The sequence below is a fragment of the Dasypus novemcinctus genome, chromosome 18 (assembly GCF_030445035.2).
Source record: "Dasypus novemcinctus isolate mDasNov1 chromosome 18, mDasNov1.1.hap2, whole genome shotgun sequence".
NCBI lineage: Eukaryota > Metazoa > Chordata > Mammalia > Cingulata > Dasypodidae > Dasypus > Dasypus novemcinctus.
The window spans coordinates 55,889,108-56,033,286 of NC_080690.1; the positions used below are offsets into that span (position 1 = coordinate 55,889,108).

Below are 144,179 nucleotides of genomic sequence, written 5' to 3' on the forward strand. Positions count from 1 at the left end.
GTCATGTATAAAGGAGTTCCAATTAGGTTGAATGCCAATTTTTCATCAGAAACCACGGAGGCAAGAAGGGAGTTGGTTGAAATACTTAAAGTGCTGAAGAAAAACAACTGCCAGCCAAGAATTTTATATCCCGTGAGAGTCTCTTTCAAAAATGGGTGGGAGATTAAGACATTTACAGATGCTACAAGCAATGCTAAAGGGATTTCTTCAGAAGGAAATGAAAGAACACTAGACAGTGGTTCAAAGCAGCATAAAGAAATAAAGACCTGCAGGAAAGATACTTTTTGGGTAATTATAAATGCCAGCATTATTGTAGTGTATTGTTTGGTATGTAACTTCACTTCTTGCTTCCTACAGATGCTAAATTGAAATGCATAAAAAGTAAAGATACACCTAGGATTTTAGATATACAATATACAGTAAGTACATACAAAATGGTGGGGAGACAGAATGGTAAAGTTAAAGTATATGTGCATGCTATTGAAGTTAAGAAGGTATCAAGCCAAATATAACTTATATATTTAAGAGGTTAATTTTAACCCCATGGTAACAAGAAGGAAAACAGATGAAAAACATATCCAGGTAGAAATGAGGAAGCACTCAATATGGTAGAATACAAGAAAGAAAATAAATATAAAAATAGTCTTTAATGGAAGTGAGGGACAAAAAGGTAGACTTACAAAGGATAAATAGCAAAATGGCAGATTACCAGTAGCGACTTTAAGTCTAAATGGATTAAACCTGCAGTCAAAAGGCAGAGATTGGCAGGCTGGATTAAAAAAGCATGACCATACAATACAGTGTTTTCAAGAGACTCACCTTAAAGTCAAAGATACAAGTAGGCTGAGGGTGAAAGGATGAAAAAAATACACCATACAAATAGTAACCAAAAGAGAGCTGGGGCAAATATACTAATATCACATGAAATCAACTTTAACTCAAAAACAGTTACAAGGGACAAAGAGGGTCATTACATAGTGGTAAAGGGGAGAATTCAACAGGGAGATGTAAAAATTATAAATATATATGCACCTAACAGTGGAGTCCCAAAAATATGATGTAAATATTGACAGATATGAAGGGAAAATTTGATAGTTCTATATAAATAGTAGGAGACATTAATATCCCAATCTTAGTAATGGATAGAACATTTAGTCAGAAGATCAATAAGGAAATACAGGACTTGAATGATACATTAAATCAACTAGACTTCAAATACATATATAGAACACAGCACCTAATGAAAACAGAGTACACATTTTTCTTGAGTGCCCATGGATCATTCTCCAGAATAATCCATACATTAGGTCACAAAACAAGTCACAATAAATTAAAATGTACTGAATTCATAGAATGTATATTCTCTGACCACAATTGAATGTAGGAATAAATAACAGAGGGAGAAAGGAAAAATTCATAAATATGTGGAAATTAAACAACCAGTGGGTTAAAGAAGAAATCAGAAGTGAAATTAGGTAATATCTTGAGGTGAATGAAAATGAAAATATAACATACCAAAATTTATGGGATGCAGCAAAGGCAGTACTGAGAGGTAAATTTATAGCTCTAAATCCTTATGTTAAAAAGGAAGAAATACTTCAAAGCAAAGATGTAACCTTAAAACCAGAAGAACTAGAAAAAGAAGGGCTAATTCCAAAGTAAGCAGAAGGAAGGAAATAACAAGATTAGAGTGGAGATAAATGTAATAGAAAAACAAACAAACAAAAAACCAAAAAAAAACACAAAAAAACAATAGAGATTATCAACAAAACCAAAACTTAGTTCTTTGAAAATAGCAACCAAATTGACAAACCTTTAGCTAGACTGACAAAAAAAGAGAGGACGCAAGTAATGAAAATCAGAAATGAATTTTGCCCACTGTCACCACTGTTATTCAACATTGTGCTAAAAGTTCTAGCTAGAGCAACTAGAAAAGAAAAAGAAACAAAAGGCATCTAAATTGAAAAAGTAGAAGTAAAACTCCTACTATTTGCAGAGGACATGATCTTATATTTAGAATATTCTGAAATATCTACAACAAAGCTACTAGAGCTAATAACCAAGTTCAGCAAAGTGTCATGGTACATGATCAGCATGCAAAAATCAGTAGTGTTTCTATATACCAGTAATGAATAATCTGAGGAGGAATCAAGAAAAAAAATTCCATTTAATTTACAATAGCAACAAAAAGACTCAAGTATCTAGGAATTAATTTAATTATAGATGTAAAGGGCTTATACTCAGAAAACTACAAAACACTGTTAAAAGAAATCAAAGAAGACCTAAACAAATGGAAACACATTCTGTGCTAATGAATCAGAAGCCTAAATATTGTGAAGATGTCATTCCTACCCAAACTGATTTATAAATTCAATGCAATCACAATCAAAACGCCAAAAGTCTACTTTACAGAAATAGGAAAGTCAATTATTAAATTTATTTGGAGGAGAATGGGACCCAAAAAGCCAAAAACATCCTAAAAAAGAAGAACAAAGTAGGGAGACTCACATTCCCTAAACTTGAAACATTTTGTAAGGCTACAGTGGTTAAAACAGCATGGTATTGGCAAAAAGACAGAAATATCAACCAGTGGAATAGAACTGAGAGTCCAGAAATAAGCACTAATCTCTAAGGTCAACTGGTTTTTGACAACCCTACCAAGTCCACTCTACTGCCAAAAAAACACAATCTCTTCAACAAATGGTGCTGGGAAAACTGATATACATAACCAAAAGAATGAAAAAAGATCCTTATCTCACTCCCTATACAAGAATCAACTAAAAATGGATCAAAGACCTAAATATAAAAGCCAGGACCATAAAATTACTAGAAGAAAATACAGGGAAACACCTTCAAGATCCTGTAGTAGGTGGTGGTTTCCTGGACCTTACATCCAAAGCATGAGCAACAACAACAAAAAAGTAAATTTGATCTCCTCAAAATTAAACAGGGGACTTCTGGGAATTTGGCAGACTAAAAAGACAAGGGACTCTCTTTTCTCCTAAAAAAATTAGCTAGCAGACAGGAAAAAATATTAATAGCCTGGGGAAAAAATCTGCTAGGGTTTAAAATACGAGGGGAAGGCTGGATACCACCCAGAAAAGAGAGGGACAAAGGAAAAGAATCCTGATGGCAAAACTGTGAGTTAAAATACACAGCTGCAGGGAAGTGGATTTGGCCCAATGGATAGGGCATCCACCTACCACATGGGAGGTCCAAGGTTCAAACCAGGGCCTCCTGACCCGTGTGGTAAGCTGGACTACACACAATGCTGATGTGCACAAGGAATGCCATGCCACACAGGGGTGTCCCCCACATAGGGGAGCCCCACGCGCAAGGAGTGCGCCCCATAAGGAGAGCTGCCCCACATGAAAAAAAGTGCAGCCTGCCCAGGAGAGGTGCCACACATACGGAGAGCTGACGCAACAAGATGATGCAACAAAAAAGACACAGATTCCCAGTGCTGCTGACAAGACTACAAGCGGACACAGAAGAACACACAGCAAAGGGACACAGAGAGCAGACAACAGGGGGCGGGGTGGGGGGGAAGAGGAGAGAAATAAATAATAAATAAATAAATCTTTAAAAAAAAAAAAGCCACAGCTGCAATTGACAGCAAATTCCCCCACTCTATACACACTTGAATTCTCAGGCCTTGGGGCTGGTGGCTACAGACAAAGGGCCACCAGGGAGCCACCTCCCTAGGAAAGGGAAGAAAGAGTAATGCAGTCTAAGGCTGACTTAGCTTTTGACCCACAAATTAGGTCTGTGTTGTCCCACAAGCCCTTCCAGGCAGGGTGGGGCCATGCTATTGTTTACCCTGGGAGCCAGCAAAGGACTAAAGAGATCCAATTCTCTCAATATCCCCCTCTACTGACCTGGACTGGTTTTTGAGGACACAGGGGACTAGAACAATTTCCTATGCAGGAAAAAGGAGGGGGTGGACAGCAAAGGTTGGAGAACTGCCTCTGAGAAAGTTTAAATGATGAGGCTCTTAGTCTCCAGGCAGGATCCTCTATCACACTGATCCAGTCCATGTTGCAGCAAAACAGTCCAAGCAGGCATTGAACAGAGAGGTCTGCCAAAGATCACCATCTGCTGGTGGGTCAAGGAAATGGACGTGAGGAAATTCAAAGTAAATAAGAGAGTTTTTTTCTGGCCTTTACAGCCTCATTCCTCAAGGCACTAGGAAGCAGATCGCAACCCATTACTGGGTCTAGGATCCACATTTGAACAACTAAATGGGATAATCCTAAAGACCCAGAACAGGTTGAACCAACAATCAAAGAAGAGCAGTAACCAGTTTCCTACTACTAAACCCTTACAAAAGAGAAACTGAGCATCTGAGTAAACTCACCATCCTAATCAGATGCCTAGTATCAGCAAAAATTCACAAGTCATACTAAGAAAATGGAAGGAATGGCCCAAAAGATGGAATATATATAAGCCCCAGAAGAGATGCAGGATTTGAGAACTAATCAACAAGATGCACACAAGTTTCCAAAATTAAATAATGAGTTGAAAGATAATATGGCTCAAGAGATGAATGACATCAAGAAAACACTGAGGGAAGCAGATATGGCTCAAGCAATTGAGCTCTCTGCCTACCACTTGGGAGGTCCTGGGTTTGGTTCCTGGTGCCTCCTGAAGAAGATGAGCAAGACAGCAAGCCAGTGTGACAGGAAAGAGCAGGGAGCTGGCACAAGATGGCACAACAAGGAGACACAAAGAGGAAAGGCAATGAGATAGAACAAAGCAGGGAACTGAGGTGGCCTAAGTGACCGAGCACCTCTATCCCACATAGGAAGTCCTAGGGTTGGTTCCCAGTGCCTTCTAAAGAGAAGATGAAGAGACATAGAGGGCACATAGCAAATGGACAGAGAGAGCAGAGAGCACACAGCAAATGGACACAGAGAGCAGACAGTGAGCACAAAAACAATGGGGGGTGGGGATAAATAAATAAATCTTAAAAAAAAAAAGAAGATGACACTGAATGAGCACAAAGAATTTGAAAACCTGAATAGAAAAGTATTAGAGCTCATGGGAATGAAAGACATTATAGTTAAGATCATAACCTTTTCTTGTGAAATTGAAACTTAGTCTAATATTATATGTTGCCTAAGAATTACCTCATGATGGCGTCCTTGTTGTTCCCATGTGGCCTCTTTCTAAGCCAAATTCAGCATATAAAAACACTACCTTCCCCCAGCATGGGACATGACTCCTGGGGATAAGCCTTCCTGGCACCAAGGGATTATTACCAAGTGCCAACTAGCAATGCACCTGAAAAAAGAAAAAAAGGGGGAAAGGGTAGATACAAATGAGTTCTTATGGCTAAGAGATTTCAAAGTGAGTCAGGAGGTCATACCAGAGGTTACACTTATGTGCATCTTATTGACTGCCACAGTAAACATTGGCTCAAATAACGGGGCTCCTGAGGGCTCTAGGGTATTCAAACACTATAAGCAGGGAGACAGACAGTGGTTTGGCACCCTGCCAGTGGGCCTTACCTTGGAATTTAGGCTCCCCAGTATGGTAGATTTAGACTCAATTGTGGTTTTCCTATACATGGCTCTTCTAACCCCTTTTAATTGAACCTAAGGTTAGTACTATACTTGAAAGGTGTATGTCCAAGAGACTTAAATCTTTGGTTTGTCCATGTGCCAGTTGGGCCCTGAATCCTAGGAGAGTTGCAACACTTACTCTCCAGTGCATTAGTCATACCCAGGACAACAAACAAGGTGACGATGAAAGACAACACCTATCCCAAGGAACAAAGAAAGTCTGAAACTGCAGGCAAGATAGTTCTATCCATCTGCCCCATGGGATCTAAGCCCCTCTCAATTAGAGGTAGAGTGGGCATCACCAGCCCAAATCCTCAAGATTGGGGAATGAAAACAGACTAAAGTAGACATACTATTATTCTACTATAGACTTAATGTTATTCTAGCAATGGAAGAACTTTTATCATTGACATGGAAGCAGTGGCCACTGAAGGTTCTGAGAGGAGGGAAAGGGAAAAATAGTTGTAATATGGGGGCATTTTCCTTCATGATATTGCATTGATAGATATAGTTCACTGTGTATTTTGTCATAACTTACAGAATTGCATGGGACAGAATGTAATCTATAATGTAAACTATAATCCAAAGGTAGTGGCAATTCTTCAATATGTGTTCATCAATTATAACAAATGTACCACATTAATGAAGGATGTTGTTAATACGGCAAAGTGTGGGATTGGGAGGGAGTGGGGCATATGGGAATTCCCTTTATTTTTTATATAACTTGTAGTCTAAAGTTTCTTTACAATGAATAAACAAATAAAATTTAAAAAACACATTAAAGGGATACAACATCAGACCTGAAATGACAGAAGAAAGAATACAGAAGACAGAACAGCTGAACTTGATGACAGAATAGGAAAGAGGGAAAAAAGAATGGAAAAAATTGAGTGAGCAGGGGTTCAGGGAGTTGCATGATAACACAAAATACAACAACATACATGTCATGGACGTTCCAGATAGAGAACAGAAGGGAAAAGGGGCAGAAAGAGTATTTGAGGAAACAATAGCTGAAATTTCCTAATTCTCATAAAAGAAATGAACTTACATGTCCAAGAAGCGCAGCATATCCCAATCGGAATAAGTGGGAATAGACTTACTCCAAGACATATACTACTCAGAATGTAAAACATCAAAGATGAAGAGAAAATTCTGAGAGCAGCAAAGGAGAAGCAAATCATCACATACAAGGGACACCCAGTAAGACTTAATGTGGATTTCTCATCAGAAATCATGGAGCCAAGAAGACAGTGATAAGATACAATTAGGAGACTGAAAGAGAAAAATTGCCAGGCAAGAATTCTTTATCCAGCAAAATTGTCCTTGAAATATGAAGGTGATTTTAAAATATTCACAAACAGAAACAAAGAAAATTCATACAAAAGGAATCCATATTTGCAGGAAATATTAAAGGAAGTCCTACAGTCTGAAAGAAAAAGACAACAGAGAGAGGCTTAGAGGACAGCATAGAAGAAAGAATCGCAGAAGGGATGTATTAATCAGTCAACGGGATGCTGATGCAAATACCAGAAATTGGTTGGTTTTTATAAAGGGTATTTATTTGGGGTAGGAGCCTACAGATACCAGGCCACAAAGCATAAGTTACTTCCCTCACCAAAGTCTATTTTCACTTGTTGAGCCAAGATGGCTGCTGATGGCTGTGAGGATTCAGGCTTCCTGGATTCCTCCCTTCCAGGGTCTTGCTTCCCTCTGGGTTCAAGGTTCCTTTTTTCCTGGGGCTGGCTTCTCTTTCTTCTGTGAGCTTACTTTCTGGGGCTCCAGCTGAAGTCTTCAGCATCAAACTCCAACATCAAAACTCCAACATCAGAAACCCTTCAACTCTGTTCTTTGCCATGCCCTAATCATAACTCAATCATGCCAGGTACGGATCAGATTACAAACATAATCCAGTATCTATTTTTGGAATTCACAATCATATCAAACTGCTACAAGGGATAACCAAAAGAGTAAAAAGAGAGACAAAAATAAGAAATGACATATGGAAAACAAAGAATAAAATGGTGGAAGTAAATTATGCATTTACAGTAATATCACTGAATGTGAATGGATTAAACTCCATAATCAAAAGATATAGGCTGAAAGAATGAATAAAATAAACATGAGCCATCAATATGCTTCCAACAAGAGACTCACCTTAGACGAGGGACACAAGCCAACTGAAAGTGAAAGGTTGGAAAAACATACTCCATACAAATATTAACTAAAAAAAAGAAGGGGTAGGTATACAAATATTGAACAAAACAGACTTTAAATGCAAAAAAGTTATAAGATATACAGAAGGTCATTATATATTAATAAAAGGGACAACCCACCAGGAAGAAATAACAGTCATAAATATCTATGCACCTAATCAGGAGGCCCCAAAATATGTAAAGCAAACTGGTAAAACTGAAGGGAGGAAGACATCTCTACAATAATAGTTGGAGACTTCAACACACCGTTCACATCGTTAGATAGAACAACTAGACAAAAAATAGACCAGGAAACAGAGAACTTGAACAATACAAAAAACGAACTAGACCTAACAGACATATACAGAATGTCGCACCCAAACTCAGCAGGTTATATATTCTTATAAAGTGCTCATGGATCTTTCTCCAGGATAGACCACATGATAGGCCAAAATACAGGTCTCAATAAACATTGAAAGATTGAAATTATACAAAGCACCCTCTCAGAGCATAATGAAATGAAACGGGAAATCAATAATAGAAAAAAGAGGTAAATTTGCAAATGTGTGAAGGCTGAAAAACACATTCTTAAATAATCAGTGGGGCTAAGAAAATATTGTAAGTGAAATTAGTAAATAAATTGAGACAAATGAAAATGAGAACACAACTTACCAAAACTTATCGGATATAGCAAAGGCAGTTCTGAGAAGGAAATTTATAGCCCTAAATGCCTATATCAAAAAAGAAAGAGCTAAAATCAAAGATCTAACTGAACAACTGGAGAAATCAGAAAAAAAAAATTCCTAAAGCAAGCAGAAGAAATAATAAATATTAGAGCAGAAATAAATGAAACAAAAAAAAATCAATAGAGAAAATTAACAAAACCAAAATCTGGTTCTTTGAGAATATCAATAAAATTGGCAGACACCTAGCTATACTAACAAAGAAGAAGAGAGAGAAGATGAAAATAAATAAAATCAGAAATGAAAGGGGCAAAGTTACAACTGACCCCACAGAAATAAAAAGGATCATAAGAGGACACTATTAGAAACTGTATACCAAGAAACTAGATGAAGTGGGCAAATTTCTAGAAATGCACAACCTACACTGATGCTACAAGAAATACAAGAACTTAACAAACCAATCACATTTAAGAGTGATTTAGTCATCAAAAATCTCCAAATAAACAAAAGTCCAGGTTCAGATAGCTTCACAGGTGAATTCTACCAAGCATTTTTAGAAGAATTAACACTAATCCTGTTTAAACTCTTCCAAAAAATTGAAAAGGAGGGAAAATTACCCAACACATTTTATGAAGCCAATATCACCCTAATACCAAAGGCAGATAAAGACAATACAAGAAAAGAAAATTATAGATCAATCTCTCTAATAAACACAGATGCAAAAATTCTAAACAAAATACTTGCAATTAGAATCCAGCACATATCAGAAGACTTACACGTCATGACTAAGTGGGATTTATTCCTGGTATGCATTGCTGGTTACCCATAAGAAAATCAATTAATGCAATATACCATATTAACAAACTGAAGGGAAAAAAAACACATGACCATCTTGACCACTGTAGAAAAGGCATTCAAGAAAACCCAGCATCCTATTTTTTTAAGATTTATTTATTTATTTATTTATTTATTTATTTCCCCTACTCCTCCTCCCCATTGTCTGCTTTTTGTCCATTCACTGTGTGTTCTTCTGTGTCTGCTTGTATTCTCATTAGGCAGCTTTGGGGACCAATCCTGGGACCTTCTGGAGATGGAGAGAGGCAATCATTCTCTTGTGCCACCTCAGTTCCCTGATCTGCTAAATCTCTTATTATCTCTCCCTGTGTCTCTTTTTGTTGCGTCACTTTGCTACACCAGCTTTCCGTATGGGCCAGCACTCCCGCGCAGGGCAGCATTCCATGTGGGCTGGTTTGCCTTCACCAGGAGGTCCTGGGCATCGAACCCTGGACCTCCTATATGGTTGACAGGAGCCAATTGCTTGAGCCATATTCACTTTCCAGCATCTTTTCTTGATGAAAACCCTTTGAAAGAAAGGAATAGAAGGAAAATTCCTCAATATGATAAAAGGTATATGAAAAACCCACAGCCAACATTGTATTCAAAGGGGAAAGGTTGATAGTGTCCCCTCTAAGATCAGGAACAAGACAAGGATGCCCACTGTCACCATTGTTATTCAGCGTTGTGCTAGAACTTGTAGCCAGAGCAACTAGACAAGAAATAAATAAATAAAAGGCATCCAAATAGGAAAAGAAGTAAAACTCTATTTACAGATGACATAATCCTATATTTAGAAGATTCTGAAACGTCTATGGTAAAGCTACTTGAGCTAATAAATGAGTTCAACAAAGTGCCAGGATACAAGATCAACACACAAAAATCAGTAATGTTTTTGTATACTAGTATTGAACAATGTGAGGGTGAAATTGTTAAGTCCCAGGTTAATGAGGCTTGGAGACAGATCAAGATTCAGGCAGGAGTTTAATAGATCACCGCCATTGACAGGGGTCTGAAGTGAGACTTCAGCCAACTTGCCTAGGTTGGGAGTGCTCCTTTTGAGCTGGGGGAACTAGGCAGGTTTACAGTAGGGGTATGTAGGTTTGGCAAGAAGATACAGGGTGGGAAAGTACCAAGTCAACTATTTCAGAGTAGGGTGTAATGTTCTGAGAAGTATCCAACCATTGGGGAAGGAATGTTCTGTGGTCTTGAAGGGATGGTGATAAGCAAGGGCCAGAACAGGGCATCTTGTGTTTGAGCACGTACGAACTCAGGGGCACATTCTTTTGCGCACGTACAAACTCAGGGTGCAAGAAGACACATCCTAACGTTCCCAACTTTGGCTCGAGAAAATTAAAAAGATTGAGGAGGGGGAAGCTGAGGGAGGGGGTATTGAGTCTTCTGGCTGCTTCCTGCTGTTATAGATTGGTGCTGGATTCCGTTGTCCCCCTTTTGGTGTTGAGCCATTGTGACTGTGATCTTTGGTTCAACGTTTGGTACTGTATTTCCCACAGCAGGATATTACCTACATGATTATGGGTGGCATTCCGGACTGTTGTTTGGATAAACTGAGTTATTGCGTGGAAGATGTAAGGCCCTGCTGATATGAGGAGAATGAGAGTTATACATGGGCTAAGTATAGGAATTAACCATGAGAGCCATGGTGGATTATAAGTCATTGTCCCCAAGAGTCTGAGGAATGTTGGCAGAATTTGGAGGTCTGTTAGCTAATTTTTTTTTTTTTTTTTTTTTTTTTTTTTTTTTTTTTGCTGCATCTCTAACTATTCCAGATTGGTTGACATAAAAACAGCATTCTTCTTCTAAAATAAGCAGAGCCTGCCTTTTTCTTCAATTAAGAGGTCTATGCTCGTCGATTTTGTAAGGTGACCACTGCCAGGGAGTCTACCTGATCTTAAACTTGTATAAATCTTTGGAGATTTCATCTACACTTTTCTAAGAGATCCTGAGATAATGTTCGGAAATAGGTAAGGGATGAAGTTAGTCCTCCAATTCCAATTCCTATTCCAGCTGTTATTCCCAGAGTGGTCAGAAGAAGGAGTAAAATGATAGCTCGTTTTGTTCTGTGTCTTGAGATTGGTAGGACCTGGTTATTTGGAAATATGTTTACATTGGGAGAGAGGAATACTGAAGTCCAGGTTCTAATCCAGTTTGTGGGAAGGCATAGGTAGGCAGCTGTGCCGCAGAGGAAGAAAATTCCCTGCCCGTGTACACAGTTGGACACGTGTACAGAGAACAGGTGTTGGAGTTGTTGGCTAGGTTCTTTTTTTCAGGCACAGATGGCTCCCACCAGGGTGGTGCAAGTTCGTGGTTGCAGGGTTGTAGAGGGATTGGGGGAGGGATTATGAAAGATAAGTCTTTATAAAGGTCTATGTAATATTCTGAGGAAGTATTGGATAATGAGGTGAGTTTATGGCATTTGGTTTGATTGTCTTTGTCAGGTTGCCAAGGAAAGAGTCCCTGCCTGATGCTGGGACGGCCTTGACAGGATTGAGATGTTGTTTTGTGTACATTGGTGGTGAGATGGATAAGCCCTGAAAAATGGACTGGGCTTAGAAATTTTGCATCAGTTCCTGGAGTGATTCTAGTGTTCACTCTCTGTGACAGAATTTCTTGTGATGGCTGGATGGTAATGGTGGTGTTGCAGAGGATGGGGGGCAGGGATCCAACTGTATTGCCTCCTGGTTGTGCAGGATGAGTGATTAATAGGGAGCCTGGGTGAAAAGGGAGGTGTTGGCTGTCAAAGGTCCTATAATTGGAGTATTAATATGGGAAATTATGTGAGCTTTTTCAATGTAGGCTGTTTATAGTATAGAGGCTCAGTTTGTGGCAGCAGTAGGGTAGTTGCCTAAGAAGTTATTGGCTCTGTCTTTGAAGAAATTCCCTAAATGTTTGGAGTGTGTTAATGATGTTGAGGTGTTAATCCAGTTTGTGTTAATCCAGTTTGTTAGAGGTGTGGGGAGTGTGTATATGCAGAAGAAGATAGTGAGAGGCATAACCAGTTTTTGGCTAGACAGGGGTTAGTGTTATTCAGCAGACTGAAGGTTAAATTCAGAGTTTGTTTGAGGTGTTGGGCATTAAGGAGGTTTTGTATTGGGGCAGCTTGATGTAGGGGTGGTGTGGCAGTATAATAGGAAAAGAAGGGGTAGAGTGAAAGAAAGTGTTTTAATCCTGGTAAAGGAGTATTAGGACAAAGGAGAAGAACTGGATTTGGGTGGGGGTGAAGGATATGTGGTCTTCTTGAAGTCACAAGTCTTGGATAAAGCTTAGTAGTTGGGGTATGGTGAAGGACTGTGTGTGGTATGGGAGGCAAATGTGAGGATATAATTTTAAAGCTTGCTTGTGGGTTTCCAGAAGCTGAAGACTGAAATTAGGAATCCAGAGGCAGAAGAAATTAGCAAGCCCCAAAAAGGAGAGTAATTCAGACTTGGTGTTTGGCAAGGGGGCTTCAGAGGTAAGTTTTTTTTTCTGTTTTGTTTGAGACCTTTGTGGGTGAGAGTAACGTGCAGACCTAAATAGATGACTTCTGTTTGAAAGAATTGGCCTCTTGTTGGGGATACTCAGTATCCCTTTTCAGTGAGGAAATTTAGGAATTTAATGGTGTGGGTTTCAAAGCAGGCGAGGGAAGGACTACATAGGAGAAGGTCTTTATCGTTAAAGACCCTAAAGGCCCCTGTTTTAATTAGGTCTTTTTGAGGGGTTTATGGCCCGTCTTCTAGTTTTTGTAATTTTTTTAAATGTCTGGGGAGAATTGAGAGATAAAGCGAGTGTGTAGGTATAGTTTTCCTGCTTTTGAGCTGGGATCAAGGTTAGTGTATATTAAAAGGGCTTCTGGGGAAGTGGATTTGGTTCAACTGATAGAGTGTCTACCTACCATATGGGAGGTCCAGGGTTCAAACCCAGGGCCTCCTGGCCTGTGTGGTGAGCTGGCCCATGCGCAGTGCTGATGCACGCAAGGAGTGCCGTGCCACACAAGGGTGTTCCCCAAGTAGGGGAGTCCCATGCTCAAGGAGTGCGCCCTGCAAGGAGAGCCGCCCCATGCAAAAAAAGTGCAGCCTGCCCAGGAGTGGTGCTGCACACATGGAAAGCTGATGAGCAAGATGACGCAACAATAAGAGACACAGATTCCCAGTGCCACTGACAAGAATGCAAGCAGACACTGAACACACAGCGAAGGATGGACACAGAGAGCAGACAGTGGGTGGGAGAAGGAGGGGAGAGAAAAAAATAAAAAATAAATCTTAAAAAAAAAGGGTTTCCGTTAGTCTGTTCATGAATGCCACCGAATTTTCATCAGGTTTTTGGGTTATTCCTGAATTTTTCATAATTTACTGCTTTTAGGGATGCCTTTTTCATTCCTTCAATTATGCAAGTTAGGAAATGTGACATGCAGGCAAGGTCTGAGGGGTTGGGTTGGTAGTCCCAGTCAGGACTGTAGTGGGTATGAACATAAGGCTGGCAGGGTGGTGGTTAGGGTTCTGGGTATGCAGGGTGCTGGCGAAGGCTGTAGCCACTGCCCAAGTTACTTTTTTTTCTTTGGGAGAGGTGAAGGGGAAATAATAACATAGACGTCCTGGAAGTTTAGGTCATATGACTAAGTAATGTATTGAAATTTCTTAGTGAACTGTGTGGGATCGGCAGAAAAAGCCTAAACATTTTTCAATGTGGGCAAGGTCTAAGAGGGAAAAGGGGATGTGAACTGACAATTCCTTTGGCCCCAGCAACTTCCCTGAGCAGGAGGACAGGGGATTGGGATGGGGAGTCAGGGTAATGAGTTGGGTTCAGGAGTGGCAGTTGGAAAGGGAGGGTTCAGGGGGAGGGGTAGTGGAATGGGAGGGTTTGGAGGAAGCTGATGAGGCATAGTGTATGGAGGCAGGCCTGATCAGAAGGGTTGAAGTTGGAGGGAGGGAGAATTTTCATGTAGGAGAGGAGGTTGGTCCCAGAGAAGAATTTGATAGGTGGTGCAGCATTGGCAAAGGGATGGACAGTTGCAGAGAAAGAAGAGAGCCTGAATGTAGGGAACCTCAGACCATTCGTCATTACATTGGAAAAAGCTCTCAAGATCTTAGAGAACTTGGGTACCCAAAGTGCCATGTACTGGCCATTGGCTTTTGTTGTTTAATATATATTGAGGCCCAATAGTGGAAGAGGAAAAAATGAGTTCCTTTGGTTTGATTTCTCCTCCGGATAGAGAGTTTTGAGTTTGGGAGGAGACAGCAAAGAGGGATTTCTTTTGGAGGTAATGACTGGGAATTTCCCATGCTTGGTGAAGCATGGGTGAGTTTGGGGACCTTTTAGGAAGGAGGGTATGGAAGAAAATAAGCAAGCATCCTTGAATCGTTCGCTTTCAGACTGATTAAGAGCCGATGACTGAACCCAGAACCAGGCGTCCCCAGAGCCAGGAAGGTCAGGTAAGGGGGACAGTTTCCTGATAGCAGTGAGGATCTCTGACCTAATACTACAGTTTCTGGAAAGAGCGCCAGGATCCTCTGGAGAGGTTCCGAGACTCACCCAAAGACAAATCTGTGTCTGGTATTGGATGAAAGAGCTGCAGTGGCAAAGTGGAGGTTTGCTACGATTTGATCTGTCTCAACAAGGCCTTCCCAGGTTTAGGCACCAAAAATTAGGTCCCAGGTAAAAATTAGGTCCCAGAAGCTCAGAGACAGATCAAGATTCAGGCAGGAGTTTAATAGATCAACGCCATGGTAGGGATCTGAAGTGAGACTTCAGCCCACCCACCTAAGTTCTCCCTTTTGAGCTGGGAGAACTGGGCGGGTTTACAGAATGGGTGCATAGGTGTGGTGAGAAGAAATGGAGTGGGAAAGTACCAAGTTAGCTATTTCAGAGTAGGGTATAGTGTCCTGAGAAGTGTCCAACCATTGGGGAAGGAATGTTCTGTGGCCGTGCAGGGATGGTGATAATAAGCAAAGGCTGGAACAGGGCATCCTCTCTTTGAGCATATACAAAGTCAGAGGCACATTCTTTTGGGCCTGTACAAATTCAGGGAGCAAAAGGACATATCTTAACAGAAATCAGGGTTTAAAAAAATTCCATTTATAATAGCAGCTGAGGGAAACAGACTTGGCCCAGGGTTAGGGCGTCCGTCTACCGCATGGGAGGTCCGTGGTTCAAACCTCGAGACTCCTTGACCCGTGTGGAGCTGGCCCATGCGCAGTGCTGATGCGCGCAAGGAGTGCCGTGCCATGCAGGGGTGTTCCCGCCTAGGGGAGCCCCACGCACAAGGAGTGTGCCCCGTAAGGAGAGCTGCCCAGTGCAAAAGAAAGTGCAGCCTGCCTAAGAATGGCGCCACCCACACGGAGAGCTGACACAGCAAGATGATACAACAAAGAGAGACACAGATTCCCATCCTGCTGACAACAGAAGCCGACAAAGAAACAAGACACAGCAAATAGACATAGAGAATAGACAACCAGGGCGAAGGGGGAGAGGCAGAGGAGAGAAATAAATAAATAAATAAATCTTTAAAAATATATATATAATAGCAACTGGTTTTTAACAAACCTACCAAGTCCATGTTAACAGGAGAAAACCGTCTCTTCAACAAATGGTGCTGGGAGAATTGGATATCTCTAACTAAAAGAAAAGAGGTAAGTGGGACCTCCTCAAAATTAAACACTTTTGCACCTCACAAGACTTTGTCAAAATGGTGAAAAGGCAGCTGACTTAATGGGAGAAAATATTTGGAAATCATATGTCTGATAAGGGTTTAATATCAGTGATATATAAAGAGATGTTTACAACTTAACAATAAAACAATGATCCAATTAAAAAATGGGCAAAAGATTTGAATAGACATTTGTCCAAAGAAGAAATACAAATGGCAAAAGAAAAAAGAAAAAATGTTCAACAGCACTAATAATTAGGGAAATGCAAATCAAAACTACAATAAGATACCATTTCACACCTATCAGAATGGCCACTATTAAAAAGACAGAACTACAGGTGTTAAGAGAGGATGTGGAGAGATAGGAACACTTATACACTGTTGGTGGGATGGAGAATGGTACAGCCACTGTAGAGGACTGTTTGGCAGTTTCTAAAGAAGTTGAATGTAGATTTCCCATACAACCCTGCAATACCACTATTGGGTATATATACCAAGAAGAATTGAGAGCAGTCACACAGATATCTGTACATCAATATTCATAGCTTTATTTTTCACGATTGCCTAAAGTTGGAGACAACCCAGGTGTCTAACCGATGAATGGATAAAAACTGGTGTATTCACATGATGGAATATATGCAGCTATAAGAAGAAATGAAGTAATAGAGCATATAACATCATGGATGAACCTGGAGGACATTATGTTGAGTGAAGCAAGCCAACCAAAAAAGGACAAATACTGTATGATTTCACTACTATAAATATATTGTGTCATCTCATGGAGTTAATACCTTGAATATGGGTTACCAGAAAATAGGATGAGGTTACAGAATGGAAAGCTGAGGGTTAACTTGTACAGAAATGGCCCAAAGTTTGTGCGTTAAACTTCAGAAATGTATAGAAAAGGTGGAAGTCCAACATAATGTTTGTAACCAGCAGTAATATTATGTGGGTACAAAAGTGGTTTAAAGGAAAACTTAAGGTCATTTATATTACTAAAAGGAAAGCTAAAATATTTAACATGGGACTGTATAGTATAGTAAAATCACATGTGAAATATGAATAGGGATAAAATTGCATATATAAGATCGTTTTTCTTTGACACTAAACATGTTAATACAAGATGTTACTATCAGACAAAAGACACATTATGCTAAGTGAAAGAAACTAAACAGAAAATAATACATATTGTATGAGTCCATTTCTATAAAATGTAAATATAAATCAAATTATAAGAATGAAATTAGTTTAGTGGTTAGGTAGGACTGGGGAAGGATGGCTAAGGGCTGTGGAGTTTTCTTTTTGGAGTAATGAAATTGTTCTCAAATTTTTTGTGGTGATGAATGCACAACATTGTAATTATATTAAAAAACCATTGATTATACTCTTTTGATAGATAATATATGTAAATATATCTCAATAAAACTGCTTAGTAAATAAATAATTGTGTAAGAACAGCCAAAATAGCAGCTTCATACCAGGGGAATCATAGCGAGATTGAGAGATGAATAATTTTATTTGTGTGTCTGTTTTTATTATTATTGAAATAATGAAAAAGCTCTAATAATGACTGAAGTGATGAATGCACAACTCTGTGATTATACCAAATACCACAGATTGTACACTTCGGATGAATTGTATGCTTTATTAATATTCATCAATAAAATTGATTTGTTTAAAAAAAATTAAACACTTCTGCACCTCAGTAGACTTTGTGAAGAGTGTAAAAGGCTAACAACTTAATGGGAGAAAATATTTGGAAACCACATATCTGATAAAGACTTAATATTCATTGTAAATAAATCCTACAATAAAAAACTTATGACTCAATTTAAAAATGGGTAAAAGATTTGAATAGACATTTGTCCAAAGAAGCAACACAAATCTAGAAAAAACATGAAAATGTCCCACATCACTAGCTGTCAGGGAAATGTGAATCAAGACTACAGTGAGATATCATTTCACAACTATTAGAATAGCCACTAATGAAAAGACAGAAAACTACAAGTGGCAGAGAGAATTTGGATAGGAACTCTTATTCTCTTTGGTGGGAATGTAGAATGGTATGGTCACTTGGAAGACTGGTGGTTTGTAAGGAAGCATGTATGTAAGGAAGTATGTACGGTAGGGGAAGGATAGAGAGATTGAGAGGTGACTACTATGGGGTAAAATTTTGTTTGTTTTTTGGTTATTATTTCTGGAGTAATGAAAACACTCATATTTATTGAACTGATGATTGCACAACTCTGATTATAACAAATGACATTGATTGTACACTTTGGATGGACTGTACAGTTTATGAATATGTTTCAATAAAATTAATTTAAAAAAATAAAAGACATGCATAAGGAAACAAGTTGTTAATCAGTTACAGGAAACAAAAAGAGAACCAGGCTAGAATAAAAACTTCACATATTGACCAATTATAGAATGTAAAATAAATGTTTATTGTTGTATCCAGCCCAAAGGGTATCAGGAATGAATAACAAGAGAGAAAGATCAGGGGATCTGCAAGTTATTGCCCACAGACAAGTTTATTTCCATTCAGCTTGCGTACTAAAAGCCCAAAAGGCAGAGACAGAATTACTGTTGTCATCATATCGTTAGAAATAGGGACAGGCCGTTTTTATTTTAACTTTTTAAGGCAACTTTGTTCTTTCTTCTAATCTGGCCTGTTGACCTAATACATCTTAACCAGAGACATTCCTGTCCTGTTGACTAAAGGAGTCTCAACAAAAAACATTCTTTTCTTGTTCTGTTTCCCAGGTTATACCGCATCTTATTTTCTTCAGCCAACAAGTCATTACTTCCTTCAGTTTATGTTTAAAATATTTAAAAGGGAACTAAAACATAATAAGGAGCCAAAGAATACCCCTACACACACAAAAATAGATAATCAGGGTTCCAAGAAGACATTGCCTAGACAACTATTACCAGAGAGTAAACTCAGAATTTCCAGGACTCTTTCTTAATCCAGAAGTAGAATGAAAACGGATTGTTGATTCAAGACCCAGTAGAACAAGAATAATTATGTAAGACTAAAGATGTGATAAGGAAATACTATTCTGGTTATTTATTTATTTATTTTTATAACCAGAAACTTACAATTTATTTTGAATAAACTACTCAACTTTGAGCAGATAACATTGCCTCAATTAACTTTTTTTTGAGGAAAAGGAAAAAGATACGGTAAATTCATGAAAACACTGTGCATTCCTTTCTCTTCTATCCTTTGAAAGGCAGAAAAATTCTGCCTGACCTCCCCAAATTCCTGGCAAAGTTAACAAAGGACAGCCACTGGGGGCACAATAGGAAGCTCTCCAGAGGCCAAGGGTTGCAGTCTGTGGTCTGGTCACAGACCTCCTGCAGCTCAGGTGGTCAGGGCCACAGCTGGATGCAAAGTGTAGAACATGGCAGCTGTGCAGTCCAAAAGAACTGGACAGAGTTTTCATCATAAGATGGTTATTTATTTTAAAATACTATTTGGTATGGCAGGTCCCATTGCAGCACCCCTGTGGGCCATGCCTCAGGCTGTGCTTTTCTCATTTTCTTATTCTTTAATAAACTCTTTACTCCCTTGCCTACCCTAAAAAATATACCAACTATTCAGTATTACTTGCACAGTTCTATTTTCTGGTGTACATATGAGGAAGGCCTTTCTTCTCCTTGATGTATCTCTAAACAGCAATTTAGTAAAATATTCTTTTTTTCAGATTGAAATAGTACATTCTTTAGTATTTTTTGGTCATTAATTTCCACCCCAATTTAGGAACATTTACTGAATCTCTTTACTGTTAATGATAATGCAGTTTTCATAAGTTCTAGCAGAATCTGTTCTTCTTTTAATCAAAATATATAAATGAACAAACTGATTTTGTAACCAGGGTCATGCTTGGAGAATAAATCCCATTTCTTCAAATATGACAATCCCTTTATATGTAGAACCATGCCCAAAAGGACGTCCTAGGAAACTACTGGTCTGGTACCTTTAATGAACCTTGTAGGTTCCCAGCCTTTCAGGTAGTTAAGAAGATCCCTTTCTGGCAGGCCAAGAACATTAGTAGATTTGGGGAACCCTAGGAGAGGAAGTCTACCCTATTTATTAGTGAGTGCAATAGTCAGCACTAAAGCATAGACCTCATTACTGATATAAAAATATGTAGTTTTTTAATAAAGAGGAAGAGGGGAGCAGATGTAGCTCAGTGGCTGAGCACCTGATTCCCACGTATGAGGTCCTGGGTTCAGTCCTCCATGTCTCCTAAAAAATTTTTAAACAAAAAAAAAAAAAAAAAAAAGAGGAAGAATATGGAAGATCAGTGACTTTTTATGTGTGTGTGTTTCTGATTGTGTGTATTTACTGTATCTGGCTACAAAATTCTGGGTAACCCCAAAAAGTCTGGAATGTGTCTGCTTTCCAAACAGTATAGTCAGATACTACCTCAGCCCAAGTGTCCACCCAGGGTGAGAAAGAATGAGAGAAGGCAAACGTCCATCCATGAAGGTGATGAGTTATGTCCAACTAGAATAAAATACAGGGATGGACACATCAAGCATGCAGGATTCAGTTGTAGCTTACTTTCTCAGTGTGAGGCCACACCTCATGGTGGTGGGAAAAGCCGACTAGAAATCACTTGAATATTTTTTATTAGAGAAATTTTAGGCTAGTGGAAAAATCAGGCAGAAACTACAGACTCAATATATACCCCATCACCTGTAGTTTTCCCTGTCATTAACACATTGCATTAGTGTGGTACCTTTGTTATAACTGATGAAAGAATATTATTATAATTGTACTCTTAATTATAGTCCATGGTTTAAGGCTCACTGTGCTGTACAGTTCTATGGCTTTTAAAAGTTTTTCATTCTATTAATATACATACAACCCAAAATTTCCCCTTTTCACTATATTCAAGTATATGATACAGTGGTGTTAATTACATTCATAATATTGTGTTACCATCACCATGGTCCATTATTACGACTTTCCCATCACCCCAAATTCTGTACCAGTGAAGCATTAAGTCCCTATTCCTTACCCCAACTCTTGTCACTGGTGACCTGAATTCTAATTTCTGAATACTGCTGCACCATTTTACATTCTTAATGACAATGAATGACTGTTTCTGTTTCTCTACATCCTCTCCAACACTTGTAATTTTTTTAATAGTAGCCATTCTAGTGGGTGTGAAATGGTATCTCATTGCAGTTTTGACTTGCATTTCACGAATAGCTAATGATTTTTAGCATCTTTTCATGTGTTAATTGACCATTTGTAAATCTTATTTGGAGAAACGTCTATTCAAGTCTTTTACCTCCTTTCTAATTGAGTTGTCTTTTTGCTTTGAGTTGAAGAATTTCTCTCTTTTTTTAAAGATGTATTTCTCTCCTTTCCCGCCCCCCCCCCCCCCATTGTCTGCTCTGTGTCCATTTGCTGTGTGTTCTTCTGCATCTGCCTACATTATCCAGTGGCACTGGGAAACTGTGTCTCTTTTTTGTTGTCATCTTGCTGCGTCAGCTCTCCGTGTGTGCGGCACCACTCCTGGGCGGGCTGCGCTTTTTTCACGCGGAGAGGCTCTCCTTGTGGGGCACACTCCTTGCGTGTGGGGCACCCCTACGCGGGGGCACCCCTGCATGTCACAGCACTCCTTGCGTGTGGCAGCACTGTGCATGGATGGGCCAGCTTACCACACAGGTCAGGAGGCCCTGGGGATCAAACCCTGGACCCTCCACATGCTAGATGGATGCTCTATCAGTTGAGCCACGTCCACTTCCCAATAATTTCTTTATATATTCTGGATATTAATCCCTTATTTGGCATGTGGTTTCCAAATATTTTCTCCACTCTGTAGGTTGTCTTTTTACTTTCATATTGAAGTCCCTTGGTGGGAAAAAAAAAAGTGATGAAGTCCAGTTTATCTTTTTTCTTTTGTTGCTTGTGTATTGCTTTACTTTTACCCTTAAATATTTAACTTACATCTTTCACCAAAACATAATCAGAACCTTCTTTTTGAGCAATAAGAGTCTTTAGACTACTTTAAGTACATTCTTTCTATTCTTGTCTGTTTTCCAGCATATTTACCAATTCCAACTTCACCATTTTTTGCTTGCTCTCATTCTTTTCTTCTGGAAATTTAACTTTTGCTGATATATATCCATTAGAAATTCATTCAGCTAGTCCATGAAAGAACCCTCTAGTTTTGTCTGAAAATGTCTTTATTTTGCCCCTTTCTTGATTGCTAATTTCCCTCCATTACTTTGAAGATGGTATACCATGTCTTCTGACATTTCCTGTATAGTCATCTTTTTTGCCCTCAAGGTCGTTCTCTCATCTGTTTGCTCATTGTTTGCACTCACTGTTTTTGCTCATTGTCTCCTCATTGTTTTTGCTCAATGTCTGCTCACTGTTTGTCTTCTTTAGGAGGCACTGGTAGCCAAACCTGGGACCTCCCATCTGGGAGGGAGGCAGGCACTCAATTGCTTGAGCCACATCTGCTCCCCCCAGTCATCCTTTTAAATAATATCTTTTGTTTTTCTTTGTAAGGATTTGTCTATTATTCTGCATCATGATGTTTCTAAGTGCTACAACTACTTTCATTATCCTACTTGAAACTTATTTTGACCTCTCATCAAGAAATATGACTTTCATTTATGGTAAGTTCTAAGTTATTTTGTTTTCAGAAAATGTCTTCTGTCTTTTTTTCCATTTTTCCCCACTGACTTTTAGCTGTGTATTGGACCTTTTCATTTTCTTCTATGTTTCTTAATTTTTCTTCATTTCCCTTATCTGTGCTGCATTCTAATACTGTCAGATATATCTTTACGTTCAATAATTTTTAGCTGTTCACTGATTACAGTCTCCATGCTTTTATTTAGACTTTTTTTTCTGGAACTTTTTGGGGTTCTTTTTAAAATCTGCTGATCCCCTTTTTTTTCTCTCTCTCTCCTTCCCCTGCTCCCCGCTCCAGTTGTCTGTTCTCTGTGTCTATTTGCTGTGTGTTGTTCTTTTGTCCGCTTCTGTTGTTGTCAGTGGCACAGGAATCTGTGTTTCTTTTTGTTGCGTCATCTTGTTGTGTCAGCTCTCCATGTGCACAGCACCATTCCTGGGCAGGCTGCACTTTTTTCGTGCTGGGCGGCTCTCCTTATGGGGTGCACTCCTTGCGCATGGGGCTCCCGTAAGTGGGGGACACCCCTGCGTGGCATGGCATTCCTTGTGCGCATCAGCACTGTGCGTGGGCCAGCTCTGCACGGGTCAGGGAGGCCCGGGCTTTGAACCGTGGACCTCCCATGTGGTAGATGACACCCTAACCACTGGGCCAAGTCCGCTTCCCGATCCTTTTTTATATTATGTCTTTGTCATCCATTTTTTCCTTCTAACCTCCTGATTTTAAACATATACCTCATATTCTCTTCTTTTTTTTTTTTAAAGATTTATTTATTTTTTATTTATTTAATTCCCCTCCCCTCCCCTGGGGGTCTGTTTTCTGTGTCTTTTTGCTGCGTCTTGTTTCTTTTTCCGCTTCTGTTGTCGTCAGCGGCAACGGCAGGGAAGTGTGGGCGGCGCCATTCCTCGGCAGCCTGCTCCCTCCTTCGCGCTGGGCGGCTCTCCCTATGGGTGCACTCCTTGCGCGTGGGGCTCCCCTACGCGGGGGACACCCCTGTGTGGCACGGCACTCCTTGCGGGCATCAGCACTGCGCATGGGCCAGCTCCACACGGGTCAAGGAGGCCCGGGGCTTGAACCGCGGACCTCCCATGTGGTAGACGGACGCCCTAACCACTGGGCCAAAGTCCGTTTCCCTCATATTCTCTTCTTATTGTCATATCATATGCAGTACTTGTGGCTGCAGACTTTCTTATTTCTTTGCTATTTTCCATGATGGCTTATTTCCTTGGTAATTATTAATTTTTGCTTTTGAGCTTATTTCAGTGGATGGTGTTTTTTTAAAAGATTTCTCCTCCCCGCCCTTTGTTGTTCATGCTCGCTGTCTGCTCTGTGCCCATTTGCTGTGTGCTCTGTGTCTCCTTGTCTTCTTTTTAGGAGACATCAGGAACCAATCCTGGGACATCCCATGTGGGAGGGAGGCACCCAATCACTTAAGCCACATCCGTTCCCTGCTTGTTGTGTCTCATTGTGTTTCCTCATTTCACCATCTCATTGAGTCAGCTTGCCATGTCAGCCCGTTGCACCAGCTTGCTATCTTGCTCATCTTCTTTAGGAGGCACTGGGAACCAAACCCAGGACTTCCCAAGTACCCAACAGCTTGAGCCACATCTGCTTCTCAAGAAGTACCTTTTTTATAAAAGAGAATTTTCACATGCCCCAGGTTGGTGTTCAATACAGTATTGCTACATTTAATTCTGGCTGCGTTCTAGGAGTTTCAGTAGTAATGAACCAGTTTTTTCATGTAGAACTACTTCTTTATTAAGTTTCTTTAACAGAGAGATTCAGTCTTTTTATTTCTTCCTGCGTCAGTTTTGGGTAGATGTGCTTTTCAGGAATTAATTTCATCCAAATTGTCAAATTTGTTGGCATAAAAGTTGTCTATAATATTCTCCTATCCTTTCATTATCTGTAGGATCTTTAGTGGTATCTCCATTTTCATTCCTGACATTGATGATTTGTTTTCTCTTTTCTTAATTGTTCTTGTCACTTACCAATTTCTAAAATCTTTTCATTAAGTAGGCAGGAGTTCAATCGCTTGAGCCACATCCACTTCCCTTTTTCAAGTTTCTTGAGGTAGAAAACTAGATCTTTGATTTTAAACCTTTCTTTTCTAATATAGGCATTTAAAGCTATAAATCTCCCTCTAAACACTGCTTTAGCTGAATCCCTAAAATTTTGATATGCTGTTATTTTCATTCAGTTCAAAACATTAAAAAATTTCCCTTATATTTACTTCTTTGGCGCACTGGTTATTCAGAAGTGTTTTATTGGGAAGCAGCCTTGGTCCAGCAGTTAGGGCGTCATCCATCTACCACATGGGAGGTCCATGGTTCAAACTCCAGGCCTCCTTGACCCGTGTGGAGCTGGCCCATGTGCAGTGCTGATGTGCGCAAGGAGTGCCCTGCCACGCAGGGGTGTCCCCACGTAGGGGAGCCCCATGAGCAAGGAGTGCACCCCGTAAGGAGAGCCACCCAGCACCAAAGAAAGTGCAGCCTGCCTAAGAATGGCACCGTCCACACGGAGAAATGACACAAGACGATGCAGCAAAAAGAAACACAGATTCCTGTGCTGCTGACAACAGAAGCGGACAAAGAAGACGCAGCAAATAGACACAGAGAACAGACAACCAGGGTGGGGAGGAAGGGGAGATAAATAAATAAATAAATCTTTTTTAAAAAATCAGAAGTGTTTTATTTAATTTCCAAGTACTGGGGGACTTTATAAATTTGTTGTTATTGGTTTCTAATTTAGGCCTTTTGTGGTTAAAGACTACTTTTCTATTTCTTGAAAAGTTTTAAGACTTATTTTATGGTCAAACAGACTATCTTGGGGAATGCCCATATATATGTAAAGTGTTAATTTTTAGCTATGGGGAGGTAGTGTTCTTTAAACATCAATTAGGTCACGTTGATTGAGTGTTGTTCTCATTGCCTCTATACTAAATTTCTTTCCTACAAGTTCTATCAATTACTGAGATATGCCTACAGATTTCCAACCATGATTACGGATTTATAAAGTGATATCTTTTGTTGTTACTTTCTGCTTCATGAAATTTGATGCTCCATAATAGATTCATACCATTATATATATTCCTGATGAATATACCCGTGCACACTCACGCCTAATGAATTGTTCTTTTATGATTATGTTAAGTGCCTCTTTATCTCTTGTAATCACTTTGTCTTAAAGCCTACTATCTGATATTACAGCCATGCCAACTTTCTTATACTTACATATATCTTTCTCTGGACCAGTTTATAAGTTAATTTCTGACCTTAGAAATTTCTGCATCAAACATGTAGTAAAAAATTGGATATTTGTATCCCACATTCCCAAGTGAAGACCCAATTTTCAAGTCTCATGGGTAAGCTCCTCTTCCCCATTCTCCACCCGCCTACCAAAAAAAAAAAAAAAAAAAAAACCCAGAAGACTGCAAGTTTCTTCACCATTTCTTTTGAAGGACTGAATAGGGCCTTATTTCCAGTTCCCCACCTCCTGTTCCTATGTAGAAGTTAGAGCCCCAGACCTAATTCTTAAGATTATATTTTAGGATGAAAACACCTTTGCAGTTTCTGAGGTGCCAATGCAAGGTTATTCTCACACTTACTGCTTTGATTCATCTCTTTGTTTCTGGATTCTGAATTTTCCCTTCTTTTTTTTGAACTTGGCCATTTTTATGAAATTTCATTACATTGTAAATGGCATTTCTATGTATTTGTAGAAGGAGTAAGAATAGGCATCAGTTTGTTATATGCTTTTTTTTTTCAGAAGTCTCAGTTAGAATTTCTGTTCTTGCCCCTTATTTGAAGAACAGAAAAAAATTTTCCTCACCTTGTAAAAATGTATGGAAGGAGTGGAGAAGAGAATATCCGTAGGTAGTAATGAATTAGAGCTTTCAAGGGAAGGCTTAAAACACAATTTTTCCTTCCACCCAGATTCAATGTCTGATCTATTCCTCATTCCCTGTAAACCTGAACCTATTTTACTTGTCCACTCTTCCACAGTGCTTTCCTGCCTATGTGTGCTTGTTCCACCCCAGATTACTACCATGCATTTGGCAGCCATTACAGAGTAGAGACACATAAAAAAGACAAGATACTCCTGGAACAAGATTACAAGGAAGAGATAAAGAAACATGATCCAGAAAGGTGAGTTGGAAGGGAAGGGAGCTCAGAGTGGCATGGAGCTCTTCTAATCTACCAATTCTATTTCCATCTTTACTCACTAGAGAAATGAGGTCTGTGGACATAATGAAAGCTTTCTCTTGTATGGGCTTCCTGAAGCACTCATAACTTAGACATCAAATCTTTGTCTAGATAAGGTTCATTCCAAAACATATGTTTATTTAATTCAAGAGAACACATTGCTATTTGTGGCGATGTAAAAAGATGCTGCATGAAATATCCAATTAGTTAAGTGCAAATTAATTAAAATTAGAAAGGGAATTTTAGGAACGCACAGACTCATATGACTAGAATAAAAGGAAAAGGGACAAGTTTCATGAACTTGAACACCCTACATCCTGAAGTTTCATACATTCTATGGTAAAAAGGGCTACTTCAGAAAGGAGAGAAGGAAGATCATTTCACCTGAGACATGACTTTAAGATTTGCAGGAAAGGACCTTTGCTCTTTTGGATTCTATTTCAGAAAAGTGCACAGTCCTGAGAGGGCAGAAAGGCAGGCAAAGGAAGTTGTGTGAAATGTCACTCACCTTAGACCTTCCGTAATTACCAGGTTAAATTTGCTTAATTAGTAAACATTTTCTATTAAATATTAGTTTAGAATCATTATGCTAAATATTAAGTATTTAGTAGTACAGGTGGGGGAGGAGAAGAAATTGATGAGGTACTTTTTTCATACTATAGGCTGTAGCCAGAGGGAAATTTTTTCCCCCAATAAATAAAGTTTGAAATGTTGAATTTTACAGTAAATATTTTAATTAGAGAATGACTGTGTTAGTTATTGCAAAACTGGCCTTGTAATTGGAAACATTTCAAATATATTTTCTTAGTTTAGAATGCCTGAAGAAGTTCCCAAATCACCCACAATTTCATATAGGAGCAAGGGTAAATAACTCACTCAAATCTAACTGTTGGAATCAGCAGACAGGGCTGAAAATAAAAGTATTTTTCTTGAGTGTTATGTACGGTACCCTATATATTTCAACATACTGGATTTAGTTTACAAGGCTGTGGTGGTTTGAAACTGTATGTACCCCAGAAAAGCATGTTCTTAAAGTTAATCCATTCTTGTGGGTGTGGGCCCACTTTAAGTAACATCTTGTGATGAGGCTACTTTAGTTAAGGTGTGACCCACCTCACTCATGATGGTTCTTAATCTTTAATAAGAAACAGAAATTCTGACAAAGAAAGACAAAGCCAGGGAAGCAAGAAGCTGAAATTAACGAAACCTGAAGAGATGGGAGAGACTAGAAGAGCCACGAAGTGCCTTGTCATTTGACAGAGGAACCAAGGATGCCCAGCAGCCAGTCTTTGGGAAGAAAGGCACTGCCTTGATGATACCCTAATTTGGACGTTTTTCCAGATTCTAACTGTAAGCAAATAAATTCCTATTGTTTAAACCAAACCATTTCATGGTATATTGCTTTCAGCAGTCTGGCAAACTAAAACATGGTGTTCATAGACTCCTGTCACATATATCATTCAAATAATGATCCACTTTCACAATCACCAGAGAAATAGTGAAATGTACGTAATAAATCCTAGAAAAACATTAAATATTCATCAAAAGAAAAAAGAAACAAATCGTGGTATAGTTGCACAATGTAATGCTGTTCAGAAATAAAAAGAATGAACTACACAACATTAACAAATCTCACAGACACTGTATTGTGCTAAAGGAGACACACTGGAAATACAGAACAGACAAAACTAAATTATGGCGGAACAAGTGGAGCTCAGCGGTTGAGCACGTACTTCCAGTGTACAAGGTACCGAGTACCTCATAAAAAAATGAAAAAAAAAACCCAAAAAACTACATTACAACGATGACAGAAATCAGAACTATGGTTGCTTTCCGGCAATGGTAAAAAACACCTACCAGGGAAGCAGATTTGGCTCAAGTGATAGAGCGGCAGCCTACCATATGGGAGGTCCCAGGTTCAAACCCAAGGCCTCCTGACCGGTGTTGTGAGCTGGCTCATGCGCAGTGCTGATGCGCAAGGAGTGCCATGCCATGCAGGGGTGTCCTCTACCTAGGGGTGCCCCACACACAAAGAATACGCCCTGCAAGGAGAACCACCCAGGGCGAAAAGAGTGCAGCCTGCCCAGGAGTGGCACACACAGAGAGATGAGGCAGCAAGACACAACAAAAAGAGACAGATTCCCGGTGCCGCTGGCAAGAACGCAAATGTACACGAAAGGACACACAGTGAATGGGGGGACAGGGTGGGAAGGGGAGAGAAATAAATTTTTAAAAATAAATAGAACACCCACCAGGACTGGCGTACTCATACAAAGTGCCCGCTATAAGCCAGGTCCCGCCCTGACAGCCTTGGGGGAAACCGCACCAGTCCGGGTCACAGTTTTCTCCGGGTCACAGTTTTCTCCGGGTCACAGTTTTCGCCTCCGCTCTTCTCCGCCTGAACCCGGGACTGTTTCAGCCCTTCTAGACCCGCGTTGCCGGTTCCCTCCCAAGCTTCCGGTTCAGCCTTCCACTCAAGGTTACATCTTCCCTCCTCGATCCTCCTCGGACCCAGGTTCCAGCTTCCCTCTCTTGCCCTCCTCAACCCGGCCTTCCGGTTGCCTCCTCCGCTCGCCCCAGCTTCCTGTTTCTTCTTAAGCCCTCCCCGGTAGGGTTATCCGATGACTTCCTCAGCCTGGGCTCCGATTCTCTCCTCAATCTCACCTAGCTCCTGGAGGACTATCAACCGCGCCAACACCTTCACAGCTTTCAACAGCCACAAACCTCCGCAGGAGCGAATCGTCTGCGCCTGCGCATTCTTGAGCCCAATGGAACTCCCAAGAATCTCCCCGGCTTGGCGGGGTTTTCCCGGTGAATAGGCTCCGCACTCCGCTGGAACTTCTGCATATTTTCGACTTTGAACTACGTTTCCCACAAGCCTCAGGGCCGCAAATGATCTTCGACCTTTAGGTCCCCTTCCGGTGGCGTATTGGTGTTTGGGTTTTGCTTGGTGAGTTGGGGTGACCCGAGTTGGGCTGAGGGAGAGGCTCCGAGTCCCCGGCACCTGGAAAACGGACATATAGAGGCCGAAGCGTCAGGCCTGTGTGTGCGTGAGCTGCGGACGATGAGGGTTGTGGTTGCCATTGTGTGTGACAGGGTCATTACTAGGTGTTATTGTGGGTGCGTGAGAGAGAGAGAGAGTGTGTGTGTCGGGATCCTGGTGTGTGCGCGACAGGGAGGCCCTGGCTGAAGCCTAATTAGGATTGTGGGACTCTGGTGGCGGAACCTATTCCGTGACCGCGGTTCCCGGTGACGTGGGTGTGTGACACTGTCCGCGGAAACGTGTGACAGCGCTGTTGTGGCTGAACAGAAGTACGAACGAGGTGAAGGTTTTTGGTGTTAGTTTTTCCCCTTTATACTATGACCCTGTCAGAGTTTGGTTGTGTTTTGTGTGGAGCTTCATTTCTGCAATCCTATGGAAGAATCTCCTTTTGTATGAATACGTCTGTGCCTGTGAGAACTACTATGCCTGTGTTAACCAGTGTCCCCCTGCACTGAAGTGTGGCCTGTGATGTCTTCATCTTAGCCTTTTCTCCCCAGTATCCAGCGTAGTGCATAAGGAAATGGGGGCAATGGTGGAGTGTATGTGGCCCACCGAAGGTCCAGTCGTAGCAGGTTCTACGTTTTCTTGGAACGGGTTTCCCTGGATTCTCTGCTTCTGTCCTCACACCCTGTAGCCAGATAGATCCACCTGCAGAGAAATGGTCATCAGAGGGGAAGTCATGAATTTCAGCCCTAGAATGAAAGTTCCAAGCAGAAAAACACAACCTAAGTCATGGGATGAGAATTTCACACTTGCACTTACCTTCAAGATAGGCTCTTAGGAAGACATAAGAGGATGGATACAGGAGTAGGATTCCTTCCTGGGAGAACCATCCTTGGATGTAGTTTGGGGACCAGTTACATGATTCAGAACCACAATATTACCTAAGCTGTGCCCTTCTAGAAATTGCTGTGAACTTAGATTCCAGCTCTAGGCATTGGTGATGCTGACCTTTCTCAGCTGAATATGGGAAAATTCAGCCATATTCTAGTTTCCCTCTTCCAACTAGGTGTGTTTGTTGTGGGTGATGGGGCATGTCTGGTGAAAGTGCATTTCTGTTTAGCCCATCAGGGTCTCATGAATCCCTTCTCCTTGATCCCATAGTTCTGCAAGAGAAGGCTCCTGAAGAGAAGAGCATCTCTACTTATTAAATGGCAAATTCAAGGTCTGTTTGTGTTTTCTCTTTGTTCTGCCAAATACATTTTCTCTTTTATAGAACATGGAATATTTGCTTTCTTTTTCCTAAATTACCCTTCCCAATTGTGACATATCCATTTAACTGGTCCCCAGACCTTACCTTCCCAATGAATAAAGGTACTATAGGTATGGGTACCCTTCTCCATTGCCTTTCCAAATGCCCTTCTGTCCAGTTAATATTGACACACTTATTGGATAAAACATTCAATTACTCCATGTGTTCTTCCCCCACCCCCAAAAAATTTCTGATGGTATAGAAATAAATCTCTTGAAGAATAACTTAGAGGTTTAATTTAGAATGTGACTTATTAAGGAGGAGATTAGGTTGACTAACACACCACATATCTATGATCCCATTCACTGACGTGATTTTCAAACAAAGCTAGGTAGGAGATGTATAGAAAATTTATGGGGAACACTTCAATCAGTATGTGACAAAGACCATTTTGGAGGCATTTAGGAGTAAGAATCTGATCAGAGATTTGTGTAGAGAGGACTGTGTCAACAAGGGCCAGGATAGGGAGTTTTTCCAGAGAATGAAGTAATCTTGTTTGAAATTTGGCATTGACTTTCAGACCACATATTGGTTTGGTTGTGAGAGGCAGTGTGGTATTTGAGTCTAGAGCAGCACTGCCCAATATAAATGTAAAGCAAGCCTCATGTATAGTTTTTAAATTTCTCCTAACCACATGGTAAAAAGTAAAAAAGAACAGATAAAATGGATTTTAGGGAAACGGACTTGGCCCAGTGGTTAGGGCGTCCGTCTACCACATGGGAGGTCTGCGGTTCAAGCCCCGGGCCTCCTTGACCCATGTGGAGCTGGCCCATGCGCAGTGCTGATGCGCGCAAGGAGTGCCGTGCCACACAGAGGTGTCCCCCGCGTAGGGGAGCCCCACGCGCAAGGAGTGCACCTGTAAAGAGAGCTGCCCAGCGCGAAGGAGGGAGCAGCCTGCCCAGGAATGGCGCCGCCCACACTTCCCGTGCGCTGACGACAACAGAAGCGGACAAAGAAACAAAGACGCAGCAAAAAGACACAGAAAATAGACAACCTGGGGAGGGGAGGGGAATTAAAGAAATAAAAATAAATCTTTAAAAAAAAAAAAAAGGATTTTAATTAAACCAATATGTCCAAAATGTTTTTTCAGCATGCAATAATATAAAAATGCTAATGAGATATTTTACATTCATATTTTCATACTAAGTTTTCAAAATGTGATGCTTATACTGATTTTAAATTTGGACACAAAATTTTCAACGGTTAAAGTGAAATGTAGTCCTATTAAAACAAAAAGGTATGTTTAATAGAAAGTCATTTTATTTTGCTTTTATTTTTAAATTCAAATTAAATTACAAATTCAGTTCCTTGGTCACATTGGTCACATTTCAAAGGGTCAGTGTTACCAAACTTTCTGTTTTACAGTTTCTTGTTATAAAATAAAGATAATAATCATATCATTTCCTTAGGTTTTTATGAGGATTGGCTACATTAATATGGGCAAAGTCCTAGAACATTTAATAAGGGCCTGGCACTTAATAAGTCCTCAAGGGGAAAAAAGGTACTGTTATTATGTAAAGATCTAAGTGTTCCCCATAAATTTTCTATACATCAAGAGCAATGAAAATATAAGGCTAATTTTAATGTGCACTTAAAAGGAATTTTAAATAGCCATATTTGCAAATCCTAGTGTAGGAATCCTTAACCTAAGGCAATTTGACTCTATTTTGGGGCTCCCAGAGGGCCAAAAATCTCTGAAATTGTATGCAAAATTTTTCTATATATTTCATAAGGTATACTTTTCTTGGAAGAATGTAACTTTATGATGTTACCTAAAAGCTACATAAGCTTAAAAATTTTTGACCCACTAAAGACTGATACCTGTGAATGACCTTTAAAATGATCTTCTGCAAATAGTTTCTTGTAATATGGGAAAAGTTAAATTAATCACATTATATACATGTGATATATAATAGGCAAATAAGAAAAAGTATAAAGTTAGTCAAAAAAAGAAATGATTAAGATGTAATATTATATAATATTTGTGTATAGGAAACCACTCAAAATTGGTAATATTGTCTGAGTCCAATTTACTAAGATAGCATTTGTCAGCAATTTTGCAAGAATGTATCTAAAACTATATTTTAATTGGTTATTGAATGGTAAAATGAAGGGATAAAGCCATATATAATAAGCATGTACTTTGTGCCAAACATAATTCTGCCTACCTTACACACATTTTCTTACTTAGTCTAGAAACGCCAACTACCTGAAGTGTGTTAGTTCTGGTATGAGAAAAGTGAAAGTGCCTTATTTCGTTGATGAGATACAGTGAAAGAATGTTCACAAGTTAGTAGGGGCAATTTTTTTTTAAGATTTATTTTATTTATCCCCCCCCCCACCTTGCCACTTGCTTGCTGTTTGCTCTCTATGTTCATTTGCGGCACGTTCTTCTGTGTCTGCTTATCTCTCTTTGTTGTGTCATCTTGCGCTGCCTGCTCTCCACAGGTGCGGGCCATCAGCTTTCTGCAAGCGCGGGCCAGCTTGCCTTCATAAGGAGGCCCTGGGAAGCGAACCCAGGGTCTCCCATATGGTAGATGGGAACCCAATTGGTTGAGCCACACCCACTTCCTAGTAGGGGCAGTTTTAATTAATTAGAAGTTATATATTTCTTCTTAATCCATGGCTGTTGTCAAATTTAGAAATAGTCTTAATTATAGAATACAAACACTCTATAGAAGTTAGTTTCTATGTTCTATAGTACACTGAAACCATAGAAAATCAATTATACTAGAGCATAGATTTCTAGACACTTTTCTACCTTTTTTTATATATATATACACATATATTTTACAGACATATTGGTATCATACATCCTTTTTTTAAAAAAGATTTGCTTATTTTTCCCCTTTCCCCTTCTCCCACCCTGCTGTTTTTTGGGGTTTTTTTTTCTGTCTGTGTTGTCTTGTCTTCTCATTTTCTCTTCTCTAGGATTCACCAGGATTCAATCCTGGAGACCTCTGATGGGGAGAGAGGTTCCCTGTTAATTGCGCCATCTCAGTTCCTGGTCTCTGCTTTGCTTCACCTTGACTCTCCCCTTGTCTCTCTTTTGATGCATCATCATCTTGCTGCATGGCTCACTTGCACAGGCACTGGCTCACCACACAGGCACTTGCGTGGGCACTCGTGCAGGCACTGGCTCACCATGCAGGCCCTTGGTGCTGGCACTGGCTTTCCATGCAGGCACATTTTCTCTTCTTTTTCATCAGGAGGCCCCAGAGATCAAACCCAGGTCCTCCCATATGGTAGGCAGAAGCTCTAGCACTTGATTCACATCCATTTCCCCATACATCCTGTTTTGTTCCCTGACTTTTCTGCTTATAATGTCTTGAATATTTTCTATATTCATAACTATTTTTGACAGATTTAATGTCTACCATAGTATTCATTTCATAATTGCTTTAACTATTTAAACTCTTGCTGGAGTCAGAAAGCTGGTCACTGCCTGAGGAATTCCATCTACTTGTGGTTCAGCTTCCATATCTTGACCACCTTACCCTCTTAGGACTTTGTCATTTAAGGAGATAGGATCATTCAGGAACGTGTCATTGTTTTCTATCACATATCATGCCACATTTCTCTGCCCACTCAGATGGACTAACCCTGGTTGTAGTGTGGACCTAAATAGTTTATTTAACCCATTACTAGTATCTCACTGTTTAGAAATATCTATTTTCCCTTCTCTAATTCAAAACTTTCCCTTTGAAATTTCTAGCTTCCTTTACTGTGACTTTAAAATTTTGAAGTGCTTGCCTGAATTTGTGTAGTACTGGTTTGAGATTCACAAATTTTGAAATGAGCAGCTTTTCTGCATTATGTGTAGCTTAATATCCTGAACCTCCAGATAACTGTCTTAGGTTCCCTTAGCACTTTTTATACTCGCATCTGCTCTGGTGACCAAGGTGCTGGTCTGAATTTTTGCATAGCCACAGCAGCCAAAGTCCCACTTCTTTGCCTATATCAAGTCTTTCAACTTTCAAGTCGTATGAAATATTAGAGCAAAGATTGGTGCAGAGAGAAGTGACAAGTGGGCTCTGTCCAGGTGAGTGGAGAACAACCAATAAGGTAGAAGCCATTGCATATAAAAACGCAAATCTCAAGACTTGGAAACCTTTAAGGTATTGTGTAAGACACTCGATTGAAAGGCTATAGGCCTGTAAACCCCTTCATTCTGATTTCTCAGATACTTCCCCATCACATTATTGCACATACATCTCCTTTTATTACTTGTACTACTATTAAAAGGGAGAGATTAGCTCTACTGTTTTTGTTTTGTTTTCATTTTAAAAAATTAGAAATTACAGAAAAGGATAAAAGGTCAAGGTTATTTATTATTCCTCTACTTAGAAACAACTAGTGTGAATATTTCATTCCACATGCTGTCACCAGTCCCTCTATGAGTGATCACTTGCATATAGGAATATATATGCATTTTTTCCTTGGTAAATTGGATCACAATCATGCATTGTTGTTGAACCTACTGTATTTGTTTGCCAAAGGGGTGCCAGTGCAAAGTACCAGAAATCTGTTGGCTTTTATAAAGGTTATTTATTTGGGGTAAAAGCTTACAGTTACAAGGCCATAAAAAGTCCAGTTCAAGGTTGCTTTCTCACCAGAGTCAGTTGCCATGTGTTGAAGCAAGATGGTAGCTGATCTGTGCCGGTCTCTCCTTCCCTTCCAGGCTTCCAGTCCTCTCTCTCCTGGAATAGGGCTCGTTTCTTTCCAGGCCTTCTATATTAGTCTCAGCTATTCTGTTCTGTTCTTTTCCCAAGGTCAGCTACAAACTCTTAGGCGATTGGGTCATCTCTCCCTGGGGCCCCAGGATCAAAAATGACAGAGCTCTCTCTTCCCATGTGTCTTCTTGAGTGAGTGTCCCTTGATATCAGACCCAGCAAGGGAGCAGGGACTCAACCTGAGTCATGCCCTCTGACATAGTCAATCAAAAAGCCTAATCTTAACAGGTAATTTAATCAAAGATGTCTCAGCTGAATTTAATGTAATCAAAGGGCATCACACCCATAGGAATAGATTAGTTTACAAATAATAATCTTTCTCTTTTTGGGATTCATAAATAATCTCAAATTGCCATACCTACCTTCCATCCTACAATAGGTGGTGAATATGTTCTTATGCTATTGTTTTTCACTGGCTACAATTTTTTCCATTGTATAGATTTACTACTTGAAGGACACTTAGGTTCTTTTTAGTTCGTGGCTGTGATAAATAATGTCTTTCTACACACCCCTGTATACATCTTTGTATATATGTTCAGTTATTTTCTTTGGCCAGAATCCATGCATTCTTATTGTTGAGACACAGAGTTAACTTCTACTGATACAGTCTTTTAAATATCCCATTTGGTTTTGTACCAGTGTAAAATATGTCTATTTCTCCACAATCTAACTAATATATTTTCAGTATTTTAAATATCAATCAAATAAATATAAAATGGTATTTCATTGTTGCTTTATCATGCATCTCCTTCATTAGTAGTATGCTTCAGTATCTTTTGGCAGATTATAGATTATTTCTAATTTTTTAGCAAATTCCCTATCTTCAGGTGTCATACCATAATGAAGAAATTCTGAGTCACAGAGGCAAGACCTGAGGTGGTTAGAGGAATGTATTAGTCAGCCATAGGGCTGCCGATGCAAAGTACCAGAAATCTGTTGGCTTTTATAAGGGTATTTATTTGGAGTAAAAGCTTACAGTCACAAGGCCATAAAGAGTTACGTTACTTCCCTCACTACAGTCTGTTGCCACGTGTTGGAGTAAGATGACTGCCAGTCTCTGTGAGGGTTCAGCCTTCCTCTTCCTCTTCAGACTCTGTGGTCCAGCTTCTCCTGATCTCAGCTGTAGGCTGGCATAAGGCTCTCTCTTCCCTGGCCTGTTTCTTTTTTGCTGTCAGCTGCTCTCTTCTCTTCAGCTGTAAACTATCAGGCTCATTTCTCTTCCTAGGGCTTTTACCATGTCTGTGGAATGCTCTCTATTCCTCTGTGTTCTTCTCTGTGTGTCTACTTCCTTATTAGGGTCTGTTTTATGAGCCCAAGGGGGCTGGGACTCAACGTTGAGTCGTACTTTAATGACTTGGTTGAATCAAAGCCCCAATCTTAACATGGGTTAATCAGACGTCTCAGCTGAATCTAATAACAAAGTATATCACACCTAGAGAAACAGACCAGCTTACAAAAATAATCAATAACTCTTTTTAGAATTCATAAGTATCAAATTGCCACAAGGATTATATACTCAAAACTCACCTCTGCCACTTACCTTTGTGTTTTCATTTTTATTTTTTTAATTGAAGTATAACCTGAAGTAAACCACACGAACCTTACTGTATAGCTCAGTATTTTTTAGCATATATGTATACCTATCTATGTAATTACCATTCAGATCAAGATACAGGATATATCCGACACTCAGGAATGTTCCTCCTGCTTCCTGCGCCATTATCCCATCCCTCCCCCCACAACAAAAGTACCCACTATTACAATAAATTAATTTTAGCTGGCTTTGAAATTCATATGAAATGGAATCTTATGTTACAAATGTTTTCATCAGGTTTCTTTTGCTCAATGTCAGATTTGTGAGAATCATTTACTATTTGTTCAGTTATTGTTAAGTAGTCTTCAATTATAGGAATGTAGCTGATATTATTTCCCTCAACTTACATTAGTTAACATTTTGGGGAAATTATAAAAAATGTAGCTAAAATTGCTCATTTACATATATTTTGATGATAGAAACATTTTATTGGGCTTATGCTCAAGAGTGGAAATGCTAGGTCATAGCATGTATTTTTTTAATGAAATTTTATTGAAGTATGTAATTTATACATGAACATATGCATAAGCAACAAGTGTATAGTGAAAGTTGTGAACTTACAAAACAAACATACATATCATCATACTGGGCTCCCATATATCACCCACCAACAGCATCTTGCATTGTGTGAAACATTTGTTACAAACAATGAAATAGCAATATCAAAATATTGCTGCTAACTATAGCCTATATCTTACATTTGGTGTATTTTTCCCCCAACCCACCTGATTATTATCACCCTATTTTAGTTTATACATTTGTTATAGTTCACGAGATAATGTTCCCATATTTGTCTTGTTAACCACACTCCACGTATAACACAGAGAATGCAACTCCACTACTGCATTCTCTGTTATACAGCCCCATGTTTTATACAATCCATTCAGATTGTATACTCAGTGGCTCTCATTTTCATTACAGAGTTGTGCTGTCATCATCTCAGTCTAGAATGTTTTCATTACTCCAAAAGGAAAAATCCTAAACTTCCTATAAGTACCTATAGTTTTCTCTTAGAATTTATATAATTTCTTTGCCATTGCTGCAAAAATATTACAATATTTCTGTTAACTGTATTTCATAAGTTACATTAGTTGTAAATTTTCCCGTGTATCGCCATTTTCTTAACACTATGTAAAAGGAGAACCTTCTTATGTTATTAACCACAATCTCATCCACCACTGAAATCCCTCTGTTATATATACCCTAGATTATTCTCTGATTTCCTTTTAATTGGCATTGACATTCACCAACTACCCCTTTCAGCCATAATCTCATTTATAAATCAGCAATGTTAGTTATACTCACTATAATGTGTTACCATAAACTCTTTTCATTTCCAAAAAATGAATAGGGTTATAGTAAACCTTACTAAAAATTCTATATACATTGAGCACCAGCTTCCATTCTCAACCCACATTCTATTTCCTAGTAACTTATCCTCTAGAGTTCACCTCTGTGACTTTACTCATCATGTTTAGTTCATATTAGTGAAACCATACCATATTTGTCCTTTTGTGTCTGGCTTTATTTCACTCAACATAATAGCCTCAAGGTTCATCCATGTTGTCACATGCATCATAATTTTGTTTCTTCTTGTAGCTGAATAGTATTCCGTATTATGTATATACCACATTTTGTTTAGCCATTCCTCAGTTGATGGACACTTGGACTGGTATTATATTTTAGCAATTGCGAATAGTACTCCCGTGAACATTGGTATGCAAATGTCAGTTCACATCCTTGCTTTCAGTTCTTCTGAATGTATTCCAGGTAATGGGATTTCTGGATTATATGGCAGTTCTATATTCAGCTTCTCAAGGTACTGCCAAACTGTCTTCCACAGAGGCTGCACCATTCTATATTCCCACCAAAAGTGAAGAAGTGTTCTTATTTCTCCACATCCTATCCAGCACTAGTAGTTTTCTGATTTTTTTATGATGACCATTCTATAAGGTGTAAAATAGTATCTCATAGTTTTGATCTGTATTTCCCTGTTAGCTAGTGATATTTTTTTGTCTTTATAATTTTTTTTAATGTTACATTAAAAAAATATGAGGTCCCCATATACCCCCCACCCCCCTCAATAACTAGGGATATTGGATGTTGGTTTTTTTTCATGTGCTTTTTGGCAAGTTTTATTTCCTCTTTGGAGCAATGTCTATTCAAGTCTTTTGCCTATTTTTAAATTGGGTTGCTTGTCTTTTTATTGTTGAGTTGTATGATCTCTTTATATAACATGGATATCAAACCCTTGTTGGATATGTGGTTTCCAAATATTTTCTTCCATTGAGTAGGCTGCATTTTTACTGTCTTGACAAAATCTTTTGAAGAACAAAAGTGTTAAATTTGAGGAGGTCCCATTTATCTATTTTTTTTTTCTGTTGCTCATGCTTTGGGTATAAGGTTTAAGAAATTACTGCCTACTAGGATATCTTGAAGATGTTTGCATACATTTTCTTCTAGAAGTTTTATGGTTGTAGCTTTTATATTTAGGTCCTTGAACCCTTTTGAGTTAATTTTTATATAAGGTGTGAGATAGGGATCCTCTTTCTTTCTGTTGAATATGGATATCCAGGTCTCTTCTTGAATAGACTGTTCTGGCCCAGCTGTGTAGGCTTGACAGCCTTGTAAAAAAATCACTTGACTATAGGCCCTCATAGTCATGTGAGGGCCTATTTCTGGATTCTCAATTTGATTCAATTGGTTAATATGTCTCTCTTTTTAAAAAAAAAATAATTATTGAAGTATATCACTCATACATAAACAATAAGTATATAATAATAGTTGTGAACTTACAAAACAAACATATATAACATCATACAAGACTCTTATAACTCACCCTACCACCAATAACTTGCATTGTTGTTAAACCTTTTTAACTAATGATTAAAGAGCATTGTCAAAATATTACAACTAACCAAAGTATTCTCCCCCAACCAACCCTATTATTATCTTTATATCATTTATATATGAACATACACAAACAATTAAGTGTATAGTAAAAGTTGTGAACTTACAAAGTAAACATGCATAACATCATACAGGGTTCCCATACATCAACCCTCCACCAACACCTTGCATTGTTGTGAGACATTTGTTACAAATTATGAAAGAATATTGTCAAAATCTTACTACTAATCATAGTCCTTATCTTACATTTGCTGTGTTTTCCCCCCAACCCACCCTATTATTATTTTTTAAATATATTTTTTATGACAGAAGTTGCAACAATCATGTACTCACTTTATGCCAGTTGTCTGTCCAGATGTTCTAGCCAATGCTAAGAGTGGTGTATTGATGTCCCCAACTATTATTGTAGAGAGGTCTACTTCTCTCTTCAGTTTAGCCAGTGTGTGCCTCATGTACCTTGAGGTACCCAGGTTAGGTGCATAAATATTTATTACAGTTATTTCTTCTTATTGTATTTACCCTTTTATTAGTGTATGACTTTCTTCATCTCTTAAAACAGTTTCTCATTTAAAATACATTTTGTCTGATACTAGTATCGCTACTCCAGATATTGTTTGATTGCTATTTATGCGGAATATCTTTTTCTTACCTTTCACTTTCAACCTGGTTTTTCCTTATGTCTGAGGTGAGTTCTTGTAGACAGCATGTAAATGGATTATATGTTTTTATACATTCTGTCAGTCTGTGTCTTTTGATTGGGGGATTCAATCTATTAATGTTCAGGGCTATTAGTGTAAAGGCATTACTTACTTCATCCATTTTATCCTTTGACTTCCCATTGTCATATCTTACTATTGTCTGACTTTTTACCCTTTAAGTTATCCTTACTAATAATATTCATTTCTACACTCTTCTCCAAGTCTCTTGCCCTTGTTTTTTTCTTTCAGGTTGTAGAACTCCCTTTAATATCTCTTGTAAATCTGGTCTTTTGATAATATACCTTCTCAGTTTTTGTTTGTCTATGAAGACTTTAAACTCACCCTCATTTTTAAAGGACAGTTTTGCCAGATAAAGAATTATTGGCTGGCAGTTTTTCTCTTTCAGTACCTTAAGTACCTCATACCACTTTCTTTTCACTCCATGGTTTCTTTTTTTTTTTAAAGATTTATTTATTTATTTATCTCCCTCCCCCCCCACCCCAGTTGTCTGTTCTCTGTGTCCATCTGCTGCATCTTCTTTGTCCGCTTCTGTTGCTCTCAGTAGCACAGGAATCTGTGTTTCTTTTTGTTGTGTCATCTTGCCATGTCAGTTCTCCGCGTGTGCGGCACCACCCCTGGGCAGGCTGCACTCTCCCTCACGCTGGGCGGCCCTCCCCATGGGGTGCACCCCCTGCACATGGAGCTCCCCCATGTGGGGGACACCCCTGCATGGCAGGGCACTCCCTGTGCGCATCAGCACCGCGCATGGGCCAGCCCCACACGGGTCAAGGAGGCCCCGGGTTTGAACCGCGAACCTCCCATGTGGTAGACAGACGCCCTAACCACTGGGCCAAGTCCGCTGCCACTCCATGGTTTCTGATGAGAGATCAACACTTAATCTTATTGAGGTTCCCTTGTAGGTGATGCATTTCTTTTCTCTTGCTGCTTTCAGAATCCTTTCTTCTCTGGTATTTGTCCTTCTGAATAGTAGGTGTTTTGTATTAGGTCTGTTTGAATTTATTCTGTTTGGGGTGCATTGGCCTTTTTGGATATTGATATTTATGTGTTTCATATGGGAGGGAAATTTTCAGTCATTATTTCCTCAAATATTCTTTCTGCCCCTTTTCCAGTCTCTTCCCCTTCTAGGAAACTAAAAATGCTTATTTTTGTGCGTTTTGCATTGTCATTCAATTCCCTATTCCACTTTTTCCATTCCTTTCTCTTTCTGTTCTCCTATCATACATATATACATATATTTTTTTAGGAGGTACCAGGGATTGAACCTGGGACCTCCTACAAGGGAAGCGGGTGCTCAAACCACTGAACTACACCAACTTCTCTCTAATGTATTTTTAATCTTATCCATTGCTCATTCCCATAAGCTCTGTTACTTTTTTTTGCAGGCTTTCAAATTTTCAAATTGTTCTTCATGCTCACCCAGTGTTTCTTTTTTTTTTTAGATTTATTTTTTATTTATTTCTCTTCCCCTTCTCCCCCCCTCCCCCTGTTGTCTGCTCTCTGTGTCCATTTGCTGTGTGTTCTCCTATATCCGCTTGCATGCTTGCCAGGGTCATCTTTTTTTTTTTCTAAGATTTATTTATTCATTTCTCTCCCTCCCACCCCCTACCTCCCACCCCCCACCCCCTACCCCAGTTGTCTGTTCTCTGTGTCTATTTGCTGTGTCTTCTTTGTCCGATTCTGTTGTTGTCAGCAGCACAGGAATCTGTGTTTCTTTTTGTTGCATCATCTTGTTGTGTCAGCTCTCCGTGTGGGCGCCATTCTTAGGCAGGCTGCACTTTCTTTCACGCTGGGCGACTCTCCTTACGGGGCGCACTCCTTGCGTGTGGAGCTCCCCTACACGGGGGACACCACTGTATGGCAGGGCACTCCTTGCGCGCATCAGCATTACTCATGGGCCAGCTCCACACGGGTCAAGGAGGCCTGGGGTTTGAACCGCGGACCTCCCATGTGGTAGACGGATGCCCTATCCACTGGGCCAAGTCTGCGGCCTGTCAGCATCATCTTGCTGCGTCAGCTCCCCATGTGTGCGGTGCCACTCCTGGGCAGGTTGCACATTTTTCACTCCATTGAGGGCAATATCGCCCATGTTGAGAATGCATGCCTTAGCATAATCACTAAAAAAATAATATGAGGATGTATAACAGAAAATTTAGTAATGGAGAAAAAAATAGAATAATAACACTTGATTAATCCAAAAGAAGTCAAGAAAGGAGAAGAGGGAACATTGTATAGATGGGACAAAATGTAACTATTTTAAAGATAAAAGTACTAAACACTCCATATTAAAAACAAACATTGTCAAGTTGAATAAAAACAAATGCCAACCATTCAGTGTTTACAAAAAAACCATTTAAAACAGAAGGACTCAGAGAGATTGAAAGTAAAAGAATAGAAAAAGATATAGCAACTTAACAGTATCCAAGAGAAGTCTGGTGCAGCTGCCCCATGTGAAAAAAACGCAGCCTGCCCAGGAGTGACACCACACACACGGAGAGGTGATGCAGCAAGATGACGCAACAAAAAAAGAGAGGCAGTTTCCCAGTGCCGCCTGATAATACAAGCGGTGCAGAAGAACACGCAGCAAATGGACACAGAGAGCAGACAATGGGGGAAGGGGAGAAGGGGAGAGAAATAAATAAAATAAATCTTAAAAAAAAAAAAGAGAGACAAGGGGCGAGTCTAGCTGAAGCACAGCAGAGACCGGGAACTGAGGTGACAGGAAACCTCTCTCCACATCAGAGGTCTCCAGGATCAAATCCTGGTGAATCCTAGAGGAGAAAAAATGAGAAATGGATATAGAGATCATACAGCAAATGGACATGGACAGCAAAAACAGCAGGGTGGGAGGAGAGGAAGGGGGAAAAATAAATAAATAAACAAACGAACAAATAAATAAATAAATCTTTAAGAAAGAATGTTACTGTCATGTTCCAGCAGAGAGCTAGACTAATTTCTGTTTAACCAAAAATTGACTGGTAGCACTGACTTGTTTGGAAAAGTATATATATATATGTTTCACCTATATTTATGAAACTCATTTGTAAACTTATTAACACTTGTGTATAACACACAAAATAAGATATATAGAATACTTTCTCAACTTTGAAGCTTTGAAACCTCTTGAAATTCACTGGAAATTTGCCACCTGAAACCTTTTTTCTACTTCATAACAATTTTGAGTTAAGATACCTGTAGTGACCTTTTCTTTTGTGCTCTTTCTCTACTTGGTTATATTTTCATTATAAAAATAAATTAGGCTTTTTCCTTGGCCTCTTTTTCCAGAGTTAAAATTTTAGTCTCTACTTCGTAAAATTTCTTCTTACACAACTTAGTTTTACACAGTGTACAATTATACAAAGTGCAATATAGTCATATCTTTTACACATTTGACAAAAATAACTTGTTCTAATTTACGAAAGAAAATGAATTTAGTGGGCAATAAAATATTGATGACTGTGGACTATGAAAGTAATAAGACAAATATCTGGAAATTATTTTAGAACTTCTTTTTCATAGGTACCTACAGGTACAAGGGCAAAACCTGCATTAGATGAGTGGCCATAAGCTTCTCCCTAAGTTGGTGTCCAATTATAATGTGTTTTAAAGTCCATTTTTAGGCGGCGGACTTAGCCCAGTGGTTAGGGCGTCTGTCTACCACATGGGAGGTCCGCAGTTCAAACCCTAGGCCTCCCTGACCCGTGTGGGGCTGGCCCATGCGCAGCGCTGATGTGCGCAAGGAGTGCCGTGCTACACGGGTGTCCCCCACGTAGGGGAGCCCCACGTGCAAGGAGTGCACCCCATAAGGAGAGCCGCCCAGTGCGAAAGAAAGTGCAGCCTGCCCAGGAATGGCGCCACACACACACAGGGAACTGACACCCTAAGATGATGCAGCAAAAAAAAGAAACACAGATTCCTATGCTGCTGACAACAACAGAAGCGGACAAAGAAGAACACGCAGCAAATAGACAACTAACTAGGGCGGGGTGAGAAATAAATAAATCTTTAAAAAATTAAAAATTAAAAAATGAAGTCCATTGGAGACTTCTGCAAGATATACATGGTCATCCACCAGTAATGGCTCCACATCTGTATTGTCTGGTTGTAAATGGTCCATTTGAATTTAGTCTGAATATGCACTCATGCAGCCTCATCAAATGTTTCCCCAAATGTAGACGTTAGTGAGTGTGGGATTTGTCTTCATTGATTGTACAAGTGCAACAAGTCCTTCTCCCTCTATATTGTTATTAACTGCTGATAACACTTTAGGAGTCCCATTATGTGAAGAAAGACTTTCACTGGAGATAGTTTACTCCTTTGTTTTCTATTCTGTTAAAAGAAAGATCTGTTACTTCCAAGGTAGTATTGCTTTTCAGTACATCAGCCAAACCATTCAATCGTGAGTTATTTTTTTGCAGCTGACATCCAGGTACTGTAGGCTAGTGTTCACATATAGTGCATCAATAACTGTTTCATAGCATAATTTTTTATATCATGCTTACACATGTGTAGTTCAATAAGGAAGTGATTTTCTTTTAACATGTGGCCTGTATGGACTGTGAACTCTTCCTGTTCACTGTACAATATAGGACAGTTTAGGTTTATTCCCCTAATTGCTTGATTTTGAGTTAATACTGTAGCAAATGCTATAACACTTTGCATTCCAAGATCACAGGCTCCCAGATCTAATTTCTCTAGGGATAAATTAACTTGTAGCATTGCAGCAAAAACCATTCCATTGTTATTTTCAATCTTTTTTCCAGTCATTCTTAGGTACTTCAGGATCGTATTCTTCTAGCTCTTTGGCCAAGGCCAGGGTCAGAGTGAGGACCAAGGCCCAGGCTGGAGTGAGCTCAGGCGTAGGGGAGGGAGTGCTCCACATGTTCTACCTCACCCAGCCAGCCAGCCAGATGGCAGGGTTGCCATGGCAATACCCCCCCATTCCCCCCTCCCACAGCCCCCCCCTTCCAGACTTCCATCACCCAGCCACCTGCATGTTCCCGAATGCTTTTTCTGTACCAATTAAGATGATCATGTGGTTTTGCTCTTTAGTATATTGTTGTGGTTATTAAATTAATTAATTCTGGGGTGTTTAACCAATCTTGCTTTCCAAAGAAAATCCCATTTGGTCACGGTGTATAATTATTTTTAAATGTTGCTCAACTTGGTTTGCTAGTATTTTGCAGAGGATTTAGTGTCCATATTCATAAGGGATATAGGTCTATAGTTTCCTTTTCTTTTGATGCCTTTATCTGACTTTGGTATCAGGGTAATCCTGGCCTCATTGAAAGAGGTCAGGACTATTCCTTCCCCTTTTACTTTTTAAAGAGTTTGTGAAGAGTTGGTATTAATTCTTCCTAAGTGTTTGGTTGAATTCACCAGTGAAACCACCTGGGCCTGGGCTTTCCTTTGTGGGTAATTTTTAAATTACTCATTTAGTCTGTTTACTTGTTAGAACTTTATTCAGATTTTCCATGTCTTACAGAGTCACATTGGTGGTTTGTGTGTTTCAGCAATTTGTCCATTTCATCTAAGTTTTCTCATTTAATAGCATGCAAATATTCATAATATTACTTTACAATCATTTTTTATTTCATTAAAGTCACTAGTAATATCCTCTCTTTAATTTATGATTCCAATAATTTGAGTCTTCTCTCTTGGTCAGTCTAGACTAGGTAAAGGTTTGTTCACTTTGTTCATCTTTTCAAAGAATCAGACTTTGGTTTCATTGATTTTTCTCTATTATTTTTATTCCCTATATAATTCCTTTCCACTGTAATCCAATCCCATCTTTCCTTTCCCCATGGCTTTTCCTTAATTCAGTGTATTATTATTTGTCTATTACTCCCTTCATGTCTGTCCACTATTTTTATATCATCCATTTAAAGTGTAAAATTCATTGGAATGAAGTATATCCACATGTACTTAAAGTATCATCAAAATTATCTAGTTCCAGAAATTTTTCATCACTCCAATAGAAAACCCTTTACCCATAAAGTAGTCACTCTCCAATCCATTCCCTCCTTTTCACAGACTTTTTTTATTTTTTATTTTTAGGTACTGGGGACCTGGGATTGAACCCAGGACCTTGTATGTGGGAAGCCAGTACTCAAACACTGAGCTACATTGGCTTCCCGGAGTTGATTTTATTGATTGTTTTGCTTGTTTTTGTTTTTTAAGGAGGCACTGGGAACTGAACCTGGGACATCCCATGTGGAAGGCAGGCATTCAGCGGCTTGAGCTGCATCTGCTCCCCTCACAGACCTTTTGAAACCACTGATCTGCTTTCAACCTTTATGGTGTTGCCTGTTCGTAATACCTCACATATATGGAATTATACAATATGTGGCCTTTTATGTGTGGCCTCTTTCACTCAGCATAATGTCTTCAAGGTTCATCCATGTTGCATCATTCCTTTTCATGGCTGAATTATATTGCATTGCACAGGTATACCACATTTTGTTTATCCATTTACCAGTTGATGGACATTTGGATTGTTTTTCCCTATTGTGAATAGTTCTGCTGTAAACATGTGCGCCCATGTTTTTGTTGGAACATCTGTTTTTATTCAGAGGTGATAATTTGATTTTAATCTATTTAAATTTATTGATATTTGTTTTGTGGCCTTACATATGGACTCTCCTAGAGGATAATTCATGTGTGCTTGAAAATATATATTCTGCTGTTGTTGGGTGGAGTATTCTATACATGTCTGGGAGGTCTAGTGGTTTACTGTATTGTTCAAGCACTCTATTTTCTAGTTGATTTTTTGCCTAATTGTTCTCTCCATTATTGACAGTGGTGTTTTGAAGTCACCGAACTATTATTTTAGAACTGTTTTTCCTAATTCTGTTAGTATTTGTTTCATATATTTTAGGACTTTGTTTTTTAACTGTGTTTTCAAGATTGCTATATATCTTCTTGATGGGTTCACCTTTTCATCAATATATAATTTCCTTTTCTCATATTTATAACAATTTTTTACTTAAATTCTGTTTTGTCAGATATTAATGTAGGCATCCCAGGTCTCTTTTGGTTACCATTTATAAGGAATATATTTTTCCTTTCTGTCATTTCCAACCTATTCATGTCTTTAGTTCTAAAGTGAAGCTCTTGTAGACATCATATTATTGGTTCATGGTTTTTATCCATTCTGCCAGCCTCTGCCTTTTATTTATTTTTGACTTAAAAAAAACTTTTAGTATCTTTTTTTAAAGATAAATAAATCACACAAAACATTACAATAAAAAATATAAGAGGTTCCCATACACCCCACTCCCCACACCCCCATTCCTCCCATATCGACAACTTCTTTCATTAGTGTGGTATATTCATTGCATTTGATGAGTGCATTTTGGAGTATTGCTACACAGCATGGATTATACTTTATGTTGTAGTTTACACTCTTTCGTAGCCCGTTCAGTGGGTTATGGCAGGATATATAATGTCCTCCATCTGTCCCTGCAATATCATTCAGGACAAGGACAAGTCCCCAAAATGCCCCCATATCCCACCTCTTTTTCCCTCTCCCTGCCTTCAGCACCTCCCGTGGCCACTGTCTCTATATCAATGATATAATTTCTTCCATTGCTAGAGTCAGAATAATTCTACAGTAGAATACCAGTAAGTCCATTCTAATCCATATTTTATTCTTCCATCCTGAGGACCCTGGGATGGCCTTGTAATTGGAGATTCAAATCCATTTAAATTTAGAGTAATTAATGATAAGGACTATTTCTGCTATTTTGCTTTTTGTTCTCTATATGTCCAGTATTTTCTGTGTTTTTCAGTTTCTTCATTATTCACTTCTTTTGTGGTATACAGCTTTTATTCCAGTCTCATTTCTTTTCTCTTCTTTATGTTATTTATTTTCTTAATATTTATCCTCAGGATTACAGTTAACAGTTAACAGGATTTAAGTTAATCTTAAAGTTTAATAAACTAGTTTGAATTAATACCAACTGTGTTTGGGGATCCCTAAAACCACTTTTAGGTTCAAGATTTGCTAGAGGGAAACGGACTTTGGCCCAGTGGTTAGGGCGTCCGTCTACCATATGGGAGGTCCGTGGTTCAAACCCCGGGCCTCCTTGACCCGTGTGGAGCTGGCCATGCGCAGTGCTGATGCGCGCAGGGAGTGCCGTGCCACGCAAGGGTGTCCCCCGCGTGGGGGAGCCCCACGCGCAAGGAGTGCGCCCGTGAGGAGAGCCGCCCAGCGTGAAAAGAAAGAGCAGCCTGCCCAGGAATGGCGCCGCCCACACTTCCCGTGCCGCTGACGACAACAGAAGCGGACAAAGAAACAAGACGCAGCAAACAGACACCAAGAACAGACAACCAGGGGAGGGGGGGGAATTAAATAAATAAATAAATAAATAAATAAATAAATAAAAGATTTGCTAGAAAGGCTCAGAACACAGAACAGTTTTTATACTCACAGTTACAGTTTATTTCAGTGATAGGATACAGATTAAAATCAGCAAAGGTAAAAGTCCCATAGGACAGAGTCCAGAAGAGTCCATGACAAGCTTCCAGTTATCCTTTCCTAGTGGTATCAGACAGACAGTTCTTAATTCTTTAGCAACAGTATGTGAGAACAGGTGTGGAGTATTGTCCAACAGGGAAGCTCACCTGAGCATTGATGGCCAAGGTTTTTTAATGGGAGTTGGTTCATATAGCTATGGAGTGTCTGTGTAAATGGCCTTAGTTACTTAGCTTCCAACCTCTCCAGAGAGCAGACTATAGGCCAACACCCTCCACCATAAATTACATTGTAGCATGAACTATCTGATGTGCCCCAAGGCCCCAAGTATCTAAAGACATACTTACCAGGGAAGATATTCCAAGGGCCAGTGACTGATCAAGGGCCTTTCCTTTCTTTGGAATGGACAGTGTGGAAATATTCCAGATCTGCTGAGTCAACTCTGTATTACATACGAATTTAACTTCAATAGAATACAAAAACTCTGCTCCTCTGCACCTCCTTCTACACCCCCCTTATGTTGTTACTGTCACAGTTACCTCTTTATACATTGTGTGCCTATTAACATAGATTTATAATTATTGTTTTATGCATTTGTTTTTAATTCATGTAGGAAATAAAAAAGAGAACTTACAAACCAAAAATGTAATAATGCTGGCTTTCTATTTATCTATGTAACTACCTTTACCTTTGCTTTTTATATCATCATATAGCTTTGAGTTACACTTCAGTACCTTTTCATTTCAGCCTGAAGGACTTCCTTCTTTCTTCTAGGGCAGGACCACTGGTGATGAACTCGCCAATTGTTGTTTTTATCTGGTAATGTTTTTATTTCTCCTTTGTTTTTGAAGGATTTTTTTGGTCAGATATAGAATTCTTGGTTGACAGTATTTTTCATTCAGCATTTGAAACATACCATCACACTGCCTTCTGTCCTCCATGGTTTCTGAAGATGAATTCGCTATTAATCTTATTCAAGATCTCTTGTACATGAGGATTCACTTCTGTTTTACTGTTTTCAAAAGTCTGTCATCTTTGTCTTTCTGCAGCTTAACTATAATGTATCTCAGTGTTCATCTCTTTGTTTATCCTGGGAAGTTTTTGGTCATTCTTCCTTCAAATATTCTTTCTGTCCCTCTCTATCTTTCCTTTCCCTCAGGGACTTCCATTATGCATATACTAGTATACTTGATGGTGCTCCACAGGTCTCTTCAGCTCTGTTCACTTTTTTTCATTATTTTTTCTTTCTTTTCCTCAGTCTGAATGATCTCAGTCGAACTATTTTCATGTATGTTGATTGTTTTTTCTACGAACTAAAACTACTCTTGCTTTTCCTTGATACATCTTTTTCCATCCCCTTATTTTCTATTTGAATCTTTAAATATAAAGTGTATTTCCTCTAGATAGCATAAAGTTGGATCTTGTTTCTTTAATCCTACTTTTAAAAAAAAGTCCAGTCTGACAATCTCCCCCTTTTGAGTCTACTGTTTAATCCATCCACATTTAATATTAGTATTGATATAGTTGGCTGTATGTCTGCAATTTTACTTTATGTTTTTCTATTCCCTCTTAACTGCTTTTTACCCATATTGTTGCTGGATTTTCTCTAGGTTCTTGGGTAAGCTATAAAAAATGAATTTTAAGTGCAAGCCAGTTTAGTTAGGCTAATAATTTATTAAGGAATAGAGAGGAGAAATGGGAGAAAATAATAGATTATGGGTCCCAGGTAGAGAGGAAAGAGGCTGAAAAAAGATAAAGAGGGGTGATTTACAGACTACAATTCTACATTACAGATTACAAAATGCCCAAGTTTACTTGCATGCTATTCCAGGCAGGGGGTAAAGAAGGCAAGAACAGGGGGTGTTTGGATTTCGTGCTTGCTTTTTAAACCATTAATTAATCCGTCCTTTTGATACTGACAGTGGAGGAGTCCCAGTTGTTTGCTGTTTTGATTGGTTATCCCACCCATCAATCCCCTGGAAGGGCCCAATGATAAGGTCCCTGGAGAATATTTGGGGCTTCTCTTTTATTCCAGAGGAAATCTCATTCCAAATGGGGGTTCTCGCAGGTTTTTCTAGAAACCATCTTGTGGGGTATTCCTGCCATGTTCCAGATCCATCTAGTGATTCCCTAATTTACTAGTCTTGCTCAACTCCCCCTTCAGAGAGTTTACAACTTTATTCTTTTTTTAAAAAAAGATTTATTGTTTTTACTTACTTCTCTTCCCCCCCCCCCCCCCAGTTGTCTGCTCTCTGTGTCCATTCACTGTGTGTTCTTCTGTGTCCACTTGTATTCCTGTCAGTGGCACCGGGAATCTGTGTCTCATTTTGTTGTGTCATCTTGCTGTTGTCAGCTCTCTGTGTGTGCGGCGCCACTCCTGGGCAGGCTGAACTTTTTCTGCACTGGGCGGCTCTCCTTACAGGGCACACTCCTTGTGCATGGGGCTCCCCTACACGGGGGACACCCCTGCTTGGCACAGGACTCCTTGTGCTCATCAGCACTGCTCATGGGCCTGCTCATCACATGGGTCAGGAGGCCCTGGGTTTGAACCCTGGACCTCCCATGTGGTAGGTGGACACTCTATCCATTGAGCCAAATCCGCTTCCCACAACTTTATTCTTAAAAGGGTGCTGAAGGACAGTGGTCATTCTTCTGTAATTACTTCCTGCTGGTTAGGGGCAGTAGGCCCTACCTGAGAAGGTGTAAAACGCTCTTGCTATTCTACTGTGCTTGGAAGAAGATGAATCTAGCATTTTGGGTGAAGCTGGATGAAATACCCATATGGCTAACAAGGTGTTCATTCTGGAAGAAATAAACTTAATTAGAATTTTGAGGATATAGGGTCCCACTAAAAGGATACTGGACCATAAAAGTAGAGAAGGCCAAGTGCTTATAAAGGCTGCATCTTCCCCAAGTTGGTGGCCTTTATTTTGCAGGTTTTGAATGCTGTTTATGACTATTTCAGAGTGATTTACATAGAGATGGCATTCTTCCTTAAGGAAGTAATGTTCCTTCCTGTGCTGCAGTCAGCATGTTAAGTACCCTGTAATTTTGCAGCACCACAGCCTGGAGAGAATCTGTTTGCTGTTTTAGAGCTTCTAAGACATGGCTGGTTTCTTCTATACTGTTAGTTAGCTCTGGGGAATGATTATAATAGATAATGGGGTTTGGTATAAATTGCCAATCCCAGTTTTCCATGGTGGTGGCTATCCCTGAGATAGCTAAGAGGGGGGTGAGAAGAGACATTGCCCTTTTGGTTATTCTATAGGAAGAAACTACAGGAAATGAAAACAGACAAGACTTCTTAAGGGGTGCCTGTCTTACTCTCCCCTAGCAGTAGGTGTTTGGGCTAGAGTTAGAATGAACAGCTGGCTTTGACACAAACACTACTTAGCTTTGTCTCTTGAAGAGGTATAACAGGCTGTCCAGTGATACCTGTCAGGGGCTTCTGGTGAACTGGCACTTCCTTGGGCAGCTGGCTTCACTCGGGATAAATCCACCCGCTGACTGTTCCTTTATCTTTAATAGCCATAGGAGTGATCAGAACTACTATGTAGGTTCTTTCCATTTCAGCTGTAATTGAGAGTGAGACTTGTTTTGTTTTGTTTTGTTTTGTTTTGTTTTGCCAGGTTTTGACCAGAACCTGGTTTCCAGGTCCTTGGTGAGGAAAGTTTGTCCATCGACCATCTGAAAGGGGCTAAGCTGAAGTGGGCCATGCCCACCTCATTTGCTGTTTCCCTTCTGGTGGGAAATGCTTAGCCCTGGCAAGATGGCTTGTGAGTCTGCCAGTCCTCCCCAGGGTATGAGTGGGACAGGTTCTGGAATAAGGGCTAGGAGGGGACCTGGGTTAAGCATGTCTTTCACCTGGTGAGGGGTGAAGACTGAGAGGTCGCACCCAAGTTAACTTGGTAGCTTTTTAAATTAAAAGGGCTGTTACCCCCACAGCTCTCACGCAAGGTGGCCATTTTTTATCTTATAGGCACTTTCACTAATTATTTAGAAAATGAAGTTTACCAGGACTTTTAACATGTTCAGTATCCCTCTGCATGTGGTCTAGAATAGAAAAGATACCACCATAATCATCAGGCATATATCTAGGAGAGATATAGGCACAGTACATAATACTAATTAATGCACTACCCAATACATCATAAGTTTCTCTTTGAGCTGCAATTAAATAGATCTTAGCTCCAAGTTTGCAATATCATACATTTTATTTCTCCATGGGAGCAGGCCATAAGGCCAATATTGTTTAAGTTCTATTTACATCATTCTGGTGATCATTGCTCCACTTGGTATGTCCTTCCCACAGACAGCATGCTGCAGCACCATTGACCCTACTGAGAAGCTAGGAGGGTAGGTTCCAGTATTTCACCAGCTAGGTGCATAGCGCACTTTGGCACTATGAAACAATGCCAGTCTAGAGGCAATATCCATTCTACATCTGGCTATATCAAGCCATCACTGGCTGCTGCAAGAATCTGAAACTGCAACATAGTCTGCATCCACTTCAGGAGCACAACCAGAGATGTTGTAGATACCTTTATTGTTTTAGGGGTCAGTGACCAACCTAGCCAATAACTAAAATGGAGAGGCAAAATACAGTGTATTGAAGGCCTGGTTTGAATGCACAAGAGTTTGACAATACTGAAGTCTTTTAAACCGTTATACACTTTCTAAGCACTTCCAATACAACGTATAACATATTAAATGATTAATTTTTAGTATGTCACTTTTTACTTCTACACCTTTACCATGAAAATATTAATTAACAGGTATTTTGCTTTAGCAGTACAAGAAAAACTACTTTTTCCTTTACTTCATGAAAACTGAAGATTCCCAGTGGAATCAAGATTATCTTTCCATACCGCCACTTGAATATGCAGATTGAGGTAGCCTCTGACAGGTTTCCCTGCTACAAAGTTACTTTTTGCCATTAATATCATTTTAGGTTTCTAGTTAGTAATGGCTTCCTAGAATTAGCCATGTAAAATATGCTTTAGTTTAGAAGATGCTTTTACAAACTCCTTATGATTAATCACAACCACATAGACAGGTTACTTTACCTTAAATTACAATTAGCAACCAATGGAATTTATTCATTTAAGAGGGCATATATACATTTCTTTAACTTAATTTCATTAGATATGAACTTAGCAACTTTTATCACCTAGAAGATTTAATACATATAATATTAACTGACTGTTAGGTTCTGGAAAACTGTTTATTTTAAAAGATCTTTCCATAGCTTTCAAGGACTTTTTCTTATCGAAATTTGGTAATAGGATTATTAACCATCCTTATTTTAAGGCTGTTAAAAGGTTTAAATTGAGGAATCACAGAACAAACTATGATTTTTAATTCCCCAGCTTAGAGGACAGTTCAATCTGTCACTTCATCCCCAACTCTTGGGGGTAGGGCAGGTTAAAGAGCTTAGGAAAAACTTTTTCCTTTCCCAATAGTTTCTATATCTAGATTATTATATTACCTTTCCATCCTGCCCAGTTACAAATATATATATTGAGCAAATAGGCAGAAACAAATAGTTTGACACAGAAACACAGAATTCACTGTTATAATTTTCATTCTCTTACAGAATAAGTTTAACTCTAAGATAACATTTAAAAGACTTCTTGGAAGGCTCTTTTTAATTACTCTAATTTGCACTATAGCCATATTTTTCACAAGAATTCCGTTCCTTAATTATTGGCTTATAACCAAAATGTCCTCAATGCTTTAATACGGTTTCCTTTGTTTCAGAACTTTGCTTATTTCCCACTTTGACTTTGGCAGACCTTGGATCAGCAAGACTAATTCTATATGTACTCATGAGGTTATCAAAGCCTAAGGAAACTAGTTTCTCCCATGAATTTCTGCTTTAGGAACCCCCAACAGTCAAGGGAGGAGGCCTCTCTCATTTCCCAGTCCTCAGAGATAACAGGACTCCAGTGGCTGCTGGACTGGAAGAGTGGACATTCAACCCCAAGGGTTGAGAATTCCACCAGGCAGCAATTTAATCCACACTTGGAGCCACAAGAGAAAGTAGGGTCACTAATACCAGTAGAACAACAGGAGACAGGGATATCTTAAGTTGCTTTCCCCTGAGCCATAGGGGGCAGAAGCAGTCATGAAATAACCATGAGCGAAGGCAAGGGGTGAGGCTAGGCCTGAAGTGACCATAAACAAAGGTAAATTCAGTTTAAGATTACATTTATATAGCAGGTTTAGGCTAAATCTACCCAGTTATAATTTCAGTTATTATCCTTCTGCTGCTTTTTAATATAAAGGTATCTTTATAATGATCTAAACTCTTAGTTATGGTTTCTAGTAAGTTTTTACTTTAAGGCAAATTGGGTACCTTTATTAACTAAGCCACAAGAATTTTATTAGTAACACTTTGGTAAGTTTTTCTGCTTTTCTGGCAGTTGAACCAATTCTACTTGTGATTTATACATTAAATCCACTTGCAAGACATTATTGCTTTTGAAAACTCATTTTTACGTTATCTTTCACTGTTATCCAATTTGTAACAGGTGAGCTCCAAATCTGATTTCCTAGACACAAGCAAGCTGACAAAGTTAAACACAGATATCAAGGTTGAACACAAAGTTAAGCACAGATTAAAACAGAAGAGAGAATTTTATACCCTTAGCGTTTCTAGGAACTTTTTGATCTTAATTGATGGCACATGTGGTTTCTTTTTTCCAGGACATGTTTAATAATCAGTCTGGATCTTGATCCCTATTCACCTTAATAGGCACAACCAAGTTTAAACCTGGGAAGTCTCTCTCTGAAGGGGAGTTAATGGAAGTTTGAAGTGTATTTCCTCATTTCTTTAAGGAGACATGACATGAAGTTGCTGGCCCTCATATCTGTCTGCCCTTCTCTTTTATACTGATTAACTGGAATTCAGGCTCCCATACAGAGGCTACTCTTGGTTATACTGTTACTGGATTTTATTTAGGTTCTTGGCTATGCTGCAGAAATTAATTTCAAGAGCATGCCAAGTGAGTTAGGCCAGTAATGTATTCAGGTAGGGAGGGAAGAGAAATGGGAGAAAATAACAGAGCAGGGGTGTCAGGTCGAGAGGAAGGGGCTGAAAAGTGATAAAGAGGGCTGATTTATAGACTACACTTCCCCATTATGGGTTATAAATGCCCAGGTTTTACTTGCGTGGCCACATGGCAGAGGAAAATAGTGAGAACGAAGCACAAAGGGCAGGAACGGGTCCAGAGGCAAAAGAGTGGAGCACGCAAGCTCTCAGAACTCACAGTCTGCTTTAATAATTATTAATTATTCCACCCCTTTGCTAATGGCAGGGGAAGGGTTCCAGCTGTTTGCTATTTCAATTGATCACCCCACCTATCAATCCCCCAGTGAGTACCCAGTGATAAAGTCTGTGGGGAATATCCGGGGCTTTTCCTTGCTTCCAGAAGTCTTTGTTCTGAATAGCAGAATCTTGAGTGTGGGGCTTTTCCAGCAGCCATCTTGGGGGCTGTTGATGTCTACGTGGACTCTGCTAGGTTCCAGATCCATCTACTGATTCCCTGTCTTACTAGCATGCTTCAGTTTGACTCATAGTTTGACTCACCAGTACCTCTTCTCCTGGCTGGCAGTTGCCAAAATATGTTGCTGGTTATTCTCTAGGTTCTTGGATAAGCTACAAAAAATGAATTTTTAGGTGCAAGCCAGTTTATTTAGGCCAGTAATTTATTAAGTAATGGAGAGAAGAGAAATGGGAGAAAATAACAGATTATGCGTCCCTTAGAGAGGAAAGGGACTGAAAAGAGATAAAGAGGGGTGATTTGCAGACTACAGTTCCCCATTACAGATTACAAAATGCCCAGGCTTACTTGCTTGCTGTTCCAGGCAGGGGGTGAAGAAGGCAAGAACAGAATTTTGCCCTTGCTTTTTAAACCATTAATTGTTTCCTGCCATTCCAGATATGTCTATTGATTCCCTAAATTACTAGCCTGCCTCAGCTTAGTGAGTATTTTCTAATGTGCATTTTAATTCCTTTAAGAGTTTTTCCCCTATATATTATTTTAGTTGTTTCCTACTGGTTGCTCTAGTACTTACCATTTACATCTTTTTTTTTGAGGGACCAAGGATTGAACCTAGGGCATTGTATATGGGAAGCCATTGCTCAACCACTGAGCCACATCAGCTCAACCTGAAGTTGGTTTTCTTCATTTGTTTGATTGTTGTTTTCTTGTTTTGCTTTTAGGAGGGACCAGGAACCAAACCCAGGACCTCCCATGTGGGAAGCAGGTGCTCAACCCCTTGAGCCACATCTGCTCCCACCATATACATCTTAACTTATCAGAAACAGCTTCAGAAGTACACTAATTTAACTTCAGTGAGAAACATACTCCTATATAGCTCTCTTCCCTCCTCTCCTTGACTTTTATAGTAATATTGTTAAGCACATTTGCTATAAATGTTTCCAACCCAACCACTATTGTTATAATTGTTCCTTTATATAATTTATGTCTTTTAAAGAAGATGGGAGAGCTGGTACACATTTATAGCTTTTGTTATATTAGCCTTCTTATTTATAATTTCTGGTTCTCTTCATTTGTTCCTGTAGCCCAAAACAGCTTTGCCCCCACCCATCTCCTTTGTTTTCCTGTTTAGTGACTGCCTAGATTATTTTAATGAAGTCTATATTCTTCTGGCAATGTGAAACCTCTAATGTTACTCCCCAGAGGCACAGCCTTTGATATTTCCTCAGCGACCCTCCAAGGACAGTGGTTTCAGCAGAGCTGTCTTTTTTTTACCTGACCACACCACTTTTTAAGCTCCATTAATTTTGGCTGATCATTTTACTGTTTTCATCAGTGGCCTGGGATGTAAATTGCTTCACAGACTATTGCAATCCGGTTTGGGCTACTTTGAAGTATAGTTCCAGGATCAATATTTGAGATTTGTTGACAATAGGGAGGCTCTTCCCATCTGTCTCCGTGTTTCTCTTCACAAACTAGCTGGCCTACAGTTTAGTACACCTCTCCAGTGAATCCACGAGTCTTCTAATTGCCTTCAACAAAACAGTGACGGTTTTTGAGAGCAGCCTTAGGCTTAAATTTTTCTAAACTTTATGGCAAATGAAATCAATACCTTTGGGGAGGAATTTGGAGCTCTCCATTTTATAACGTTTCCCCTGGTGGGAAAAACCTCTAAGCCATTGTACTAGTGCTGGGTGCAGGGACAATATTGCTTTTCTCTCCTGAGTGACACCCTACTTTAGGAGCTGATCACTTGTTGGTGTGGGGATACAATAGCTCCAATTTTCCTTGACTTGCCTTCCTTGGTGTAAAACTCCCACCCCAAAAGCCAGGGCAAAGGTGATCAGGACTGCAGTGTTCTCAGTGGTGCTGTGTCCAAGGCAGAGCCTCCATTTCACAAGTGGGAAATGGGTAGAAGTGAAGAGGGCCTCGGGAAATCCTCAGCTGTGTTCGTTTGCTCAGCATGGCAGAATAGTCAGACACCAAACTAGACTAGGAATAAAAAGACTGTTTATTCACCAGCAGGAGACTAGAGATGTACAATGTCAAATCAGCCTCCCCCATCTGCAGAAATATTAATATTTTATATCACTGAAGTGTTAATGAATAATGGGGGCAGAGCTGGACACAGGTTCCTTCATTTATAAACATTAAGAGGTTGAATATGATGGGGTAGGTACCAAACCAGGGTGAGTTACAAAGTTACAATCATTATCAGAGATCAAGTTTCTGCAATAGGAAAGTACAGAGTAAATGTCAGCCACGAGGTTTTCCATATGGATGTTAAACAGGAAGGTAGAGTGGCTACTATTACATTGGAAAGTATATATAAGGGTGAGCCTAGCTCTGAAATAACAGTAAACAAGGGTAAGTTCAGTCTAGAATTACCATCACAATAGTAAGTTTACTCAAGAGAGAGGCTAAGTCTAGAGTAACCATAAACAGGGGTGAGACCTGTTTAGAATGACCATCATAATAGCAAGTCTGGACTAAATCCAACCAGTTTCAGCAATTTCAGATATTAACATTTTGCTATTTTTTATAATATAAAGACATCTAAATAATGATTTTATAATCATAATTATTTGTTAATTCTTACCCTCTTATGGAAGTTTAACACAATGTCTTAATATATAAGCTATACAGTATTTTTCTAGTACTACAGAAGAAGGGATCTCTAACATCTTAATAGCACCCACCGAGAACTTATCCTGAGCGACAGGTAACTGGGGGCAGGAAAGAAATACTCATGCCCTTCCCCTCCTGGGACAATAGCCCACTAACCTGAGAGCCTGGTGGGGAGAGGAAGTCCTGTATTCCTGGCTGTACCTGTCTAAGTAGAGGGTTTTGTTGTTGTTTTTTTTCTCACAGAGATGGGAGGGCTAAAGATATATACAGGTTTTGGTTCAAATTCCAAAGACCCTTGCAGTTCTAAGGAGTTTTAGTGGATTTTCTTGAGTAAATGTTTCTTTGCTCTATGCCTGTAAGGCCATTTCCAGAGACTTTAAATGTTTGTTTTTTTCTTTGATAACTTTCACCAGTTTCACTAGGGAGCATGTCCATGGAGCTCTTCATACTATCATGCCAGAAGTGGAATTGCCTGACAAATTTTTTACAGTTCTAAGCATGGACCATGTAAGTTGCTATTTCTCTCTCTCTGAATGCCTTGTGAACATGTCCTTTTTCTGAAACTTCCTCCAAACAGTCCTAATACAGAGCCTGACCCACATCCACAACTTTTCACTTTCTCACTTGCTGGAACCAAACAACCATCACAGTGTCACACCTGCTTGCCTGTCTATTCTCCAAATAATGTCCAAACCCCTGTGTGCTCAGTCTCTAACTAAGAGCAGTTACAGAGTAGAAATGAAATCCCTAGATGGAGATGTTTTCTATCCTTTGTCATATTCTTGGGCAGAGAAAAATAACAGATGGATTCATCTGACAACACATGGGCAAATTCAATTTCTCCACAAACCTGTGTTTCCAGGTAGATTGAATTTGGTTTTGGCTGGCCTCAGTCATATATAAATAGCAAATGATTGTATATTCTCAGAATTGGAGAAGACCTTGTCTAACTCCAGTTGTCTAAGGGGTAAAACTATGTCTAAACAAAAAACCATGACTGAAGTTGATATATTTTGACTGATTAGGATACTCTGAAGCCATTAAAACACATTTACTAAAAAATTTTCTGTTAAAAGGAATAATTTGTATTATATTTGAAATAATGGTACATGACATAATAATAAATTTCAGGTTGCAAAATTTTTTTAAATTTTGGTCCTAACATATTTTCTAAGATAGAGATTTTTGAATTTGTCACCTGATTATTTTATTCATGTCTAGACATGTTTGACTAATGAATAAATCCTGTAGTATGCAGTAAAATTTCTCTTAATCAACTAAAGTCTTTAGAGACATGTAGATAGCCTTGTTCAGAAACATTAATTTCCTTACTTTCCATGCTGTAGGCTTCTATCCCTGGCCCACTCATTTACTATCTAGATCCCTTCCTGTTACACAATTCTTTATTTCTTCTCTTTTTCTCAAAAATATTTCCTTCAGCTCTACCTCTAATATATGGGTTTATTGTTTCAGGAATTGGTAACATTCAGGGATGTGGTCATCAACTTTTCTCAGGAGGAGTGGGAATATCTGGATTCTGCTCAGAGGGACTTGTACTGGGATGTGATGATGGAGAACTACAGCAACTTGGTTTCATTGGGTAAATTTATCTGTCTCAAATAATTTAGAATATGTTCTTTGTAATTGAATGAACTCAAAGCTATCTTTTAAAAATAGGAGTAGTTCTTCCGCCTGTTTCCAAGGGAATAGGTTGAGCTTTGTTTTATTGCCCATGATGCCTCCATTAAGCACCTTCATCATATGATGTTCGTACCTTTCTCAGGTCCTTCATATACTTTTACCTTCCTCGATATGCAGGGAGCAGGATTTGACTCATGAGACACATGCAGCATAACCATTAAGATATTATATTGTGTTTAGAATTATGATAGATGTTTTATGTTATTTTCTTACTCACCTTCAGGGGAAACAGCTAAAACACAGGGTCCTGATTTCTTCTGATTGTTAAAGAATCTCTACAGGGGAGTGGGTGTAGCTCAAGTAGTTGAGTGCCTGCTTTCCATGTACAAAGTCCGAGGTTTGAACCCCAGTACCTCCTAAAAACAAACGAACGAACAAACAAACAAACAAAAAAACCCAGCTCTCACTGGGGAGCAGATATAGCTCTGTGGCTGAGTGTCTGCTTCCCATGTATAAGGTCCTGGTTTCAACCCCCAGTACCTCCTAAAAGAAAAAAAAAAAAAAGAATCTACAGTTTATATCTTAATGGATCAATAAACAGAATTCAAATTCATTTCCAGCCACAAATATTGTAGCTAAAAAACTTTGCATTTAACATTAAATCAGTATTGCAGCAAGGATCTTTTAATAGAAAGCTATTTGTTTTTCTGTCAGCATACTTCTTGCCTTGTACCAGGCCCTGTTTTAAGCATTTAAACATATTGACTCATTTAATTCTTGCAACAACTCTATGACATAAATACTATTTGTATTATCATTTTGTAGAAGAGATTACTTAAGGCACAGAGCCCAAAGTTACATAGCCAGTTAGTATCAGAAGCAGGTTTTTCATCCAAGCAGTCTGGCACCAAAACAGTGTTCTCAATTGTTACCCTATACTCCCTCTCAGGACAAAGTGTTGGCTTGGATTTAAATAGCATGAGACTTTTCTTTACCTGTCTGGTCCCTTTATGCTTTGTAATTCTGTGGTCACTCTAAGGTAAATGTTGTTTCTATCCCTCACATTTCTATTTTCTGAAGTCTTTATCAATATCATTTTGACTTTTTTTATCTTAAAAAATGTAATCATTTCTAAAAAGTTTTTTAGAATTGGTTATAATTCTTATATTGTTTAATACCATATGTCACTTTTCTTTGTTGTAAGCAGGATGTTCCATTTCTAAGCCAGTTGTGGTCATTTTATTGGAGGAAGGGAAGGAGCTCTGGAGGGTTACAAGGGATATGACAAGAAGACAAAGCAACTTGAGGGCTGATAAAGCAAAGAAAGCATCACCAGAAGAAAAAACCTAGCTGTTCAGGGAGGACATGGACCCTTATGATGTTTTTGTTGGAAAACTCCCTTCAAAGACCTGTGGAGAAAAAGCCTGAAGCCTGAAGAAGCTAATTCACATCTTTCCCGTGTAATATATATAGTGATAAGTACTGAGAAGAATAGTAAGCAGGGTAATGCAGTAGAGAATTATGGGGGCAGAGTTAAATCACATAGTGTGGTCAGAAAGGAAGCTCTATGATAATATTTTGTCCATCTATGAACATAGAGTTTCCTATCGGTGATTCACATAATGATTTTTTACAACTGAAAATCCTCATCTGAATCAATAATGTTTTTCTTAATTTGTCATTCCTTTTACATTTAGTAGTTGCCTTCATGCTCTTTGATAAACTGAAAATGTAGTTTTAACAGAAAAGATGGGAAGAATGCTTGACTATGATCTTTAAATGATTAACTAATTAGCTACCTCAAATAGTGCATTTCAAATTTTCTGGCCTTATGACTGTATTGATTTTTCATTGGTTTAATGTACTTTAGTCCACCGTCATCCCTTATTTTTGATACCCAGTTGTATGAATTTATGGTGATTTCTGTATACCTTTGACTTAATTCTTTAATCTTTCAAGTTATTTTTGGTTTCTGACATAAGCTGTTCTGGGCTCACCCTATACCTTCCCTAATCCTGACCAGGCACCTACATTGGTTACGAACGAGTTCTTCAGGTCTTTTCTTCTTTATCATGTTCTTTTATTCAATTATGTATTTATATATCTTTGTACTTATTTATACATTCTTTCATTGATTGATTGAACTTGTTTTAGTACACAAAGTTTTTATCCCCTGCTTTGATTCTTATATTGTCAAAATGGTGGCCTGCCTTAGCTCCTTTAAGTGATTCGTGTCCTTGGACATGACTCATTAACATTTTAAAACTTCCTTGCTTTCTGACAAAGTAGTTCAGGGCCCATCTTGTACTGTCCCTGTTGCAGATCATGATTCAGACATTTACTCTAAGAGCCCTGGTTCATTAAGGCAGGTACAATATTTAGAGACCATAACCTGGGCAATAGGCATGCTTGCAGCTTTTTGTTTTGTGGGAGGTAAGTCTTTAACAATTTTATCTCTTTTCAGCAAATTGGTCTTTTTACTTTTGTCTTCTGGGGCTACTTTTGAATATTTACAAACTAAATATTCTAATAACTATGCCAATACATTTGAAAATAATACACTCACTAGTCTGTAATTTCAAATATATTGGCTTAGAACTCTTGTACCATTTTTTCAAAATACCCTCTCTGATAGTTCTTTCCCTTTTGTCATTTTTATTTTTTAAATTTGTTCATTCTGTTTGTATATTTTCTAACTCATTCTGCTTCCATATTTATTAATTCCCCCCATCACCTTTTCTTCAATTCACTTTATTCTAGTCTGTCTTTCTGAGTGGGATGTTTACATTGGTTATTTTAATTCATTCATTTTTATTAATATAAGCATTTAAATCCTTATTTTTTATCTGACCAACATAGTTGAGTTTCATAAATTCTAAATTAATAATGTTTTCAATATCATAGTTCTCTAAAAATGTTGTAATTTTAATTACATTTTTACAATGACTTAACATTTGGAAAATTTCTTCTTTTCTAAGTGAAAGTACTTTTGATTTACTGATATCATCATTTATATCCGATTTTATTGTTTTATAGTCAAGTAATGGTACTTGCGTTTTTTCATCTTTGTTACACATAACACAATTCAGTCATGGGAAATTAATCTTGCCCCACATCATGTACAGTTCATCTGTCACTTTGGATTTTCCACAGACCATTCTCTTATCTGATTGCCAACCTTTAGCCAATGTCCAATAAATCCTTCGTTACAGTCTCTTACACTCTAACTACCTCATACCACTCTCTCCATATCATTGTTAGTATAGTCCCCTTTTCAGTCCCAAGCCTTTGTTCAGACTTTCATAAGCCTTATAATATGGTATATACCAACTGTATATCATTGTGATACTTTTTTGGGAAGTACAGCAATGGTTGGCTTTGGCTATAGGAAAATGGAAAGAATTATCTGGGAAAGAGTATGAAGAATAAAATAGTCTGTGATTTCAGTAGGACAGGTGAATAAGAGTGAAAATACAACTGAAGAGAAATAAAACATCTCATCTTTTATTTATTTATTTATTTATTTATTTCTCTCCACTCCCCTCCCCACCCCAGTTGTCTGTTCTCTGTGTTGATTTGCTGCGTCTTCTTTGTCCAATTCTGTTGTTGTCAGTGGTGCGGGAATCTGTTTCTTTTTGTTGCGTCATCTTGTGTCAGTTCTCAGGGTATGCGGCACCATTTCTGGGCAGGCTGCACTTTCTTTTGTGCTGGGCGGGTCTCCTTTATGGAGTGCACTCCTTGCATATGGGGCTCCCCTACACGGGGGACATCCCTGTGTGGCAGGTCACTCCTTGCACGCATCAGCATTGTGCATGGGCCAGCTCCACACGGGTCAAGGAGCCGGGGTTTGAATGTGGACCTCCCATGTGGTAGACAGACACCCTAACCACTGGGCCAAGTCCGCCGCCAAAATATCTCATCTTGATTGATATATGGGATGAAGAAAAGCAATCATGGTTCTGCTTAGAAGGGAATGTATAGCAGTGGTGGAGACACTAATATGTGTAACTGGAGGTGCAATTAGAGAAAAATTGCTTATAAACACCCACCTTTTATATATATATGTATGTATATCTAGGTATGTATTTATCTCACTATAGTGTGTGTATATATATGTGTATATATGATCACTGTAGTGTAGTGTGAGGGTTACTAGGTAGGGAAATATATAACTTTTGCTTAATTCTTATTGTTATATAATTATTTTGATAATCAGTTGTGTTTTCTGGTCACTTATCTTTATCTTTGTAATATCTGCCATTATTCTCATTTAGAATCCTTTCATCCAATTATTTACTTTTTAATAATTATCAACTATTGTGTCCTCAGGCCTTGCTATTTAGTTGCACTTGAAATGATGATTGCATTTGTCTTTGTGGGGCTTAAGGAATAAGGGGATAAATGGTATAACAAAGGAGAAAATTACTAAATACATGATTGAAAAAAAGGATATGAAGGCACGGAACTAGATATTGGAATAGCAACATAGATATTGGAATATAAACATATTTAGTTTCAGTTAGTACATCCTTTTCTGAGTATATAGTCACTTTCAGATCTGAACAATATAAAGGAGCTGGCCATAAAAAAAAGCCCATTTGTAAGAGATGAAACAGCTTGTGTGTAGTTTTAAAAGATGTAAAACTGTCTTGATCTAGAAGGTGAAAAGATTAGAAGAAAGGGGACAATGAATTAAAATGAGGTCTTTTAAGCAGCATCTTGTTAGCCACCATCAAAAAATTTAGTATGGATTATCAAATTTTGACCTGCATTAGCAATATCACTAGAAGATACTAATGGCCAGTTCCTTTACCTATAGATATTGATTCATTTGATCTGGATGGGTTCCTGATTGCCTGTACTTAGCAAGCTCATCATGTGAGAATTAATATCTAGGGTTCAGATTCATTGAAATGTTTCCCTTATCACAAATCTCAAAATCTTACGTATGCTGTTATCATTCTCTGAGCTCTCCTTGTCTTTCTTCCAGTTTCATAACAGTATTTTAGTCATTCACTTATATGATGAATTTTTTTCAGTTTGTCTCCCCTGCTTTCTAATACTATTTTATTTTTGTGCCATATGAAGAAAATTTGTTTTTCTTCTTTTCTTTCAGATTTGGAGTCCAAATATGAGACAAAGAGTTTATCTTTAGGAAAGGACATTATTGAAAGCAATAGTTCTCAATGGGAGGTAATGGAAAAAAATAAATCCCTTGGCTCCATTTTCAGAAATGACTGGCAAAGTAAAAGCAGGAGTGAAATACAAGGACCTGAAGTAGGATATTACAATCAAATGAAAATCATCTCTGGAAAAGTACCCATTTATAAGAATCATAAATCTTTTACATTACATCAGAGCATTCATCATAGTGAAAAGGCCTATGAATGTAAAGAATATGGGAAGATCTTTAGTTGTGACTCAAACTTTGATAAATATGAGACAGTACATACTAGTGAGAAGATGTATGAATGTAATGAATATTGGGAAACCTTTGGTATAGATGACCCACATACTCTTCAACTGAAAATCCACACAGCTGTGAAACCTTGTAAGTGTATGGGATGTGGGAATATGTTTAGTTTTTACGAAGACTTTAGTGTGCATAAGAAAATTCATAATGAAGAGAAGTGCTATAAATGTAAGGAATATGGAAGAACTTTTACAGTAGCTGGAGAAATTACACCACTTCGGAGAATTCATGCTGGTGAGAAACCCTATGAATGTACATTCTGTGGGAAATTCTTTAGAATGCATGCACAACTTACTCGACATCAGAAAATTCATACGGATGAGAAACCTTACAAATGTATGGAATGTGGCAAGGACTTTAGATTTCATTCACAGCTTGCTGAACATCAGAGAATTCATACTGGTGAGAAACCTTACAAATGTATGGAATGTGAAAAGGTATTTAGAATTAGTTCTCAGCTTATTGAACATCAGAGAATTCATACTGGTGAGAAACCTTATGCATGTAAGGAATGTGGGAAGGCTTTTGGAGTCTGTAGAGAACTGGCTCGACATCAGAGAATTCATACTGGTAAGAAACCTTATGAATGCAAGACATGTGGGAAAGTATTTAGGAATAGTTCATCCCTGACTAGACATCAGAGAATTCATACTGGTGAAAAACCCTATAAATGTAAGGAATGTGGGAAAGCTTTTGGAGTAGGGAGTGAACTTACCAGACATCTGAGAATTCACAGTGGTCAGAAACCTTATGAATGTAAGGAGTGTGGGAAGTTCTTTAGACTTACTTCAGCTCTTATTCAACATCAGAGAATTCATAGTGGTGAGAAACCCTATGAATGTAAGGCATGTGGGAAGGCCTTTAGACATAGTTCAGCCCTTACTGAACATCAAAGAATTCATACTGGAGAGAAACCTTATGAATGTAAGGCATGTGGGAAGACCTTTCGACATAGTTCATCCTTTACTAAACATCAGAGAATTCATACAGGTGACAAAGCCTATGAATGTAAAGAATGTGGGAAGGCCTTTAGTGTGGGTAGGTAGCTTATTTGATATCAGAAAATTCAGACTTGTGAGAAATCATTTTAATGAACATGTATAAAGGTATTTTGTATCTACCACTGAAAAAAAATTGTGTGTTTAACAAGAAATAATCAAGGGGATTCAATCTTTTATTTTTAAAATCTGTATCCAGATATAGAAGTAGAATTGCTTAGTCATAGGTACTGTATACTTTTTGCTTTATTAGATTCTGCCAAACAGTTCTCCCTTTTATGTCAGTTTACATTCTTACCACCCATTAATAAATGGTGACCCTTAATAGTCCCATTTCTGAACTGTGAAGAGTATGAATTACTCTAAATATTAGTGACTTGAATATCTTTTGATGTGTGTTTCTTGTCCAGGTATGTTTTGCATACCATGACTTTGGTGTTTGTGCTTTTGTCCCTCTATCTATTTGTTGCTTTTGATTTACCAATTTATAACATTTTTCAAATACATTTTTTTGCATTCTAATTTTTTGTTATATATGATATACTTACCTTCTCTGAGTTAGAACTCCCAATTAGATACAATGTGGTTTTAAAGTATATGGTGCTACATAGTGTTTGTGTAGATTTTGTTTTGCTTTCTCTTGTTTTTGTTTTAAAGGTAGGCGTGTGATCTCCTTTCCATTTTTATCATGTTGATTTCTTTTAGAATTTCTGTTTTCTTTTGACACAACAGATTCCTCTAAATATCTACTATAGCACAATTCCCTTAAGGAGCCTTTTTATCTCAGGCAGTACTAGCCAGGATGCAAATGGAAAGAGGACTTGTATTAAATTTTTAATAAAAAGTACTACCCATTCTATCAATATCTTAAATTTGTTAAACACCTTTAAAGAAAAAGTTCACATCCATTGTAGTGATTATAAATTGACCACCAAACTTATAATAATGAGTGTTCACAACTACAGGCATACCTCAGAGATATTGCCTATTTGGTTTTAGACCACCACAGTAATGCAAGTCACAGGTTGTTTTGGTTTCCCAGTGCATATAAAAATTATACTTACACTATACTGTAGTCTGTTAGGTGTGCAATAGCATTACGTCTTAAAAAACGATGTATACACCTTAATTAAAATGTAACACAGAGACACCAAATGAGCACGTACTGTTGGAAAAATGGTACTGATAGGCTTGCTCAATGGAGAATTGCCATAAACCTTAAATTTGTAAAACAAACAAAAATAACAGTATCTGTGAAGTGCAATCAAGCAAAGCACTTGCAAAATGAGGTATACAAATTACCTTACTAGGATTTGGGCAGTTAAACAATTGGTTGTCCTTTGATTTTAGTAAACTCACTTGACTCAGAAAAAAAATGTAAAGGATGCAATAACAGAGCCAATGTTGCAAATCTTAGTTGTCTGCCATCTCTTAGGACAATCTATGTGATCATGAGCCATTAGTTATTAGGTTTTTATAAGAAATGTGCCTATTATGTTTAATACATTTATGTCACCATCATTCATTAGATTTTAATTTATGAAATTGGTGTCTTTCCCAGAATTTATGTACTATTTAAAGTTTTACATGATCACCAGTAATTAAGCCATTTTCTCACTGGATATAATGACCTTTGTTTTAAGTATTCTTTATTAGTGTTTTTTTGAAGTATTTTTAAAAATATATATAATTGATAGCTATTTCATGTCTTTTAGTAGTAGGGAAATGAGTTAGTTATACCCTTTTCTTTAAGATATTTCATTTTATTGAAACAGTTCAACACTCTATTTATTGGGATAGTATGTGACCATATGACCACCACTGCTGATATGCTTTTGGATCCCTCTCCACCTGATTACTGAGTAACCATCGGTGATGATTAACTTTCCTCTTCTTGAAGTAGTACTCCATGACTACTTGTCCTACTTGTCCTGGTTTGGTTTTGTTTTTCCTATGCATTTTAAACAAATTGACAATGACCTATCTAAGCCTTATATGCAGACATAAAATAATGACAAAAACAAAATAACCAAAATGATTTATTTATCTTTAAATCATTAATGAATAAAATGTATCCTTATTACATTCTTCTTTATTATAGCTACATTTTGGTCATATTACGTTAACATTTATCCATTGAGCTTTGTTATGAATTCTGGCATTTCACACACACTGCTATTCCAATAAACTATAATGGTTGTTCATTTATTATTCTTGTTTTTATTACTTCTCTGTGGTGCTCAGATTGATAAAACTTCACTATTTCTTTCCATTCCCCTCTATCTCTTTATCCTTTCCACATTTTCCCTGGCCTATTGGGAAGCTATGTTTATTTTTCAAATACAAGAGGATGTTCTAAGCCTATCCTGTTTATTGCTACCCTGAACCATGGAATTAACTATTCTTAATGAAGAAATCCTAGTTCCATTTAATGGTGAATAACATTAAAGTCTGAGATATAAATGATGTTGGGAATACTGGATATCCATGTGCAGAGGAATGAAATGAGACCCTTACCTCACACTATATGCAAAAATCAATTGAAAATGTGTCAAGGACCTATCAACAGGAGTAAAACCATAAAACACTTAGAAGATAACATGGCAAATCTTCATAACCTGGATTTCAGCAGAAGTTTCTTAGATATACCCAAATCATGAGCACCAAAAGAAACAATATTTAAGTTTGATTGCATCAAAAATTATAAACTTACTTATCAAAGAAAATTATCAACCTACAGAATGGGAGAAAATAATTTCAAACTGTAGTTGAGGGCTTAAATATCCAGAATATATAAAGAACTTGTACAAGGCAACAACAACAACAACAAAATCAATTAAACAAAATGGGCAAAGGACTTGGATATTTCTCCAAAGAAGATATGCAAATGGCCAATAAATACATGAAAAGATGCTCATCATCATTAGCTGCTAGGGAAATGAAAATAAAAAGCACATAGGGGAGCAGATGTAGCTCAAGTGGTTGAGCACCTGCTTCCCATATATGAGGTCCTGGTTCAATCACTGGTACCTCCTAAAATCACACACACACTTGACACTCACAAAGATGGCTTTTATTTTTAAAATGGGAAATAAGTGTTGGAGAGGATGCAGAGAAATTGGAACTCCTGTGCATTGTTGGTGGAAATGTGAAATAAGGCAGCCACTGTGGAAAGCAATATGGCAGTTTCTCAAAAAGTTAAATATAGAATTACCACATGACCTGCAATCCCACTTCTAGATATGTACCAAAGAGAGTGAAAACAGTGTCTCAAATAGATGTTTGTACACTACTATTTATAGCAGCATTATTCACAATACCAAAAGGTGGAAACAACCCACATGTCCACCAATAAATGAATGGACAAACAAAACATGGTACATATACACAATGGAATATTATTCAGCTATAGGAAAGAATGAAATTATGAAACATTGCAACATGGAAGAACTTTGAAAACATGCCCAGTGAAATAAGCAAGACACATGAGGACAAAACCTGTATATCATATGTAAGAAGTAGCAAATTCACAGAGATAGAAAGCAAATTAGAGGCCCCAGGCACAATGGAGAAGGGAGAGTGTCTAAAAAAATTTTTTTAAACCTACATTACTTTGGTTCGGTAGTGGTGCTGGAATAAGTACAAACAGTTCAATGGAACAGAATGTAGCCCAAAAGTTTATCCAAATATTTGAGAAGTTTATTATATAGGTAGAATTTTTTTTTTAATTTTAAAAAATAGGTGTTTTATGGATGCATAGGAAGTCCAGAATACAGAAAAACCTGTTTACTTACCTTTAGTAGCAGAACTGAAAATGTATTTTTCAAGGTTTTGTACTGATTTTTTAAAAGATCTTTGAGATATAATTCACATGCAATAAAACACAGATATTTTAAGTGTACAGTTTGAGTTTGACAAATTATGCATCTGTGTAATCACCACACTGGTTAAGATATGGAACAGGTTCTTTGCAAGGGTATAGGACGCGCAAGTGCACCAAAGTAGCAGCAGTTGCAGTTGCCGTAGTCTGTCTACAACTTCATGATGCTTCCTTTGGCCAAAAACGCACTGAGTCATCCCAGAGTTCGAAGCATTCAGCAAGCAATGGCAAGGCACGGTCACCAGAAGTGTACACCTGATTTCCATGACAAATACGGTAATGCTGTATTAGCTAGTGGAGCCACTTTCTGTGTTGCTGTATGGATATATGTAGCAACACAAATTGGAATAGAATGGAACCTGTCCCCTGTTGGCAGAGTCACCCCAAAGGAATGGAGAGATCAGTAATCATCCCAATTGGTGTGATATTGAATTGTTTCAAAACCAACTCATAATTGATAACAAGTAAAAGCATTGTGTACCCATTAAATATGGCATTGTTAAAGAAATAAAGTACATTTGACACCTTTAAAAAAAAAAAAGATATGGAACATTTACATCGCCCTAAAGTATTATTCCATGCCTCTTTTCAGTCAGTTCTCCATCATCCTCAGGCTACTACTGATGTGCTCTCTACACCACAAATTAATTTTGGCTTTCCTAGAATTTCATGTAAGAGGAACCATACAGTATGTAATCTTCCTTGCCTGGATTTTTTCTTTTAGCAACATATTTTTGAGATTCACCCATGTTTTCATTTTAGGTATTAGTTATTTTTCATTATGGAATATTATTCTTTTGTATGGATAATGGCCAATTTGTTTATCTATTGATGGACATTTGAGTTTTTTCATGTTTTTTAAATATTATGAATAAAGCTGGCATGAACATTCATGTGTCTTTTCATGGATATATGTTTTCATTTTCTTGGGTAATTGCTCAGCAATGGAATGGCAGACTCACATCAAATATAAAATTGACTTCATAAGAAACTGCCAAAGTGATCTCCAAATTGTTGTACAATTTTATGTGCCTACCATTATTTTCTGAGTGTTCCAGTTGTTTCAAATTCTTGCCAACACTTGATATTTTCAGTCTGTTAATTTCCCCCATACTGGTGGGTGTAGAGTGGCATCCTTGTGCTTTTAATTTGCATTTCCCCCATTTCAAAGCATTCGTTAAAACTTTTGTGACAAGGAATAGAACTGGTAATTTGATAAAGGGTATCTAAGTATAACAATTTCCTCTTAAGCTTGGGAACAGTAGAAGTACATCCAGTCATAACTTCTATTCATTTCACTGGCATTTTTAAAGCATACAGATTTGGGAAAGAAAGGGAGTAAAACTGGCTTTATGCACAGGCAACCTGATTATGTACATAGAGAGGCTTAAGTCTGCCAAAATTCTTCTAAAATTAATAAGTGTATTTTGAAAGGTAGTAGGTTACAAGGTTAATCCAGACCAAAGAGCGTTTAGAAAAAAAAGTTCTACACAATTTATTTATTTATTTATTTATTTTGATTTTGAGAAGGAAAAATGGTTTATTGACGGCCGGCCGGACTCGGGAGCTTTCAGTTTGAATCCTGAGCCCCGAACAAGATTTTCAAACGTCTTTTATACAGAGAGGAAAGGCCAAATGGTCCCTTTGTTTCAGTTCTCAATAGGCTTCAATTAGCATATATCTCTTCCACATCTTAGGTAAGCTTTTAGCATGGACTCCAGACATTCTAGATAAGCTTTTAGCATATTTACTTTTTGCATTTCCCCTAAATACTTAAAGTTTATAGCCCTTGCATTGTTAAACATTTCCTGGGACTGGAGCCGCTTCCACTGTCCCTAAGGGCAGGACTGCAGCCTCTTACCTTTCCACACCCACAAGTCAAACAACTTAGTTATCTCTGAAGAGACAAAGAGCCTTCCACCCATAGCCCACATCATTCCCCCCCTTTTGCCAAAGTTTATCTTGCTAAGCTTTGGCATAATTATTGTTGGAGATATGAGGTGGATGGCTGTTTGTCGTCTTGATTGATTATTTATCAGTCTTTAGTACAGCATCCAGGACTGTTTTTAGAAGTTTAGAACTTTTCATTCTGGACAGCAGAATCTTGGGCAGGGGCCTCCTGAAGTTATTCTGCTGCCACTGGCACTCACGTGGATTTCCAGTCAGGTTCCAGATCCATCTATTACTTTTATTTTACTCTTAAAGAGTTTACACCTTTAATTTAAAAGGGGTGCTGAAGGGAGACGATCTCTTTTCTGTAACTGCTTCCTGTTGGCCATGGGCTGTAGTCATTGCCTAATAAGGTGTAAAAACTCTTTAATTTATTCTAACTGGAGGAAGATGGATCTGGCATTCTGTACGAAGTTGGATGAAGTTTTCATATGGTTAATAAGATGTTCACTCTGAAAGAAACAAACTTAATTAAAAATTTGGAATACCTGTTTTTAAAAGAGGACACATTGGATTACAGAAGTAGACAAGGTTAGGTGCCTATAAAGATGGCATTCCTTAAAAGCTGGTGGGAACAGCATATATATTCTTTTTTAAGTTATCCATCCTTAGAGAGAAATTGCAACAGACACTTAGCTTTGTCTGAAGACACATTCCAAGCTGTTCAATGATTGACACTCATTCGCTCTGTCAGATGCTCCTGGTGAACTGGCACTCCTTGGGCAACTGGCTTCACTCAGGATTAGAACATTAATTTGGAAATACTCTTAGTTTTCACCTGTGGGAGTGATCAGAACTACAGAATAAAGATTTTCACACCTTGGTTTTCATTGTACAATTTCTAGCAATTTTGACTTGTTCAATAGGTGACTCACCATCAGCAAGCAAGCCTCACTTTTGCTACACAGCAGAGTACAGCAGAATATAGAAGTTGACTGAGACTGGCTGAGACTGCCACCTTATTCTATAGACATGTTATTAACTGTTTAGAAAAATGATTTTACCAGGAATTTAACATGTCTAATATACTTCTGCACTTGATCTAAAATAGAAAACATTACAATTATTAGGCATATATTTAGTACAGGATAAAAGTGCAGCACTTAATATTAACTAATGTATTACTTAATGCATAAGGATTCAGAGTTGCAATTATTAGTTTTGAGTTTCAGGTTTGTAATACTTCACATGTTATCTCTCCATGAGAGCAGGCCATAATGCCAATTGTGTTTAAGTTTTACTTACAGTATCCTGGTATCATGGCTCCACTTAGCATGTTCTTCAATGCAGTGAGCAAGTTGCAGCATCCTTCATCTTAGAGAGATTTTCCAGTATTCTACTAGCCTGGTGCATAGTGCTCTCTGGCACCATGGAACAATGCCAGTCTGGAGGCAATATCCATTGGCTGTACTGAGTCATTATTGGCTGCTGCAGGAGCTTCAAACTGCAACGTAGTTTCCATGAACTTCAGGAGCAGATCCAGAGGCTGATATAGCAAATATTTTTAATTGAGGGGTCAGTGACCAGCCTAGCCAATAAATCACATGGAGAGGCAAAATACAATGCATACAAGGCCTGGTTTGAATGCACAAGAGTTTGATAATGTTAACGTTTATTCCTTGTTTTTATATATATTTTTTAAACAATTTAATGCAACACATCATATATCAAATGACTGTTTACTTACACAATTTTACCATGAAGATAACAGTAGGTACTTTACTTTAGTAATAGAGGAAAAAAAATTTTTCATTGTTAAAGTGAAAACAGAAAATATTTCCAATAGAATCAAGATAACTTTTGACTTAAATACCTTAATTTAAACAATGCTTTGTAAAACTTTTATAATTATTTATACCCTTAAGATAAATTTTACCTTCACAGAACACATTCTCTTACTTAAAGTTACTACAATACCTTCTAAGAACCTGGGCAGAATGCAAAGGTATTTTGGCTTTGACACCCTAAGGAGGGAACTTTACCGCATTTATTCTGATTCTGCTTTTCACCCTCTTCACTTCCCCCCCCCTTCCAGGCAGTCAGGCACACAACAAACAGGAATGTGGCTTATGAATAGAAGGGTGGACTCACTGGAAAGGGGCAAGCTGCTCCCCCCTTTCCAGCTTTCAGCCAAAATGGGCAGACAGAACCTACTCAAATTTGGCAACTCTCCCAGGGACCCAGCCACCCTGACTGGGACATCCCCAACAAACTTGGGTGCGTGGCGCGGACACAGATGGCCTCCAAGCCCCGGCAAAGGGCCAGACCAGAGACAAGACAGCAGAGCATGCACAAACATCTTAGACCCCGCAAACATCCAGACTCCTCAGCTTTTGCCCCAGAATCATTGGGCTCCAGCTCAGCTGTAATTCCACTTTACATAAGGACACAACTCCAACACTAGCCTTGAGCTGACACAGACAGAAGCACAAAGGTCACTAATCTGACCCACAAGTTTATATATTTATTTTCACCATGGCTGCCCCCACAGCCATCACAAACCTCAGAACACTTAACATTTGGTATAAAGCAAATTCATTCACAAATTAGCACCATAACAAAAGATTTCAGCTAGACTTTTCCACTGTTTAAACTTTACACCCAGACCAAGCTCCACCAGAAAAGCCGATCCATTTTCCTGTAACCAAGTTTTGTTTTCCTTAATCTAGACCAATTTCCAGGACATTAGGACTTGAACCTATAAATAGCCCTTCCTATTAAAATTGAGACTCCACTCCTTTAGTGGATATAAGACCAGTACCAGATTCTAACATGCAGTTAGACAAACCCAAAACACCAGGGCTTTTCCCCGGTTTTCCTCCTTTTCCCAAGCCTAGAGAGAACGGCTTCCCCCCAGCCTTCTGGGGCTACTAGGGTTCTCTCGGGAGGTGATCAGCCTCCCCTTCCTAGCAATTAAAGCTAGGGCCTTCCAGACTGTGCTCACCCGGGGAGTCTTACCTTCTTCCATGTTCGGAGTTCTTTTTCGTTCCCAGAATCTTTCTCTTCAGACCTTCCATTGCCCTCGATTTTTGTCGGGAAGATTCTGGTGGAGCCCACATCTTTTCTGGATTAAATTTAATCCAGGGGCACCCAGATTTGGGGTTCACCGAAGTCCTCCCGGCTTCCTCGGGGATTTGGAAGGGGCAGCAAAATGCTACCGTCTCTGGCCTTCATTTGTTGTCCCACCAGAGTCGCCAAAAATGTTGTGGAATTTAAGAGAAGTTCAATTATTTGAGTATAGAGAGGCCAGGACTCAGGAATGATTTTGAGAAGGAAAAATGGTTTATTGACGGCCGGCCGGACTCGGGAGCTTTCAGTTTGAATCCCAAGCCTCAATTTATAATAGAATTTCAAAATCATGAAATAGGGATACGTTTAATATAATGTGTGTAAGACCCAAAAATGGACAACTATACTCATTTCCTGCACTATTTTTATCAACATTTTTCAAACTTTGATTTGTAGTTACCTTGCACTCAAATTGCCTTGGAAAATAAGGGTAGCACAGTAAATATTTTAGGACAAAATAAAGGCTTCAAAATATATGGAAGCGGTATAGAAAGTGCTATCTCTTCATCCCTCTGGCTTGAAGTATACTCATAAACCAAAATATTTTTGATAAAGCCAAATGAAAATTGTTCTGTGTGAAATTCTCTAAAAGCTTTTGTCAAGTAAATTGGTGAGTTCTCTCTAAACTTGAAATGATAGTCTTAATGTACTTGTTATTGTAGTTTATGGTATTTTGGGATGAGAAATCATAATGCAAAGTAGAAAGAAAAGGTTATTAAAAATCTGGTTTAATTTTCAAGAGCTCTTATAGCCAAAAGTCAGTAATTTCAGAGTAGTTACTTGAGGTATGTACTGGGTGCGTGTTAGAAGAGGAGAAACTGGACATGAGGAATTTGTCAACTATTACATACTTGGAATAATTGAGATTACATATTATGAGGTTCTATCATGACATGACTGAAGGAAAAGGAAGAAACAAATTCAGATATTGGGGGAGAGTCAATACACCTAAGTGACTGATAGAATGTAAAGAGTGAGGAAATAAAATTTTAGGACAGTCCTCAGGAAGTGTAGGTGAATGCCTGTGTTTTGACTACTAATTCTAATGTGTCTTTTGATGTGAGTAAAGGAAATTACAGGATTCTACTCTGGCTATTTGCATTCATTCTGATTCAGATTATAACTTGGTCTTTCCCAGTAATGTGGTGTGCAAGTTTTCCCCCAGTATCCATTCTAAAAGGTGCCTGAGGGAGAGTGTAGATGTTGGAAACTGAGGCACAGTGGCCTCACAAGGAGAGACGTGCTGTCTCCATGCTAGTGCTGTCTCCCTGGCTACATTTGCAACCTAAGGAATGCAGTAATTAAGAGTTCCCGGCAAATGGGATGAAGCTGTTAAAGGCTGAAAGAAAAGATGAGCACATTCCTTTTGTATTGAATAGAACACTTAGACTTTGTACCTTGAGATAAGATTTTTTTAAATTCCTTAGGCTATGTGTTACTGCTTGATGGCACGTAGGCTACATGGTCCTGCTTGTTGTCACATACACTGGGGTATATAGAGAGCCCCTTGTAAACAATAAAGTTGTCTGAGGAGTTATTACTCGCAGATCCCCTGCTCCCAACTCTCTCGCGCGTTCCTTCCCCCTTTTCTCTTTCTTTCATTCCCGATACCCTTCAGGTCCAAATCTCCAGCATGCAGATACAAAAATGACAAGGCAGGAAGTTCCAGATCCCTCTCTCCACCAGAGGAATGAATGAGCTGGAAGAAGAAATTAGAATCAACTAACTGGTAACCATGTAACCAAACTGGACATTTCAAGCAACCATGGGAGTGCCAGATGAAGGGAAAAGCTGCCAAGAGCTAAGCATGTATAAGTGAAGGCAAGAGAACCAGTGACTAGCCATCATACTTTGGCCAAGCCGTAGTGGCTGTGTAAATGGCAGTGGTTGCAGAAATGCAATCTGGAATCCAAGAGAGTCTGGCTGCAGCCAGGAAATTGTCCTTCAAGAGTTAGGGTTGGAATTCGGGCTTAGTGCGTGGGATCCCTGAGGAATCAGCACAAGTGGTTGCCTCTTCGCAGCAGTGGTTTCTAGCTGCCCACCAAGCACCCAAGAGCCGGTGCTCCATTTTCTTGTTGGTTTTCCTTCTTTTATGTGTTTGTGTTCCCTAGTGTGGCAGATCCCTGGGGACCCAGCACAGGTGCTAGTCTCAGTTTCAGTCTCCTTGGCTTCTGACCTCACACTAGCATCTACAGGAATGTTAAGACCTAGTGCACTTATTTATTTTTGGCTGATTTACTTTTTCTATTTCTTGGGTTTTTTAGTCCAGCTAATCTTGAAGAACTAGCACAGATGCTGGCCTCAGTTTTGGCCCTCCTGACAGCAAGAGTTCTGACTTCCTCTATACCAGTCCTCTTAGCAGGAGCAGCTGCTGACCTCACACCATCTTCTACTGGGATGTAAAGAGCCAGTGCACCTTTTATTTTTGGGTTAGTTTCTATGGTGGTTTAAGCTGTATGTACCCCCTGAATAATGTTCTTAAATCTAATCCATTCCTGTGGGTGTAAACCTATTGTAAATAGGACCTTTTGATGAGGTTACTTCAGTTAAGGCATGGCCCAGGGTGGTCTTAATTCTCTTCCTGGAGTCCTTTATAAATGGGATGAATACAAAGAGAGAGAAAGCCATGGGGGCAAGAAGCAGAAATCAATGGAACTCAGAAGAGAAGGGAGAGACCAATAGATGCCACCATGTCCCTTGCCATGTGGTAGAGGAGCCAGGGATCACCACAGCCAGTCTTTGGGAAGAAAGCATCACCTTGAATGACTCGATTTAGACATTCTTATGGCCTCAAACTGTAAACTAATGAATTCCCATTGTTTAAAGCCAATCCATTTCATGGTATCTTCTTTAAGCAGCCTAGGAAGCTAATACAGTGTCCTTTCTCCTTTTATTTTTTATTTTTTTGATTTGGCAGATCCCTGACTAACCAGTGCAGATACTAATCTGGGTTTCAGATTCAGCAGCAGCAACTTCCAACTTTCCACTATTATATACAAAGTGATATGTAAAGGCAGTGCACCTTTTTTTTTTCTGGGGGGGAGGGATTGGTCAGTACTCTTCTTCACTTTTTTCCATTTTCCTTCCCCCCTCCCCCCTTTTTTGGTCTGGTAGACTGAGTAATAAGTGAACTAGATTCTAGGGTTGATGTGGGCTATGGGTGGGAGGCTCTTTGTCTCTTCAGAGATAACCTAAGCAGTTTGACTTGTGGGTGTGGAACAGTAAGAAGCTGCAGACCTGCCCTTAGTGACAATGGCAACGACTCCAGTCCCAGGAAACAGTTTAACAATGCAAGGTCTATAAACTTTAAGTATTTAGGGGAAATGCAAACAAAATATGCTAAAAGCTTATCTAGAATGTCTGGAGTCCATGCTAAAAGCTTACCTAAGATGTGGAAGATATATATGCTAATTCAAGCCTATTGAGAACCGAAACAAAGGGACCATTTGGCCTTTCCTCTCTGTATAAAAGAAATTTGAAAATCTTGTTCGGGGCTCGGGATTGAAACAGAAAGCTCCGGAGTCCGGCCAGCCGTCAGTAATCCATTTTTCCTTCTCAAAATCATTCCTGAGTCCTGGCCTCTCTATACACAAATAATTGAACCTCTCTCAAATTCTACAACAGGGTGACCACAACATAATATTCAGAATGTCCAGTTACCAACAAAAAATTACAAAACATACAAGGAGATAGGAAACTATAGCTCAGTCACAGGAAGAAAATAATTTGACAGAAACTATCCCAGAGAAAGCCTAGTCACTGGAACAACTAATAAAATATTTTATATCAACTTTCTTCTTAAATAGGATCAATGAAATAAAGGAAAACAGACTAAGAACTGAAGGAAATTGATAAAGTAAATGATGTTGGTTCTTTGGGAAAGAAAATCAATAAAATTGACAAACCTTTAGTTAGTATGAAAAAGGAAAACAAAAAAGATGCCAATAAAAACCAGAAATGAAAATGGAGGTGTTATTACTGACTTTACAGAAATAAAAAGAATTTTAAGAGAATACTATGAATATTGTATGTCAACAAGTTAGATAATTTACATGATGTATTAGCCAAAGGGGTGCTGATGCAAAGTACCAGAATTCTGTTGGCTTTTATAAAGGGTATTTATTTGGGGTACAAGCTTATGGTTACCAGACCCAAAGAGTCCAATTCAAGGTACCATGAGAAGTACTTTCTTACCCAAAGTCTGTGACCAAGTGTTGATACAAGATGGTGGATGATGCCTGCAAGGGCTCAGCCTCCCTTCTTCCTCTTAAAGCTCTGTGTTCCTAGCTTCTTCCAGTCTCAGTTATAGGCTGGCTTAAGGCTCATCACTCTCCCCAGGGCTCATTTCTTTCTGGGCTCAGCTGCTCTGTTCTCTCCATTAGGTCAGGTATAGACTATTAGATTCATCCCTCTTCCCAGGACCTTGTCTATGGAGGATGTTCTTCCCGTCTATCTGCTTCTGTGTGTCTGCTTCCACGTGAGAGTCTGTTTTATCAACCCAAGGGGGCTGGGACTCAACTCTGAGTCACACTCTAATGACGTGGTTGGAACAGAGCCCTAATCTTAACATAATTTAATCAGACATCTCAGCAAAATCTAATACAATCAAAGGGTTATTGTGCCAGAGGAACCGATCAGTTTATAAATATAATCTATATTTCCTTTTGGAATTCATAAATAATATCAAAGTGCTATACATGAAATGGAAAAATTCCTAGAAACACACAAATTACCTACACTGACTCAAGAAGAAATGGAAAACCTTAATCTAAATCAAGCACAGAGGGTGTGAATCAATAATAAACAACCTTCCACCAAAGAAAAATGTAGGACCAGATGTCTTCATTGGTGAATGCTTGCAAACATTTAAAGGAGAATTGATAACAATACTTCTCAAAGTCTTTTGAAGAATTCAAGAGGTGGGGACACTTCTAGGGATTTTTGGTCTGGTGGACCCTTAAGGGACTAGTGCATTATATGAGGCTAGCATGATTCTAATACCAACACCTTATAAAGACACACAAGAAAAGAAAATTAAAGAACAATTACCCTTCTGAATATTGATTTTATTAAACACTAACAATCCAAATTAAACAGCGTATTAGGGGAAAAATACATTTCTCAAGCAATACAGAAAAACACATTTGACAAAATATAGTACATTTTTGTGATAAAAACACTAAAAACTAGGAATAGAAGGTAACTTCCTCAACATGATAAAGACCATATGAAAAACCCACAGCTAACATCATACTCAGTTGTGAAAGACTGAAAACTTTGCCCTAAGATCAGGAACAAAAAAAGGGATGCCTGCTTTTGCAATGGCTTTTCAATATTGTAAAAGGTTTTCTAGCCAGAGCAATTAGGCAAGAAAAATAAAAGGTATCAAAATTGGAAAGGAAGAAGTAAAACTATCTCTATATGCCCCTAAGACACATGTGGCATACCATGAAGCCTACTAACATATGCTTTATGGAAGTCCCAGAAGGAGAAGAGAAAAAGAAAGGGGCAGAAAGAATATGTGAAAAAATAATGGCTGAAAACTACTCAAATTTTATGAAAGACCTGATGACACACATCTAAAAATCCCAAGAACTCCAAATAGAATGAACTCAAAGAGATCCACACTGAGATACATTATAACTAGACTGTCAAAGACAAAAGACAGAATCATAAAAGGAGCAAGAATGAGGCAACTCATTGCCTACAAAGGATCCTCAATAAGAGTAAGTGCCATTTCTTATAGGAAACAATGGAGGCAAGAAGGCAGTGGTTGACATATTCAAAGTGCTGGAAGAAAGAAATTGACAGCCAAGAATTCCATATTTGGCAAAACTATCCTTCAAAATGAGGGAGAGGTGGCTGACAGGCACCATGGGCCCAGCCCCTACTCAGGCTCCTGCATGCCTCCTGCACGCGGCCTCGCCGGGGGCCAAGGTCATGGCCCCCGACGCGAAGAGAAAGCTGTGGCTGACTTGGGCCGCCACAACCCTCTGTTCACAGCGTTCGTCTCTCGTTGACTTGGCCGACTTCGCCAGGAGTGAAGCAAAGTGCCAGGGACTGGCAGGACGACTTGCACCTGAACGTCTGCGGTCCCCTTTGTTTTGCTATTCTCTACAGAAGATCAAAGAATGCACCAAATCTACATAGATTATTTCTCCGTAGATTATGAGTTTGAATATAAGAATTTCTACGCAGATTTTGGACCATTCAATCTGGCAATGGTTTACAGATAGTGTTGCACAGTAAATAAGAAATTAAAGTCCATTACACTGGTTAGGAAGGAAATTACTCATTTTACTGGCTCTGATCAAGGAAAACAAGCAATGCTACTTTCCTTGTGGGGAGGGGTTCCGGAGAGAACTCCGGAAGAAACATAGCTTGTTAATATTTGGAGATACATCCTACATTCCTTTCAGAGATGCCGCCTATGGAAGTTGCACTTTTTACATTACACTTCTTGACTGTTTTCATGCAGTTAAGAAGACAATGTAATATGGTTTTCTTAATTTCAGCTCATTTAGCCTTGATGAATATGAACACTATGAAAAAGAGAAAATGGAGATTTAAACTGGATAATATCAGACAGATTGATTGCCTTCTGTAGATCTCATTTAAGAACCAGACTTGAAAGTAATTACTACGTGAGGACCTCATATTTTATTAATGTAACATTAAAAAAACAAATAAAGACCAAAAAAATATATTAACTATTAGGTATTTATAAACCCCAGACAGAGATGTATAGCAGAAAGAAGCACAAGTTTTGGTATTAGATACCTTGATCTAGATGATTCCTACTTCAGCTACTTACTAACAGTTTAACAGTGTGACCTTGAACAAGTTATGTAATTTCTTTGGCCTTGTATTTCCTCAACTAAAATAAATACAGAACTATCTACTTTTTAAAAAAATTAAATGAAAGACTGCTTAACAAAAAAAAAGAGAAAGTAATTACTACTAACATTAATCTGAAACTGACATTACATATTTTAAGAGTTGCAATATTACTACCATTATTTGTCTGAATTGAACACTGTATGATGCCAAATGCTTTACAGATGCTGGTTTTGATCACCATTATCTTTCCTTTGTAGATTGCAGCATCCCTACTGATGCCATTGTCAGAATTTCTGGATATTTGTGAAAATGCTAAGGGTGCCATTGCAGTAGATTATAAAGCTGAACTTGGATGAACTGACACTCTGATAATCTGCTACATCAGAAGCATTACAGGATGACAGCAGCTGAGGTAATTGCCTGGATCAGAATCTGTAGACCTGGCTCAGTGATTGGGCCACAAAGACAATTTTTGGTGACAAAGCAGACAAGCTTCTGGCTGGAAGATGACTAGTTTCAAAAAAGTTAAGGGGCCAGGAGAATGGAAAACACAGAGGAGCTGTCTCAAAACCACTCTTGTCTTGATGACATTTCAGTAAATGACCAGAATCAAGACAAGCAAGAATCTGAACCATACAGTGATGATGATAAAATCAATGGAGTGACACAGTGTGACAGTCTTCAGGCCCTAAAAAGCACACACACAATCAAAAGCAAACACTTTTCCCCTCACTCCCCCTCAATTCAAGGACTAGAACAGCCTTACATTAAATAAAAACCTGTGACCAGAACTAAAGGAATACTCTGGGAACAGAAAACTACAACAGATCTTAGGACAATTTATTTGAAAACAAAGCAGAATTGCAGAAGGCTTATTGCTTTCCATCTAAGAAGTTTGCTCACTGAAGAAAATGTCCACTGGAGTTTAATTAGGTAAATGAGTTTGGGTACAGGTGAACGACTTGAAGAAAGACTTGACTCTCCTTTTGCAGAAAAGTCTAAAATTTAACTACGAAAAAAAGCTGTTGTAAATTTCTTCTCAGGTGTAAATATCTAAGCCCCCAGTTATCAAGAGAGCTGACTAGTCTGTGTGGTGCATGATTGTGATGGCAATCATTTTAGCTGCTGGCCTTCAGAAGAACTGAGTGTCTGATGGTGGTTTTGTACATATATATTTTGTGTTGATCCTATGTTCCTGTGTCAAAATTTATAAAGATAAAACAGACATTACTGAAATGGTACTTTCCAAAATTTGATACTATTTGGTTTAATCATCTCCACTTTAATATTTGAAATATTGTTGTAATGTTATCTTTGAGTACCAAAGCTGCTTTTCTCCCACCAAAGAATGCTTTATTAACAAGAATCTGTGAAAAACGCATTTAAACACTGTTGCATATTGTGATGCAAAGTGGTGCTCCAGTAATCTAAAACTTGTAAGCATATATGAATGATAGCTTTAGGGAGAAGGACCTGGCTTCAGAACTGTATGGTTGCTGCCTCAAATCTTCCTTTGCATGTCATTTATGTCTGAAGAATGCCAAGACTGCTCATTATTTGGTTGTCCAGTCATACAAATTGAAATCACTTTCCTTCCATGAATGAAAAAAATACACTATTGCTCTTTCCCCTAGGAAGCAAAGATCCCAAACAACAGTGGCTTTATTGCTTTTGTGGGGTCTTTCTATGTAGCATTGTGGATTTTTTTTTCTTATGTCATCAGTCTAAAGCCATTAACACACTCTTTGACTTCAGTGACAATTGTCTGCATCATTATTTCAATTTGTAAATGTGAGAACTCACTGTTGCCTTTGGTTAGGGCATACACCTAGTAACTCTTTGCAGGATGCCTTCTCCCCTAATCCTACCTATGACATCTGTGATACCACACAATCACAAAAACAGAATTTATTTGCTGCTAACAAAACTTGGTGCCCAAATAAAAAAAAAATTTGCAACCATAGTGGTTACTTCTATCATCAGAAGGGAATGCTTTTAGTTGTCATTAACCACTTTTGCCTTTCAGAGTTTGGAAAATGGAGGGATGCAATATTGAAAGGTAACAGATGAAGACAAATACCTTTAGGATACAATATGAATGCATCAAATCAGTAGGCAATTCCATTGTTAAAAACTTTCTTTTTTTAACAAATCAATTTTATTGATACATATTAATAAAATATACAATTCATCCAAAGTGTACAATCAGTGGTATAATCACATGGTTGTGCATCATCACTCCAGCCATTATTAGAGCATTGTCATTACTTCAGTAATAATAATAAACAAAAAACAGACAAAATTCTTCACCTCTCAATTTCTCTATGTTTTTCTTGCTGCTCATAGCTGCTGTTTCTGGCTATTCTTGCACAATTATTTATTTATTAAGCAGTTTAATTTGAATATATTTACATATCATACTATCTAAAGTATAAAGTCAATGGTTCTTATACTCACAAAGTTGTGCATATATCATGACAAAAACTTTAGAATTATTTCATTACTCCAAAAAGAAAAACTCAACACCCCTTAGAATACCTTCCCTACATAACCACTTATCAAATTTCATCTTTATAAATTGACTTATATTTTATAAAATGAAATCATACAATATGCTACACAATATATTTAGTCCATAGTAACACCATCATACAGTATTTGTTCTTTTGTGTCTGGCTTGCTTCACTTAACATAATATCCTCCAGGTTCATCCATGTTGTCATATGCTTTACAACTTCATTTCTTCTTACAGGTGCATAATATTCCATTGTATGACTATACCAGTTTATCCATTCATCAGTTAATGGACACCTGGGTTGTTTCCATTTTTCGGCAATCGTGAATAACACTACTATGAACTTATGTGGGCAGATTTCTATTCATGTCACTGCTCTTAGTTCTTCTGGGTATATATATCCAGTAGTGGTATTTCAGGGTCACATGGAAAATCTATATTCAACTTCTTTAGGAACTGTCAGTCCTCCACTGTGGCTGTACCATTCTGCATTCCCACCAACAGTGAAGAAGTGTTCCTATCTCTCCACATCCTCTCTAACACTTGTAGTTCTCTGTCTTTTTAAGAGTGACCATTCTGAAAGGTGTAAAATGATATCTCATTATAGTTTTGACCTGCATTTCTGTAATCATTAATGATGTTGAACATTTTTTATGTGTTTTATTGCCATTTGTATTTCTTCTTTGCACAAATGTCTATTCAAATCTTTTGCCCATTCTTTAAATAGATCATTTGTCTTTTTATTGTTGAGTTGTAATAGCTCTTTATATTTCCTGGATATAAAACCCTTATCAGATATGTGATTTCCAAATATTTTCTCCCATTGAGTCGGCTGCCTTTTCACACTTTTTTGACAAAACCTGTGAGGTGCAAAGTGTTTAATTTTGTGTAGGTCCCATTTATCTATTTTTCTCTTTTGTTGCACATGCTTTGGGATCCAAGAAACCACCATCTACCACAAGGTCTTTAAGGTGTTTCTCCACATTTTCTTCTACTAGTTTAAAGGTCCTGGCTTTCATATTTAGGTCTTTGATCCATTTTGAGTTGATTCTTGTATAGGGAGTGTGATAGGGGTCCTCTTTCATTCTTTTGGTTATGGATACCAGTTCTCCCAGCACCATTTTTTGAAGAGACTGTTTTGTCCCATTAACAGAGATTTGATAGGTTTGTCAAAACCAGTTGACCATAGAGGTGAGGGTTCACTCCTAGACTCTCAGTTCTATTCCACCGATTCATGCATCGATCTTTATGCCAGTACCATACTATTTTGACTACTGTAGCTTTGTTATATGTTTCAAGGTTAGGCAGTGAAATTCCTCCCGTGTTGCTCTTCTTTTTTAGAATGCTTTTGGCTATCCGAGTGCACTTTCCCTTCCAGATGAATTTAGTAATGGCCTTTTCTATTTCTGTAAAGTTGGCTGTTAGAATTTTGATTGGTATTGCATTGAATCTGTAAATAGGTTTCAGTAGGACTGACATTTTCATGATGTTTAGTTTTCCACTCCATGAACATGGAATGTCTTTCCATTTGTTTAGGTCTTCATTGATTTCTTTTAGCATTGTTTTTGTAGTTTTCTCCACATAGATCCTATATTTCTTTGATTAAATTGATTCCTAGGTGTTGGAGAAAATACGCCTCTTACTGGGACACAGAGACTGAAATGACTATAGACAAAGAAAGATTTATTGAGAAGCTCTCCCAATGGAGGGGGTCTGAAGAGCAGACTTCAGCCCCCCACCAGCATGGTGGGGATCTGAAGAGAGACTTCAACCTGCCCCTGGAAGGGGAGGATTTGGATTTATACAGAATTTTCCTAGGCAGGGAAATGATAGTTGGTGGGAGGGGGTTGAGGGTCCAAGTGAAGTGCAGGGACCAATAGGAAGCCCAAGAGATGAAAACTTTCCCTGATAGTGACTTGAAGATAGTGGGTTAGGGAATTATGGTTTCTTGGAATGCTGCAGGAGCAGATGTTTCTTTGTTCTGTAGGAATTTTATCTCCCTCTGATATGTAGGTAGGAAAGATTTCCATTTTCCTTTACTCCCATCTCTATGTGGTTTCTTTATTTAACCTGTGAGGAAGTGCCAGGTCCTTGGACATGTAGGCTTATGGGGGATGGGGTTAGCCTTTTCCCAGTGCATATCAGGGGAAACTGAGCTACAGCTTGTTAATTATTGCAAACCTCTAACACTAGGTATTTCAGTCTTTTTGTTGCTATCATAAATTGAATTTTTCACCTGATTTCCTCCTCGGATTGTTCAATACTAGTATACAAAAACATTATTGATTTTTGCATGTTGATCTTGCATCATGCCACTTTATTGAACTCGTTTATTAGCTCATGTAGCTTTGTAGTAGACATTTCAGAATTTTCTAAATATAGGATCCTGTCATCCCTAAATAGTGAGAGTTTTACTTCCTCTTTTCCTATTTGAATGCCTTTCATTTTTTTTTCTTCCCTAATTGCTCTGGATGGATCTTCTAGTACAATGTTGAATAACAATGATGACAGTGGGCATCCTTGTCTTGTTCCCAATCTTAGAGGGAAATATTTCAACCTTTCCCCATTGAGTATATTATTGACTATGGGTTTTTTATAATATTGGGAAATTTTCCTTCTATTCTTGTCATTTGAAGTATTTTTTATCAAGAAAGGATGTTGGCTTTCCTCAAATACATTTTCTGCATCTATTGAGAAGATCATATGTTTTTTTCCCTTCAATTTGTTAATGTGGTGTATTACTTTGATTTTCTTATGTTGAACCCACCTTGCATACCAGGAATAAAGCCTTCTTAGTCATGGTGTATAAGTCTTTTGATATGCTTTTGGATTCTACTTGCAAGTATTTTGTCAAGAATTTTTGCATCTATGTTCATTAGAGAGATTAGTCTGTAATTTTCTTATGTTGTCTTTATCTGGCTTTGGTATTAGGGTGATGTTGACTTCATAAAATGTGTTGAGTAATTTTCCCTCCTCTTCAATATTTTGGAAAAGCTTAAACAGGGTTGGTATTAATTCTTCTTGAAATGCTTGGTAGAATTCACCTGTGAAGTTACATGGTCCTGGACTTTTCTTTGCTGGGAGATTTTTGGTGACAGATTCAATCTCTTTATACATGATTGGTTTGGTAAGTTCTTGTATTTCTTGTAGCATCAGTGTAAGTTGTTTGTGCATTTCTAGGAATTTGTCCATTTCATCTAGGTTTTCTAGTTTGTTGCCATACATTTTATCATAATATCCTCTTATGATCTTTTTATTTTGTGGGGTCAGTCATAACTTCCCCCTTTCATTTCTGATTGTATTTATTTGCATCCTCTCTTTTTGGTGTTGTTGTTAGTCTAGCTAGGGGTTTGTAAGTTTTATTATCTTCTCAAAGAACCAGCCTTTGGTTTTGTTGATTTTCTCTTTTTTTTTTCTTTTTGAGGTACTGAGGGCTGGGAATTGAACCTGGGACTTCATATGTAGGAAGCCAGCTCTAAACCACTGAGCCAGATTGGCTTCCCTGAGTGGGTTTTTGGTTTATTTTGCTTGTTGTTTGTTTTTTTGTTTTTTCAGGAGGTATGGAGAACTGAACCTGGGACCTCCCATGTGGGAGGTGGGCACACCACCACTTGAGCCACATCTGATCCCCTCTTATCTTTATTATTTCTTTCCTTCTGCTTGCTTCAGGATTGATTTGCTCTTCTTTTTCTAGTTTCTCTAGGTGTTCAGTTAAATCTTTTGAGTTTAGCTCTTCTTTTTTAATATAGGTGTTTAGGGCTATAAATTTCCCTCTCAAGACTGCCTTTGCTGTATCCCATAAGTTTTGACAAGTTGTGTTCTCATTTGACTTAACAGTTTTATTGAATCACTTGCAATTTCTTCTTTGACCCACTGATTATTTAGGAGTGTGTTGTTTAGCCTCCATACATTTGTGAATTTACCTCTTTCCTGTATATTATTGATTTCCAGTTTTATTCCATTATGATCTGAGAAGGTGCTTTATATAATTTCAATCTTCTTTACATTTATTGAGAACTGCATTGTGTCCTAATATGTGATCTATCCTGGAGAAAGATTCATGGGCACCGGAGAAGAATGTATAACCTACTGAGTTTGAATGCAATGTTATGTATATGTCTGTTAGGTCTAACTCTAACTAATTTATCATATTGTTAAAGTTCTCTGTTTCCTTGTTGATCTTCAGTGTAGTGTTCTATCTATTGATGTGAATGATGTGTTGAAGTCTCCAATCATTATTGTAAGATATCTATTTCTCCCTTTAGTTTTGCCAGAGCTTGTCGCATGTATTTTGGGGAACCCTCGTTAGGTGCATATTTGTGAGTTTGTTTTCACGGATACTAGTATAGCTACCTCTGCTCTTTTTTGATTACTGTTAGTGGGGAGTATCTATTTCAAACATTTCACTTTCAGCTGGTTTGTGTCCCTGGGTCTAATGTGAGTCTCTCATTGCAGCATATGGATGTTTTTTTTTCATCCATTCTGTCAGCCTGTATCTCTAAATGCATTATTTAGTTCCACCATTTTATTCTTTGGTTTTCCTATGTCATTTCTGTTATTTACTCTTTTGGTTATCCTTTCTGCTATTCTTTCTTCTATACTCTCCTCCAAGGCTCTCTCTCCTGTCTTTTTCTTTCAGTCTTTAGGGCTTCCATTAATATTTCCTGCAAAGGTGGATTCTTTTTTTACTAACTCTCTTAGTTTCTGTTTGTTTGTGAATATTTTATACTCACCTATATATTTGAAGAACATTTTTGCTGAATAAAGAATTCCTGGCTGGAAGTTTTTTCTCTTCGAGTGTCCTATTTTATCATACCATAGTCTTCTTGCCTCCACAGTTTCTGATGATAAATCTGCACTAAGTCTTACTGGACATCCCTTCTTTGTGATGGTTTGCTTCTCCCTTACTGCTCTGAGAATTTTCTCTTTATCTTTGACATTTGACATTCTGAGTAGTATGTGTCTTGGAGTAGGTCTATCCAGATTTATTCTGATTGGGGTATGGTGCACTTCTTGGACATACAAGTTCATTTTTTTCATGATAGTTGGGACATTTTCAGTGATTATGTCCTCGAATACTCTTTTTTTTTTTTTAAAGATTTATTTATTTATTTATTTATCTCTCCTTTCCACCCCCCTACCCCAATTGTCTGTTCTCTGTGTCTATTTGCTGCTTCTTCTTTGTCTGCTTCTGTTGTTGTGAGCGGCACGGGAATCTGTGTTTCTTTTTTTTTTGTTGCATCATCTTGTATCAGCTCTCCGTGTGTGCGGCACCATTCCTGGGCAGGCTACACTTTCTTTCGTGCTGGGCGGCTCTCCTTATGGGATGCACTCCTTGCGTGTGGGGCTCCCCTACACGGGGACACCCCTGCGTGGCACAGTACTCCTTGTGCACATCAGCACTGCGCATGGGCCAGCTGCACATGGGTCAAGGAGGCCCAGGGTTTGAACCGCAGACCTCCCATGTGGTAGACGGACGCCCTAACCACTGGGCCAAGTCGTCTGCCCCCCTCAAATACTCCTTATGCCTCTTTTCCCTTCTCTTCTTCATCTGGAGCTCCCATGACACATATGTTGTTGTATTTTGTGTTATCATTCAACTCCCTGAGACTCTGCTTATTTTTTTCCATTCTTTTCCCTTTGTGTTCTTTTCTCTCTTCATTTTCAGCTGTTCTGTCTTTGGTATCGCTTATTCTTTCTTCTATGATTTTGATATATTCCTTTCCTTGGGCCATGTCTTCCATTTTCTTAGTATGGCTAATAATTTTTTGCTAATGTCTAGGCATCTGATTAGGATGTAGTTTACTCAGATGCTCAATTTCTTTCTCTTTCATAGGGATTTAGTGGAGGGAGGCTGTGTGTTACTGCTGCTCTTTGATTCTTTTTTTTTTTTTTTATGTTCTACACTGTGTTTTGTGCTTTCATTTTTACATAATAAGATTTTTATGTAAAATTTTTACATAAATTAGCTTCCAGTTTTCTTTAAGATTATTACTAACATTTTTATCCTATTCTATTTTTTACCAAAGTTAATTTTTAATTTAGTTTTATTTTTTAATTATCTTTTTTAAAAGTTAATAGATCACATAAGACATTACATTAAAAAACAGAAGAGATTCCCATATATCCCACTCCCTGCCCCCACCCCATCATATTTTTAATTGTATTTTTTGAAGATACATAGATCACAAAAAATGTTACATTAAAAAATATAAGAGGTTCCCATATACCCTCCACACCCTTTCACCCCACTCCTCCCACATCAATAGCCTCTTTCATCATTGTGGCACATTCACTGCATTTGGTGAATACATTTTAGAGCACTGCTGCACATGGATAATAGTTTACATTGTAGTTTACACTCTCCTCCAGTACATTCAGTGGGTTATGGCAGGATATATAATGTGCAGCATCTGTCCCTGCAATATCATTTAGGACAACTCTAAGTCCCAAAATACCCCCATATCACATCTCTTCTTCCCTCTCCCTGCCCTCAGCAACTACCATGGCCACTGTCTCCACATCAATGATATAATTTCTTCCATTACTAGTCACAATATTTCCATAGTAGAATATCAGTAAGTTCACTCTAATCCATATTTTATTCCTGCATCCTGTGGACCCTGGGATGGTGGTGTCCACTACACCTCTGTATCAAGAGGGGGCTTAGATTCCACATGGATGATGAATGCAATTCTATTTGCAGTTGTAGGCACTCTCAGTTCCCTGGTGTGGTGGTTGACCACCTTCACCTCCTTGTTAGCTGACCTGGGTAAGTCCAACAATGCTTTTTGTTTCTTGGTTCAACCTGGATTGTCAGGATTGTCCCTGTTAGTTGCTCAAAACTGGGTTCTGGACCCAGTAATGGGTTGTAGACCTGCTTCCTAGGACCTTGGAGAAGGAGGCTATAAAGCCTGGAAAAAATGTCTCTTACTTTTAATTTTCTCACATGCACTTCCTTGGCCTGCCAACAGGTGGGTCTCTTTGACAGCCCTCTCAGTTCAATGCCTGGTGGGAGTGTGTTTGAGTTTTGCCATCGTGATTCCCCTTCTTTGTCCCTCTCTCTTCTGGGCAGTGTCCTGCCTTCTCCTGGTCCTAAATCCTAGAAGATCTTTTCCAGGCCATTTCAGCCTGTCCTCTAGTTATTTTTCTGGGAAAGAAGAGAGTCCCATGTTTTTCTAGTCCACCTTCTTCCCAGAAGTCCTCAAAAACTTCCTTTCAAACAAAACAGGAACAAATACTGTATGGAATAAACAGGCTAAAGTCTACTAATTTAAAAAATTAATTGAAAAGCAGTGGCTCTATTTTGGCATGCACTCTCTTAGAGTGGACTAAGGTATGAGTTGACTGACAATGAAGGGATCTAGAAGATGCTGTTGTCTTAGGCCACAAGCAACAATCCCCATAAGGCACTATGGAGGTACTACCATGCCAGATTTTATTTTATTTTATTTTTATTTTTATTTTTTTTAAAAGATTTATTTTTATTTATTTAATTCCCCTCCCCTCCCCCGGTTGTCTGTTTTCTGTGTCTTTTTGCTGCGTCTTGTTTCTTTGTCCGCTTCTGTTGTCGTCAGCGGCACGGGAAGTGTGGGCGGCGCCATTCCTCGGCAGGCTGCTCCCTCCTTCGCGCTGGGCGGCTCTCCTTATGGGTGCACTCCTTGCGCGTGGGGCTCCCCTACGCGGGGGACACCGCTGTGTGGCACGGCACTCCTTGTGCGCATCAGCACTGCGCATGCCATGCCAGATTTTAAACACTGGCATAGATCACAGGAAAGCAGTGGTTTTCTATTCCTGGAAATGAATGAATATGTACAGAGACACTCTTGTCTGATGGGAAGACTGCTCTGGATTAAAATTTGGGCTGGAGGAGGAACATTCCATTTGCTGAGTTGTGGTGGAACACAATAGTGAGTGTTCAAACTGCCCATGCCTAAAGAATTGAATTTTCAGGGCAATTCTTCTTCCCCATACACTTGCAAAGGTTCTCTCCTCCATAAGTGCTCCAGGTCATTCTGAACAATTCTTATATTGGCTTTTTATTACTTTAGAACAAGTAAATGTGCTGCCAGCCTTGACTTATGCTGAATATTGTCTTTTTCACAATGAATAAGCCATTTGGTATCTTGGCCAAGTGTGAAAAATTCGGACTTCAGTGCTAACCACAGTACTTTTCTTTAGATAAATTGCTTTTCCATGTTGGCTGTTCAAGTTTGCAACTAGAATTGCCATCACTGTAGTCTTTCTAAAATTCCTTGTATTAAATAGGCTTACGAAAATCAGTCGTAGGAATTAGTGACCACTTAAAAGACTTGTTTCTTTGCACACACAAATGATGTAGAATAGGGCTTCAGAAGAATTGCATATCACAGTGTTTTGCTTCTTGGGGACATATCTAGAGTCCAGAAAAATCTGTAGTTCTGACTAATGGAAAATTCTTCCTGCTAGGAATAAGAGTGGATTCTTCCTCCACCTCCACAACTAAAACCCCGACACTCCCAGATTCTTCTGAGATTCTAAATTTGAGTCATTGTTACAGAAGACCTTGTTGCTATGGAATATGAATACAGTGTATGTCATATGGGGAGATTCCTTTCATTTAAAAGTCTTAAATAGTTTTGAAAGTACACCAAGACAGTTTCTAATGGAATTAAAATTTTAAATGAGTGTTTTTCAAGTGCCCTTGAAGCTTTCTGGGGGCTCAAATAGTCAAGAGTCATGGATAATTCAAAGGAAGGGTGTCTGCAAAATTATGTGGGCCCAGAAATCTGACTTCTTTATTTATTTATTTTTTTAGGTACTGGGGCTGAGGATTGAACCCTGGACCTTGTATGTGGGAAGCCGGTGCTAACCCACTGAACCACATTAGCTCCCCTGAGTTGGAGTTTTCTTTTGTTTGCTTGTTTGTTTTTTGTTTTCAGGAGGCACTGGAAACTGAACCAGGGACCTCCCATGTGGGAAGCAGGCATTCAACTGCTTGAGCCACATCTGCTCCTGACTTCTATTTTCTAATGATAAAGAAAAATTAGAAATCTTTGTTAACTCTCATTGAAGAAGCATTGCTCCTGAGCAGTGACTCATTAAAACAAGGAACATCACTTGTGAAATATAGCTGCTTCTGAGCATCATGCTGCTTTTCTAAGTCTCCAGAATTTTTAATTTCTAAAACTTGATCCCCTTAACCTATCACCTACCCACCCCCTTCCCTACACTCTCCCCCCTTTTACAGGGGTAATTTCTACCTCTTTTTTTTGGGGGGGTGTGGGGGGAGACAAGTTTTAGGGGAGTTCTCAAGTGTTCCTCATGAGGCAGTGTGTCTGCACTTGCAGCATGATCCAGTGTGTGTGCTATAAGGACACACAGGCTCTCTAGGAGGTGATGTGCCAGGGGCTCCTGGAGCCTTTACTTTGCTTGAATCACTGTTCATGGCTAATGAGCAATGTACTCATTTGATGTTTGTTCTAAAAGTAGTTCAACTGCTTCTCTTCCTACTTTAAAAAAGTTATCACATCTCACTACAAAAGATCAACTATACAAAAAAGAAGACAACAATGGATGAAATGAGGGACAAAAATTTATAAGATGTCCAAGAAATAAATGGCAAAATGGCTGAAATCCTCCCTTATCAGTAATTACTTTGAGTGTAATGGATTAAACTTGCCAATCAAAAGAGATTGCCAAAATGGATTAAAAATCATGATTCAGTTACGTGTTGTTTACAAGAGGCTTACCTCAGACCCGAGGACACAAATAGGTTGAAAGTGAAGGGAAGGAAAAAAATATTCCGTGAAAATAGTAACCAAAAGAGAGCTGGTGTGACTACACTAACATCAGACAACATAGACTTTAAGTCAAAATCTGTGACAGGAGACAAAGAAGAACAGTATATATTAATAAAAGGGTCAATCTACCAAGATGATACAATAATAATTATAATATATATACTTAATAGTAGAACCCCAAAATACATGAAGAAAACATTGACAAAATTGAAGGCAGGAATACATACTTATACAATAATAGTTGGGCACTTCAACACACCACTTTCCATAATGCACATAACATCCACACAGAAGATCAACAAGCAAGTAGAGAAATTTAGCAACCCTATCAACCATCTAGACCTAAAAGGCTGTGATGAATTTTGGAACTACATATCCCAGAAAAACATGTTCTTAAACCTAACCCATTCCTATGGATGTGAACTCTTGCTAATAGGACCTTTTAATGAAGTTACTTCAGAAAAGGTATGGCCCAGGAGAATCAGGATGGGTCTTAATCCTATCAGCGAAGGCCTTATAGGGAATGTCACACACAGTGAGAAAGCCAGAGGGAGCAGCCAGAAGCTGAAAGTCAATGGAAACTGGGAGAGAAAGGAGAAGCCAGGAAAGTTCTCCATGTGCATTGCCATGCAACAGAAGAGTTGAGGACCAAGGATTACCAGCATCCAGCCACAGAATGCCACAGTCTTCAAGGAGAAGGCATTGCTTTGATGATGTCTTGATTTGGACTTCTAGCCTCAAAACCATGAATTAATAAATCCCCATTGTTTAAGCCAACCCATTAATTGTATTTGCTTTAGTAACAAGGAAACTAAAACATAGGCATATAAAGACGGTCCTCCCAACAACAGCAAAATACAGATCTTCTCAAGCGTACATAGATCATTCTCCATGATAGACCATATATTAGGCCAAAAACAAGTTGAAAATTGAAATCAGGGAAGTGGATGTGACTCAAGTGATTGGGTTCCCATCTACCATGTGGGATGATTCCCAGGGCCTCCTGGCAAAGGCAAGCTGGCCCGCATGGCGAGCTGGTCTGAACAGAGTGCTTGTCTGCTCAGGAGTGCTGACCCATGCAGCAAGCTGGCCTGAGAGGAGAGCTGGTGCAGCAAGATGACACAACAAAAAGAGACACAGAGGAAAGACAATAGGGGACACAGTAGACCAGGGAGCTGAGGTGGCACAAGAAATTGAGTACGTCTCTTCCACTCTGGATGGTCCCAGTATTGGTTCCTGCTGCTGCCTAAGAGAAGACAAGAAGACAAAGAAGAATGCACAGCAAATGGACACAGAGAGCAGACGATGGCGGGGGAGAGGAGAAATAAACAAGTATATAAATCTTTTTTAAAAAATTGAAATCAGACTAAGCATCCTTTCCAAACACAGTGGAATGAAGCTAGAAATCGTTAACAGAAGGAAAACTAAAAAATTCACAAATATTGTGAAATTGAATGATAAACTCAGTCAATAGGTCAAAGAAGAAATCATAAAGAAAATTGGAAAAATGTTAAGGATGAATGAAAATGAATGTACAACATATCAAAACTCATGGAATGCAGCAAAGTCAGCACCCAGAGGGAAATTTATAATATAAACACCTGCATTAAAAAAGAAGAAAGAGGGAAGTTGATGTGGCTCAAGCTGAGCTCCTGCCTACCACATGTGAGACCCTGGATATGGTTCCTGGTGTTTCCTAAAGAAGACAAGCAAGATAGCAAGCTGACAAGATGTGCAGGCATGGTAAGTAGACGCAACAAGATGATGCAACAAGAGACACAAGGAGGAAAACATAATGAGAGATATAACAAAGTGGAGGAGGGTGGTTCAAGTGGTTAGGTGCCTCCCTTCCACATAGGAGGTCCAGGGTTTTGGTCCCCATTGCCTCCTAAAAAGAAGATCAGCACACAACAAACAGACACAGCAAATGCAAACAAGGAAGGGTTGGGGAGAAATAAAAAAAAATTTTTTTGAAAAAGAAGAAAGATCTCAAACCAATAACCATATTTCATATCTTGAGGAACTAAAAAAAGAAGAAGAAACTAAACCTGAAGTTAGTAGGAGGAAGGAAATAATAAAGATTAGAGCAGAAACATATGAATTTGAGACTAGAAAAATAATTGAGAGAATCAACAAAACCAAAAGTTGGTTCTCTGAAGAGACCAATAGAAGTGATAAAACTTTAGCTAGAGTGACAAAGTGAAAAGAGAAAAGATGCAAATAACTAAAATTGGAAATGAAAATGGGGGCATTACTACTGATCTTTCAGAAATTAAAAGGATTATAAGAAGATATAATGAACTATTTTATGCCAAAAAATCAGATAATCTATAGGAAATGGAGAAATCCCTAGAAAGATGCAAATTACCTAAACTGACTTACAGAGAAGTAGAAGATCTTGACAGAGCTATAACAAGTAGATTGACTCATTAATCAAAAACCTTCCAAAAATTAAAGTCCAGGACCAGGTTGCTTCACTAGTGAAATCTTCCAAATACTCAAAGAAGAATTAAATACCAACCTTCCTCAAATTCTTCAGAAAGCAATGAAGAGGAAGGATCTCTGCCTCTCATTCTATGAGACTACTATAACCCTGATACCAATGCAAATAAAAACATGAAAAGATAATATAATTATAGACCTATTTCCCTTATGAATATAAGGGCAAAAGTCCTCAACAATATACTACTAAATAAAATCCAACAGTATATCAAAATAATTATACCCCATGACCAAATGGGATATATCTCAGAAATCCAAGGGAGGTTAAACATAAGAATATCAATCAATGTAATACACCATATTAATATAATGAAAGACAAAAATACATGGTTATCTCAATTGATATAGAAAAGGCATTTGACAAAATACTACAATATTTCATGGTAAAAACACTAAAAAAATATAAATAGAGGGTAATTTACTCAACATAATAAAGTACACATATGAAAAACCCACAGATGACATTGTCCTCAATGGTGAAAGACAGGACACCTCCCCCCTAAGGACAGGAACAAGACCAGGATGCCTGGCTTCCCCACTGCTCCTCAACATTGTATTGGACACTTTAACCAGGCAGTTAGGCAAGATAAAGAAATAAAAGGTATAAAAATCTGAAAGGAAGAAGTAAAACTATATTTGTTCTCAGATGACATGATACTTTATGTAGAAAATCCCAAAGAAACCATAAAAAAACTAGTGAGGTTCATAAATGAATTCAGCAAAGTTGCAGACTAGAAGAGGAGCACACAATAATTAGTTTGGTTTCTATGCACCAGCAAAGAAAAACCTGCAATGGAAACTAAAACAAAAACAAAACAATCCCATTCATAATAGCATCTAATAGAATAAAATATCTAGAAATAAATACTACCAAGGAAGTGAAGGACTTGAAAACTACAAAACACTGTTGAAATAAATAAAGCCTAAATAAATGGCATTACATCCTATGTTCATGGATAGGAAGTTAAAATTGTTAAGATGTCAATAGTACTGAAAGTAATCTACAGATTCAATGCAATCCCTATCACAATCCCAGTGCCTTTTTTGCAGAAATTTAAGTGTCAATCCAGAAATTCATATGGAAGTACAAGGAGGAGCCCCAAATAGTGTATTCAATTCTGTAAAAGAGATATAAAGTTGGAGAAGTCACATGTCCCTATTACAAAACTTACTACAAAACCACTGTAAACAAAACAGTGTGGTACTAGAATAAAACTAGATATGTAGACCAAGGAGATAGAACTGAAAGTCCATAATTGAGTCCTCATATCTTTGGCCAACTGATATTTTACAAGGTCCAAAATATATTAATTTGGAAATATGAGCTCTCTAAGAAATTATGCAGGGATAACTGAATGTGCAAAAGAATGAATTTTGTCCTCTAACTCACACCACAAACAAAAATTGACCCTAAATTGATCAACATCCTAAACATAAGAGCTAAAACCTTAAACTTCTTAGAAGGAAACATAAAAGAAAGCCTTCAAAACCTTGGATTTGGCATGCTTTCTTACATAACACCAAAACCATGAGCAACAAAAGAAAAAAGATTAAACAGACTTCATCAGAATATAAAAACTTTAGTACATTAAAGATTATGAAGAAAATGAAAAGACAGCCAACATTACAGGAGAAAATAATTGCTACCCATATATCTAATAAGGGTTTAATATACAGAATACATGAAGAACTCTTACAACTCAAGAACTGTGTGACAGTTTAAAGCTTTTGTGGACCCCAGAAAATCAAGTCCTTAGGGCTAATTGATTATTGGGCATGTAAAATTTTGTAGGAACCTTTGATTAAATTATTTCAGTTAAGGATCTTTGACTAGATTGAACTCACACAATTTCAGGGCACACAGGGTGAGTCTTAATCCTCTTACTGGAGTCTTTTATAAATGGAGTAATAAAAGGCCACAGATAGAAAAAACAGCTGCCAAGACAGAGAGGAATCCAGAAGCTGAAATCAACGGAACACAGAAACAGAGAGGAAGCCATTTCAGCCAGAAGCTGAAAGAAACGAGGCCTGGAGGGGAGGGGAAAGATGAGTGGATGCTACTATGTGCCTGATCACCCACAGCTGCAGGTTGGGGAGAAAGGTTTTCCTGCTGATGTCTTGATTTGGACACTTTCATGACCCTGAACCATAAGCTTTTAACATAATAAAACCCTATTGTAAAAGCCAACCCATTTCTGGTATATTGCTCCCAGCAGCTTTTAGCAAACTGAAACAACAACAAAAAGATAACCCAATTAAAAATGGGCAAAGAACTTGAATAGACATTTCTTTCAAAAGATATGCAAATGACTGATGAGGACATGAAAGTTTGCTTAACATCACTGATTGCTGTTTGAGAGGCTCTGAGAGGACTTGGAGAAAGACCTCAGCCTAGAGTAGGAGGGATCTTGACACAGCCCCAAGAAAGAATTCAAGGGCTAGTCACTTATGAAGCAGGAGAACACACTCAAGACAGAAGTGTGGGTGTGCTCATATGAGTTGCATGAGTCGTGCCTGCTGGGGCTGCGGGCACTGGTTCTTTAAGCCTGGACTCCCCCTTCTTCCCCTCCATGTAAATTAGGACTTGTAAGTCCCAATGTTATTATTTGTCTGCCTCATGCAAAAGAAGGATTGAATATTACAACTTTTTACTGGCTCTGTATTCCTCAGAGTGAGAAGGGTCCAGGGGAGGAGTCAGTGAAGCATGCGGTGGTCAGGTAATGGGTGGGCCTTTCGTCATCTGGTATCTTTTGGCACTAGGCATAATCACCAGGTAAATGCAAATCAAAAACAGAATGAGATGCCACTTTATACTTATTAGAATAACTATTCTTAAAAAACTAATTAATGGAACATAAGTCTTGGTGAGGATGTAGAGAAATAGAAATGCTTATACATTGTGATGGGATTGTAAAATGGTGCCAGCCTCTTAAAATCAGTTTGACGCTGTGATGGATTGAATCACATAGCCCACCAAAGACAAGTTCTTAATCTTTATCTGCATTCTGGGGGACAAACCCATTTGTAAATAGAGTCCCTTGAAGATGTATAATCAGATGAGATGTGGAATCAGTTGTGGGTTTTTTGTTTTTTGTTTTTTTTCCTTTAGGAGACACTAGGAACTGAATCTTCCCGTGTGGGAGGCAGGTGCTCAACTGCTGGAGCCACATCTGCTCCCTTTTTTTTCCTCGTTGTCTGCTCAGTTTGCTTTTTGTCTTTCTCATTGTTTTTGTTCATTGTCTACATGTTATCTGCTTGCTTTTTTTTTTCTTGTTGTTTTTGCTCATTGTCTGCTTGTTGTTTGTCTGTCTTCTTTAGGAAGCACAAGGAACTGAACCTGAGATCTCCCATGTGGGAGGCAGGTGCTCAACTGCTTGAGCCATATCCATTCCCTGGAATCAGCGGCTGCTTAGGTATGGCCAAACTGATTCATGGTGGTCCTTAATCTATATTACAGGAGATCTTTAAAAAGCAGAAGAGATTTGGGCACAGACATTCAGAGAATGTCACAGGCAGAAACCAGAAAAGCAGACCCAAAGGAGAGAGAGAGATCATCCTGTGACAGGAGAAAGAGATGCAAGTGAAGGAGCCCCAAAATGAGGCAGACTAGGTTAGGGAATAAAAAGGTGAATCTGGGACCTGGCAGAAAAAAGTGACCATAAACATGGGGCCATGGAGACCCCACAAGATGTCTGCCGGAAGAACCCTGCAAGAACCCCCATTCAGAATGGGATTTCATCCAGGATCAAGGAAAAGCCCTAGCTAGTCTCAAGGGGCCTTATCACTGGGCTCTCCTGGAGGATTAACAGGTAGGGTTATCAGTCACACATCAAACAACTGGGATTCCTCCCCCAACATTAGCAAAGGAACAGAATAATTAATGGTTTAAAAAGCAAGCACAGAGATTAAATTGCCTATTATACCCTTTCTCCCCCTGCCTGGACCAGCACCTAAGCAGACCTGGGGATTTGTAGTCTGTAACGGGGATTTTAATCTGAAATGGGGAGTTGTCTGTAAATCGGTCTTCTTTTACCCCCTTTTAGCCCTTTTCCTCTCTGCCTGGATTAATTTGGAAGTATACCTGGGACCCATAATCTGTTATTTTCTCCCATTTCTCTTCTCCCATTTTTTTAAAAGATGTATTTATTTATTTATTTCTCTCCCCTTCCCCCCTACCCCCCCCCACCCTGTTTGTCTGTTCTCTGTGTCTATTTACTGCGTCTTCCTCTTTGTCTGCTTCTGTTGTTGTCAGCAGCACCGGAATCTCTGTTTCTTTTTATTGCATCATCTTGTTGTGTCAGCTCTCTGTGTGGGCGGCGCCATTCTTAGGCAAGCTGCACTTTCTTTCCTGCTGGGCGGCTCTCCTTACGGGGCGCACTCCTTGCGCGTGGGGCTCCCCTACGCAGGGGACACCCCTATGTGGCAGGGCACTCCTTGCACGCATCAGCACTGCAGGTGGACCAGTTCCACCTGGTCAAGGAGGCCTGGGTTTGAACTGCTGACCTCCCATGTGGTAGACAGACGCCCTAACTACTGGACCAAGTCTGATTCCCCTCCCATTTTCTTAATAAACCACTGGCCTAACTGAACTGGCATGTACTTAAACTTTTTTTGTAACAACCAAAAATCTAGAGAAAATCCGGCAACACAAAGGATTGCAGAGAGCAAGCACCAGAACCCTACAGACTTCAATGAGAAAGCATGGTCTTGCCAACACCTTGGTTTGGGTCATCTAGCCTCCAAATTCATGAGCTAATAAATGCTTGTTGTTTAAGCTAACCCATTATGTAGTATGTATCATAGCAGCCCTGCCAAATTAAGACAGGCAGTTGTTGAACATAGAATTACAAGACAGTGCCAGTTGTCCAAAGTTTGGTCTTTTTTATTAATGGTTTCTGGATTTTTATCTTGTTCCTTTGGATTTGCCATCATTTCTTGCTTCTTTGTTTGCCTTGTAATCTTTTTTTGCACACTGTATACTGTAATATTTTGAAGTGCTGTGTATATTAGTCAGTCAAAGGGGAACTAATGCAAAACACCAGAAATCTGTTGGCTTTTATGAAAGGTATTTATTTGGGGTAGAAGCTTACATTTACCAGACCACAAGTTACTTCCCTCACCAAAGTCTGTTTCCACATGTTGGAGCAAGATGGCTGCCAACATCTGCCAGGGTTCAGGTTTCCTGGGTTCCTCTCTTCCTGGGACTTGTTTCTCTCTAGGCTCAGCTGCCCTGCTCTCTCCACAAGGCCAGCTGTAGACTATCAGGCAACCAGCTCTGTCTCTCTCCCGGGGCTCAATTCTCTGTGTTCAGCTGCTCTGCTCCTTTGTGTGCTTACTTCCCAGGCTCCAGCTCAAAATCTCCAATCTCCCTTCTCTGCAGTGCAGTTTCTCTGTGAGTCCCCACCCACCAAGGGGGAGGTGATGCAATGTCCTATTGACATGGCCCAATCAAAACCTTAATCATTATATAATCAAGTAAAAATGAAACATCTGAGTCCAATATAATCTAATATGCCTGGAGGGACAGACCAGTTTACAAACATAATCCAATATCTATTTTAAGAATTCATAAACAATATCATACTATTACATGCTGACTCTGGGATTTAGTCCCTGAACTGTCTGTTCCTTAAATTGGTATCCAGGTAGTGATATGACTGAAATTTCCTTGAGTGCCAGGAACTAACAAAAACAAACAAACCAAAGCAAAAAGCCCTTTTTACAGTCTTTGCAAATTGGTTCTGCTTTGGCTGGTGGTTTCCTTCAGGACTTAGCCCTCCTATCAATATCAGCCTGAGGTGAAGTGCAGAGTCTTCTCTTACTGAGCCTGCCTGGAGGCCTAGGGTCTTCTTTTCCTGGTCTTATGCTTGCTCCTTACTTTAGGAATTCCTCCATTTACAAGAATTTGATGGGAAGTGGATGTGACTCAAGTGATAAGGCTTCCTCCTACCATATGCTAGAACCTGGGTTTGATCCCTGGGGCCTCCTGGTGAAAAAGAAGAGAAAGCATGCTTGCATGGGGAGCCAAATGCCCATGCAATGAACTGAGTGCCTGCGCGGTGGGCCAGTGCCCATGCAAGTGAGACACGCAGCAAGATGATGATGTAACAAAAGAAAGATGATGGGGAGAGTCATGGTGAAGCGCAGCAGAGACCAGGAACTGAGGTGGCACAATTGACAGGGAAATCTCTCTCCACATCAGAGGTCCACAGGATGAAATCCCAGTGAATCCTAGAAGAGAAAGACAAGAAGAGAAGACAAAAAGAGAATCAGATGCAGAAGATCACACAGCGAATGGACACAGCAACAACAGTGGGGAAGGGAAGGGGAGGCGGTGGGAGGGGAGGGGGCAGGGGTGGGAGAGGGGAAGAAAAACATTTAAAAAAAAGAATTTGAATGCCCCCTCTACTCCTTTTGAAATAAAATTTTACCACCTCCAGGGTGATCAGTGGTATGACTTAACCCAGGTAGTCTTTTGCCCCAGGCTACTATGACTTACTTGTTTCTATTGTTGTTTTAGCTGTCTGCAGGCTGCTTCTCTGCTTTCAGGACAAATCCTGAGAGGGAAAGCTGAGACAAGTTTTCTAGTTCATTCTCTAAACTCCCATCTGATAGATTGGCACAGACATAGGGCAGCCCATATGGATTACTCTGGGATTACTCTGCACATAGGGATTACTCTGTTCTTCTGGAACAAGGACAGGGACTCACAATGGGAGTGAAGGTTGGTTCTACATTGTGCCAGGGAGGGGGTAGGTGAGGAGTTAGCAAGGGCACCATAAACTTTGCCTACCATTTTTCAGGCTACTTTTCCTTGATTGGGAATGTATCCAGTTACTTACACTTTAACTGTTTTCCAGAATTTTGAGGAAGATGGCTCTGCCAATTTTTGGTAGTTTTTCAAAGATTCAGTGGAGAGACGGTACCTTGGAGTGTCTTACACCACCATCTTGTCGACCATTGGTAATCCTTTCTTAGATGTGTAACCAAAAGTACAGTCAAGAGAAGATATTATAGATAAGTTCACTTGTTGCTGGATTTTCAGTACATTCTTGGCTAAGCAACAAAAAATGAATTTTAAGTGCAAGTCAGTTTATTTAGGCCAGTAATTTATTAAGGAAGGGAGGGAAGAGAAATGGGAGAAAAGAACAGATTATGGGTCCCAGGTAGAGATGAAAGAGGCTGAAAAGATATTAAAAGGGCTGAATTACAGACTACAGCTCCCCATTACAGATTACAAATCCCCAGGTTTACTTGCCTGCTGATCCAGGGAAGGAGAAAAAAGGCAAGAACAGGGGGAAAACATGGTTAGAACAGGGCAAGGGGAAAAAGGAAAAAAGGGCCCATTTGACTTCCACACTTGCTTTTTGAACCATTAGTTATTCTACCCCTTTGCTAATGACGGGGAGGAGTCCCAGGTGTTTGCTGTTTTGATTGATTACCCCACCCTGGGAGGGCCAATGCTAAAGCCCCTTGAGAATATCCTGGACTTCTCCCTGATTCCAGATGAAATTCTGTTCCAAATGGGGGTTGTCTCTCTTCCAGCAGCCATGTTGTGGGGTATCCATGACCATGTGAGTTTCCTGTCAGGTTCTAGATCTGTCTGTTTATTCCCTAACTAGCCTGCTTTACACTTATCAAAATTAAAACTTTGAGCATCAAAAGACACTTTCAAAATGTTACTGTAAGCACAGCTATTTCCAATAGAAGGGCCTGCTTGACCTGGCACTACAAAGGAGAAACAGGTCTCTCAGTGAGGTGATTTATTCTGAGTGCACAAGCAAGGAACAGGGGGATTCTTCCCAAAACCAGTTCCCCAAGAGAATATGAGTTGGGGTTTTTATATGCAGGGGAAGAAAAAAAAAGAAAAAAACAAGTAAAAGCTACATGGCACAGTTTTGGTAGATCAGCAAAGATGCAGGATTTCTTCAAGGATCTTGTAATGGGGAACAGGGTACATTGCTTAATTTTGTTTTTCCTCAAGCATGTTAATGCTATCCTTGGTATCCTGGTTTCAGTGATTTATCAGTCACAGTTCAGAGTTATATCTCGATGTTCACAGTTTCCATAACTCCCTTTTCTGCTGACCTCTCCAGCATGCCCATCTCTGGTCCTTAAGGAGGAAGTCACTGATTTACTGAGCCACATGGTATCCCCAGTGCCATCTGGTCTGGTTTTACAATGAGATGTTTCCTTATTCCTGTGAGTGTAACTGAAAAGGTCTAGCTACTTTCTTAAGTACAAGACACCAACAAGCTGTTGAGGGAAGATTAATGGACAACCAGCTCAACACCTTCTAGGAAGGGGTATTAGAGATTTTATAACTGCTTATGTGGAGAAAATTCTTAATATACGATTTTCCAACAGTGAAAAGACAATCCACAGAAAATATTTACAAATCATATATCTCATAAGAATATATAAAGGTGGCAGACTTGGCCCAGTGGTTAGGGCATCCGTCTACCACATGGGAGGTCCGCGGTTCAAACCCTGGGCTTCCTTGACCCGTGTAGAGCTGGCCCATGCGCAGTGCTGATGTGCGCAAGGAGTGCCCTGCCACGCAGGGGTGTCCCCCGCATAGGGAGCCCCACGCGCAAGGAGTGCGCCCCGTAAGGAGAGCCGCCCAGCGTGAAAGAAAGTGCAGCCTGCCCAGGAATGGCGCCGCACACACGGAGAGCTGACACAAGATGACGCAACAAAAAGAAACACAGATTCCCATGCCGCTGATAACAACAGAAGCCAACAAAGAAGACACAGCAAATAGACACAGAGAACAGACAACTGGGGTGGGGGGTGGGGGGGAGATAAATAAATAAATCTTAAAAAAGAGTATATAAAGAACTCTTACACTTCAACAACCAAAAGATCAATCCAATTTAAAAATGGGCAAAGGACTTGAGTAGACATTTTTCCAGGAGTTATATAAATGGCCAATAAGCACCCTAAAAGGGGCTCAACATCATTAGTTGTTAGGTAAATGCAACTAAAAACTACACTGAGATACCACTTCATATCTACTAGCAAGTGTATCATTTTAAAAATGGAAATTTTTTAAAAGATTTATTTTATTTATTTCTACCCACCCCTTGTTTTTTGCACTTGCTGTGTCTGTTGTCTTCCTTGTTTCTTTTGGAGGCACTGGAAACTGAACCAGGGACCTCCAAATGGGATGGAAGTGCCTAATCACTTAAGCCACCTCCATTCCCTGCTTTGTTGTGTCTCTCATTGTGTGGTTTTTTTAAAAGGTTTATTTTCCCCCATTGTCTGCTCCCTGTGTCCACCTGCTTTGTGCTCTTCTGTGTCCACTAGCATTCTTGTCCTGTGGCACCGGGAAACTGTCGTGTTTTTTTTGTTGCATCACCTTGCTGCGTCAGCTCTCCATGTATGTGGTGCCACTCTCTCCTTGTGGGACATCCCTACACATGGGACACCCCTGCATGGCACAGCACTCCTTGTGCACAGCAGCACTGTGCGTGGGTCAGCTCACCACATGGGTCAGGAGGCCCTGGGTATCAAACCCTGGACCCTCCATATGGTAGGTGGACACTATCAGTTGAGCCACAACCACTTCCCTCTCACTGTGTTTTTCTTCTTGTGTCTCTTGTTGTGTCAGCTTGCCATGCCTGCCTGTTGCACCAGCTTGCTGTTTTCTTCAGGAGGCACCGGTAACCAAACCAGGGACTTCTCATGTTGTAGGTGGTAGCTCAATCACTTGAGCCATATCCGCTTCCCTAAAAATGTAAATTAAAAAGGGGAGAGAAATAAATTTAAAAAATAATAAATCTTTAAAAAAAAGTGTTGACACAGATGTAAAGAAATTTGAATGCTCTTGCATTCCTGGTGATACTGAGCAAGTGTGGGTTCTTTCTTCCTGATACACCCTAAAGACCAATTCCTGAGACACTGGGGTTTCAAAGATAGAGTTTACTTGTTTGTGAACGCAAAGGAGGTCAGTGGACTTAAGTAGCCCAAATACTGCCTCCTGAATCTTCAGAAATTCCAATATTTTATAATATCAGGATTCTATTGAGTAATTGGGGTGGAGCTGGCACAGGTTTCCTCATTAATAAACATTAAGGGGCTAAACAAGATGGGGGTTGGACACCAAACTAGGTGAGTCAAAATGTTCTGGGATAGGAGAGTAGAGAAAAGGTTTTCCATATGGATATTAAACAGGAGGGTGGGGTGGTTACCATCACAATAATAAGCATTCAAAAGGGTGATCCTCATTTGTAAACATGGGTAGATCAATCTAGCATTACCATCTCAATAGTAAGCATGCGCAAGTATGAGGCTAAATCCAGAGTAACCATAAACAGGAGTGAGACCACTCTAGCTAGCTTCAGTAATTTCAGGTATTAATTTTTTGCTATTGGTAATAGTACCTGCATAACAATTCATTAATCATAATTGTTTATTAATTTCTAACCTCAGGAAGTGGACTTGGCTCAATGGATAGAGCATCCACCTACCACATGGAGGGTCCACAGTTCAAACCCAGGGCCTCCTTGACCCATGTGGAGCTGGCCCATGCACAGTGCTGATGCGCGCAAGGAGTGCCCTGCCACGCAGAGGTGCCCCAGCATAGGGGAGCCCCATGTGCAAGGAGTGTGCCCTGTAAGGAGAGCTGCCCAGGAGTGGTGCTGCACACACAGAGAGCTGACATAGCAAGATGATGTAAGAAAAAGAGACACAGATTCCTGGTGCCACTGACAAGAATAGAAGCAGACACAGAAGAACACACAGTGAATGGACACAGAGAACAGACAACTGGGGCAGGGGGTGGGGGAGGGAAGGGGAGAGAAATTTTTAAAAAAATCTTTAAAAAAAATTTCTAACCTCAGTTACACTGACAGTGTTGCTGGATTTTCTCCAGGTTCTTGGCTATGCTACAAAAAATGAATTTTAAGTGCAAGTCAGTTTAGTTAGGCCAGTAATTTATTAAGGAAGAGAGGAAAGAGAAACGGGAGAAAATAACAGATTATAGGTTCCAGGTAGAGAAGAATGAGCTGAAAAGAGATAAAGAGAGGTACTTTACAGATTACAATTCCTCATTAATAATTACAAAATGCCCAGGTTTACTTGTGTGCTGCTCCATGAAGGGGGAAAAAGGCAAAAACAGGGTTGATTTGGCTTTTGGCACTTGCTTTTTAAGCCATTAATTATTCTGCCCCTTTGCTAATGTCAGGGGAGGAATCCCAGTTGTTTGCTCTTTTGATTGGTTATTCTACCCATCAATCCCCTGGGAGGGCCCAATGATAAGGTTCCTGGAGAATATCTGGGGCTTCTCCTGACTTTCAGAGGAAATCTTGTTCCAAATGGGGGTTCTTGCAGGCTCTTCCAGCAGCCATCTTGTGGGGTATTCACGGTCACATGTTTAATGGTGGTGGTTTTTCTGCCAGGTTCCAGAAATGTCTATTGATTCCCTAATTTACTAGCCAGCCTCAACTCCCCACTCACAGTGTTTATACCTTTATTCTTTTTTAAAAATATATTCTTAACTTATTTTTAAAGGATACTTAGATTACATAAAATGTTACATAAAAAAATATAAGGGATTCCCATATGCCCTACTCCCCACACCTCCTACCCTTCCCCACATTAACAACTTCTTTCATTGTGTGGTACATTCATTGCAATTGATGAACACATTTTGGAACATTGCCACTAATCATGGATTATAATTTACATTGTAGTTTACTCTTTCTCCAACTCAATTCTGTATATGGCCATATATATAATGACCCACATCTGTCGCAGCAGGACAATTTCAAGTCCTGAAATTGCCTCCATACTACACCTGTGTCCCTCTCACTGACTTCAGCACTTCCAGTGGCCACTGTCTCCACATCAATAATATAATTTCTTCCATTGCTAGAATCACATTAAGTCTATAGTAGAATACCAGTAAAGTCCACTCTAATCCATATTTTATTCCCCAATCCTGAGGATTCTGGGATAGTGATGCACATTCCACCTCTAATTGAGAGGGTGATTGAGTCCCATATGGCTGATGGATGGGACTCTCTTGTTTGCAGTTGTAGACTCTCTCAGTTCCTTGGTGTAGTGGTTTTCCATCCTCACCTCCTTGTTAGTTGTCTTGGGTGAGTCCAATGAACTGGGGAGAATGTGTTGCCACTCTGCTGAGGCTCAGAACCCAGCTGACACATGGACACCCCAAAGATTCAAGTCTCTTGGACATACACCTACCAACTCCAGCACCAACTATAGGTTCAAATAAAGGGGACAGAAGAGGCATGTGTAGAGATGTCATATCTGAGTCCAACTCTGTCACACAAGGGAGCACAAAACCCAAAATAGAGCCCACTGGTGAGGCACCAACCACCAGAGCTATCTACCATGACCATAGGACCTGGGCATCTCCAGAGCTCTCAAAAGCACCACTGCTTGGGGTAGTCTCTACTTTGGCTGTCTGAGATCCTGCTGAGACATGCATAAGCATCACCTCTGGGAAGACCTCCCAATTCATTTTGAGGCCTCTTAGCCATATAAACTCACTTGTCTTTACTTTTCCGCCTTTCATTCAAGGTCTTTTTCCAGTTGCATTGCTTGTTGGTGTTTGGTAATAATCCCTCAGTGCCAGGGAGGCTCATCCCTGGGAGTCATGTCCCACATTGAGAGGAAGGTAATGCATTTATATGCTGAGTTTGGCTTAGAGAGAGGCCACATTTGAGCAACAGGGAGGCTATCAGAAGATAACTCTAGGGCACCTGACAACACTAGGCTATGTTGCACCTTCAAGAACAAAGGCTAACAAGGATAGTCTTAAGTTTATATCTAGGGTCCATCAATGGACACTAGTCATTGCCCCTGCACTTGGGTGACTGTTGCTGTTCCATTTGAGAATGTGGCAGAGCTCCCCAGGATGGGAACTCAACATTCTTTTAGTTCTTTTCTTTTTTTAAAGATTTATTTATTTATTTATTTATTTATTTTTCTCTCCTTCCTCCCCTCCCCTCCCCCCCCGGTTGTCTGTTCTCTGTGTCTATTTGCTGCATCTTCTTTGTCTGCTTCTGTTGTTGTCAGTGGCACGGGAATCTGTGTTTCTTTTTGTTGCGTCAGCTCTCCATGTGAGTGGCACCATTCCTGGGCAGGCTGCACTTTCTTTTGTGCTGGGCGGCCCTCCTTATGGGAGGCACTCCTTGTGCACGGGGCTCCCCTATGCAGGGGACACTCCTGCGTGGCAGGGCACTCCTTGCATGCATCAGCACTGCGCATGGGCCAGCTGCACACGGGTCAAGGAGGCCCGGGGTTTGAACCGTGGACCTCCCATGTGGTAGATGGATGCCCTAACCACTGGGCCAAGTCTGTCACCCTCTTTTAGTTCTTGTGTGAATCTCTATCCACTGTTGCAATGCCTCATGAACACTTGAACACATTTATATACTTTATATGTTTGGTCAGGTGAACTTCCTCCCATGTATCCTCCCATCATTGACACCCCACACCAACGATCCTCCCCTGCCATAGTTGTAACCCTTCTGTGATCCAAAACCTAAAAAATGAAGCCCAGATAATCACCAAATACAGTTATTAGGAAAATGAAATAATAATGATAGGTTTAAACATAAGAAATTAAATTTAGAACAATTTAGAAAAAAAAACTAAAATAAAGTAAAAGAATTGGGATGTTAAAGAATAATGAGGGAAACGGACTTTGGCCCGTGGTTAGGGCATCCGTCTACCATATGGGAGGTCGGCGGTTCAAACCCCGGCCTCCTTGACCCGTGTGGAGCTGGCCATGCTCAGTGCTGATGCGCGCAAGGAGTGCCTTGCCACGCAAGGGTGTCCCCCGCGTGGGGGAGCCCCACGCGCAAGGAGTGCGCCCGTGAGGAGAGCCGCCCAGCACGAAAAAAAAGAGCAGCCTGCCCAGGAGTGGCGCTGCCCACACTTCCCGTGCCGCTGACGACAACAGAAGCGGACAAAGAAACAAGACGCAGCAAACAGACACCAAGAACAGACAAAAGGGAGGGGGGGGAAAAGGAATTAAATAAATAAATAAATCTTTTTAAAAAAAAAAAAAAAAGAATAATGAAAAATAATTTTGGAAATTTTTTGACATTTTGCCTTTCATCACTTTAATATCCATCATCCTGTGTGTACATGGGGTTTTCTTCCATTTCTTCCCCAGTGTCTTACTTTTTTTTTTCCATTTTGTCTTCAAAGAAGTTTTTTTTTTAAAGATTATTTATTTATTTAATTCCCCCCCCCCCCAGTTGTCTGTTCTCTGTGTCTATTTGCTGCATCTTGTTTCTTTGTCCGCTTCTGTTGTCATCAGCGGCACGGGAAGTGTGGGCGGCGCCATTCCTGGGCAGGCTGCACTTTCTTTCATGCTGGGCGGCTCTCCTTACGGGGCACGCTCCTTGTGCGTGGGGCTCCCCTAGGCAGGGGACACCCGTGCATGGCACAGCACTCCTTGCGCGCACCAGCACTGCACATGGGCCAGCTCCACACGGGTCAAGGAGGCCCGGGGTTTGAACTGCGGACCTCCCATGTGGTAGACAGACGCCCTAACCACTGGGCCAAGTCCGTTTCCCCAGAGAAGTTTTAGGTCACAGTAAAGTCACATACAGAATGTAAGGGGCTCTTATACACCCAACATCCTCTTCCCTTTACCCCCTCCCTTTATTCTTAAAGGGGTGCTGAAGGATTATGGTCGTTCTTCTGTAGCTGCTTCCTGCTGGTTAGTGGCAGTAGGCCCTACCTGACAAAACCCCCTGGCTGTTCTATCTTGGTTGGAAAATGAATCTGGCATTTTCCATATGGGTGGAGCTGGATAAAATCCCATTTCTGGAAGAAATAAACTTAATTAGAATTTTGAGGATATAGGGTCCCCTTAAAAGGATACTGGATCACAAAAGTAGAAAAGGCCAGGTGCTATAAAGGCTGCATCTTCCCCAAGTTGGTGGGCTTTATTTTGCAGGTTTTGGATGCTGTTTATGACTATTTCAGAGTGATTTACATAGAGATGGCATTCTTCCTTAAGGAAGAGGCATGTTTGTCCCTGTGCTGCATTCACCATGTTAAGTCCCCTGTGATTTTGTAGCACCACAGCAGCAAGAGAGTCTGTTTGCTGTTTTAGAGCTTCTAAGGCATGGCTGGTTTCTTTTATGTTGTTAGTTACCTCTGGGGAGTGATTGTAATAGATAATAGTGTTTGGTATAAATTGCCAATCCCAGTTTACCATTGTGGTGGTTATGCTTATGACAACTAAGAGGGAATGAGAAGAGGCATTGCCCTTTTAGTTATTGTTGAGGAAGAAACTACAGGAAATGAAAACAGACAAGGTTTCTTAAGGGGTGCCTGGCTTACCCTCTCCTAGCAATAGGTATTTGGGCTAGAGTTAGGGGAGAAGCTGGCTTTGATACAAACGCTACTTAGCTTTTTCTTTTGAAGAGGTATTTCAGGCCACCAATGACTGGCACTTGTACGTCCTGTCAGGTGCTTCTGGTGAACTGGCACTTCTTTGGGCAGCTGGCAATCTTTAACTTTAATAGCTATGGGAGTGATCAGAACTACAGAGTAAGTAAGGTTCCTTCCATTTTGGCTCTAATTGAGAATGAGACTTCTTTTCTTGCCAAGTTTTGATCAGAACCTGGTTTCCAGGTCCTAGGTGAGGAAAGGACCATCTTCCTTGAGAGGAAAGGACCATCTCAAAGGGGCAAAGCTGACGTGGGTCCTAGCCACCTCATTTGCTATTTCCCATCTGGTGGGAAATGCTTAGCCCTGGCAGTATGACAAGAAGGTTTGCCAGTCCACCCCAGGACATGAGTGGGCAGGTTCTGGAATAAGGGCTAGGAGGGAGACCTGGGTTAAGCATGTCTTTCACCTGGTGTGGGTTAAACACTGAGGGGTCACCCCAAGTTAATTTGGAGGCTTTTTAAAATTAAAAAGGCTGTTGCCCCCATTGCTCTCAGGCAAGGTGGCCATTTTTTATCTTATAGGCATGATCGTTAATTACTTAGAAAATGAAGTTTACCACGACTTTTAACATATTTGATATCCCTCTGCATATGGTCTAGAATAGCAAAGATACCACCATAATCATCAGACATATATCTAGAATAGGAGAGATATAGGTACAGTACTTACTACTAATTAATACTAATTAAGTATTAATTTAATACTAATCAGACACTACCCAATGCATAAGTTTCTCTTTGAGCTGCAATTTATAGATCTAAGCTCCAGGTTTGCAATACCATACATATTCTCTCCATGGGAGCAGGCCATAAGGCCAATTGTGTTTAAGTTCTATTTACATCACTCTGGTAATCATTGCTCCACTTGGCATGTCCTTCCCACAGCCAGCATGCTGCAGCACTGTTGAACCTAGAAAGAAGCTAGGAAAGTAGGCTCCAGTATTCCACTGGTCTAGTGCATAGTGCCCTTCAGCACCATGAAACAGTGCCAGTTTGGAGGTGATATCTATTGTACATTGGACGATTTTGAGCCATCGCTGGCTGCTGCAAGAGTCCAAACTGCAGCATAGTCTCCACCCACTTCAGGAGCACAACCAGAGATGTAGTAGATACATTTATTGTTTTAGGGCTCAGCAACCAACCTAGCCAATAACCAAAATGGAAAGGCAAAATGCTGTGTATTGAAGGCCTGGTTTGAATGTACAAGAGAATTTGACAATACTGAAGTCTATCTCTTCTGAGTTTTATACAATTTCTAAACTCTTCTAATGCAGTGTGTAACATATCAGATTACCTTAACTTTTTAGTACTTGGCTTTTTACATCTACACCTTTACCATAAAGAAGTTAATTAGCAGGTATTTTATTTTAGCAGCACAGGAAAAATGACTTTTTCCATTATTTTATGAAAACTGAAGATTCCCAATGGAATGAAGATGATCTTTCCTTATCACCACTTGAATATACAGATTTAAATTGCCTCTGACAGGTTTCCCTGCTATAAAGTTGCTTTTTGCCATTAATACCATTTTTAATAAATGGTTTCCTGGAATTAGCAATTCAATTGCTTCCGTTTAGAAGATGCTTTCACAAACTTTTTTACAATTAACTATAACCACATAGACAGGTTGATTTACCTTAGAATTAGCCACCAAAGGAGTTTATTTTATTCATTTAAGGAAGGTAGATCTACATTTCTTTTTTCTTTTAGATTTATTTTATTTATTTATTCCCTTCCCCTTGCTGCTCGCTTGCTATCTGCTCTGTGTCCATTCACTGTGCATTCTTCCGTGTCTGCTTGTCTCTCTTTGTTGAGCTATCTTGCTGTGCCAGATCTCTGCAGGCGCAGGCCTGTCAGCTCTCCATGGGCACGGGCCAACTTGCCTTCATAAGGAAGCCCTGGGAAGCAAACCCAGGGCCTTCCATATGGTAGACAGGAGCCCAATTGGTTGAGCCACATCTGCTTCCTACATTTCTTTTAACTTTATTTCATTAGAAATGAACTTACAACTTTTGTCATCTTAAAGATTTAATACATACAATGCCAATTCATTTTTGTGGTATTTTATATACCTAGGGAGATAACACTTAAGCTAAATAAAGTTGAAACTGTTATAATTTATGCAAGGAATGTTCTTTTTCCTTCCCTTACAGGAGGCTAAAACCTCTTTAATAAAATTCTAAAACTGTGAATAATCTTAAAAGCATACTCACTGCTAGGTCCTAGAAAATGCCTTAATTTATTTTAAAAGATCTTTCCATAGCTTTCAAGGACTTTTTCTTTACTTTTTGAAATTTGATAATAGGATTATTATCCATCCTTATTTTAAGCTATTAAAAAGTTTAAATTGGAAATTAGAGGACCTTAATTCCTCAGTCTAGAAGATAGAGTTTTAAACTGTCACACTTTGTCTCCACAGCTCTTATAAAGAGGAGGCCTTGGGAGTAGGGCAGGTTAAAGAGCTTAGGAAAAACTTTTTCTTTTGCCAATAGCTTCTATATCCGGATTTCTATATTACCTTTCCTTCCTGCTCATTATTTACATGTAAAACTGCATATTTGATTCTACAATTTGAATAGAGCTCATTCAAGAATTTTCATTTTGTCAATTTGATAATACCATTCCCATGTATAAGATAAATATTGAGCAAATAGGCAGACTTGAATAGGGAGTTTGACACAGAAATACAGAACTCACTGTTATAATTTTCATTCTCTTACAAGATAAGTTTAAGTGTAAATTAACATTTAAAAGATTTCTTTGAAGGCTCTTTTAAATTATTTTAATTTGCACTGTGACCATGCAGTTTTGCAAAAGAATTTCATTCCTTAACTATTGGCTTATAACTGAAACGTCTCCAATGCTTTAATACAATTTTCCTTTGCTGCAGAACTTTGCTTATTTCCCACTTTGACTTTGGCAGACTTTGGATGAGCCAGACTAATTCTGTGTATACTCACTAAGCCTATTGAGACCTCAGGGAAAGTGGTTTCTCTCATGAATTGCTGCTTTTAGGAACCCCCAACACTTCCCTCACTTCCTGGAGATAACAGAACACTGGTAGCTGCTGGACTCCAATGGTTGAGAATTCTATCAGGCAGCAATTTAGTCCACACTTGAAGCCATAAAAGAAAGCAGAATACCAGTAGAAAGACAGGAGACAGGGATGTGTTAAGTTTGTCTTCCCCTGAGCCATAGGGGGCAGAAGCAGTCATGAAATAACCATAAGCAAAGGCAAGGGGTGAGTCTAGGCCTGAAGTGACCATAAACAAAGGTAAATTCAGTTTAGGATTACATTTACAATAGTAGGTTTAGGCTAAATCTACCTGGTTATAATTTCAGTTATTATCCATCTTGTTAGAGGCTTGCAATAATTAACAAGCTGTAGCTCAGTTTACCATGATATCCATTGGGGAAAGGCTAACCCCTTCCCCCATAAGCCTATGGGCATGGGCACTTCCCCACAGGTTAAACAAAGAAACCACATAGAGATGGGAGTAAAGAGAGATGGAGACCTACCCTACCTGCAAATCAGAGGGAGATGGAAACCTTCACTACCTACATATCAGAGGGAGATGAAAACCTTCAGTACCTGCAGCATTCCAAGAAACCATAACTACCTAACCCTCTAGCTACATCTGGGAAAATTTTCACCTCTAGGGCTTCCTATTGGTCCCTGCACCTCACTTGGACCCTCAACCCCCTCCCACCAACTATCCTTTTCCTGCCTAGGAAATTCAAATCCCCCCATTCCCGGAGTGGGCTGAAGTCTCTCTTCAGACCTCCACCATGCTGGTGGGGGGGGCTGAAGTCTGTTCTTCAGACCCCCTCAATTGAACGTCTCAATAAATTGTCTGCCTGTGGTCATGTCAGTCTCTGTATCCCAGTGAACACCGTTTTTCTCCAACACTTCTGCTGTTTTAGACTATAAAGTCATCTATATAATGATCTTAATGCTTAATTATAGTTTATAGTAAGTTTTTACTTTAAGGCGAATTGGGTACTTTTATTAACTAAGTCACAAGAATTTTATTAATAATAACTTTGCTAAGTTTTTTGCTTTTCTAACAGTTGAACCAATTCCATTTATGATTTATACATTAAATCCAATTACAAGACAGTATTGACATTTAAAAACTCATTTTTAGATTACCTTTCACATTTATCCAATTTGTGACAGGTGAACCCCAACTCTGATTTCCTAGGCACAAACAAGACAAGGTTAAACACAGATTTCAAAGTTGAACACAAAAGTAAGCACAGATTAAAACAGAAGAGAGATTTTATACCCTTAGCATTTTCTAGGAACATTTTTTATCCTAATTGATGGCATATGAGGTTTCTTATTCCAGGGGAGATTAGTAGCCAACCTGGTTTTGATCCCCATTCATATCCCTTAATAGGCACAACCAAGTTTAAAACTGAGAAGGCTGTCTCTGAAAGGGAGTTTATGAAAGTTTGAGATGTATTTCCTCATTTCTTTAAGGAGACATGACATGAAGTTGCTGGCCCTCATGTCTGTCTGCCCTCCTCTCTTACACTGATTTAACTGGAATTCAGGGTCCCATACAGAGATTGCTTTTGGCTATACTGTGGCCACATAGACCAGCAGTAGGCAAAGTTTCCTGATCTCTGAGAAGACACTCCTATGGGGAGCCTGCTGGTAGGCTAGAGACCATTCCCATTATTCTAGGAAGAATGAAGAAGTGCTTTTTAGTGTACTAACCCAGCATCCCAGAATCCAAATCTGCCTACAACGTTTACCACTCCAAATAATTGGGAGCTGATGGTCTGGTCTTAAAGTCATGAGTATTTAATCCAGAGCCCTACCAACGGACATTCTTGTGGCTGACCTAGATCTTGGGAGACACCTGAAAATCCCAAACTTCAGACCAAATCACCCAAGCCAAATTGGTGGGAGATATTGGGAGCAGTTACCCAAACTGAAGCACCTGAGCTAAGTCTCAGGGGACATTTGATTGGTCTCTGAACCGAAGAGCCTAAGGCCTTAAAGTCTTGGGGGAAAATCACAGAACCCCCACTGCCAGGCATTGCCAGGGCATCCTGGACTTGGGCAATGCCCAGAGTGTATTTTGGACTAAAGCTACCAAGTTGTGCATTACTCCTCCTTAGAAAAGGGGCGAAAACTTCTTCCACCTATTCTTACAAAGGTCTTTAAAAGTAATCTTAGTTTATGACTCTACTACCTGGGAGTTTCCCAGTTAAACCAGCCATCAAAGGCCATTAAGGGATTAGAGATCAGTTGTGCCAGCTAAGAGGACTTGGGGCCCTAGGGCATCCTGAAGCAATAACCTCCTGCCCTGTGGGCAGAACCAGAACTTCATTAGTAAATGCATTTTCAGTTTCTAAGACATTCCAGAGCATTTTACAAACCCTTAATGAGAAATTCCATAGTAGGAAGTGGGAAGCTTAAATGTGGACTCAAAGTTAATTATGAACAGAGCCCTGGCCCATGACTCCCCTGGGAAAGGGAATGTGGGCCACCCCATAGCATTCACCTCGGCCCTGCCTGCCACTGCCTTCCCATCCCATCCCAGACCAGGTGGCCAGCTGTGGTCAATAGGAAGGCAGGCTGGTGAGGCTCGGAGCATGGGGTGACTCAAGTCCTTGCTCTCCACCATTGCTGCTGCCACTGAAGGGAGAGGGCAGGAGAAAGCATTGGCAGCCAGGCCAGGGGGCAAAGATGGTGGCTACTAAAAAGGCTTGAAAAAGCTGCTTCACTGCACCTGGAACTCGGCCCAGGAACCCCTGCCTTCAGCCCTCTCCCTGTAACCCTGCCTTCCTTGCAGGGTCATATCTAACAAGCCTGTGTACACAGTGCAGCCACAGAAAGGTCCCACACCCTGGCCTCCTCCCTCCTGGGATTATGTCCTATGGGGGACAGTAGGCGAACTCATTTAAAATGGATAAGCAGGGAAGCAGACTTGGCCTAGTGGTTAGGGCGTCCGTCTACCACATGGGAGGTCTCCGGTTCAAACCCCAGGCCTCCTTGACCCATGTGGAGCTGGCCCACATGAAGTGCTGATGCGCGCAAGGAGTGCTCTGCCATGCAAGGAGTGCACCCAGTAAGGAGAGCCGCCCCACGCGAAACAAAATGCAGCCTGCCCAGGAATGGTGCCGCACACAGGGAGAGCTGACAGGACAAGATGATGCAACAAAAAGAAACAGATTCTCATGCTGCTGACAACAACAGAAGCGGACAAATAAGAACACGCAGCAAAGGACAGAGAATAGACAACTGGGGGGGGGGGGGAGGGGAGAGAAATAAATAAAATAAATCTTTAAAAAAATAAAAATAAAATGGATAAGCAAAAAAGGGCATTAAACAGGCTGTAATTCATAGTTTGACTCACTCCTGGCTGGCAGTTGCCAAAAGCAGAAATGTAAAATGGTGTAGCTGAGGTGGATAAAGAGTTTGGTGGTGCCTCACAAAGTTGAACATAATATTACCATACGACCCAGAAATTCTACTCCTACCTATGTAACTGGATTCTATTTAGGTTCTTGGCTATGCTGCAGAAATGAATTTCAAAATATGCTGGGTGAGTTAGGCTAGTAATTTATTCAGGTAGGAATAGAAGAGAAATGGGAGAAAATAACAGAAAATAACAGAGCAGGGGTCCCAGGTAGAGAGGAAGGGGGGTGAAAAGGGGTGAAGAGGGCTGATTTACAAGCTACATTTCCCCATTATAGATTGTAAATCCTCAGGGTTACTTGCGTGGCCACATGGCAGAGGAAAAATGGTGAAAGCAGCACAGAGAGGACAGGGAACAGATGCAGAGGCAGGAGACTATTGCAAAAAAGAGGGCACTCAACCCTAGCAAGTTTGCTTTTAAATTGCTAATTATTCCACCCCTTTGCTAATGGCAGGGGTGGGGGTTCCAGCTGTTTGCTGTTTTGATTGATTACCCCACCCATCAATCCCTTAGTGAGGACCCAATGATAAAGTTTCTAGGGAACATCCAGGCTTTTCCTTGTTCCCAGGAAGAAGCCTTTGTTCTGGGTAGATCCCCGGGGTGGGGTTCCTCCAGCAGTCATCTTGGGGGTTTCTGATGTTCACGTGAACTCTGTCAGGTTCCAGATCCACCTATTAATTCCCTAAAATCCCTATCTTATTAGCCTTCTTCACATATATGCCTAAAAAAATTGAAAACCAAAGTCCAAACAAAACCTTGAATATTAATGTTTATAGCGTATGTTCATAATTGTTAATACATAGAAACAATTGTAATGTACATCAACTGGTGAGTAGACAAATTGTGGTCTATCTACACAACAGAATATTATTTAGCCATATAATGGAATGAAATACTGATGCAATCTACAACATGGATGAGTGTTAAAAACATTATGCTAAGTAAAAGAAACTAGACACTAGAAGACTATATTGTTTAATTTCACTTATACGAAATGTCCAAAATAAAGAAATTGTAAAGACAGTACATTTTTGGTTGATAGGGGCTAGGAGGAGGGGTAAAGGGGAAGTGACTTCTTAATGCGTATGGGCTTCTTTTGGGAGTGATGAAAATGTACTTGATTTATATAGTGGTGATTGTTGCACAACATTGTGAATGTGCTAAAAGCCACTAAATTACAGGAGTGGATGTGACTCAAGCAGTTGAGTGCTTGCTTCCCACATGGGAGGTCCTGGGTTCCAGTCCCAGTGCCTCCTAAAAACAAAACAAATAACAAAGAAACAAAAACAAACAAACAAAAAAACCAACTCAGGAGCCAATGTCACTCAGTGCTTGAGCTTCAGCTTCCCACACATGAGGTCCTGGGTTCAATCCCCAGCCCCAGTGCCTTGAAAAAAAAAGAAAGCCACTGAAGTATATTTTACAATGGTTAAAATGGTGAGTTTTATCTTATAAATTTTATCCAGTTAAAAAAAAAAGAAAATGGAGAAAACCCATGTATTGGGAGTACATATTACATATCATGTACCTGATAAGGGACTTGTATTTAGCATGTATAAAGAACATTTACAACTCAGAAAAGATAAGTAACCCAATTTTAAAGTGGGCAAAGAAATAGACATTTCTCCAAAAAGAATATACAAATGGCCAAAAGCACATAAAAAGTGCTCAACATCATTAATTATTTGGGAAAGCCATATCAAAACCATAAAGAGTTATCATGTACAAGGTGACTATTTCTCAAAGATGATTTTAGAGTTAGAGGGAAATCCATATTGTTATTTCTTGGTGATATTTTTCCGAGGGTAGCTTTCAAGAATAGTGAGCACTTACAGTGAATCAGAAAGTGTTATGTAGTTTAGCATAACATCTCTAAACATGCTAATTCAATAGGTGCCTTGAAAATATCAGACATGGGTCCCTGAATGAGACCAGCATGGTTCATGTCCACACTCACACTCAAAGCCTGATTGAATATTCAGAATAATTGGTCAAGGACACTGATAAAGGCCTTCTTATTCTCAGAATCCCTGGTGAGAAAGTGGCTCTCCAGCAGTTTCAAATTTCTAAAACAGCCTGAGTAGAAAGCATCAAGGTGTTGATGAGAGCAATGGGTGGGAGGCTGTTCATCTCTTTGTAGATAACCTGAGCTGTATATGTCCTGAGCTGTGTTTGTGGGACAGTGAGAAGCTGCCCTTGGTAACCATGGCAATGACTACAGTCCCGGAAAAGCAGTTTAGCAATGCAAACACTATAAACTTAAAATATTCAGGGAAAATGCAAACTAAATGTGCTAAAAGCTTACATGGAATGTATAAAGTCCATGGTAAAGGCTTACCTAGAATGTAAAAATGTTAATTCAAGTTTATTGAACACTGAAACAAAGAACCATTTGGCCCTTCTTCTGTATAAAAAGAACTCAAAAATCTTGTTCAAGGCTTGGATTCTGAATGAGAAGCTCTGAGCCCAGCTGGTCATAAATAAATCTTTTCTCCTTCCCAAAATTATTCCTGAGTCCTGGCCTTTCTATACATAAATAATTGAACGTCTCTCAACTTCTACAACAGTATTACATGGGAACTTGGCAAACTGATGAACACAGTAAGCATATTTCAAGTGAATGCTGATGCAATTACTAGTCAGATCAATGACTAATTGTCAATACGTAGAATAATTCCTAAAGGTGTCAGAGACAAAGGAGCCAAAACCAAAGAGCTGGACTCTTCTGCAAACTGGAGTGCAGCAATCACACTAAAGGCCATTGTATCTATGAGTAAAATATTGCAGAATATGTAAGTTGTGCTGTACAGGGTCAATGCAATCATTGAGAAACCACTGATTCTTCTAAGGTTTTAACATATCTGTGGTCTTAACATAGCCTGTGAATAAATTCAAACTTATTTTATATCCAAATATGCCGAAAAAGCCAATTAAGAAGTATAAACTCTATAGGTTTTGGATTTTTAGGGAGGATGCAAGCCAAATGTGTCAAGCTTACCTGGAATGTAGGGGATATGTGTTAACTTAAACTTACCTGGAATGTGGGGGGATATGTGTTAAATCAAGCTTACCTGGTGATCTAATACTCAGATAAAACACTCGAAGAAACTAACAAAAAGTCCTTTTGCATACAAGCACCATTTGACTTCCCCACTCTTATATCCTCTGTATAAAAGGGACCCAAAAATTCTATTCAGGGCTCAGTTTTTGTCAGGACAAGTGTCTGCCAAGTCTGGCCAGTCAAAATAAATCATCTTCTTTCTCAATTCTCACACACAGACTTCTCTCTGCTACTACAGTCTCCCTCATATTATGAAAGTCTGCCCTATGTAGAATTTGAGATTGCAAAATGCAAAATCATGGCTCACAGAACTCACAAACTGTATTCGTAAAAAATAAAACTGCAGGAAGCAGATGTGGCTCAAGCAGTTGGGTGCCCACCTACCACATGGGAGGGCCCCAGTTCAGTTCCCAGTGCCTCCTAAAGAAGACAAGTGAGACAGCAAGCTGATGTATTGAGCTGGTGCAGTGAGCTGATGCAACAAGATGATTCAGTGAGGAGACACAACAAGGAAATACAATGAGAGATAGCAAGCAGGAAGCAGATGTGGCTCAAGCAATTGGGTGCCTCCCTCCCACATGGGAAGTCCCAAGTTTGGTTCCCTGTGCCTCCTAAAAGGAAGACGAGCAGACAGAGAGAGCACACAATGAACAGACATAGAGAGCAGAGAGCACAAAAACAACAGGGGAGGGGGAAGAAATAAATAAGTAAAATAAATCTTTAAAAAATAAACTGCACCGACAACAACAAAAGAAAACCCATAGAGATAACACTTCACACCTACCAGGATGACTATAATAAAAAAGACAGATAATATTGACAAGGGTGTGGAAAAATGGAAACGTCTATACATTGCCAGTCAGAATATAAAATGGTCCAGCCACTTTGTAAAACAGTCTGGCAGTTACTCAAAAAGTTAAATAGAGTTGAAGCAGGTTAGTATAGGGAATGAGGGAAGGCAGCTGGTCAGAATAAAGCTGTAACAGCTGGACCCCCTGGTCAGAACATAGCCACAAGATCCCCCCCAGAAACTCCCTGAGGGGAGAAGCTACTAGAGAACAAAGCCATAACTGTTACAGTCAAAAAGCTCACCAAGACCCTGGTCATCAGGTCCTGTTTAAAACTCCCAAATTCAAAAGAAGTCCCGAGCGAAGCAGATTTGGCTCAATGGATAGAGCGTCCGCCTACCATATGGGAGGTCCAGGATTCAAACCCAGGGCATCCTGATCCAGGTGATCAAATGGCCCACACACAGTGCTGATGCACGCAAGGAGTGCTGTGCCACGCAGGGGTGTCCCCCGCAAAGGGGAGCCCCATGCGCGAGGAGTGCACCCCGTAAGGAGAGCCATCCAGCACGAAAAAAGTTCAATCTACCCAGGAGTGGTCATGGAATATTGTCTCAGTGGGTGGAGACTCACACAATAACCAAAAGAATATTGAATTCCCATCCTGGGGAGTCCTGCTACATTCTCTAATAGAATGGCAAGAATTCCCCTAGTACAAGAGCAGTGCCTAGTGAAGGAAGACAGATCATTACACCAGGACCTTGATATTGATGATTGTACTTACGAAATGAAATTTTCTTGTGAAATTGAAACTTAGCCAAGTATATATATTGCCTAAGAGTTACCTCCTGAAAGTCTCCTTGTTGCACAAATGTGATGTCTCTCTAACCCAAATTCAGCATATGAATGTACTACCTTCACCCTGGTGTGGGACATTACTCCCAGGCATAAGGCTCTCTGGCACCAAGTGATTATTACCAAGCACCAACTTGCAATGCATCTGGAAAAAGTCCTTGACCAAAAGGGGGAAACATTAAATACAAATGAGTTTTTTATGGCAAGAGGCTTCAGAGTGAGTTGGGTGGTCATTCCAGAGGTAACACTTATGCACATCTTAGCAGGACCTCATTTACTACCACAGTAAATATTGCCTCAAATTGTGGGACTCCTGGGGGCTCTAGATACATCAGACACTATAAGCAGGGCAGACAAGCAAAGGAATTCAGCACCTTGTTAGTGGGCCTTACTTTGGAATTTATGTTCCCTGGTGTAGCAGAGTTAGACACATTTATAATTTGCCTACACATGGCTTTTTTGCCCCTTCTATTTGAACCTAAAATTAGCACTATAATTGTCACAGAGACTTAAATCTTTGGCCCGTTCATGTGCTAGTTTACCCTGAATCTCAGCAGTTGCCAAGACCTACTCTCCAGTTCATTGGACTCAGCCAGGACAAGAAGATGATGATGGACAAAGCCCATCACAAGAAACAGAGTGTCTGCAACTGCAAGCAAGATAGTTCCATGCTTCTGCCCCATGAGATCTAAGGTCCTTCTCACCTAGAAACAGTGGGCATCACCATACAAAATCCTCAAGATTGAGGAATGAACAAACTTACAGGGAGAAAGCAACCATGGACTTAAGAAGACTTAAATTATTCTAGCAATGGAAGAACTTGTATCATTTATATAAAGGCAGTGGCCCCCAGAGATTCTGAATGGAGGGAGAGGGAAGAATAGGTTTAACATGGGGTAGTTTGGGGATTTGGGAATTGTCCTGCATGGCACAGCAATGGCAGATACAGGTTATTATACATTTTGTCAAAACTTTAAAAATTGTACAGTGCAAAGTGTAATCTATAATATAAATGATAGTCCATGGTTAGTAGCAATGCTTCAATATGTGTTCAATTGTAACAAATGTACCACACATTGACAGATTGAGAGGTGAAGAATTTTCTTTGTCTATTTTTTTATTATTGTTTTGAAATAATGAAAATGCTCTAATAATGATTGAAGAAATGACCGCACAAATATGGGATTGTACCAAATACCATTGATTATACACTCTGGATGAATTATATGCTTTATTAATATCTATCGATAAAATTGATTTGTTTAAAAAAACAAAACAGCATGATTCTGGCACAAGGACAGACATATAGACCAATGGAATAAAACTGAGAGTTCAGAAGTAGACCCTCATATCTGTGGCCAATTGATTTTTGAAACATTTTATTGAAGTATATCATTCATATATGAAAATACATAAACAATAAGTGTATAGTAAAAGTTGTAAACCTATAAAACAAACATGCATAACACTTTACAGAGGTCCCATACATTACCCCACCACCAACACCTTGCATTGTTGTGAAACATTTGAAAGAATTTCATCAAAATATTACTAACAACAGTCCATATCTTACATTCATTATATTTCCCCCCAACTCAGCCTATTATTTTAAAATATATTTTCATTACAGAAGTTATGAACTTACAATCATCCACATGTGTAGAATTCCCATACAATACCACTTCATCTACACACCACACCGTGGTGAAACATTTGTTACAAATTATATCATCTATTACCACCAACCATGGTCATAGCACATGTTTGGCACACTTTTTCTAAACCCTCCATTATCAATGCAGTACCTCTTTGGCATTGATGCAAGAATAGTATAGTATTGCTGTTAAGCACGGTCCATAGGTCACACTAGTTTTATTTTTCTCATGCTTCTCCACAGTCCTACCACCCTGCAATAGTGACGTACATCTGCTGTAGCTCACAGAAGGAAACTCTTGCATCTGTACCATCAACCACAACTCTCATTCACCTCTGGGTTTACTGTATTATTCAGTCCCTATTCTCTAGCATTCTTTCAATTGACATTTACATCCCTAGACTACCCTTTTCAGCCAATTTCCATTTATAAACGGGCTGCTACTCACCATATGTTATCATCAACTCTATCCATTTCCACACTTTTACAGTCAAGTTAATTAAACCTTCTACATAAATTAAGCATCAGGAGTCCTTCTCAGCCCTTCTCTTATCTCCTAAGAACCTATACTCTAGGTTTTAATTCTTTGCATTTATTTTTTGTATATTTAGTTCATATTAATTAGACTATGCAATATTTATCCTTTTGTGTCTAGCTTACTTCACTTAGTAGTCTATTATATGTGTCTCAATTTTATTTCTTCTTACTGCAGCATGGTATTCCATTATATGTAAATCCCATATTTTGTTTATCCATTCATTGATTGATGGGCACTTGGGTTGTTTCCATCTTTTGGCAATTGTGAATAATACCACTATGAACAACAATGTGCAGATATCTGTTTGTGTCACAGTATTCAGTTCTTCTGGATATATTCCTAGTAAAGGAAATGCTGGATCATAATGCAGTTCTATGTTTAGCTTCCTGTAGCACTTTGATATAGTTATGAATTCCAAAAATAGATCTTGGATTATGTTTGTAAACTGGTCTGTACCTTGGGCATAATTAAATTATAATTAGGGCTTTGATTGGGCCATGTCAGTAGGGTGTTAGTCCCCACCCACCAAGGGGTGGGACTCAGACAAAAGACCTGGCAAAGGATAGAGTTGGAAGGTTTTTAATGTTGGAGTTTTGATGTTGGAGTTTGATTCTGAAGTCTTAAGCTGGAGCCCCGGTAAGTAAGCACACAGAAGAAAGAGAAGCAAGCCCCAGGAAGAGAGGAACCCTGAGCCTGGAGAGAAGCAAGACCTGGGAAGAGAGGAATCCAGGAAGCCTGAACCCTGGCAGCCATCTTGCTCTAACATGTGGAAATAGATTTTGTGAGGGAAGTAACCTATGCTTTATGGCCTGGTATCTGTAAGCTCTTACCCCAAATAAATACCCTTTATAAAAGCCAACAGATTTCTGTATTTTGCATCAGTACTCCTTTGGCTGACTGATACACTGCCAAACTGTCTTCCACAGAGGCTACACCATTTTACAATCCTACCAACAGTGAAGGAGTGTTTTTATTTCTCTACATCCTATCCAGCATTTATTGTTTTGTTTTTTTAATAATAGGCCAATTGACTTTTGACAAGAGTGCCAAGTTCATTCCATTGGAAAATAATCTCTTCAATAAATGGTGCTTCAAAAACTAGATATCCATATGCAAAAGAATGAACAGAGACCCGTTTTTCATACCATATACAAAAATTAACTCAAAATGGATCAGAACTAAATATAAGCCAGGACCCTTAAACTATTAGAAGAAAATGTAGTGAAGCATTTTCAAGATCTTGTGGCAGGCAATGGTTTCTTAGACTTTACACCAAAAGCATAAGAAATAAAAGGAAAAATAGATATGGGACCTCACCAAAATTAAAACTTTTGTGCATCAAGGGACTTCATCATGAAAGTAAAGAGATAATCAACAGAAAGAGACAAGATACTTGGAAACTAAATGTCTGATAAGAATATCCAGAATTCATTTGAAAAAAACAAACCACCAAAACCCTGCAACCTAACAAGAAAAAGACAAATACCCAATTAGAAAATGGGCAAAAGACTTGAATATTCAACATTTCTCCAAAGAATGTATATAAATGCCCAAAAGGCACATGAAAAGATGCTCAGCATCATTAGACATTAGGGAAAAACAGATCAAAACTACCAGATACCATTTCACAATCACTAGAATGGCTACTACTTAAAAAATGAAAAGTAAGTGTTGGAAAAGATGTGAAGAAATAGAACACTCATTCATTGTTGGTGGGAATGAAAATGGTGTAGCTGCTGTGGAAAACTTCTGGTGGTTCCTCAGAAAATTAAGAATAGAATTACCATATGACCCTGAAATCTCACTTCTAGGTATATACCCCAAAGAACTAAACTCTGGGTCTAAAATACATATTTGCATACTGATGTTCCTAGCAGCATTATTCACAATTCCCAAAAGATGCCAAACATCCATCAGCAGATATGTTGGACAGAAGGAGCAATACCTAAAAAGATGTTAACCCATTCCAATATGGGTATCAAGAGGTGCCAGCAAAAGCATATTCACAGTCTCTGATAGAAAGGGGTTTTACTCACACAGAGAAGACACAGAGCAAGACCACCTTTACTAGTGGGCCTTGGTTCCCCATAGCCAGCAAGGCACAATTTGTGGCCAATACTGGGAGTTGTTTTATACCCGGTAATCCTCTATTGTATCTGTGTGCCGCAATAGTGGAGGAACCTCACTTCCTCCCTGCCAGGGACAGATACACCACTGGGGAGTGAGCCAAATGTCATAAAACATGCCGACCAGAGTCATACTGTCTCCAGTGAATATTTATATATTCAGGACCATAGAGGAAGGAATGCATGAGCAGTCCCTTTATCTACTAAGAATTGTGTTTTATCCTGCCAGACCGACACATCTGGTCTGGAGCACAGGATATATTTGTGGGTCCAAGGGAAAGGCGGCAAGTTACACTAGAACAGCCCCCTACCATAGAATGAATAAGGAAAATATGGTGTATACATACAATGTAATATTATGCAACCGTGAAAAGGAATGAAGTTCTGATACATGCAACCAGATCATGTTGAGTGAAATCATGTTGAGTGAAATATACCAGGCACAAAAGCACAAATACTGTATGATCTCACTGATTTGAAATAATTAGAATAAGTAAATTCATAAAATTAAAAACCAGAATATAGGTTACCACAGGCTTGGGAATTAATTCTTAATTGATACAGAATTTGTATGGGGTAAGGGAAAAGTTTTGGTAATGCATGATGGTATTGGTAGCACAACATTGTGAATGTAATTACCACCACTGAATTACAGATCTCAATGTGGTAAAAGGGGACATTTTAGTTGTACAGATACTACTAAAATAAACAATGAAGAAAAAAGGGCATTATTGGGATATAAGAAAAAATTGGAATATAGAATGTAAGCTTCACATTGCACTTGATAACTGCACTTAAGGTGATTACATAAGTGAATATCCATGAAAATATTGTTTTCAAGGACTATGATATATGCCCTCTGCTGCCAAATATTCAGAAGATAAATGACAGATAGCTAGCTAGCTAGCTAGATATATAGACAGATGATAGAGTGATAAGGCAAAGGTGGCAAAATGTTCAAATTGGTGGGTTTGGGTATCTGAGAGGTGGGGCACATTAGAGTTCTCTGTATGGGGTTCGTATTATTTTTGCAATTGTCCTGAAGTTTGAAATTATTTTAAAATAAAAAGTTTTTAAAAAAGAGAACTATCTGGGAATCCCAATCTAACAACATTTACTTACATCTATAGGGGAAACTAGAACATGTAGAGTTTTGTTCCCCCTGTCATTTTTCTTTATTTAAGCTGGGCACAAAATCAGAATTCTAAGAGCAATAAAGGGAAAGCCTCCTGACCTATGTGATGAGCTGGCCCACAGGCAGTGCTGATGTGCATAAGGAGAGCCGCTCAGCCGAAAAAAGTGCAGCAAGATGACGCAACAAAACAAGACACAGCTTCCCAGTGCCGCTGACAAGAATATAAGCAGCCATAGAGCACACAGCCAATGGACACAGAGCAGACAACTGGGGGGGGGGAGGGGGGGGGGCGTGGAAGGAGAGAGAAATAAAAAATAAATCTTTAAAAAAAAAAAAGAGCAATAGAGGGAATGGATATGAGTTAGTCACACATGTGACCAAAGATTAATAGTATGTAATATTAAAAATATTACCAAAGAAATTTTCGATTATATGGGAAATTACAATATTATTTTAATGAAAATATAGGGTATATATGTATGCACCTATTTGTGTGTATATACGTGCACATACATATTTATATACCCATATATCAAACTATTTAGCTCACAAGACATACAGAAACATTTGCCACATTAATAAGAAAATATTAGGCCGTGCAAGGAAGATATTTTCAAAAGAAATAGTATGTTCCAAGTTATCTGATGGATTCTTTTAGGCAAAGAGTTTGACAGAAAGAAAGAAAAAGTACTGGAAAAATTAAGTATTTCAGGAACAAAACAAAACACCCTAAACATGGCTTTTAGGATAAAGATGGGGAAGAAGACACAAAACCTTTCTTGGGATCCAGCTGACAAGGTAGGAGCTCTCCCCTGCCTCCTTACCTCCTCCCCTACAACACATACACATACACACATACACGAGGGAGGTCAGAGGAGGGTGGGCTTCCAGCTCAATCACAGAGTCATAGAGAAGAGCCAGGGTCTTTGCTATCTGGGGCAGAGCTGTCCTGTGCTCCTGGGGCAAGTGCTGAAGCCACAGTCTCAATCGCACAAGGCTGCACAAGGCCAGAATCACATTCCCACAGTGACAAAGCCACGCAGTCACAGGCTCCCCGAAACCACACCCACAGTGTTGCACACAGTCACAATCCCCAGGGGGACACAGAGTCACAGCCGCAGTCACAAAGCTCCCTGTACCTGCACAAAAGACGGTACGCACGGTCACATAGTCACAATCACATACAATCACATACCTACCACCCGGGCACCCGCAACAGTCTCTGGTAATCCACACCGCACACAAAGAGGTACACACACTAACACAAGCACAACCATACGCCCACCACAGGAACTCAGCCACAATCGGCCAGTCAAAAGCGTCACAGTCACAATCACGCACACGCTTACATCATTGGGACACTGTCACATATCACGGACAATTTCACAGCTGCCCCTCCTCAGACCTCTCCGACCGACCAGACTTAATATTCAGTCTCCGTCCCCTCTCCTACTTCCTCCAGATAGCGTCAGTCTGTACTGACCGCGCCAAAGCTAATAAAGACTAGCGCACAGACCAGCAGAGCTCCCAAAAGAGCCGCAAGCCTGGGCGGAGATGGGGTGGGGGGGAGGAACGGCGGACGCTGCGCCCCCTGGGAAATGTAGTTCAGAGCCCTCCCCGGGAGGGACAAGATGGCGCCGTGCCTGGGCGTGGCCAAAGAGATTGCCTTTTAGCGCCAAACCTCGTCGGGGAGTCTTCCTGGGGTCGGCAATTGCCTACCACCGCCGCTCCCAAGGGGATGAAGTGTCTTCTCCTGAGGCTCTGCCTACTTAAACCCCTCCCTCAAGCAGAAGTTCTTACAAGCTATGGCCGAGGAAAGAAATTTCACACGAAAAGCGGATGTGAGCCACTTAACGTGCTAGGACGCGTAGTCCACAGCCATAAATGTGAGTAGGTTCGGTCCTGAGCGGCGGCCCAGCGGAGCCCCGGAGGCCTCTGGGAGTGCCAGCCACTTGGGGGGTGGGGTGCAGGTCCGCCCAAAGGGTGCGCAGGCGCAATCTCTCTGGCTCGCCATCGTCGTCTTTGTCTGCTGGTGAGTTTGATAACCGCTCCCTGCGTGGTGAGCCATGGTGTGTGTCTTGGGCTCTGGGTCCTGAACCAACTAGGGAGGCCGAAGGGAAGGATTCCCTGAGCCTGCGACGCGGCTGAGGCGGCAGAAGGGGAGCAATCGCCTCCTGAGACTTGACGATGTTTAGAGCTTGGGGGGGATGGGGGGAGGGGTGAAGGAGGAAACTGGCGGGTTCGCGGGTGGGTGACCGTTGGTGTGACGGAGTGTTTGGCGGTGTAGAATGAGTGTGCAACTGTGTGGTTGCAAATTTTGTGTGGCTGGTTGGATGGGATTGTGAGTTTTGTGAGGTAGTAATCTCTCAAAGTAACCTCACTTTTCTCATCTCTAGAACTGATAAGGAGTACCTTTCTGGAGCACCCGTTTTTCTGGAAGGTAAGAAAATAAAGTAATTCATTGAGCTGATAAATAATTTAGGAGGTGATTTTTATATAAACGCATGCTCCTTATGGGATGAAAAAACAATTATTTTTTTAATAGGAAAGATTTCCGAAAAACGTGTTGGGGGTAGGGTGTCTAAACTTCCTGTGGGTATTTTTCCTTAAGTCTTCGGAGAAACTTTGGTGGGGCTGCTTTGAGAAACTCTAAAGAATATCTTTAAGAGGTAGTGTTCACTAATGCAGGCAGCACAGAATTGGGACATTATTTGTCCTGAATTTTAGGTCTGTAGAGAAAGCTTTGGCTCAGAGAGGTTAAGAAGCTAGTTTTTAAGACTCTCAGGTTTGTTGGTGAGCATGACAGTCTGACTCCTAATTTAACCAGGTTTTCCCCAGACCAAGTGGCCTTTGGAAATGTAGTGAAAGATGTTTTCTTTTATCTACTTAGCTGTCCAAGTATTTTTTCATATTTTTGATATTTTTGACATAGTTTTCATTAAAATGTAAAAGTAAGGTACCAGGGTACACAATCTATATACGGAAATAATAACTTTGCTCTATACAAAAAATAAGTTAAAAGTTACCATGAAGAGGGGACTTTATTTACAAATAAGTTAAAACAACTAGGGATAAACAAGAAATATATAAAACCTATATGAAGATTATTTTAAAATGCAGTTGAAGGACCCCCCAGGACTTGAAGAAATGGAAATACGTATTATATCTTAGATGATACAAAATACAAAATGTTTGCAAGATACTTTGTTACATGAATAAAGGTAGGTGCAGAATGTTTGATGTGGTACAGTACTTTTTGAGTAGGGGGTGAGAATGTGTATCTGTAGCTGAATGAAGAAACTTGTAGTATACACAGAAAATAATATAAATGATTGAGTGGGGAAGGAATATGCAGGGGCAAGAAACACATTTTTTTTCACCCTGTACTCCTTGCCTATTTTGTACATTTTCATTATTAATTGGAATGAAAAAATTAGATTTCTCTGTTCACTCCAATCCTTTTCACAACTTTAGCACTTCCTCATTCTCGAAATGTTTCCTTGACTTCCGTGATACTATAATTTTTCTAATTCTGGTCACACCCAACAAACAAAAAGTCCCCCAAGACTCCATTAGTGATTTATGTTTTTGCTTGTCCCTAATTTTGGGTGGTCCCAAGTTTCTGACCTTGATCATCTTCTCTTCAACCTCTAAATATGCTATGAGTAACAGCGTTCCACTGCTATGACGTCAGCTAAGAGATGACCAACAAATACTCGTAATATTTGAGGCTTGTCCTGAGTTCCTAATCCAGACATCCAACTGCCTAATGAACAGCTCCAACTGGAGTTTGCACAGGAGCTTGAAACTTCATGTCCCATGTTATACTGATATCTCCCTTCTTGGATCTGCTCCATCTAATCCCCTTCTGTATTACCTGTCCAGGCAGGTTCTTACCTCTGAGTAAAGGAAGAGCTTTTGAGTAAGTTTGATTCATTTCTCATACCCTATTACAAAGTGGAGACCTAAGGTCTCTTCATCACACATAATAAATGATAAGCATATGTTTACTGAATCAATGAGAGAGCATATAATTATAGAACGTTTATAATATTTTCATTTCTCCTAAGCAAAATATCAGGTCTCCGAATTTTTTAGGAGCTCTGACCCATGAATACTATCAAAATAACTTCCTATACATTTTTTTTCATGTCACTCAAGATTTTGAACTTCACGTGTTTGAGAAGTTGTGGAGTTATTGGGAAAAATGATACTCAAAATTGTGATTATTGAATCAGGACCAAGGAAGTAAAACCCACTCAAAACTGTACAGGTTGTGATACTGGAGAACTCTGGTAAACCGGTCTTGTAGTTTCTCTGTATAACCTAAATTCTGAAAATAAGGTACCCTCTGTTTCCCCTTCCTGAAATGTATGGGCCTTTTTATGGCCTAATGTGTTTGGCCTGAGATGCAAAGTACAAATACTCTTTTTTCAGTGTGCTTATGCATGTGTGTGCTCCAGTTTCTAAGGCAAACGGTTTTTATTACTTTGGTTTCTTTTTTCACAGGCCAGTTTCCTTGTGCAGATTTTATCCTTCCTTATCTTTCAAAAACCCTGAGGATCCTTAGAGTTCAACCTGGATTCTGGGATGCTGCTTTGACCTCAACAGAACATCTAAATTCTGTGTCACTTTTCTGTATACTTTCTGTGTATAAGTTTAAAGTCACCAGTTCCAAGAAGAGCAATGGATGATTGAAGAAGAAGTGTTAAGGACTACTCTCTAGCCAGGTGAGAACCAGGCAGGAATGAATAGGATAAAGGCTTATTATGGTAATTCAGTGGGGGTTTGTAATCTCTGAAATTTGTTTAGAGATTTTATCAGCCCTTGTCTTTTGTAATAACAGTAGCTGGGAATTCTTTATATACTTAAATGGCATTTCCTGATTTTCTTCCTGTATCTGTGTTATTCTTTTCTCAGAATCTAGAGGACTGGTTGTTCCTCTAATCTCTATCCTGGACCCCAGCCTCCCTCATTTGCACTTTCAGTTTTATCATTTTTACAACCTTAGTTCACTAGCTTATTTGGTCTTTTGCTTCCTCCTGTATGTTTGGACTCATTTCCTTAAGCATTCAGTCCTTCATAAATCTGCAGTCTTTCAAAATCTCTAATACTTAGGTTCTTATTTTTTCTAGTATATTTTTTATGTTCTCTCCTTCCATTGTTTTATCCCTCAGTGTTGAATTTTATCCCCTTAGTCTCTTTTCTTATAGTCTTCTTATGTCAGGCCATTATAACTCAACATTCCTGTACCCCTGCCTTTTAATAATATTCTAGGACTTAGAAATTACTCCTGCCTTAATAATTCACCTCCTTTTTACCTGTAGAAGGAAATAATACTATTCTTAAAATATAATACATAGTATTGACAAAAAATTAAAACATTAAGATATGTCTTGCTCTCACTTTTTTTTTTAATGATTTATTTTTATTTATTTCTCCCCCACCCTCATTGTTTGTGCTTGTTGTCTGCTCTCTGTGTCTGTTCATTGTCAACTCTTCCTTTTAGGAGGTACCAAGAACTGAACCTGGGACCTCCCATGTGGGAGGGAGGCACCCAGTGGCTTGAGCCACTTCCATTCCTCCTTGTTGTGTCTCATTGTGTTTCCTCCTGGTGTTTCTTCGTTGTGTCACCTTGTGTCAGCTCGTTGCACCAGGCTGTCTTTTTTTTGGAAGCACCAGGAACTGAACCTGGGACCTCCCCTGTGCGAGGCGGGCACCCAAATGCTTGAGCCACATCCACTTCCCTCTCTCTCTTGGTCCTCAGTTCTCCATTTCTTTTCAGCCAAAGCAGCCACTATCAGTGGCTTATGTGTGCCTCCAAATATTTTTATAAATATATAAGGAGGTGTTTAGGCAGCATAATGACATTATTTGACTGAGACAACATTGTTGCAACTGCTGTTTTAAGAATAGTTATATAAAGAGGCAAAGGCAAAATCAGGAAGACCAGTGAGGAGGCAGTTAAATAATCCAGGCAAGGCAAGATGTGGCTTAGACATTGATGCACTCACACATACCTGTGTGTTCCACCTATTTATTAGGTAGTCCCCATGAGTGTCATGAGAAATATTCAAATTCTGTGCATGTTTTAAAGTTAAAGCCAACAGGATATGAAAGTATAATGGCTACATGATCTGAGAGAAAGAAAAGTATCAAGGCATGAGAAACATGGAGAATGAGGTTGTTAGAGATAAAAAGAATTTGGGAGGAGTTGGTTTGTAACAGCAAGAATTTGTTTTGGTGCAGGTTAAATTAGATTCCTCTTAGATGTCAAAGTGGAAATGTTGAGTACACAGATAAATGAATCAGTTGTTGAGAGAGATCTAGGCTGTTGATTGATACTTGTTAATTGTTAGATACATGGTATGTATATAAAACAATGAGACACGGCTAAGAAATGGATTAATCATGGTAAAGATAAATGTTTAAAATACATCTCAAAATGTACTGGTTTAAGGAATGTAGGAGTTAATTTCTTGCTTACATAACAGTTCTGTTGCGTGTGGTCCAGATTTGCAAGGTACCTCTCTCTGGTTCTTCTGTTTAAGTAGCCAGGATCTTCCAGGCTGTCTCTTTATCATCTAGTTGTGGTTGGAGATTGGTCAGCAATGCATCCTGGTTCTCACCAGGCTGAAGAGAGGAGGGATTCAACAAACTTTTTCTGAAAAGTGCCAGATGGTAAATATTTTAGGTCTTTTGGGCCATGGGATATCTCTTGCATCTACTCATCTAGTTTGAAAGCAGCCATAGAAAATCAGAAAATGAAATGAAAAATAAAAACAAACCAAAAAAAGCAAATGGAACCAACTGTGTTCCAATAAAACTATTTACAGAAGGAGGTAGAGTTTAGTTTTCCCTGCTCTTACAGGCCACCATTTACACAATACAATTGAGTTTGCTTGACTTAGAGCAGTTTGATATATATTTTGAAAATATTTTTTAAACCACAAGATATAATCACTGTCAAAAAGACCATTTTTATATTATATTCAGATGATGATGTCTGAACTCTCCAGTTCTGTTTTACAGTATGAAAAATTCAATTCTGATAAGTATGTGTGAAGGATGTTGATGTAATCCCTATAAAAATACAAGAAGCATTAGTTAACAAGGAGATGGAATATTTTTGATAATTTTTATCTTGTTGGGAATATAATCGTTTAAGTCCCAATCTGTTGTGCATCATAGTTTTGCAAGTTTAATGATTTTTATGAATTAACTGGAAAATTTAAAATAAATAGTATTACTGTTATCCGATTATTTATATTAATTCACATGTTAAAACATGCATTGGGTTTGGAGTGATGAAATGATTTGTTTCTATTTTTTTCTGTTTGTTTTTTTCTGTTAAGTCTTTTCTGGTCACAGTTTTCACAGGTTGTATTTGCCAAGTTTTAAAATTTATTTGCTTAATGTTGAACAAAATGATTTCTGCAGTCATTTCCTATGGTATTTCCAAATAATCATTTTGTATTTTGGTATTATTGTTTTCTGCTTTAAAAAATTTTCCCTAAGAATCAGATCATGGGTTAATATTATTATTTTTTTAGGAGGTACTGGGGATTAGACCTAGGACCACAAACATGGAAGCAGGTGCTCAACCACTGAGGTACATCTGCTCCCCAATGAGAGTTGGGTTTCTCATATGTTTGTTCGTGGGGTTTTTTTTTTAAGGAGGTACCAGGGTTCGAAGCTGGGACCTCGTACGTGGGAAGCAGGTGCCCAACCACTCAAGCTATATCTGTGCCCTTTTTTTCTGTTTATTTTTTAACTTTTGGAGACACATACATCACACAAAATGTTACATTTAAAAATATAACAAGTTCCCATATACCCCACTCCCCACACCCCCCACATCGACAACTTCTTTCATCAATGTGGTGCATTCATTGCATTTGATGAGTACATTTTGGAGCATTGCTACACAGCATGGATTATAGTTTACGTTATAGTTTACACTCTCTCCCAGTCCATTCAGTGTGTTATGGCAGGATATATAATGTCCTGCGTCTGTCCCTGCAATATCATTGAGGACAACTTCAAAGTACCGAAAATGCCCCCATATCACACCTCTTTTTCCCTCTCCCTGCCTTCAGCATCTCTCCCATGGCGACTGTCTCCATATCAATGATATAATTTTTTCCATTGCTAGAGTCAAAATAATTCCATAGTAGAATATTAAAAAGTCCACTCTAATCCATATTTTATTCCTCCATCCTGAGGACCCTGGGATGGCGATGTCCACTCCACCTCTAAATTGAGAGGGGGCTTAGAGCCCACATCACTGATGGATGGGATTCTCCCACTTGCAGTTGTAGACTCTCTCAGTTACTTGGTGTGGTGGTTGATCATCCTCACCACCTTTTAGCTGACCTGGGTAAGTCCAATGAACTGGAGAGTAGGTGTTGCAACTCTGCTGCGGCTCAGGGCCCACCCGGCACATGGACAGTCCAGAGATTAAAGTCTCTTGGGAAACCAACAACCCCAGCACCAACCACAGTTTCAGTAAAAGTGACAGAAGAGGCATGTGTAGAAAGGTCACATCTGAGTCCAACTGAATCACACGCAGTAGCACAAATTCCAGAGTATGGTCCACTGGCAAAGCACTGAACTCCAGAGCCATCTGCCATGACCGTAGGACCTGGGTGTCTCTGCAGCCTTTAGGAGCACCACTTTCTGGGGTTGTATGTACTTTGGCTGTCTCTGAGATCCTGGTGAGATGTGCATAAGTGTGACCCCTCTGATAACCTCCTGATTCATTTTGAAGTCTCTCAGCCATATAAACTCATTTGTCTTTACCATTTCCCCCTTTTATTCAAGGTCTTTTTCTATTTGCATCACCAGCTGGTGCTTGGTAGTAATCCCTTGGCACCAGGGAGGCTCATCCCCGGGAGTCATGTCCCACACTGGGGAGAAGGTAATGCTGAGTTTGGCTTACAGAGTGGCGACATTTAAGCAACATGGAGGCTCTCAGAAGGTAACTTTTAGGCACCCTGCAGCTCTAGGCCTAGTTGAAATTTCAAGCACACAGGCTCATAAGGATAGTCATCAGTATCAAGGGCCCATCATTGGACCATCTTTCTTCACTGGTCTCTGTCCTTGCACTTGGGGGATTTTTGCTGTTCCATTGGGGAACATTGCAACTGAGCTCCTCAGGATGGGAACTTAGCACTCCTTCATTTGTTGTATGAAACGCTACCTATTATGTCAATACCCAGTGATCATATGAACATACCTATATATGCCCTTTATGCATACCCAGGCAGACTCCCTCCTGTGCATCCCCTGTCAATGACACCCCACACCAGTGCTCCTCCCCTGCCATAGTTGAACCCCTCTGTGATCCAATATGTCTTCAAAAATGAAGCCTAATGTATTGCCAATTCAACTGGAATATGAAATTGTAATGATAGGTTTAATGATTAGAAATAAAATACATAATTTAGAAAAACTAAAGTAAAAAACAAATTGGGGTATTTAAAAAATGAAAAATATAAAAAAAATTTTGATGTTTTTGATATTTTGCCTTTCATCACTATAGTAGATATTGCCTTGTATGTACAGTTTCTTTTTATTATGTCTTCAGAAAAGTTTTAGGTCACAGTAAAGTCACATATAGAATATAGGGGACTCCTATATACCCAACATCAAACCCTTTTTCCCCTTCCCCAGCAATGATCTTTTTACATGTGGATATTACATTTGCAAAAACTGATGTACAGATATTGAAACACAGCTATACTAACCATGGTTCCATTATGGTTTATGTTATGGTTTACATTTTATAGTGTATGTGTCTATAAAAAAATTTTTTTAAGATTTATTTTATTTATTTCTCTCCCCTTCCCCCCGTTTTCTGCTCTTTGTTTCCATTTGCTGTGTGTTCTTCTGCATTCACTTGCATTATCTGGCGGCACTTGGAAACTGCATCTCTTTTTTTGTTGTTGTTGTATTATCTTGTTGCGTCAGCTCTCAGTTTGTGCGGCACCACTCCTGTGTGAGCTGTGCTTTTTTTTTTTTCCACACTGGTTGACTCTCCTTGTGGGGTGCACTCCTTGTGCATGGGATCCCCCTATGCAGTGGTGCCCCTGTGTGGCACAGCACTCCTTGCATGCAGCATCATTGTGCATGGGCCAGTTTACAACATGGGTCAGGAGGCCCTGGGGACAGAACCCTGAACCCTCCATATGGTAGACAGATGCTCTATCAGTTGTGAGCCATGTCCGCTTCCCTATACATTTTTGGTTACATTATGGTTTACATTTTTTACTACACACTTGTGTAAATTTTTGGTGAAATTTAACATGGCCTGTATCCATCGTTGCACGATAACGCAGAACACTTCCATTGCCCTCCAGTTACCCCCTCTTCCATCTATTCTATTCCTCTCCCTCCTCTTGGTCCCCACCAAGCTTCACTGCTTGAGGGGCAAGATTCATAGATACTTGCAATAGTGCTGAGGGTTTGACACACTAGTCTGTCCTTCCCCCATTGGGAGCCACCCATGTTATCAAGAGACTACCCCCCCCCCCCCCCCCCCGTTTGAGAACATCAGGCCTCTCCAGGATGGTGGTATAACACATCTCTCATTGTATGAATCTCCACCCACTAATATAGCACACTATGACAAGATGAGCATGCACACACTCCCTGGACAACTGCCCCAGGTGCACCCTGTGCCAGATGCCCCCCCATCAAACACCTTAAACCAGCAACCCTTCCTTATTATATTTTCCAAAGAATTTTCTCAACATTTTAGTTTCAACCATGTATCTGACAATCTCCCATCTTCACCTGCTCCCCCCAACCATACCCCCAATTCCATGGACCATCTGACCCAACTCTAGCCCCCCTCAAGCCTGCAAAGCCCAACCGAATAGTATTCCTATGCCCCCCCCCCCCCCCCCCCCCCCGTCTTATCCCTTCACTGCATAACTGCTTACCTCCACTTTATCATAGATTTCACCTGTGTGGGAGTTGGCTCACAACCTTCCTCTCCCCCCCCCCCCACCCCAATTTCCTGTAAGCCTATCTTCCAGTCTCTAGCTCTCTGAGACAGCTTGATTTGCTTAATTCATATGAGAGAGAGGTCATGTAGTATTTGTCCTTCATTGCTTGGCTTGCTTCACTCAACATAAGGTCCTCAAGATTCATCCTTTTTATCCTGTTAGTACTGAGTTGGTTTTTTCATTTGTTTGTTTGTTGTTTTTTAGGAGGTACCAGGGATTGAAGCTGGGACCTTGTACATGAGAAGCAGGCATGCAACCACTTGAGCTATATCTGCTCCCTTTTTTCTGTTTTTAATACTTCTCTTTTTTAAATCTTTATTAATTTTTGTTTTTCTTACATTTTGTTTACTTTCACTTACTGTGATTACATAGTTTGGGTTATTTTTTTTTTCACGTTGTAAACATTTATGTTACAACTTCTTTCTCCAAGTACTTTTCTAATTATATCTGTAGGTTATTATATATATTATATTCATGAATAATTCTGAATATTCTGCCATTTGAATTTCTTCTTTGACCAAGGAACTTGTTTAAACCAGTAGACTTTGAAATTTACAAGTGAAAGGTTTTTTAAAATATTTGTTTATTGATAAATGTACTGGGGGCCGGGATTTGAACCTGGGACCTTGGATGTGGGAAGCTGGCACTCAACCACTGAGCCACATCAGTTTCTCAGAGTTTGTTTTTTTTTCCATTTATTTTTTGCTTTTTTGTTTTTGTTTTCTCAGGAGCCACTGGGAACCAAACCCAGCACCTACCGTGTGGGAGGGTGGGTACTCAACCACTTGAGCCACATTTGCTCCCAGGTTTTGTTTTTTTTGGGGGGGTGGGTGCAGTGGGATTAGAGTATTTTGTTGTACTATTTCTACTTTATGGAATATTTGAGGTTTTATAGACCTCCTGTATGGTCTGATTTTCCTTGGGCCTTTAAAAAGATAGTTATTTTCTATCGAAGATACAGAATAAACTAATAAGTTCTACCCTATTAATTAGTACTTTTTTTGTGTGTCTTCTCTTGTATGTTATGGATTTGACCCCTCAGCTTAAAAGAGGTAACCTTCTCCGTTATTAAGGTGTTTGTTTTTTTTTTAAGATTTTTTTTAAAAATTTATTTCTCTCCCCTTCCCTGCCCCCATTGTCTGCTCCCTGTATCCATTCACTGTGTGTGTTCCTCTGTGTCCACTTGCGTTCTCAGCGGCACCGGGAATCTGCCCTTTTTTGTTGCGTCAGCTCTGTGTGTGTGTGTGGCACCACTCCTGGGCAGGCTGCGCTTTTTTTTGCGCGGGGCAGCTTTCCTTACGAGGCATACTCCTTGCACATGGGGCTCCCCTACATGGGGAGCACCTACACCCCTGCATGGTACAGCACCCTTCGTGCACTTGAGCACTGTGCATGGGCCAGCTCACTACAAGGGTCAGGAGGCCCTGGGTTTGAACCCTTGACCTCCCATGTGGTAGGCAGATTCTTTATCAGTTGAGTCAAATCTGCTTCCCATTAAGGTGTTTTTATATCTTGGGTTTGTTTAGATTATATATTTGTAATTATTATCTTCTTTATTCGTTATTTTATTTTCCACATTTCTGATTTTTTTTTTATGTACATCTTATATATATAAAGTTGAGCTTGATTTTGCTCCATGAGTAGTTCTTTAGCATGCATCAAAATTATTTGGAGAACTTGTTAAATATAGATTGCTGGGGCCCACTTCTAGATTTTCTCATTTAGAAGGTCTGGGGTAGGGCCAGAGAATTTGCAATATGAGCCTATCAGACTCACATTTCTATTTTTGTAATAGAAATATTTTTATTTTTATGTTTTATGTGTTTTTTTGATAGATATGTTTACTCTAGTTGCGTTTATTGACATGAACGATGTAGCTGATACTTGTTCTCTTATTTAATGTTATTCATTCTGTTTTTAATTTTGCCTCACCTTTTTTATCTTTGTATTCTGCCTCACTTTTTCCACCTATTTGAGTTTTGATTTCTCTTTTTCAAGTATATATATTTCTTTCTGAAATTTTGGGAATTTTGTGATATATTCTTTTGCTTTTCTTGGTTTCCTTTATAACATAACTTTCGTGGACTCAATCCTTGATTTCTTTAGACAATATCTATTTACTCCCCTTTAGGAGTTGGGGATATTTGTATATTTTCAGTCAGCCTTTTCTCTCCACCACCCTGTTGGTAATTGTAATTATTCCAGCAGCTTTAAACAATCTTAGTTATACTCTTTGCTACTTTTCTTTCGTATGTATGGAATTTTTTAAATGTTTTTTTTTCTCTGAAAAATTTTATTTGAATTTTTTGAAATATGTCACTCATACATAATAAATGTATAATAGTTGTGAACTTACAAACCAAACATATATAACACCAAAAAACATATATAAGCATCTCATCCTACCACCAATAACTTGCATTGTTTTTAATCTTTTTTAACTAATGATTAAAGATCATTGTCAAAATATTACTACTAAACAAAGTAGTTTCCCCTAACCAATCCAATTGTTATTATCTTTATATCATTTATATATGAACATACATAAACAATTAAGTGTATAGTAAAAGTTGTGAACTTACGAAGCAGGCATGCATAACATCATACAGGGATCCCATACATCAACCCTCCACAAACACCTTGCATTGTCATGAGACGTTTGTTACAAACTGTGAAAGAATGCTGTCAAAATCTTATTCTAATCATAGTCTTTATCTTAACATTTGGTGTTTTCCCCCCAACCCACCCTATTATTTTTTAAATATATTTTTTTATGACAGAAGTTGTAAACTTATAAAACAATCATGCACATGTGCAGAATTCCCAAACAACATCCCTCCATC

General features: G+C 39.3%; 2 protein-coding genes, 2 long non-coding RNA genes and 2 pseudogenes across 11 annotated transcripts in view; 3 read left to right on the forward strand and 3 right to left on the reverse strand.

Annotated features, from left to right (window-relative positions):
• Positions 1–7,101: 7,101 nt before the first annotated feature.
• LOC131274210 (uncharacterized) lies at positions 7,102–29,536 on the reverse strand. The gene is made up of 2 exons (XR_009181409.1): positions 29,036–29,536; positions 7,102–9,800 (listed from the first exon to the last, which is right to left on the reverse strand). It is a non-coding gene; the product is annotated as an uncharacterized lncRNA (long non-coding RNA).
• On the forward strand, positions 29,170–69,960 carry ZNF529 (zinc finger protein 529). 5 transcript variants are annotated; one of them, XM_071209560.1, is made up of 6 exons: positions 29,362–29,733; positions 30,931–30,991; positions 47,212–47,478; positions 60,054–60,147; positions 61,114–61,240; positions 66,398–69,960. In XM_071209560.1, the coding sequence occupies exons 3-6, from the start codon at positions 47,432–47,434 to the stop codon at positions 67,798–67,800; spliced, it is 1,671 nt and encodes a 556-aa protein (XP_071065661.1). In that variant the 5' UTR covers positions 29,362–29,733; positions 30,931–30,991; positions 47,212–47,431; the 3' UTR covers positions 67,801–69,960. The 5 variants fall into 5 exon arrangements, with proteins under 5 accessions (XP_023438463.2, XP_071065661.1, XP_058135332.1 ...); XM_071209561.1 differs by having other exon boundaries at positions 29,724–29,829; XM_023582695.3 differs by lacking the exon at positions 47,212–47,478 and having other exon boundaries at positions 29,170–29,733.
• On the reverse strand, positions 43,770–46,027 carry LOC139436916 (leucine-rich repeat-containing protein 34-like; annotated as a pseudogene).
• A 1,836-nt stretch (positions 69,961–71,796) lies between the features above and the next one.
• Positions 71,797–84,322, forward strand: LOC101420708 (dual specificity protein phosphatase CDC14C-like; annotated as a pseudogene).
• A 19,017-nt stretch (positions 84,323–103,339) lies between these two features.
• Positions 103,340–131,589, reverse strand: LOC131274205 (uncharacterized). Of its 2 annotated transcripts, XR_009181403.1 has the most exons (4): positions 131,520–131,589; positions 117,887–117,934; positions 104,790–108,021; positions 103,340–104,521 (listed from the first exon to the last, which is right to left on the reverse strand). It is a non-coding gene; the product is annotated as an uncharacterized lncRNA (long non-coding RNA). The 2 variants fall into 2 exon arrangements; XR_009181404.1 differs by lacking the exon at positions 117,887–117,934.
• A 354-nt stretch (positions 131,590–131,943) lies between these two features.
• The window catches only part of ZNF260 (zinc finger protein 260), a 31,491-nt gene continuing 19,255 nt past the window's right edge, over positions 131,944–144,179 (forward strand). The window contains exons 1-3 of one of the 3 annotated variants that reach the window (XM_012530497.4): positions 131,944–132,210; positions 132,721–132,764; positions 134,834–135,054. The gene's annotated coding sequence lies outside the window, so the exon portion shown is untranslated. Of the gene's footprint in view, positions 132,357–132,720; positions 132,765–134,833; positions 135,055–139,211; positions 139,305–144,179 lie in introns of those variants that run through there. The other 2 variants (XM_012530496.4, XM_071209573.1) reach the window with 2 other exon arrangements.

Coding starts and splice junctions, on each gene's coding strand:
- ZNF529 (XM_071209560.1), top strand. CDS start 47,432: ATGTTGCATCATTCCTTTTCATGGCTGAATTATATTGCATTGCACAG. Junction 47,479..60,053: donor AATTATATTGCATTGCACAG/GTATACCACATT, acceptor AACTTTCACCAG/TTTCACTAGGGAGCATGTCC. Junction 60,148..61,113: donor CAGTTCTAAGCATGGACCAT/GTAAGTTGCTAT, acceptor TTATTGTTTCAG/GAATTGGTAACATTCAGGGA.